General features: G+C 42.9%; 1 protein-coding gene across 7 annotated transcripts; it reads left to right on the top strand.

The window, feature by feature from the left end:
* The first annotated feature begins 14,271 nt into the window (after positions 1-14,271).
* Positions 14,272-130,860, top strand: LOC147903062 (uncharacterized). Of its 7 annotated transcripts, XM_087374150.1 has the most exons (17): positions 14,272-14,722; positions 14,908-15,050; positions 15,239-15,301; positions 15,554-15,640; positions 15,735-15,786; positions 15,895-15,964; positions 16,086-16,282; positions 36,513-36,607; positions 45,708-45,795; positions 64,845-64,946; positions 65,061-65,129; positions 74,959-75,019; positions 75,184-75,854; positions 108,123-108,587; positions 108,751-108,888; positions 109,211-109,750; positions 130,579-130,860. In XM_087374150.1, exons 2-17 carry the CDS (start codon positions 14,998-15,000, stop codon positions 130,753-130,755), a joined length of 2,928 nt encoding a protein of 975 aa, XP_087230276.1. In that variant the 5' UTR covers positions 14,272-14,722; positions 14,908-14,997; the 3' UTR covers positions 130,756-130,860. The 7 variants fall into 7 exon arrangements, with proteins under 7 accessions (XP_087230276.1, XP_087230277.1, XP_087230281.1 ...); XM_087374151.1 differs by lacking the exon at positions 15,239-15,301 and having other exon boundaries at positions 14,272-15,050; XM_087374155.1 differs by lacking the exon at positions 109,211-109,750 and having other exon boundaries at positions 14,272-15,050.
* Positions 130,861-132,257: the final 1,397 nt, after the last annotated feature.

Below are 132,257 nucleotides of genomic sequence, written 5' to 3'. Positions count from 1 at the left end.
CATGCGACTCCTCAGTAAAAGCCTCTCGATTAGTTGGATCCCTATTTTTAATTGATTTCCATATTTCAAAGAAGTGAGGATCAAACTCACATTTCCCCTTTAAGGTCTCTAGGAAATCAAACTCACATTTCCCCTTTAAGGTCTGAAATTGAGTAAAACTCAATCCATTAACAATTGGCATTCGGCTAAGAGAGTCTGCTACCACATTGAACTTCCCTTTCCTATATGTCAATTGTATATCAAACTCTTGCATCAACTCAGCCCATCTAGCTTTTCTACCTTTAAGCTCTGGCTGATTACAAATCCACTTAATGCTCTCCTGATCAAAGATGATCTCAAATTTTGCACCATATAAGTAGTGCTCCCACTTTTTTAAAGCATAGACTATAGCATATAGTTCCTTCTCATATGCCGAGTAATTCCGTTGGGCACGGTCTAACTTTTTGCTTTCAAAAGCCACTGGTCGACCTTTTTGTATAAGTATCACCCCAACAACAAAATCATTGGGATCCACTACTTTTTGGACAGGAGCTGCTGCTATAACTACCTTTAATTTTTCAAAACTTCTCTTTTGAGGTTCATCCCATATGAAGGTACCTCCCTTCCCCTTAAGCTGGTCTATCATCGGAACAGCAATTCTAGCGTAATCTTGGATGAATCTCCTATTGAATCCTCATAAACCCAAGAATATATGTAATTCTTATAGATTTGTAGGATGTGGCCATTCCAGTATGGCCCTTACTTTGTCAGGGTCCATACGAACCCCCCTTCTTGGGATATTATATGTCCTAAGTATTTCACTTCTTTTGCAAAGAATTCACATTTGGATTTTTTAGCGAAGAGTGAATTATCTCTAAGCAGTTGGAACTATTTTTGTAAATGTTCCAAATGCTTTTTCCTAGTTTTACTATAAATAAGGATATCATCTAAAAATACTATAGCAAATTTCCCTAGATATGGCCTTAAGACACTATTCATAAGTGTCATGAAAGTTGCTGGAGCATTTTTAAATCCAAATGGCATTACTTTAAATTGATAATGCCCATATCTAGTATGAAATGATGTCTTAGGGACATCCTCTTCCCTAATTCGTACTTGATGATATCCTGATCTTAAATCAATTTTAGTAAAGTATTTTGCCCCTTGCAATTGATCAAAGAGCTCATCAATGCGAGGCATGGGATACTTATTTTTTATGGTGATTTTATTTAGTGCTTGGTAATCTATGCATAAACGCATAGTACCATCCTTTTTCTTTACCAAGTAAAACTGGTGCAGACCAAGGTGAGCTACTTGTTTGGATTTGGCCCTTCCTAATATATTCCATTAACTATCTTTTGACCTCACGTTCCTCTGTTTGACTAAGCCTATACGGGGGTTTACAAATAGGGGTAGATCCAGGAAGTAAATCTATTTTATGATCTACTTCTCTCTGAGGAGGTAAACCATCAAGTAGCTTAGACAAAAAAACATCTTTAAATTCAAACATTAAATCATTGAAAGAAGATTTATACTTTTTAACATTATCAAAAACAACATTACTTTTTTCTGATACAGAAGACATAAAATCACCAATAAAAGTCATCTCACTCTGAGATTCTGAGACCTAAGACTCTACAATTTTTGTAGGCTGCAACGTAAACACACCAACCTTAGCATGCTTTGTAAAGCATGCGGCCAGCCTCCATCAATTCGTAGCAGGCCGCTTTCATTGATTCGTAGCAACCTATGCCTTTTTTTCAATTTGTAAGTCCTTTTAGTGAATCTATAAGTACTAGCAGGCTACAGTGCAACAACAAAGCTAATAGCCTGAGACAATGAGACGTCTTAATTTGCACACGCCGTCGACTTGATTTGCGAGCTATTGAAGATGGTAGTCTTGACTCTTCATCTTATTGAGGATATGCTTCGAGCATATGTAAGTAAACAGCAAACTAATTGGGAACAGTATCTGCCCATATTAGAATTTGCATATAACAAGGGTATGAGGATGCCGGATAGCTCCAATTTCTATACCCAATTCTTTGCAGATGACAATACAAGCTTCTTAGAAGCATCCGAGTCAAACGTAAGTAGTTTTGGAGATCTTTAATGTGTTTACGGTCCTATCAGACTCGAGAATCAATAACAGCAAAATTGAAGTGCTATGGCTAGCTTGGGGACCTAGGCTGGATTGGGCTAACATGATGCTAATGAATTGGGTCCCATTTGGCCAAGTTATTAGATACTTGGGATGTCCATTAGGGGTAGGAGCCACATTAAGGAGTAAATTTGAGTGGGCCTTTCAAAAGACAAGGGCTAAATTTGATACGTGGCAAGGGTCGCCACTGTCCTTCAATGCTTCTATCTATACTATTTCTTGAGGGTGAGACAGACAAAAGGCCGCCACATGGTGCACTATCCAACGTGGCACTCATTTGGAGGTCTAGAAGGAGAAGGATGGAGTTCCATCTATACTATTTATTAAGGAGGGTGAGGCAGACGAGAGGCTGCCACGTGGTGCACTATCCAACGTGGCACTCATTTGGAGGTCTAGAGGGAGAAGGATGGACGTTCGGAGATGGTTTGGGGGCACAACATTTTGCACAGGCTAGGGTGAGCAGAGCACACATGGCGGTCACTAGGAGGACAGCTGTGCCGTTGTGCCACAGGGAGGGACAGCAACGATGACGTCTGACATGCACAAGGGCTAGAGGGGTAAGGCCAATGCACCATGTGGCAGTGTTGCAAAGGACAAATGCTACCATCAAACTAACACATGGCAAGTTAAATGTGCCATGTGGTACCATTTTCCTTGCATCCTGCATCCATTCTGCATGACCTATCATGTGGTTTGACGCACCTGAGTCAACATACCACACATCATTGCTTTCTTCTGCACTTGTCACAGAATTAGTCATGTGCTGCACCATAAACAAATGCTCATTTCTATCATCACCTTGTCTACTAGAGGATGCATAATTGCATTGTTGCAATTTTCCATTCATAATGTCATTCTACTTTTTGTAGCAGTCTTTAGCCATATGACCCATTTTACCACAATAGTAGCATTCAACATTGTTGTTTGCATTTTGGCCTCTCTGCCATCCACCATGACCTCTTTGGCTCCCCCTGCCTCTAGAGTTACCACATCCTCCTCCAAAGGACTGGTTTTCTTGAGTTTGTTGCATATTCTGATCTCTACCACAACCTCCAGATTGGCCTCCTCTACCTCTGCCTCTACCTCTTCTAGCATTTGAGTAGAAGACAGTTTCTTTGAAGTTCCTCCTGAAGAAGATGCACCACTATTTCTTTGCTCTTCAAAAATTAGAAGAGCAAACAACTCCTCAAAATCAAGAAATTTTTCATGGATGGCAATGGATGTCCGGAACTGTGCATAATCCTTTCCTAGACCATTCAAGGTCACAGAAACTAGATCATCATCTTCCACTAGCGACCCAATGGAAGCAAGTGCATCTGCAATTTTCTTCACCTTCATGTGGTAGTCATTGATGCTCATATTTTCTCTCTGCACATTGTGCAACTCTTGCTTGAGTTGCATTTTCCTGGCTTGTGTATTTGTGTTGTACATTTTTGCCAAAGTATCCCATGCCTCCTTTAGTGTACTTGCATCCTAAATATGCACAATCATAGAATCCGAATACTGATAGATAGCTAGTACATAACTTTTCTGGATCTCTCATGCCATCCTTTAAATGCCTGCATTTCCTGTTGATTGGGAACATTAGGAAGAACTGGTTCTTCTTCATTTCCTGTAATGAACTCCCAATAGCCTTTTCCCATAAGGAAATTCATCATTCTAAACTTCCATGCTTAGAAGTTGTTCTTGTCAAGCTTTTCAATGACAATCTATGAAAAAGAATCAGACACCATTACATAACACTGCAAAATATTCTGTCACTGCAAAAAAAACAGCCTCTGCCTCACACGGGCAAATCTGCAAAACTGACGAAAGTGGTATTTGACCACACACTCACTTCCTAGTGATGATTTTGCATCAACAGGCAATAAGGATGATTCTGTAACTCCCAGTATCTTTGTGCACAAGCATACAATGCAATTTTTGCGGCAACTTTTCACCGACCTATAGAGCAGTGGTCGCACAGCAAAAACAGGGCCTTTTTCATAGTGCTTGCGGAGAACTTCCGCCTCTAAAACGGGCCTCAAAATGGCCTCGAATCAGAAAAATAAAGTCGCCAAGGCCTTCGCCCACTCCCGCAGCATATATTGCCCTCTCGCCACATCGTGAAGGGCGTCTCAATCTGAGACAATGCACTCTTGCACTTTCCGGTTGTGCTACTTGCAGAGATTTGCTCCCAAACTCGAAAAAGGAAAGCAACACTAGTAGGAGTCTCACTTGCAGCTTTCTCACATACACAATGGGGGAATACACACAAAGGTGGAGACTGAAAATAGTTTTCCTCTTCTTTGTTGTGGAAGCCAAAAGAACTCTAGTACAAAGAAATAGGAGAACCCTATATGTGGGTCTCAAACCAAACTCAGCTAACTAAGGTGGCATACTAACTGAGCCACGAACTAGAGTACATAAGGATAGCTATCATCCAGCTATTATTCATGGGCGGTGTACCAACCGCATCTGTAGCTAACAAGTCGATGACATAAATGCACAACGGTCACCCTGGCATATTGCGAGTGGAGCTCAACAATACTTGCATCATTTCTCCATTGTAGTCTAGTTGGATGTTAGAGCATTTGGTTGATTTAAGAACATTGCATACCAGTAAATTCAATAAAAAAATTGTCCCCTGAGAATTTATTTTATCTTTAGCTAGAGAAAAGCAAAGATGGTATTTGTGAATCTTAAGTACTTAGTTGTGTTCGCATGTCTTAGATTAAAGAAGTTTAAAAAGTATGTCATTTTAATATCTTAAGTTGTAATGTCATTTTTTGTCTTTATTGGATATCTTAAGTTAGTGTCCATATTTGGAAATAAACAAAATTGGGACTAATGCTTTTGATATTGTATCTATTAATTTTATTGAATGAGTTTGTATGGATTTGATTTATAGCCTTAAGGTTTGACCCATTAATAGTAAGTTTCAAACTTTGAAGTTGGAACCTAAGATGATTAAATTTGATTTATAGGGTTAAGGTTTTGTTGAAATTCAAGCCTTATCCGAGTACAAAAAGGGATAAAGGCAAATGTGTGTCTAATTGTGTGAATGTCCAAGTGTTTTTGTGTGTGTTATGTGATATGGTACATGAGTGTGAGGTGTGATTTTGGTTGGTATGATGGAGAGCTCGATGGAGAGATTTGTGGATCTAGAAATGCTCTTCCATGAGCTCATTAATGATGTTAATGATATATCACTTTAGCCTACTTAGAGGCTCATTTCAAATGAATAGTCTTCACGTTCAGTGTAGTGTGTTTTGATACTCTTCCTCATGATGTTGCTTATCTTCATCCTTTGTCATTCTTCCCCTCTCCACTCCCAATACACACCTTATATTAACATGGTATCCGTTGATCACCTTTCTGCTTTAGTTGACATTAGCAAGAAGATCCCATTGATTTATATTCTTGAAGCTCGTCTCCATTTGCTACTATGTACTACTAATCATGTGCTTGAGGAGGTCATTTCTTAGCTTGTGCTCCATTATAATCAGACTTTTTTCTAAGGTGTGCATAATCTTCACAATTTATTGACATCCAACAAACTCATCGCTTTTTATGGATGGTGTCACCCAAAAAAGAGGGCTAGAGAAAAATAATATGGTGCTGAATATGCCTATAGTGGAGATCACACAAAAACTTGCTCAAGAAGCCCATCGTATTTTAGATTGGTCATAGCCTATGAGCATGCTTCTTTTGTTCTTCTAAAGGCCTCCATTCAATCTCTAATCAGATGATTTGCCCCATCAAGCCCTTTTTGTATTTGCTTCCCCATCACCCAACAATACATCAATCTAAGAATGAATTGGTGGTGGATTGATGCATCATGCATTGAAGCATTCACACACAAAGAACCAATAATCAAGTGATCGGATGCTCAATTAAGTTGCAACCACTATAGCAGTGATTTTGCTCACTCTTCTCGCTACTATTGTGGTTACAATTGTGATAATTTTGGGTAAATTAATAGGGCTGCAATCATGGTGCAAGCATTTTTTATGCTCATGGCTTAAGGGTCTTGTTTCTTGTGATGGCACGATAGTCATAAATGCAGTTGCAACATATTTGCTACTTATCTAAATGAGGGACAGAATGCGACCATGATAGGTGCATAATCTCTACCATTCTTAGTTTTTTCTTTGTTTCTAGATTTTTGTCATCAAAGGCTACAAACTTTAGTCTTGCCATTAAAAATTTGTAGGGTTTTTGAGACTATTGGTTTCCTCTATTAGTGTCAAAAGACTAGTGCTGCATGCATCATTTTTTTGTAAAGTTCTCATTTGGATCATAGACAACATGCTCCACATAAATTACTCAGTTGTATTCTTCTTCATTGTAATTTATTTTGGGATTTGTTCTAAAGCCAACACATGGCATTTGTATGTTAGACTCATGTTAGAAAGCATACTTTATAGAAATTTGTGAAATGCATTGTTGAAATTTTTTCAAGATCTCAACTTTGTGGAGTCGAGTACTTTGATGGGTTCTCTCCCCTAGCTTTTGTCTGAAATGATGGCTTTGAAGGATCACAAATAGTGCATAAATTGAGCCATGATAGGGTGATTGTGCATCACAAGGAGATCAAGATGACATGTTGGGCAGCTACCTCTCCTGCAATGAGTTGCACCTGTGTGCAACCTAGTGCCCCCCCTCCCCCCTCTCTCTCACCCCCGCCCCTTTTGCCTTCCCCGCTCTGCTCCTACTGGACACTCTGTTCTCTCAGTCTGACTCTAGGGGCTGGCTACAGCCAGCTCGAATGCCCTTCTTAGGACCCTCTCCAATGCTTGTGTGCACCATTATTTGAACAACCTTCCAGTCCTCCTCTTTGCATTGGGTGGCCTTTCTTTTAGTGTCCCATCCTCCACTGCCTATGCATTGGGATTGGCAAAGTTTTCAATGAGCCACCACATCATTGTGTCTAGCTCCGACATAGCTACTCCAGAGCAAAGTTTTCCATCATCCACTTGACCAACCCTCAGTTTCCTTGATGTATCAAGTGCTCTCATTCTCATAGTTTATCCTACGTGAGCCTCTTGCATTAGGACTGGCAAAGAAGTGACCAGCCATCCAATTTTCGAACTCATTGCCAGTCACATCAAGCTCAGTTTGTGGAAGGCCAAGCCCCATGTGGATCAATAGGTCCTATGTATTCTCCATTATCATCCTTGATTGTGAGCTTGAGCTGAGCTTGAGCTTGTTTGTACAAGCACCTTAGATGGCCCCCCTTTAAACCTCCCTCTACTGAACCACCTCTGAGCTTCTCCTTTTCAAAGGTTCAGCTAGAGATCCTTTTTGTCAAGAGGAGACGCAGTTGTGGCGATCTTGGCGGGATTTCCTCATGGAATTTTTCTCTCCTTCCCCTTTCCTCATGGGCACTTCCTTCCTCCTCTCTTCACCCTCTTCTTCCTTATTCCCACCTTTCAGTGGGAGGTGTAATTCATTCCCTATCCTAGTGATATGGTTCTTTGGTGGCGACCCTTTGCCTGGCCAAAGGTCTCTATGGCAGCACCCCCACAGCTGTCAAAGTGATCCTTTCACTGACACATAAGCAATAGGTATAATAGGCAAAGAATCTTCTTCAGGATAGGGCAGTGATAGGTAGGATCATTGGCTTAATCCTTCAAGGAGACAGATCAGCAGGGACTGAATCCACGCTAGCCTGGCACTAGATGGTAACCACATCCACGATGTCACTATCTATGGATGCAGAGTTTTCCTCCTACATCTTGGCGAGAGCTTGGCTCCCCAGATACTGCTTTGGCTCTTGTAGAGAGGAGCCCTATTCTCTTGGACCCTCACTTGGTGTATCTCATCCCTTGGTACCATGGATTCACGATGGAGGACATGGCCTCATCTCATCATGTCCCCCGTTTTCTTGTGATGCTCCTGGGTGGAGCCCTCAGAAGGAAGATGGACCAAGGAAAGGAAAAAGAATAGAAGAAAATGGGCCAAAAAGAATCAAAGGCATCGTGCCAATCGCAAGAGGAGACGACAGGCAATGGCTCAGGTAGAGAGAGATCAGAATGGCGGTGACCTGCAGATAGAAGTATTACATGATCTAGAGAGTGCGTTCAACTTTCAGACATTCCTCACACCTCTCTGGAGGAGAGACTCCTCACTTGTCCCACAAGACATACAAGAGCATCAGGAGTGGGCATCATAGACCCCCCAGCACCAATGCCCCCATCCCCCCCCTCAAAGACTAGAGAGGGCATCATAGGGACTGCAAGTACCATCATCTCGCAGCGACCTTCTATGCCTCCTACTATGATTGTAGTAGCTAACCCCACCTAGCTGCCTTCCCCTCCTCCCAAGAGACACCTACCCCCAATCTATGCCTTCCCCATCCCATCCTTCTTTATTGGCCCCTCCTTTGATGGTTACCCTCATCACTCACCCCCAGCCTGTCCCTCCTCCCTCCCTATAGACAGTAGCGGCCTCACTAAGGTCCTCCTCTTCGCGCATCCCACCAGGTCCAATGATGAGCTTTTCTTTGGGAGGCAAGGGGAATGCACCAGCTTCTATGCCATCCGCTCCTAGGCTTTAGTCATCTCAAGATTCATCTTCTTCTCTTATGCTCAGGGAGATGGGCTCTGAGACTGAACCCTCAGATCCTCACATGCGTGTAGGCCAGTTGTTACCGAGGGAGTTCTAGTGACTGAGTCCGTGGAATTATTTGGAGATCCTAGATATGTACCCTATTCCCCTGGAGCTGATCATTCTGAACTTGCAGTCGCGAAAAGGGGGGATCAACATGGTGGGATCCCACACCCATCCAGAGGTGGCATGATGGACTAAGCATCTGGACAAATTATATATTAGTGACTGGCTTTGATCTGTGGCAAGTCCGCTGACATTATAGCAACAGGTACCACAATGTCAGACCACTCGCTAGTAGTTCTTCATGTGGAGTAGCCCCATTGGGGACTCCCCCAAAAGGGGATCCGCATTCTAGATCGACAAGCCTTTGTTGCCATAATGCAACTTTTGGGGGGGATCTTTTTTTTGTAAAACGCCCTCTACTTATCCAGTGCAATCGTTGCACCATAGGGATAGCGTTCATGGGATAAACCCAAAGGTTATGCTCTAGTTTCTTTGGAATATAACATAGTGTGGATTATCATCTTGTGTGCACTCCTCACTCTCATCGTTTCTTCTATAATAGTGGCATTCTTTGAGTAATTTTAGGAAGGATGACCCTGATTAAGGAGGATTTCCTTGTTTGAGTGTAAAATTTTATTTAGCAAGGGCCACCAATATAATTAAATGCTTCTCCATCTTTTGGGGTAAAGAACACACAAAAAATATTTTCTACCTCTACTAATGAGACATGACTCTTTTCATTTGTATAAATAATTGTTTTACATGATTCTTTATTTCCTTTGATTGACTTAGAAAGCATGCAAGATACACAATAATACAAAATGAGGGGGGACTTCATAGTATCCATCTTAATCATTGAAAAACCATGTCCATCAAGGGAGTGTGTAGCGTGTAGTGTGTGGTTTCAAAGGAGAATTGTGTGAAAGAGCAAAATATGATGCGTGGGTGTGAAATACTCAAATGGCTAAATTGTTTAGCTACATCTCAATGGATTGTTTAAGCTTTGTATGGCATGAATAAGGCATGTGGCATGCAAGATGAGAGCTAAACACATGTTACAATTGTCATATAATGTTTAGTTAAGGCCAATGAAAGCCTCCACGTAGTAAATTGGGAAAATTTTGATAAAGTGTGTTTCCCCTCTCCCTCTCCCTCTCCCTCTCCCCCCCCCCTGCCCCCCCCAAAGAAAAGAAAAGAAAAAGAAACATGTTAAATCATTGTAAATTTCTCTTTTGAAACTCTACCTTCTTAATTGCATAGAAAATTTCCATAGTATCACAAGGGAGAAAAATCTATAGTCTTTTGGACCAAGTGCAAAATCTTTTCATTTTGTTGAGTCAAAAAGACAGGCCTCTTTTAACTAAGAAATGCTTAGTCTAATGAAGAACTCCTTTGTTTGCAAATAAGTTCACAAATACATCATATGCATTTTTTTAGACTTCCGTTGAGATAGACATTAGTTCATTAATCAAATATACTATTTACCATAGTATGCTATTAGAAGCCGTTGTTGTTTATTTACATGGGTCAGTTGTACCCTTGATAGCTAAATTTTGGAAAGAGTACAGGTTGCAAAGGACTAAATCCATTTTCCTCAATATTTGTGATTTTTTAATTACAAAATTAGCTTCTTATTCTCAACAAAACAAACCTTGATTCTATTTGATAATCTTGTCTAATCCTATGAGATTTTGAGAGAGAAAGAGCAAGGAAAGGAAACTAAAAAAAGATTAAAAGAATAAGAAAGTATAAGACGGGAACAAAAAATGTGAAAAAGAAGGAAAATGAAGGGGAGAATACAAAATTTTAAAGGAAATATCAAACAAAAAATTAAATTAAAAAGGAAAAAAGTAGAGAGAGAGTGAGGGAAAAATCTAGAGAGAGGGAGAGAGGGGGGGGAAGGTAACATAAAAGGGTTTTCAGGGGATTATAAAAAGGGAAGGAAAGTAATTAGTATGTTCAAGAGGAAAAAAGAGGATAGTCAGTGTGTGTGCATGTGTGTTAAATGGATTTTAAAGGGAAGAAAAGTAATTTGCAAGGACAAAAGAGAAAATGAGGATAGTATGTGTGTGTGTGTGTACCCGTCTTTGCCCTAGTAGGATACAACACACTAGATGAGATAGCAGGTCATCGCCTAGTGTGATGACCTACTGTCTACGTGAAGAGGTTAAGAAGTATTGAGAAATGCAATTTTAAGGAGTGGGAAGTGTGTACTTGAGTAAGCTAGGTCAATATTTAATAGTGTGGAAGCAAGTTAATTAAGTTTAAGTCTTAATAATAGTAATATCATGCATGGAGATGAAAGTGGGCAATTTAGACAATTGTTTTCGTTAGAAGAGTCCTTAGAAAGGTGAAAATAAAAAAGGTAAGTGGAATAAAATAGTGTTTCTCACAAGAGCAATGAAAAGAGTTAAAAGGCCGAGGGACATGATGACTTAAATGTAATGTTTAGGAGGAGGGAGCAAGAGTAGGCAGGAGTGGGTTGTTTGAGAGATATAGATTGGAGTGTGATGTTCCATGAATAATTCTACAAGGACAAGAGAAGGATTAGAAATACATTTTTTTGAAAAATTAATAATAAATAAATAACAAGTTAAGGAAGGAAGTTAAGAAGCCAAGAAGGCCTTATTGAATTAAGTGTACTATGTGCAACCGTCCAGAGTTACAGGGGAAAGGACATGTGTGTGGAAGACTTGACAACACCCCTTTGCATAGTGAAAAGACAAAAGAGCAAAGCTAGACAATGAAACAGAAAGAGAAACTTATTGCATTAAAGGAAAAGTTTGTACGAGTCGGTGAAAACGATAACCAGTAGTGGTCCATTTCGAAAAAATGATTTTGTGTAAAATGCATAGAAGTTTAGCTTGGATAAGTCAAAGCAAGCATCAAAGTCTGCATACCTGCCACCATCCAACAAGAAAACCATGGTGAGAACCAGTTAAACTGTAGTTGGGAAGACAAGTGTCATAAATGCCCCTCCCTTGTTGAACAAACCCTTAACCACTGACGTATTAAGCTAGATGAAAAAAGTTGAGTGCAAAGATTGACAAGAAACAATAGAAGAGGGGTTTAAAAATTAGGTAAAGAAAATGAAAAGAAGGGGGGCTGGGGGGGTTACAAAGGGATAAGGGGTGCAAGAATTAATCTTTTTGAATAATTAAATAAAAGAAAGAATAATCATAACGAAACAAAAATTCCTTTATGGCATGTAGAGAAATACAAAATAATGAGCCTATGTGGGCAATTAATTAGTAAAGTACATATACATATAGAAAGGAATTGAATGAAAGAAAGAATAGTCATAACGAAAAAGAAGAAACAAACTTTACAACATATGGAGTACTGAAAAAATAATGTGGAAAATAGAAACCTATGTGAGAAATTAATAACTACAATAAGATTAGTAAAGTATGTAGAAACAAGAGAGAAATATTTAAAAGGGGGGGAATGGAAATTTAAAACACTAGAATTTTAAATATTTTAACATAAATTTTACCCCCACCTAAATTCACTACATTAGAGCTATTTTGATTAAAGTCCATCATTTCTTATAGAAGGGTGAATTACATCTATTGGTTATCACCTCATTATACCGTTATTTTGAATATGATCAGACCTAAATTCTCAAATTAGTATTGCTAGTAATTACTAAAATTGTATAGATATAATCTAGGCATTCATGGGGCTAAAAATTATTGTTAGCCTAGTTCATTGGGCTATTTTTAACCCGCTATTAATTAGATGGTTATACATTAATGGGGTATAGGAATTTGAAGACAAATGATGTTTTATCACTAAATGGCTAGGTTGGTGTTCATTAAGTATTGGTATTCCACTACCCATATGGCCCCAATAAAAGCGTGGTTATGACATTGATAAAGTCTCGTAATCCATTAATTTTGGACCAGTGCACTCTCCAAATTCATTTTTTTAGTTAAAATTGGATGAAAATTTTACCTTTTGAAAAGCATATTAAAACAAAAAAATGTAGTTTTTGGAAGTTTCAAAAATTATAAAATTTAATGAAACATTTTACATCTAAAGTAGAGTTACATCAAAAGTACTAATAAAATTTGAAGAAAATTTTGTAATGGTGTTAAAAAACATCTTTCAAGACGAAAAACAATATTTCAAATCCATGGAAAAACTTTTATTACTCATTATAGTTACTAGAAGATATGTATATTTGTGCTCTCTATCTTAGAAGCAACTAAGTCTTGTGCTTCGCACATCTCTTCATGAGTAATAAAATCACAAAGCAAGAAAAGCTACAAGGAATTTGAGATTCTTTCTTCAATTATTTATGTAGCAAGGTTACCCCTAGATGTTTGATTGGGTCGTCCTCAACAAATCAAGAGTCCAAGTGAGAGGAATACAATTAAAACATGAAGTACTAAGAATGCAAGTGTTTTGTTACCAAGAATAGCCAAAATTGTGGAATATATCCTCTACAAAGGAAACTAACCGTAAGGGCAAAAACCTCCTAACTTGAGGGAAAAGTCCCCCAAAGGTTTGTTCATGGCACACTAATGATTTAACAAATCCTCCATGTAGTGACACTGTGAACATGTACAAAATGGATCAATCACTAGAAGGAACTAAGGGCCTCACAACTATAATGGTGTGTGTAAAGCCTGATGGGTGCCACCTTGTTGAGGATGTGTGTAGATGGCTCGTAGGGGCTCTCTATTAGTGTTAGAATCATAGAGCTCACTAGCTAGTCGATGTCACATTTAGTGATGTTCGTAGGCTTGCCACTGGACTCAGTCGTGGCATTGATGAAGGCGGCTGGCTATGCATGGTGCTCATTTCTTGCTGCAGTCTACTTGTTGGTCATCTGCTTGTTGCTGGTGCTGAAGAGTTGCCTCTAAGCCTAAAGCTTCAAACTTTTACATGGGTATTGCCTTGGCGAATAGATCAACATCATGTATAGAGTAGTAGGTCAATGTCATCTCCCCTGCATGAAGCCTCACTCTGATATAATGATCATGAAATCTCACTATGCTTTGGCATGGGCATGAAAAATTGGATTCCTTGCAATAGCCATAGCACTTTGATTATCAATGGGAATGGTAGTGGGTGTTTGTTGACACTCACGAAGCTCTCTAAAGTAACTTCAGCCATACAAAACGTACTATTGCAGCGAAGGCTCATAGAGCTATCTATTAATCTTCCAAGGTTGCCTTGTGTATAAGGTGTGCCATATATAGAAACAATCACCATAGCTTACTCCTCCCTCTCTAGGTGTGTGAAATGTATACCCATTTATAAAAATGCCACGAGCCCATTGTGAATACCTAAGGCCAAAAGACATGATCACTCAACATATGAACATCCCACATAGAGCTATCTATTAATCTTCCAAGGTTGCCTTGTGTATAAGGTGTGCCATATATAGAAACAATCACCATAGCTCACTCCTCCCTCTCTAGGTGTGTGAAATGTATACCCATTTATAAAAATGCCACGAGCCCATTGTGAATACCGGAGGCCAAAAGACATGATCACTCAACATATGAACATCCTACCGATAATATGAGATGGAGCTATCATGTAGCGATGACCCCGTTATGAGGACGTCTTATGATAAGGAGGAAGCCAACAAGGAGTCGAGGGTCCCGTCATGAATTGTTCTTGGACATAGGGAAAACAATTTCATGTCTTCATACATTTTGCGACTATTCTTATGCAGTATGTATCAAACCATTGTCCTCGTGCAGTTGGACCCCGATCGACTCTCAAGAAAAACAGATTCAGCTTTTCAGAGAGTTCAGATTTCGACGTTGTTTTGAATTGTTTGATTCGTTGTAGAAAGCAGTGGAAAAACTAAATCTGCAAAACCACTGCAGGTCTTCCACAACGCCATAAATAATCCAATTATCAGGAAAGGCGGTGTTGTGGAGGGTGCTTGGTGTTGTTCCTCTTCAGGAGACATCGAACTAAGACAAAATTGCTGGAATTACGAATACTGATTCTGTCGTAAAGGTGTATAAGGATCGTGTTTTTGTATGGAATCGTCTTAAAAGAGCGAACACCGGGGGAGGGGGGTCGTTGAGAAGAAAATCAGCACCACGAAGTTTTCGGTTTGGTCCTTTTTATTAAGCTAACTGGCAGTTACAACCAACACGGAGTCGTACTCCTTCGCAATACTAAGATCATTTTTTATTTAGCTGCATAAACGAACGTCAAAACGGAAAGTTCGAGATTGTAAAAGTGAACTTCTGAGGCGCGCATATATCTAGAATTGAATTGCAACCATCATGACTCGACCATGGCTTTCAACATCAGAAGTAGAGGAATTCAATGAAATCACGTAGGTCTTTCTTCTGCAGGACGTCTTTCAATTTTCTTCTCTTTGCTAAGCCATATCGTTCTTTCATAGTTTTTCCGTTAAATGAGCTTCACAATGACCAACGAAAGCATAGGGGCCAGCTAGATTATATTGTCTAAGGGTAGACGTCAATAAACAGTCTCTTGCTGTTTTGACTCGTGCAATTATAGGTATGACAAGATAAAGTCCTGCTCTAGTATTGCGAAACTGAAACGGCTGGAAAAATATATGAGGTTGATCCCAAACTCCTCGTTTTGTTTTCTCCCAAAGTGTGACATGCGTATCATGAAAAGTCACATTTCCATAAACCTTTGAGATAGGGATCCTATTTGAACTTCTTTAAATCGCGCATCTTATACCTACCGGACCGTAATTAGAAGGGTAAACTTTCATGTCTTTAGACAGTTCGATCAGACCTGAAAACTATGTGAATTAATGCTACTTCCTTATTCCTCATTTTTGGATGTGCTATATGCGTCTAACAGGGAAGAGGGATTCTTCCAAACTGCAGAGGTGGTAAGGCAGACAATAATACAGCAAGGTGGCGTAGATCCCCATGGTCCACAGCCTGGGTAAACCTAGTAACCCTTGTGGAGTTGCAATAACGTTTCACTGGATTTGAGAATCTTTGTATAAACAATAAATGCCCTTTTTTAATGTGCGCAGCATCTCTGTGTTGGAGGTTGAGGATTTGCATAAGAACATGGATTTGTGGCAGGTGCATGATGCTTCTTTACATTTTACAAATTAGAAAGAACAAGTGAACAAATTCTTTAAAAAATCATCCAACATGGTTATAGCTTGCAATTGCCTGGCTTTACTGCAGGTGTCTATCCAAGAAAAGGATGCAGAGCTTCGAGAATTGCAACTCTCCAAGTCAACATCAAATTCTGATCGTACTGTTTCCTTTCATATTAAGTCCAATAGACCAGACATATAAAGTTTCTGGCTGAGTACCTATAATCAGGCTTTTCTTAACGAGAACGCAACTTTAAGCCAACATTGTATAATCTGCAGGAGTGCAAAATGCCACATTGAGCCATGGACTTAAAGTCCCCAAGTTGAGAAGGATGAGTTGTGGATCTTTGGAGCCTTCCAAAGACAATGAGGGAGTTGAAACTTTTGAAATTTCAAAAAATATTCCAGCAACGGATATTCGCAGTGGGAGGGAATACTATGAAAAATGGGAAAAATATATTTCTCTGTGGGAAAAGGTTTGGTACTGGCTACATATTTTTGAAGATGCATAAGGTTGTTTGTCTGAATGACCTCTGAAAGCAGCCAATATCATAGTACACAGTCGTAATAATGAATTTAAACGCTTGAGTAAAAGAGAATTAGAATATTATATGAAATTATGAAGATGCATATGTGGGCAGTTGCAATGGTCTGAAGCTAAGCGGAATTTTCAATATTGGCTACTGCTCAGAGAACCTTTGTATCAGTACACTCATACCCTTGCCAAGTGTTAATTACTGCTTGAGGTTGGAAAGGGTGGCAGATCTAGACAACTGTAGTTCTCACTCAATTGGCAAGCATTGTAACATAGGTTGATCTGTTTTCCTTGTTTCAGAAACCTTCGGAATGTTGTCAATTTCAGCATGTGCTGTTCAAGCCTGAGTTATTTCATAAGCCAGCCTTATCAATCGTCGGGTGTCTCTCTTCAAAGGAATGGCCTTTAAAAGCTAATGTTGGATAGATGAGCCACTATTGTGTAACATTCCAGACGAAAAGTTACAAACATTTAGTGGTTTTTGATATTGAGAGGGGGCATGATACACAGGCACTTCGCTACATTAGCAGGACTCTGTGCAGAAGCAACACCTTTCCAGCACAGTTTTTTAAGTAAAAAGAGTCAAATTTGTATGGCTGATACCTTGGCAAGTACTGCTGTAATGTTGTAAGCTCAAGTATTCCTGCATTGTCGTTAGCACTTGTGTCTGCTGTGAGTAGTTGACAGCGCTTATCATAAAAGTATTTTCGAAGAAAAGAGTTGTTGAAGCTTATAATTGCAGTTCTGCTGCAAAAGCATATTTCAAAGAAATGAAGCTGTTAATCAGAAAAGATGGTAATAATGCTTTTATGTTCTTTTTATATTCCAAATAATAAGCTGGTGCAACTACAACTTCAGGCTTGCTTGTTAGCGGGGTACAAGACTCCACAGGAATATGAATAGAGATATCGGAATAGAACAGGAAATACACCTTCGAACAATATTCCGAACTCAAAACTTCAAAAGAACTGCCTTTATCATTTGACACAGATGGGTATGCATTGCCAAACCTGAAAGCATCGAGAATAGATCAGAAACAGATATACCGTATCATGTTGCATAATCAGAACTTAGAGAATCATAGCTCATATCCTGCACGACTCTGCGTACGTCATTCACATGAATCACTTACACATACGTGTAGAGACATATCACAAAAATGTGACTCCTCACATCTGATGATGAAAAGACACAATATCACTCTCTAACCTTAGGACACCTTTGTATGTAGGTCCTAAGAATATAGTGGTATTACCACTGACACACTTGGTGGTTAGAATTTGTGGAATTCCAGACTCCATCCTACCAAAATATTTATAAGATGAGTCTGATGGAAGTTAGTGGTCTCTTGTCATTATCTAATCATCACATCAATCCGAGACCATGCTGGAAAATAGAAAGAAGAGCTTGGTGTAGTACTAAGTTTCCAACTACCCCCAAACGTACAGAAAGAAGTACTTGTGCCAAAATAATTAGCGTATGTACTTGTTGTGGCTTTGCCATAGCTAGTTTTCATTTTTATACTGTGTTTTTCAACACAGCTCAGACTGATCCTCTTTTGCAGATAAGTCCTGTTCTGTGACATCCGTGTCAGAAATAGTATACATGCTAGCCTTCAATTCACATACTTCGTTCTATAACTTCTCAATCTTATTCTGCAGAAGATGGTTCTGTAAATTATCTTCTTCTTGAAGATACACCTTGAAGGGTTTCTGATGTAGATAAAATAACCTGTGCTTCATGTTCTGCCACATGCCTTGCATGTAGGCACACAACTATTGCTGCATGTCCTCGAATCATTATTGCTAACAAACATGCCAACAATTTCTACACATTTGAGACTCCACCGTGGACAATGCTTCCAGTCTGTCTTTCAGCAATGTGTTCTCTGTCACTCAGTCTGTATATTTTTGACCTACTTCATCCATTTGCTTGAAAAACACCACTTCTCATGTCAGAGAGCTATGTCTATCAGATAGTATACTTGAATAGCTTCCTGTTTTCAAACCTCTGCTTGTAGGACTGTGATCCGGGCTTCCTCCAATGTGGAGTCCATCTCTGTTCTGAACTTCTGATTCCCGCTAACCAGTTTGCCATTCACCTTTTTGACCATTTGCAGTTCCCTCTGTGTACTCCTTAAAGTCACATATTTTGCCTTCTGTTGATCCTTGAACCTTTTCAACAGGAAAATTACCTTACTGGCATCCACAAAGGTCACTTCATCTGGATCCCTGACTTCCACCTTAATGGTGTATCCGCCTGTTGAAAGTTCCTAGTTCCTTGAACCAGTAGTATTCTTTTCAACCACCACAACATCTAGTTGTTTAGTTGTAGATGGAACTGTTTTGTCTGTGTTCTCACTGAGAACTGTATGCAACTTCCCTAGACTTTCTTTAGTGGTTTGCAAATCCTTTTTGCTTCTCAAAGTTAAATTTTTATTAGAGTTGTACCCACCTTGCTATGTACTGGTGGGGCCTGGCATCAGAGGCTCTTCCATATCTTCGTTCTTCTTGTGAAACTGTTTGGTGACTCTGTTTGGTTTCTTACAGTTCTTTACAAAAAATATAATTTCATTGAGTTATAGGTCGGCCAAATTCTCTTACCATCAATTCATCTGTGCATGCACTTGCTGCTTTCGTTGCTGCTTTAGGAATGTTATAACAGCAATTCGAACAAATTGCAACTAACTCAACGTTTATACACATTTCAGGAGTTAGATATGCACCGTTATTCTAAACCTTGCTAAACTGTGGAGCTGCATTTTTGTTAAACGCCCGCCGCCACCAATGTCAAAAATTATAATCATATGCAATCTTCTGAAGCCAGCTGATATCCGCTGTGACAAATGGAATTTGAAACCCAGAAATGGAATAGGGGGATCACGAGCCAACCTCTTTGATGGATGTAAACCGATTTTGTTGCGTTTTCGTTGTCGCTTCCTAGAGCCTTGGTGCAAGCCCACGGACTTTTGCGAATGGAGTTTATGCTTGCCCATAGGTGCAGAGTGAGTTCTAGAATTAGAGAGATACTAGAGGCTAGAGGAAGTGCTTGATGTATCCCCGTTTGCAGGGTTCGATGGTGGAGGTTGCATCTTGAGGACATCTCGTATCACAATCAATCGTAAAGACCGAATATGATGCACTTTGCTTGAGAATCTAAGCTCAGAGTATGCCAAGCTCTTGCAACGGGGAGAAGATGATTGAGCAGAGAGTCATGCAAACTCAAACATTCAGTTGAACTTGATTACACGTGCGAACAATCGTTCATTGACTATGATAGATTCGCCACGTCTAATCACACTCATACACCTAACTACCATTGCCAGGCTAGTGCATCCTTGACTGTTTCTCTGGTATGGCTTCAGACGGAACCCATTCACCAGTTTCACATAATTATTTCTGTGAAGATCCAAAATACGGAGCATACCTTGTTCTAGATCCGGCACTATTAGGAATGGGCCATCTTATCGGAGTTTGAGTTTCCTTGAAAATCTTTTTCAACTTGGAATTGTACAGTAACACAATACCTTCGTGGAAGATTTCTGACGTGTGTTAGTTTCGAGTCTCAAAAACACATTTTAAATAGTACCCATTTGTTGTTATGAAGCTTGAGAACTTGTAGCAAAGCACTATCACCGTCTCCTTCAGTAACCACATCCTTGGACTTGCCTGACCATCTTTGCAGGATGCTCTGTGCATCTAGTTGGGGGTAGTGAACAGAGGGGTGACAGAGGAAGCGAGCCTTCTTGGTTGTTCGGATACAAAGACACTATTATATCCTCAGTATTCTTGGATGTTTTGTGTCACCTGATATGAGGCATTATGCCTCGTTTAACTGAAAATGCAATTAATGCATGAGCCTGTGCATCCCACACGAGACTAGCTTAGGAAGCTTGGGGAGGCTTAGGGCTAGATGCAGGCAATTCTCGAGCTGAGTTGCAAGGGCACTGACAGATTAGGGTTTTCGTTATTTTTAGCGTTGCTTTTGGGCCTGACCTAGATAAGGGGTTCAAGGTCTCAGTTGTCAGAATCGTGAGTGGGAACGAGGTAGTTCTCTCTTGCAGGGATTGAGTGCGGATGCGCACATGCTATCTAGCGTTGCCCTAGCTTCATTTGAGTCTGAGACCCTGAGGGCGCCACTTGGTGGGATGGGACACCAGGCTGGTTGTGACTAGATGGATGATGTGCCAGTAGTTCAGCTCATGGCTCGGTCTCAATCCGAGATCCTGTCTCATGGATGTCATGGTTGGGTGGTGAGCAGCCTGCTAGTTTCTTATCCTTTCTATGGCTGTTTGTGTCTGTTTGTAGGTCCAGATTCTTAGGAGTGATTGGGGACATGTCATTTGGTATCAGAGCCAAATCCTGAGGTATGAATCGTTGTAGAGAGAGGGACTGAACGAGTTTTACTCCAGGTATGCCCCAAATTCGAAAATTTCCTTGGATCCCTGCAAGTGTTGGTGATTGCGCCAGTTGTGGTAAAGTGATCGTCAAGATTACGTCTGGGTGTTGATCGTTGAAGCTGGTATTAGATTCGCTGAAAGATCTTTGAGAGAAGGGATCATGATCGTGGGGTTATTGTGTGGAACTTTTGGGCGTAGGAACCATGCGCAAACAATTCAATCGTTTGAGGCATGACATGCTGCGAAATTAGGTAGAGCGGTAGCTAATCTCCGGCTGAGGGTAGGCGCTGCAAGGATCACGGAGGAGATGGGTGTGCTAGGTGCTGGCCAGGATAGAGGAGAAGCTCGCTTGGAAGCCAAGGAAGCAAAACGCCCTCTGCTTTTAGGTGCTTGGCTAAAACAAGAAGCTTACGTAGGGGTCAAAGCAAAAAAGCACTCTGATTTTAGGTGCTTGAAGCTTGCTTTTTAAAAGCGCAGGTCTAACCTAGCTTATAAAGCTTCAGCCCACCCTTCCCCAGGCCCTGATTTCGCTAGTGAGCTGCAGCAAGAGATTGCAATCTGCTCACCCTGCCCCGATTCGTGTTAGCTAGTCCGGAATTGAGTCACTAATTTCGCATCTTTCCTCTTCATCAGTTTCGCTGATTCGCCTCTATTCTCTGGGCTTTGGCAGTGCAACGCTTCTTGTTGGGTCGCCATCTTCACAGCCTTGCTATTCTGTTTTCTCTCTTCAGTTGCAGCCTCCGCTTCCTTCCTTTTTCCACGAATCCTCCCCCATGGCTGATGCGAGTATCCCTATTGTTCCCGAGGAGGAGCATATGATGGATCTACGAGGCGGGGATTACCAAGGGCTTTACAATGACCAGGAGGAGCATATGATGGATCTACTAGGCGGGGATGACCAAGGGCTTTACAACGACCTTGTCACCAAATAAGCTTTCTAGGATCTCCTCAAAGGCTTGGATCAGTGTTTCGAAGCATCTACTACTGACCTTACCAATTTGGCTCGTCAGTTTAAGATGCTTGAGGCTTCTGTTACGATGATGACTACCACTATGCATGCCCTTACACACATGGATGCTATGGCCTTGTTCTAGGCCCGAATGTCACTCCGGATCCATATTCGGGGGAACAGAAGGCTAGGACTAAAGAAGTAGTGGACACATGGCTTCACAAGTGGCAAGTCCCCTTCAAATTTCACATGTACTCTGACGACAAGAAGATTCAATTGGTGGTTGGCTATCTTTCAGGGAAAGCCCTCCTGTGGTGGAAGGAATTGCGGCCACAATGCACCACATGGGCTGATTTCGAAGATAACTTCAAGGAGGAATTCTTGAGGACTACGATATTGTGAGCAAATTCAGAGACCTTGATATGGTTAGGAACAATCTCTCGTTTGAGACCTACCTACAGAAGTTTAGATCTCTGCAAACACAGGCATCAAAGATGGATTCCACCACTTTACTTGGATTTTTTTGTGGCTGGTTTACCAGATTCCTACAAACTCCAAGTGAAGAACAATAAAGGTACGTCTCTGTAGGAAGCTATCTCGATTACGTGCATTTATGATGATATGATGATCCCTGCAAAGAGTCTTGCAAAGAGTGCCACTACGCATGACAACAATGCGAAGAATAAATGTAAGTTTACTAACCAGTCTTCTGGCACCAATGAGGGAAAGTCCCAAGACAATCCCTCAAAGAATCGATCTAATCTGACTAAGGGCAGTAGCCAAGATCGGTGGTTCCTTCATTCTTTATGGCTCAAGAAGGAAGGACGGGTTTCCATTGCGAGGAACGGGGACATACGAAAGCGAATTGCCCAAGTTTAGTGGTAACCTGCACCCTTCAGTCTCAAAATTAAAGCAAGGACAACGTTCTAAGTCGAAAAGCTGCCAATGCTACAGGTATTTCTGTTAACGTTCTTACTTGTCCTATTTCCTGCAATTGTACTTTTAGTCATACGCTGTTTGGTCCTAATGATCTATCCCACTCTTATGGCGAAGTAGAGGAACAACGAGTTCACATTCTTTTCGATCCCGGAACCTCTCACAACTTTGTTCATCACAAACTTTTGCAGAAATTGTGGCTGGATGCGACATTGAGTGATAACACATATGAGGTCCATCTTCCAGCAGGGAAACAATCTCTCTCTCCGGATTCAAGACTTGAGACTATTTTGCAGTGCTATATTTTGCACTTAGATTACGTAGACTTGTTACTTGGCATTGAGTGGTTTAAAAGTGCAGATCGGGTGGAAGGATCATACTTTTTCTATGTTACACATTTCTGTATACAATGTGACAAGATACCCCCCTCATAGGGCCTTCTTGTAAATGCGGTTCAGTTGAGCCATATGATTAATATCTTATGATGTTTATTCTTGTTTCTTGAGTCCATTTTCTTCATTTGTTGCTTCTGTAGAAGACAAAAATTAATTAAGTGTGTTTGAACAAGATGAAGTTGTTGGCTGAATTCGACGATGTTTTTCCTATGCAACTGCCTTCAGGATTACCTCTTGAAAGGTCAGTAGATCATCGAATAGATGTGCTCCTTGGTGCCCAACCTGTAAGAATTCCAACTTACTGGATGAGCTAGGTTGAGGAGGATGAGTTAGCAAAACAACTTTAGGAATATCTAAACTTGGGATATATTTGGCCCAATAAATCACCTCAGGGTGCACGAGTTTTGCTTCAAAAAAAGAAAGATAATACTTGGCGAATGTGTGTGGACTATAAGCGTATGAATAAAGTAACAATTAAGAATAGGTATTCTCTGCCTAGATCTGATGACCTCTGATAGATAGACTTGCAGGAGCGAAGGATTTTTGTAAGATTGATTTGCATACTAGTTATCATCAGGTATGCATCTTTGTGAGACATGGTGAAAGGACAGCTTTTAGGACGAGATATTGTTAATGAATTCCTTGTTTTACCTTTTGGATTGACTAATGCTCCAGCAACCTTTCAACAGATGATGAATGACTTGTTCCAAGATTATTTAGGCAAGTTTGTTGTTGTGTTCCTTGATGATATCTTGGTTTACAGCAAGACCTTTGAGGATCATATATCTCATCTAAGGATTGTCTTGGATTTACCAAGACAGAATCTACTATATGCCAAGAAAAGTAAATGTGACTTCCTTATGAAGGAAATCATTTATTTAGGACACAACATTTCACGGGATTAGCATTGACCTAGATCGTATTCAAAAGCTTTTAGAATGGCCAATTCCCCAAAGCGTCAAGCAACTCTGTTCTTTTTTGGGCTTTACTGTCTTTTTAAGGAAATCAGTACGTGATTATTCTAAAATCACGGTTCCCTTGACCAACGTGTTGAAAGGTCGTGGCCATAAGTCAAACCAACCTATTCCCTTGACCAACATGTTGAAAGGTCGTGGCCATAAGTCAAACCAACCTTTCTCTTGGAATGAAGATTTGAACAAGGCGTTTGATACTTTGAAACTTTGTATCAAGGAAGCACTTGTTCTTGTGTTACCCGATCCTAGTAGACCTTATATCTTGGAGACTGATGCTAGTGATTTTGCAATCGGGGCAGCAGTATTCCAAGAAGGAAGTCCGGTTGCGTTTGAGAGTAAAAAGTTCGATGACACTCAATGTCGTTGGCCGACGATGGAAAAAGAACTTTATACAGTAGTGTATGCACTAAAGATTTGGAGACACTACCTGTATGGTTCTCGATCTCACATCTTGACTGATCACCAATCAATCAAGTATGTATGTGATGGAAATGATTTGAGGGGCTGGAAAGCGAGATGGGTAGAGTTGACACAGGATTTTGATCTTGAGATTAGGTATTGAAATGGTTAATTGAATAATGTAGCTGATGCGTTGAGTCGAATTAAGATGTTAAATGCTTTATCATTTACCCAGATATCTTTTGACCTATTTCAATCCTTGAGAGGGCTTTGCGCAACTGATAGTTATTTCAGTTTATACCATAACACACAACCATGCAACTCTCACACACACACACCACAATTAACTCACCCACACTACACCCCTCCCCAACACAAGCCATAAGAAGCATTGGCACAATGCAAAGTAAAGAGCAAGCAATGTCCAAACATAGCACAAGACTAATATTTTGAGAGCACAATAAGAGCAGATTGTTCCAAACATAGTGCAACAGTTGTTCCTGCCATATTTGCTAAGAAAAGAAGTATAACTCATTGAGAATCACAAGTTTCTTACATAAAATAAATCAAAATGTGTCTTTGTCTTATGGACCATAAAGTAAATATAGTTTTCTAATGAAAAAGCATTAAAGTAAGGGGGAGGGGGAGACAGAGGGTCCTCCCTAATATTTATAACCATTAAATTTGGTATTGAAAAAGGGAAAGACATTTCATTCATTATTCTTGAAAAAATCATTCTTTGAAAGTGGATAAAGGCAACACAGCACTGATGAAAGAAATATTGTTTTCTCTAATAGAATCAAGCAACATAATTTCTCCTCTTTGACATTCTCTTTTTAAACTTTTATACCATTTGATTTTTGTGTGAGTACTCCCTCCTTCCATGTGGATTGGGTCGTTTTCTCGTTCCTTCTTGAGTCCAGGATGGGAGCTCCATGATTGACCAAGACTTAGGGATAGTGATTAAAGTGCAAGTGGCAGGAGGTCAGTTGATGATTCGGAATGGCTTGCTGTTCCAAAAGGATAAGATTTATGTACCATACTTTGGGGATCTTAGATCAAAGATTCTTAGGGAGTGTCATGATGCACCTAGTGCGGGACATCCGGGGGTACACCGGACTTTGTCTCTTGTGAAACACACTTTTTATTGTCCTAAGATGACACAGTACAATTAAGGCTGAAAGGCTAGGAGTGCGGGTTTATTACAGCCATTGGAGATACCCAATAATAAATGAGAAAGTATATCCATGGATTTTATTACGGGTTTGCCAAGAACGCGCACAGGTCATGATGCCATATGGGTTGTTGTTGATAGATTGACAAAGATGGCTAGATTTTTACCTACAAGCTCAACCATATCACAGTTTGCGAACCAATTGTTTAAACTATATGGTTTGCCACTTGACATAGTCAGTGATAGGGACTCCAAGTTTACTAGCAACTTTTGGACTTTAGTGTTTGAGAAGTTGGAGACTACTTTGAGTATGTGTTCCTCGGAGCATGCACAATCCGATGGCCATACAGAAAAAGTAAATCAACTACTGGAAGATATGCTTCGTGCATATGTTTCCAAGAGATTGTCTTCATGGGAGTAATATTTACCCATGATCGAATTTGCCTATAACAGTGCTAAGCATTCTAGTACTGGTTTCAGTCCTTTTATGCTGATGTACGGGTTTCAACCTAGGTCTCTAGTCATGGTTGGATACCAAGGGATTAAGAATGATGCTGTAAAGACATTCTTGCAAGACATAAAAGAGGAAGTTCTAGTTTGCCAAAGAGTCTATCAGAAGTGCCAAGAGTCTATTAGAAGTGCCCAAGATCGGGACAGATTTTATGCTAATAGACATCGTTCTCCTAGAGAATTTTCAGTGGGAATGTTGGTGTATTTGCACATTCCCAAGGAATCCAAGACACTTAGTACTGGAAAGGTTCCGAAGTTATCCCCTAGATATTGTGGTCCGTTTGGAATTAAGCGACGAATTGGACTAGTTGTATATGAACTAGAATTGCCTCCTCACATGAAAGTACACCTTGTTTTTCATGTTAGTTGCAAAATATCCTCATCAGCACAGGGAAACTAGACTAAAAGAAGTGTTGGGTGCTGATGATCAGCTTGTTACTCCTCAAGAGATTATAGACGTTGCAGATTTAAGCTTTGTACCACATGAACTTGAAAGAATCCTTGGTTTTTGTGAATGAGAAATTAGAAATAGAAGTTTGACGGACTACAAAATCAAGTGGAAGGATCGTGTCGAGGAGGATGCTACGTGGGAGACATTGACTACCCTTCAAAGAGAGTTTCCGGACTTTCTTTTGAACTCAAGAGTGAGTTCTTAGAGGTAAGGGAGTATGCCATGTGCATGGATCATATCTGACGTGTGTTAGTCACACGAGACTAGCTTAGGAAGCCTGGGGAGACTTACGGCTAGATGCAGGCAATTCTCGAGCTGAGTTGCATTGGCACTGACAAATAACAAATTGGTGATCAGCCTTGAAACCCTAAAAACGAATCACTCATGGTAGAGTGGATCTTCAATTTGTAGCAGATAATCACCAAGCTAGATTTGAATTTCATAGATAACAGGGAAAAACAGCATTTGATAGCTTCATCCTGACGGGGAGCTGCATCAGATTTCTTATGGGAAGCAAAACAAACTGAGAGAGGGGGAGAAAGAACAGAGAACACACACATTGGGGCCTAGAAAATGGGCTGGAACTCCCCCGAAGGTCTTTTTTGCAATAGAATAAACTTTGTACAACTGGCTCATAAAAGAGTGTGAGGTTGAGTACAATCTTGCATGATCTGGGAGCCCTGAGGCCCTTCTTTTATAGACTTGGGCTAGCAAAAAGATAGACCCGTTTTTAATCTCAGTGTTTTTACAAAAATAGACTTTCTTGCTTTTTGCCCTCTTCTTTAATGGCGCCATCTCTACGGTGCTTTTTGCCTTGTGGGACTTGCTTTTTGCCACTTGCTCAATCTTTTGAGCCTTTTAGCACTCTTCCAAGTCCTACACAAACTCCAACACTTTAATGCATTAACGGTTAGCAAAATTCATGCATTCCTAGTTCTTGGACCAATCCTAGTCCCTTGTGGGCATCCCCACAGTTCTCTTTTACCAATGCAAAGCAAAAGTAAAAACACTAAAACTTATTTTAGTTAACCAAAGTCAACTTTCTTTGACCGCAGTCAATTTGATAAAGACTCCTCTTTATTTCTTGGAGAAATACCAATTGCTGACATCCCCTCGGCTTCTAATTAGTTGTCCCAATTGAAAAGCTTCTTGATAGACCTGTAAAATTTGAGGATACCTCGTTTCTTTTGGCATTAATTGCCTAGTAGTTCTTGTACTTGGCAAGATACCTACAGATAAACTTGCCTCTGGGTGCTTTTGTTCTTTGTGCGGTAGGCAGTCTGTTCTCATTGGAGGATCTCCTCCATTTCTTCCACCTTAGGTGGCTCTTGGAATTTGGCAACTTCCGATCGTTGACTTAGATCGATATTGTGGCATTCTCTCAGCTCCTTTTGGTCGACTGGCCTTCTAGGGTACTAGGCAGCCACACGCCCTTCTTTCTACACCTAAACACTTGCTTTCCGTATGGAGATTTTTGTTTTTCTTTGGCATTTCCTGCTCTTTAAGAGCACTTGGTAGCCATAGGCCTTTTTCTAGGTGTTTTCTGCTCTTTAAGAGCACTGGGCAGCCATACACCCTTCTTTTCTTGGCATATTCAGACTTTTTTTTTCCCCTTCTTGGCAAGTCCATACCGTTGTTTCCTGTGGAGTTGATGGTTTTACCTTTCACAAGCCTTGACTCTTGCCATTTATGCTGGTGTGGAAGGAAACTGCTTCAAAACAGTCATAAGACTCTAATAATAGAAATCCATCCTGCTCTTTAAGAGCACTTGGTAGTCATAGGCCTTTTTCTTGGTGTTTCCTGCTCTTTAAGAGCACTGGGCAGCCATACACCCTTCTTTTCTTGGCATATTCAGACTTTTTTTTTCCCCTTCTTGGCAAGTCCATACCGTTGTTTCCTGTGGAGTTGATGGTTTTACCTTTCACAAGCCTTGACTCTTGCCATTTATGCTGGTGTGGAAGGAAACTGCTCCAAAACAGTCATAAGACTCTAATAATAGAAATCCATCAGTTTTTCCATATCTGCTTATCATCTTCCTTGCAGATAACCTCAAAAGTTCCATAATAAGACGGACTACTTCTTCCAAGGGCTCTTGCGTTCCCCTTCTTTTACTTGCCTAAATCCTGAAGTAATATTCTTTTTCTGTGCTTCCAAGGGCTCTTGTGCATTTTCCCCTCAGCTTCTTTGACATAAAGTCCTCTTTTTGGATGTCCTTGATGTTGCTTTCTTGAAACAAGCTAAAGAAAAACACTTGACTTTTCTCCTTGTATTGCCATATAAGGGTTAAGCTTTCAAATAAACACAATGGAAATTTCATCAACATAAAAGTGATACTTAGCCTTGATAAAAATGTTTCTTGACAGAGGACCATTCAGCCACCATGTCTCTTGGGTTGTTATACTCCCTCTTTGGCCCAAGTCTTTTGGCCACATGCCTTCCGTGAGGAAATCTTGAAAGTATCCTGGTTGTTTCTTGCTTGGCTTTGACTTTGGAATTGATGACAGCCCTTATGCCACATACCATAATCTATGGAATCTTAGAGATTCCTTCTCTTGGCATCCATTGATGAAATATTAATTAAAGTCCCTTTCTGAAAATAATATAATTATTAGATTCTTGGTTACCAGCTCCATAGAGTCTTGAAGCACTAACTGATCCTTATATCTGGTGGTTGGGGTGCCTGCTGTGGTTGTTGTACCACTGGTGGGGGTTACTGGTTTTTGTTGTTGTTGCTGAATCACAGGTGGGGTTACTACTTGTTGTTGTTGTAATTGGGTGGTGGTGTTGTTATTCTTGTTCCTCTTTAGATGATGGCTCCAATTCTACCTGCTGTATTTTGGGAGCTACCAGTACTGACGTTGACTTTGATCTCCCTGTCTGCAATGGGTTGAGCTGAAGATAACGATTGTTCTGCCATTTACCAGTGCAACAGCTCCGACACTGGATGCGAAATCCTTCTAGTCTTTCAATTGAACATCTGGGGCAATCGTCTATGTTACCTTCATCGACATTTAATGCCTCATTAGATTAAAATTCAACATCTACTTCGACCATTGGATTTCTCCATTGTTGCTGGAGTAACTCTTGTTTGAGCCGAGACTGGTATCGCATGTAATAGGAGCCAAAGCCCTGCCCATCATAGTATTTTGACATACGGTCTTCAGTATCCCACTGTCCATACTAGCACACCTTCCCTTGATGGACTTCGAACAAGCAAGATACAAAACGTCTTCAGATTCCATCATCGGAGCCGTCGAGTAGTTGCGTCTTTCTGGAACTCTGGATTTGGGACGATCAGACTCCCAGAAATGGAAATTGCTTCTTGGTTACTTTACTTTAACTTCGTTGGTCCCTATGCCCATGAACTGAGAGGACTTTCCTTCACTGTGCACATTTAATCACTCATTGGCCCATGTCAAGGCTCTTCAGAGGCATCCTTGATCATCTAGAATTGATCGGCTCTTCGAACCCACAAGATCACTGGATGTTAATAGGGTACAATACTCCGTAGGAATATGAATAGAGATCTTGGAATAGAACAAGAAATACACATTTTGAACAATATTCTGAACTCAGAACTTCAAAACAACTGCCTTTATCATTTGATACAGGAGAGGGGTTAGGAAAGCTCCCCTAGTGTGCTGTCCTGGTAGGTGACCACTGCAAATTTTAAAGTGCCTTACATTCTTGACTCTGTGAATGAAAAATGATAAGGTCCTCAATGGAAATTCTGCATCATTCCATCTCCATTCTCATACGCATAGAGAGTAAATTTTGATGGATTACCAGTTTAGATTGTTTCATCATACACTTATCTAGGGGTTCTCTTTCCTTGCCCTATTTTAAAGATGAGACGAGCAATGCATTCCTGTTTGAGCAGAGGATATGCTTCATTAGCAAGGCTGGAGAGACAGTGCTTCCACTCATACTTTCAGGACCCTCGGGCCAAGGCTCTCCTTTTCGAGACTCCTTGGTCTGGACAGCAAGCATGTACGGTAGCCCTTGTTGGGGCGGATCTCTCAGATGCAGAGTGGGCTTGGGTGAGCATCTCCAAGCTCTCATGCTATCGCAGAAGATAGGAGTAAGCGGTCAGTTCCTCAGCAAATCATTTACGCTGTGTTTAGGTCATCTCTAGTGCAGTTGGATGCGGCATTATAACGGTACAAAGGTTGCATCTCAGGGCGACGTAGACTACCATGGCTAGCACTATGCTCTTCTATGGCCCTAGCAGGTGAGGGTGATCAGAGATGCTAGTATGCACACACATGCAAGTGGTTTGAGAGATTGGGGCTCCACATGGAGAGATTACCCCCTTTTCAGTATAGCATTGATGTGCCATTTCTCCCACTCGGGTATCATGAGGTCAACCAAGTCATATGTGAGGACCTTCTATAGCTACACACATTCACGACTTGGTTGGCACCAAGTGGGCTCTTAGTGAAGCTCAACTTCTACAGAGACCATTGTTTGTGCATCTCTGATGAGTGCTTTATTGATCTTGGAGGGTATACTCAGATTTATCTCCCTCATTCATTGCCGATCTCTATTGGAAAATTTTTGGTTTCATCTCATCGACTCTGCATTGAGTGTGGGCGAGCTAAGGGAGTATCCAGGGGAGGCGCAAATGTGCCTTCTATGATCTATAGGAGATCGAGTCAGAGGAACACTTCATCTTTAGGTGGTCGGTGTACTACAAGATCCGAGGCCACTACCATTGTCTCTTCAGAGATAGCTTCGGACTCCTCTCCCACTTCCTTTCTTATCCAGATCAGAGATGCCTAGACGCTTTCATCCATGAGGTAGTTAGGCACCAAGAGCGCTTACTCAAACCACATAGACAAAGAGGAGACACATAGGAAGCATCTCAGAGTATGATTACAGAGTTCTTCCAGCCAAACCTCATAGACCACTGCATCACGGGCAATCGGTGAGGTAGAGATCTAGAGCCAGCGACACGACATAGGGGGGACGCACAAATCATGCTTGGAGGCACCCCTTCTATGTTCAGGACCAGGGCACGATCGACAGGGGTTACCATGGCCCTTGTCAAACACAAAGCCATTGGATTTGATGTGATATGGTGATGATGATGATGATGATGTTGATGTTATGACTACTTAGCACTTAGCATGGATGATGATGCTCGTTTTAGTAGCTCCACCCTTTCAGCTTGTTGTATCAGGATTCTCAGAGTCTTATAGACGCATCAATCTTCCAAAGACTCTAATAAACTTTCTTTCTTTCTTTCTTTCTTTCTCACCCTCTACGGCAAACACCTATAAGACCTTGGGTTATGATGTCTTTTCTAGTCAAGGAAAATCCCTAAATGCTCTCCAGGAGTAAGGATGCTTTCATGTAGCCTGAGTAACCAGGGGGTGGCCTGCGTTGTTCCATATAATAGACTGCATGTCAACCTCATCTTGAATCTGTGGAGTGGTGTGTGTAATTGAGATCTGATCTGGTACCCCTGCAGGGAATGCAGCTCCAAAATTAGTGAGTAAAAGAAGTCTTTCCATGCCTGGTTGCCAAGGAGAAAAGCTCTAATGACAAGCTTACCTAGTAGGGCTCTGCACTAGATGTCGAGGTTCATAATGTTCAAGCCACCTTCAAATCTAGGTAAGATGATGGTGTTCCATGCTACTTTGGCTCATGTATCAACTATGCAATCACATGCGGACCAAAGGTAGTTCAATCTCTAGTCCTGGCCAATGCAAGAATGCCAAGAACATAAGAAGCTCCAACAGATGCAATGTACCACGGAGAAGCTAAAATAACCTGGTTTACAATGAGAACTTTGGAGGCCAAATCTACAATGGTGGTACTCCAATACAACAGTTTCTTGGATGGTCTCTACAACTCAAGCAAGCTATTGATTAGATCTGACATCCATAACTAGCTGGCATTCCAGATATTTGGATTTAATGCCTTTCTCAATCTAGGTAGAACCTACTTCAATCCTTCAAGTTGGTGTGTCCAGATTGGTTAATAGAAGCTCTTGCTGCCATACAAAAGGCCTCCAGAGATGCTCTAAAAGGGTGTAAGTTCTTGATAGAAGCCTCAAGGAAAATGGTTGTATCAAATCCAAACTCTCTTTCAAGAAGTTCTTCTTCATTCTGCATTGGAAGACGAAGTTCAGTGATTCTAGCATGCGAGCAAAAAAATGCAGCTCATTACCTCTGCCACAAAAAGGGAAAGAAACCTGTGAGAGGACACCCTTGTTGGAATGATATGGAGATCTAAAATCTATCTTGTCCTTTGAATAGTACCCTTTTGTGGGCTGATGACCGGTAGCCCATTCCAAAATTACCAGAGATGCTGCTACCGTGTACAAATCTAATCGGGGTATCATGAATGAGATAGGGGAGAAGTGGTTCCTTAGTGAGAATCGTATTGGCTGTGCCAAGAAGAATGATAGGCCTCCATTCCATGATCAGAGTCTTATCTTCCCTTTTGAGGATGAGGTGCATCAAGCCTTCCAAAAGAAAGGAAGGCATGTCTCAGATTCTTGATCTCTTGGAAGTACGAGGTGATAGAATCTCCAATGGGGTTTCATTGATCCCTTTTGAGGATGAGGTGCATCAAGCCTTCCAAAAGAAAGGAAGGCATGTCTCAGATTCTTGATCTCTTGGAAGTACGAGGTGATAGAATCTCCAATGGGGTTTCATTGAGTGATGCAGAAGGTTGGAGTGATGCAATCATCACCTGGGCATTTGCATTTGGACAAGGCCATCTTCTGTGACACAGAAGTTGCATTTAAGAGTAGTTTCATCTCGGGAGTAAATAAAGAGGGCATTTGATGCCAAATCATGTTTGGCTTTCTGCATCTTCCTGGAGTAACAGTTTTTGTAGTGGAGGCAATGATAAAAATTAGTTGCATTTGTCTAGCCACCCAATGTGTTACATTCCAGTTAGAACGTAGTGTTACCTCAGATTGATCAGTGACAGAAAGTACTAAAAGAGACCAATGGTAATGTTTATAAATGTAAATAGTTGATGGTTAGGATTTGTCAAGGATTTAGCTGTTGAAGTCTTTGATGATTGGGGTGGGAGACAGCCAGAAGCCTTTGAGGCCTCCGTGCCTGTTAGTGTGGTTTAGTTCTTTAACCATGCACCTAGGGGTACATGCCTAGGAGCAAGAATGAGGTTACTGAATTAGTTGAAGACCAAAGGGGTGTAATTGATTAAATGCATGGGGACAGGATTAAGACTTAGCAACAGGCTAAATATAGCATGAAGCCTTGTAGAGATGTGGGGCACTTCTGTACATGCTTTGGGTGAAATGGTAATGTAGAATTATGTTTGAAGAATTGCGACTCAAGCTGAGTCGATTAAGTTGCTATACATTGTGGTTTGGCTGGGAGGAGAAACAATGTTGGACACTTGTGAGATTTTTTGAGAGATGAAGGACTGGATTGTTACTAGTGGCATCAGCGCCGAAGGTTAGGCGCTCGAGGATTACACTATGTGTTAGGCTGATGGACGTGTTGTTGAGCGATGGTCGGCGAAGGCAGATTTTAGTTAAAGATTTGAGCATAGCAAATCATCATTGGCAAGTGGCTGTTGACAAGACAGTGCGTGATGCGAGCATGAATGGTCAGTCACCCCTGCAGATTTGCGATTCTAGGAGGAAACTTGTGTAACCAGAAGAAAAGTTAGTTTGGTGCGAGTTTCAAGTCTGGTTGAGACCTGTTATGTGTCAGTTGGGGGGGAGATAGCCTGCCAGCAATACTTGTGGGTTCCCATACAATGTTTATTTCAATGAAAGGACAGAGAGAGTATAGTTGTGTATGCGTCATCGAGTTTGTTGAGACTTTCCTTAGGTCACGAGAAGGGTAATCCCATACACCGCTGGTTGTGATGGGATTGCCCACAGGCCATGATTGGAGGAATTTGACTCTTAACAGAGGTGACAGATAAGATGGGAAGAAATACAGTTTGAAACAGCTCCGCTCTGTAGACCTGCCGCAACCTTTCGAAACCAAAGTAAGGATCAATCCAGTAATTGCTTTGGGATCCAATACTAGAAGATAGGAACTAAAACAATAGGGACCCTATGCGTGAGAATTTGGAGCAGGGAGCCAATGAATTCAACTTTGTTTGAGTTTCAGGATTCCTTTGTTTTCTTTTTTCAAGTTACAGTTTCATATTTTGTAGATTTAGGCTGTCTTATTTCCCTAGTATAGGGAAAGTACATTAGCTTTTGTCTATTGAGAATTGGGGCATTTCCAGCCTTTAGAGTTGCAGTAGTTTCAATAGTAGGGAAAAACAGATCAGTTTTGGTTTTAGCAGAGTCTTTTTAATAAAATAACTCCAACCAAACAGACCGACACAAGAAAAGGCAAACTCAGGTCAATATGGAAGGGAACAACTTCCTAGAAATGGAGATAGAGGACGATGCCTTTCGTGCGAACCCCGTAGTATCGGGAGTTCGGCTGGTGTGAACCCTGTAGTATTGGGAGTTCAGCTGATACAAAAGGTACTGTGTCCCATGGCATATGAACCCAGCTCATTAAATACTAGGATTGGAAATTTAGAGGATGCCTTAGAACAGTTAATGGCACAACAGTTGCATGCTAGAGAGAGGTAGGAAGAATTACGAAAAACCATTCACACCTTGACAGGAAGACCCTCCAGGGAAGAAAAAGGATGGAACTGGAGTCCAGTGTTCATATAATGGAAAGGGATAAAGTCAAGTGGGATAAAGTCAGGGGATAAAGTGAAACGTGAAAATATGGAGGTAGAATGTCTGAACATCATTGAGGCATGGCTTCACAAATGTGAGGAGGCATTTGCCATTTGTGAAGTTCATAATATATAATGATGATTCCAAAGACCACGCACATGTTCATAGAAGCTGCAGATAGGTGGTGGATGAAGCAGCAAAAATACAATGTAGCTCTAGTCACTTGGGAAAGCTTTAAAATGGAGTTCAGAAAACAGTTTCTACCCCTTGATGAGGTTTCTAGAGCGTTTGATGATTATGGGTACCTCAGGTAGAGGAATGTATCAGTAGCAGAATATACTGATAAAAGTGCCTAGGCGGCAATGAAAAGTGCCATCCCGATACATCTGCTTGGACTAAGTGGCACGTCCTCTTGAAGCTAGAGTTGCTACTTCATTAGGTTTAAATATGGGTAGAATCAAGGTTAAACACCCATGCTTACATTACCAATCATCTGCTCTGGGAAGGCATCTAGTAGAGTTGGAACTCTGCTACAATAGTTCCCTGTCCAAGACTTTGATGATTCTCTACCACTCACAATGGAACTTTGGATGTAGAGATATGACTGTTCATATCACAGCGGCCTTTGGCCATCAGCCTCTCCCTTGATTTCAATCATCTGCTAGCTAGTTTCCCACATGGAAGAGAGCATTAACCACATCCTCTAAAGGTCTAGCTAGATGATCTTGTTCTAAGGATCGAAGGAACTGTCATGACCTCTCCTTTTGCATTATGGAATGCCACGTGACCAGCTACTAAGGTAGGCCATAGGTAGTGCAAATCCTTATTAGACTCCATCAAAGGCAAGCCTTAAGCAAAGATTCTCTGGGCATTTGGGCATGGCATTTCTTGCCCATACCTGGTATATGTACGGCTCCCATCATGGTGACTTCAAAGTTTAGCATGGTTGATCATCATGTGGCTCGAGATTTTTACTTTCTATTTTTTGTGCTTTCTTTGTAGGATGCCACTTCCATAGGTTACTTGACTGCCATCATTGAGATTGCTATAACCCTAGAAAGAATTTTATTTTTTCCTTGTGTTGCTTTCATCTTAGCTAATTGGGCCCATGGCTCATTAAGTATGTAAGGTTTTCACTTAATAGAAGATTTTGAACTAGCAATAAACAAAAAGAAATATATTGATCTAATCACAAGTCTATAATTCATTTACAGAAATGTATTGATCTAATCAAAAGTTTAAATGTGTTTTGAGTATTGGACTGATAGAAACTTAGAGCACATGGAATTTTGAGTTTGCAGCAGGAGGGTCTTAAGGAAAGTAGCAATCAGGGGTCGAAGGCAGATAAAAGCAGAGAAAATGATCCATCAAACACTTTAAAGCGAGAAGCTCAAAGGTTTACCTTTTTCACCTAGTTTCATAAATTTGTCTAGCTGTTTTTAAAATGTACTCAGCAAACTGGCGATTTTTAATGGTTTTTTTTTTGAAAAAATTTCCCCTACAAGCCCAAAATAAGATAGACCTTCACATTGACTTTTGGGTTAATATGTTATCTATATGTAGTCACACTTTGCTGATAGGTTATAACGACTACTTATCAAACATGATTCGAGAAGACGTCTCTGCTCACTGATTTTGCTTACTAATGCTATGAGCTATATTATCTCATGCAAGTGAATTGCCTTTTGGAAGACTATTGCTAGTGATGGGATTTGGAACACTAATCCATTCATTAATGCATGATGGCATTCATATTTTCCAGTGTCCGTATTAGAATGGGGCATTATGAGAATGAATGCCGGAAAAGGAAGCAGATGAGGTCAAGGACAGCAATTCCAAGACACTTCCAACATGCAAATCAGTCAGCAATATCGAACAAGAAATTATGTGACAGAACATCTCTTCGCAGCAGAGATTGTTGAGCACGATATGCCTTTGGATGGTGGGCTGCCAGCCCTTTATTTGAGGATCCCGCTCATGATGAATATGCACCTCCAGATGGTTATATTTCTTTGTAGCCACAAGCTGTGGCAGATGCTTTTTCAGATGAGAGTACTATGCTCCCCTTTGATGAATAGAGTTGTATTGGAAGTGATGCATGTTTGGGACAGCTGTTCGATGCTTTCGAATGTGATAAATAGTTCAGTAATGAGGAGCTAGAAGATCTCCAGGTCTATGATTATCACGGTGATGAAATCCTCATAGCATTTGATGAGGATCAGCTTGCAGCCTAGGCATGAGCATCTCATGGAGGTTGCTTACTCTTAGACACCTCCACTTCAGATTTATTGTTGATTAGCTCAGATGCTAGCAAATGCATAATAAGTCCGGGGGATTGGTTTCAATCATTAGAGTAGTGGTCTTTGACGAATATATTTCAGGTCTTTGAAAGAACTTGCTTTTTGAGTCAGCCATATGAGATGATGGGAATAATGTACTCTTCACAAGGATTCATTTAATAGAGTTGTGGACTCATGTACCATATATGGAAGCCTTTATTATATTTGATGGCAAATTGATGCAGAGAGAAAAACTTAATGTTCCACATCTGGAGAGCTCAATACGGGATTTTGGCATGGAAGAATGGCTCACATTAACCCCAAAAGTCTTCGCATCTTGAAAAGGCTTAATATGATGGCTGCCTTGAGGGTTGTGCTTATGTGAAGATGCATAGGTTGACATTCCAAAAGTATGAGTGGTGTATTTTTTGAGCAAAAAGTCAAATAAGTTCTCTCAGTTTCTTGAATTCAATGCTCTTGCAGAAAAAGAAATGACAAACAAGATTAAAATTGAATGTTGATGTTGATGAGCCAGATGTGGATGCTTCTCTATATAGGTAGTTAGTGGGGAGTTTATCTTATGACCACTAGGCCTTCAATACATGGCACATCCTAATTGGCGGGCAGCCAAAAGAATCCTCAGGTACATCCAAGGTACTATGCATTTCAAGATTTTTAATGGGCAGTCCAAAACTCTACAGTTGCAAGGAAACTTTTGATAGTGATTGGGCAGGTAGCAAAGACAAAAAGTCTACTATAGGCTAAACTTTTTGACTCTATTTCATAGGTGAGCAAGCAGCAAAACTCTATTGCTCTTTCTTCCATGGAAGCTGAGTACATGGCAGCAAATTAGTATGTGAAGCAATTTGGCTTCAAAGGTTACTTGTACTCTTGACATAGCATAGAAGGGTGTAGTCCCCATTGGTGCGACAATCAATCATGCCTTGCATTGGCCAAGGATCTATGGATCATTCTTGCATTGATGGCAAATATCAGTTCATCTGTGAAAAGGTGGAAAATCAGCAGGTCCATATAATTTATTGTTCTACCAAGGATAGTCAAATGGACAAAGTTTTCAATGTAGAATTTTGGACTTCTATATCGAAATATCTTATGCGGTGGCAGAAGCCCCAAAAGCTAAAAAATTTTCAATGTAGAATTTTGAACTTTAGAACAACAAAAATCTGAATATGCTTGGATATATTCTAGTCTTACAAAGGGATATTTTTCTATTACCTTATGGGACATGCACACTCTTGAATTTTCGTCCAAGTGGTGATCAAATGTTCAACTATATCGAAATATCTTACACTGGTGTAGAACCCCCAACGGGTAAAAATTTTCAATGTACAATTTTAGACTTTAGAACAACAAAAATCTGAATTTGTACGATTGGATACATTCTAGTCTTACAAAGGGATATGTTTCTATCACCTGAGTGGAACATGCAAATTCTTTGAATTTTTGCCCAAGTGGAGTCTAGCAAATCATTACACCGGTGCAGAAGCCCCAACAACTAAAAATTTTTCAGTGTAAAATTCTGGACTTTAGAACAACAAAAATCTTAATTTGTACGATTGGACATATTCTAGTCTCACAAAGGGATATTTTTCTATTTCCTTAGTGGACACACAATTTTTTTAATTTTTTGTCCAATTGGTCATCAACTGCTCAACTATATCGAAATAACTTATGCGGGTGCAGAAGACCCGACAGCTAAAAATTTTTCAATGTAGAATTTTGGACTTCAGAACAAGAAAAATATGAACTTGTACTATTGGATATATTCTAGTCTTACAAAAAGAAATTTATCACTGAGACTTTACCAAAGCATACAATTATTTTGTGTGTAGGCATCTCCTTGGTGTACAGCTTGGCTTACGAGATAACTTGTTTATTTAGAGGAGGATTGATGATGTATGGAATCTCTAAGAGTCAGGTTAGGCTCTTAGAATCTTTTTACTTTATGAGGGGATTGTTTGGCTATGTCCACCATGGATTGGATGGGTTGTAATACTAGCTTGCAATACGTGTAACCAATGCATAGGATCTTAGATGATTTGTAGGGTTCAGATCTAGAATCTGAATTGAGTTCAACGAGGGTCTAGGATCCCCCATACGTGGGTGCAATAAAAATTTGCACCGTTTATATGGCACTAGGTTTAATGCAGGTCTTGGGCTTAGGCTGCTCTACAAAACTCACATTTCAATGTATTTCAACGTCTGTGCAGTTGGGGGAGGGATGTCAACATCATTCCCATTTGCTACAGCAGGCCTGTAGCACTCTCAGGAGTACAGTGATTCCTGGTCCCCATCTCTGGAGAATTCTTCCATTTCATCCTGAAGCTGGTCCACATATTTGTTGAAGATATATACAGCACTTGGTTGCACTGCAAATTATTTCTAGCTATCCAAGTACAGAATACTGAAGTCAAAGAAGAACCACTTTGAGCTCAACACAATACCATGCTGTTCACTCTATGGATTTAGCACGTGGTCTTGTCTCAGTTATGACACGTATTGTTTTATTATGCTGTTCACAACAGATCTTTTCTGACTGAAAAGTTTTGTAACTCCCTATGTGGAGACATGGTGACTACATGTAAAATCTTTGAATAATATAGACCTACTTTTTCTGCTTTAATCTTTCTCCAACATTGTGTGTTTCTTTGCTTTCATAAACTTCACACAATGTTTCTACATATGGCCACCAGATCTTTCCAGTTGCAGGGCATGTCTATTGAGCATCTATTCCTATATCAATGCTCACTGCTTTACATGGGTATCCTCCTTGCAGTGACATGCGACCAAAATGGCATTTCCACAATCTAAGTAAGCAAGGCTTCATGCAAGCACCGGGGTACCTAGAAATTCTCTTACCTTGTATGAATCACCATGGGTCAGCTTGGGATCTCATCCCATATATTCCAGATGGATGCAAGATGCTAGATCACAATCACCCGGCATCATAGGGATTGAGACTTTGCACTCTTTGCAATACATAGCAGTTAAAGATAGACGAGCATGTTCAGATGTGATGCCCACATACTGAGGGGGAGCCGAGAATGAGTGATGGAAGAGCAAAAACGAGATGCTGTATTGAATATGTTGATACAACAACTTGAGGCTCAAGAGTGAGCCAATATGACAAAACCCTAGGGCTAAATGCCCTAACTAGACTAAGTGTCCTAATTGACCTAGGTGATACATGTATTAACTGTACCAATAGTCCTAACTGACTATAACTAGGCCTACAAGGCACACACCAAGAAATAAGTGGCACCTATGGATAGCCCATAGAATGGCCTACAAACCCCCCTCCATGGTATGGGCTGAAGTATCCTGGACATAGCTCAAGATACCTGAATATCTAATGTCATGGTTGCACATGTTCGTCTTGTAGGGATATAGCAACCTATGACTGTATAGAGTACAACAGATCAAGTTACAAAAGGTACTAAGTTTAAAGCTTGCCGAAAAGCCTCAAACTTAAGTCGAGGTAGAGCCTTCGTAAATAGATCTGCCAAGTTGTCTTCAGTGGGAACATAAGACAACTGAATCACGTGCTGATAATCGCTCTCGGACATAGTGATAGTGAACCTCAATATGCTTTTGTGCAAGCATGGAAAACAAGATTCTGTGCAACAGCCAAAGCACTCTGACTATCAGTGCAGATGACGGTAGGAGCAGTCTGACATGCATAAAGATCTGCAAGTAGCTTGCGAAGCCAAATACACTCCAGTGTAGCTGTAAAGGTTGCTTTGTACTCAGCTTCATAGCTAGAACTAGCAAATGTACTCTGCTTTTTGCTAAACCAAGAAACACATGAAGTATCAAGCATGAAACAATTGCCACTATGTGACACACGAGGGTCCGAACAACCAGCCCAATCAGTATCAGTGAATCCATGCATGACAAGTGAAGTATCAGCCACATAAAGAAGACCTAAATGCTGAGTGCCTTTGAGATATCTGAAAACACGCTCCACGGCATGCCAATGGTGCATAGATGGGCTGTGCATATATTTGCTCAACTATGAGACAGCATACTATAGATCAGGTCTCATATGGCATAAGTAAATCAAACAACCAACTGCGTGCTGATAGAGAGTGACATCACATGTACGCTGCCATCCTCAGAAGGGAAGTGAAAACCAAGCTCTAATGGTGTGGATACTAGCTTGCAATCCTCAAACTGAAAATGCTGCAAAGGCTGTCCAATGTACTTGAATTGTGACATCAAAATGCCTCCCTCACTGCTAGCAAATTGGATGCCCAGATAGTAGTGCAAAAGACCAAGATCAGACATAGCAAATGTCTTTTGCAAATCAAGCTTAAAATCTGCAATTTGTTGAGCATGTGTCCCAGTCACAAGCATGTCATCCACATAAAGGACTAAAATCAGCAAATCTGTCCCATGCTTGCGGATGTAAACTGTAGCCTCTGTAGGGCTGTTTTGAAAGCCAAGTGTGAGCAAATGCGTATGAATAATACCAAGCCCGAGGTGCCTGCTTCAATCCATAAAGGGCTTTCTTCAAGTGGCATACCTTGCTTTTAGAACCTTCAACCTCAAAGCTAGGAGGTTGGGAAACATAGACCTCTTTCTGCAAATGCCCATGAAGGAAAGATGTCTTGATATCAAGCTGATGTACCTCCCAATGAAACTGGGCATCAAAGGCAATAGCATTGCGAATAGTAGTGATCCTGGAAGTGGGAGAAAAAGTCTCCTTAAAGTCAATGCCTTGCTGCTGAGCATAGCCCTTAGCAACAAGACGGGCTTTGTAACGGTCCACTGAACCATCAGCTTTCCGTTTTATTTTATAAACCCACTTAGTTCCAATGGCATTCTTGCACACAAATCCAAGTGTTATTTTGATGGATAGAATCCAATTCAGCTTGCATAGCCTTCAACCAACAATCATTTTGAAAGGCATCTTGATGACATAAAGGCTCTTCATTGCATGCTGTAGCAACCAAAGCATAAGCAACAAAACTAGCATGCTCTTTCCGGACAGCTGCTCTAGTACAGGCTAGTAGACCAATAGATGGAGGAGGTGGAGATGCTGTATTGAAAATGCTGCTACAACAACTGGAGGCTCAAGAGTGAGCCAATATGACAAAACCCTAGGGCTAAATGCCTTAATTGGACTAAGTGTCCTAACTGACCCACACTGATGCGTAGGTATCCTCGTGCTGAGGAATGATCTGCTGATCGAAAGAGGTGGTGATCACTGGATCCAAGGATGATGCAATGCGGCATGACTGAGCTGATGCTGAAATGTCCTAAAGACTAACCTGTTGATCTCAACTTAAGGTGGAAACTGTGTCCATGATAAGCTCCGTGTCAGAGGTGAAAGCATCAGTGATGGATGCTGGAATGGAATCACTTGAGGAGCGGAATGCGCTATGGCATAAATCTTCGCATGCAGTTGGAACCTAGGTGGTACATGTACTAACTGTACCAATAGTCCTAACTGACTATAACTAGGCCTAAAGGCACATACCAAGGAACAAGTGGCACCTATGGATAGCCCATAGAATGGCCTACAAGGATCCACTATTACTCCACACCATCTTATATAGAAAAGGAGAGGGCCTTGGGATTGCCAAACTCTATTATTTCTTGTGGGATAAATTTCCAAGTGCTTCTTAATGTCACCCTGATTCACCAATTAATTGATTACGACCAACTTTGAACGATCGCAACAAGAGCTACATTCAATAGTTACAAGTTTCCCTTGAACATCTACAATTTGTTCTACCTAAACCATTCACCATCTTTGTAAATGAGTTTATATAATGCCAAAATATACAAATAAACAGTGAACAATTCAGAATCAATACTACATAGCCAAACATAAGAAGGGACTTTATGCAATAGGTGGGCTATTAACTCAAGTCTCCGATAACGCAAGCATTAAAGACCTGAGCACTGGTCGTCAATAAGCACAAATTGATGCAAAATTATATTGCCATGGACTTGGTTCTATAGTTTAAGGTAACCTAGTGAGCACTTGTTGAACAAGTAGATGCATTTATTGCGCATTTGTTGTGGAAAGGACATAAATAACAATGTTAGAGATGAAGCGTGCAACTAAAAACTGGCAACTACAATGAGAAATGCTTGTGATTTGAAAAGAGGTGGCTCAAGAGGATGTGGTGTTGGGTGATAAAAGAGATGAAGCAATAGAAGAGAGAAGGAACCTCAAGTGGGGCCAACATTGTCTATGGAGAAAAAGACAAACCAGAAGTCAATCCTCAATTGAAGCTAGGGAAGGAATGATGTGCCGCAGGGGTTTTTAGAGGATTGTGGAGGCGAGTGCCATGCGATATAAGTGGAATTACCCAACAAGATGATCACTTGAGTCTTCCCTTTGATTGAGTGTTTTTTCATTTTGTAGATGCACGTACCCTATGGTCCAAGATAGTTTCGTGGCTCCACTGGGGAAGGGTTGTCCACCCCTATTGTAGGACTAACTCACATCTCACTCCTTGATCGGCTAGATGTCTACACGTGTGATTTTGTTATCCTCTTATCTGCTTCCCTACTCCTTCCCCACACAGTAAAATCTATGTGAAAGCCACCTAAAGCTATTCTCTCAAAATGGTTTGTAAAATGACAAATACACAAAAGACACTGAAGCAACACTTGCCTTTCGAGACCAAATAAGGGAATCAAACAAGGAACATACTGAAAAACAGACTACGCTTATTGCAACTAAGGAAACGATAGTCCCTTAAGTGCCACAAGCATAAACTTTTAAGTACATTGTGCAATAGCAATTCCAAAGTATTCTGGATGAATTTATATGAAAGGATATCAACAAGTCCTATCTGAATGGAGTGCCTATGCCTACACTCTCTATGATGACTTCAACTAGCCCATACCTAACTTGGAGAGCCTCCACTAGCTCCACACTCTTCACCATAGCCCCCTTGAACGAAGCCATCAAGAAGTTGCAAGACGGCCACAGTCCAAGGATCATTAAGGCCTTCAAGCAACCCTCTTCTTTTCTCCACAACTAATTAATAGGAGTTTCCCATTTTTCAATGTCTAGGAGGACATACTTGCTCCAATGTTGGACAAATTCTTCAGCAAGGCCTCTACAAAGGCTTTCCAACTTCATAGACTACTAAATACCATGACTCCATATATATGTCAGCCATTAAATATCCAAGGTTTACGTTCAACATAGTATATCAAGCATATAGGCATGTGAGTGACTGGCAATGCAACTTTTAGATGAGATTGATCCACACTAGATCACACCTTCACCCTCAAAGCTCTCATAAAGGAGGTAAGACATAAAAAACATAGGGTATCGTTGCTTTCTTGACGTCCTTCAATTCTAAACCAAAGGCGGGTCTCATATCACGACTTTTGAGTCTTGGATATCGCATTGGATGTTGTATGGGCAATCATTTTTGTAGAATGCATACGATTCATATGGTATGCAAGGATTCTCAAGGATGTGTGTTTAGGTCCAACAGAATCTATATACGGAAAATTACTACATAGCTAATAGGCATATTGTATAGCCAATGTATAATTATACTGGTAATTGCCCAAGTGACATCGTGTTGTGCTATGGATGGGTGGTATTGTGTTTGTGTGATGTGATGCTAGAGTGGCTGTGTGGTTGCAATACGGTTTCAGCTTGGTGCGACTATGGCAAGTTGGATTTCACCACATTCAATATTTAGAGTGAGCAAGTAGATTGTGGTCAAGGCTTCCTCTAGATCTCAAATAGCTTTTAGTTGGATCACTTGTATACAATGTCATTTTTCCGTTCCGGTTATGTGTTTTAGTTTCTTGCATTGTGTTCTATCTCACAAAGGCAAACTGTGTCAAGGGAACCCACACTTTACACGTGTTTTCAACATTTGTGCCCACGTTGTTTTCACCCTTGACCTTGCACTACATTCTTTCACATATATTCTTTAGTTTTGTATCCTCACGTCACACCACACACCCTCTGTTTGCAACATTACATGGGTTTGAACACACCCTCTGTTTGCAACATTGCAAAAGTTGTTGGATAATGGACTATATAAGTTTTCAAAACAAATCTTGATTTTGCAACTTATTTGTAAGCTCATTACCGTGGATGTTTGCAATGTAAAAGAATCTACCATGAGTTTTTGAAAATGGTTATAAATTTACGTATTTTTACATGGTTTATATGATAAAACTGGATAGAATTATTTGTGTCCCTAGGAAGGAAGTTGATCCACCAGATAGACCTTTGATAGAAAGAGAATGGCTTGCTAATCGACAGCGAGAAAAGGGAAACGATCTCTTCAAGGTGTCTTGTTACGCCATACGAAGCTCTGTAAATTCGTCTCTATATTTAATCACACGAATTTTTTCTTATCCTTATGATTGAGTTAAATTTGACCTTTTTTTGTAGATCATCAAGACAATTAGCAATTAGTCTTGTCGTCCCAATGTCCTTTTGTGTGCTCGCATGCACATAGTGTGTACATGTGTTCATACATATATATCGACATATATATATTGTATCTATATATATGTGCAATATGGTAGCTTCATACGGCGTCAGTTTGAAGCGGAGTAAGTGAAATAAAAATTGAACAGAGTATTCAAATCGCATGCTATTTCATACGTAGGCAGTAGAGAATCTATCCCAAAACACACCCGACATCCATTAGCGCCTAGAACCAACAAGCTGGACCCCCCTCCCCCTTGGAAGGTATTTATTGCTTCAGAAATCAGAATCGGTACAAATCTGCTCGGACCATCTCTCTCGCAGAATGTACTCCGAGTTCTTTTTACAAACGTGAGGAACAGTTGGGTGCCCAATTTAGCAAACTCCACTTCCTGTCCCTTCTTTTCAAAATCTATTAGATTCTCGAAGTGCCATGAGTTGGCAGCTATGTGGCTTCTCAAGCTTGTGGTCACACACACCAAAGGTGAACTCCTCTTTGTAAGCAACGGGAGGCCCTTAAAAATAGGACAAGTAACCCCTCTTTTGTACTTGCAACAATTAATGTAGCACACAACCATGGATGATGGCACCCACTAATTGTTAGCCTTTCGTATGCAAAATAAGTACTTGGACTAATCCTAGTCTACGTGGGCATCCCCGCCATCCAACCATGCATAAATAAAAAGGATACTTTGTTAACTGGGGTCAACCCCTTGACCATAGTCAAGTCTCCTTGTCGGTAGTCAGGGCTCTTTGATCGAAGTCATCTTGGTGGTTCTCTAGTTGACCATAGTCAACCTTCTTTGACTGAAGTCAAGTCTCTTGCTGTGGCCAAGTCTCTTTGACCATTAGTCAATGCATTGACCAAGGTCAAATAAAAGCTTTTGACTCTTTGACCAAAGTCCAACCCTTTGACCATAGTCAACGCAATAAAAGAATCCTCCTTTATTGCTTGGGAATAATTACAAAATGGTGACATTTGGTGACAATATGTGTGTGTGCACGCACGCGTGTGTGGAGGTGAGAGAGAGCGTGGAGCAGGAGCTATGGCCTGCCTCCTTCTTGCTGCTTTCTAGGGTTTGCTCCCTCTGCAACGACCTTGGTTAGGAATTTCGTCACACCTCAGATGTCTTCTGCTCTCCTTGGCGGCCTCTTCAAAGGCCTTTTCTGTTGCTATGACCTGTCTTCAAGGTCGTTGGTTTGGGTCTCGCTGCATTTTTGCTTTCTCAGCACTGGCGCAGTTTGGTTTCACGCCCCTGGAGCTTCCTCACCGTGTGTGCAGACTTCAGTGAGACCTTCCTGCTGTCACAACCTATCTCTAGAGAGAGAGGAGTATATGTCTGCGTGCGCGTGCGTGCGTGTGTGTAAAGTATTACCTATTGATATTATTTAATATAATCTTATATGAGAGAGAGAGAGAGAGAGAGAGAGAGAGAGAGAGAGAGAGAGGGTTATATACATAAGGATTATTAGTTATAAATTATATATTTTATATATCTATATATGTAGAGAGAGAGAGAGAGAGAGAGAGAGAGAGAGAGAGAGAGAGAGAGAGAGAGAGGGAGGGAGGGACGGAGAGAGTGGCTTTCTTCCAGCTGTGCTTTGTCGCCTATTTCTGTTGTCATCTTTGCGCTCTTTAACCTCTGTTCTCTTTTTTTCCTGACTATTTCACTTGCCATTATTGCCTTGGACAAAATCAGACTTGGATGTGTACATTTCAAAGGCCTTAGTATATCTATGGCGTACGAGTACGAATCAAAAACGTGTTCGTCTCCTAAAAAAGGAACTGATTTGCACTCCAACGATGCATGGCAGACTCAACATACTTGACGTCTCATTTCTCAAAAAAGCACCCTTATATTGGAATTCCTACTTCAACGACAACCTTGGACCATTACTTGGTGACAGTCATACAAAGTTCAAACCAAAGCCTTTGGGCATTGGTCTATTTTTCTTATACATAAAAGTTTTTGTAAGGTTTAGGTTGCCTGTATGTCACTAAGCTGATTCAGAGTCGGCGAGTTATTCTAGAATACCTTCATTGGCATGGGAGACATCAACCAATCAGTAATTCCTTGCACCTCAAAACATTCATTGGAGCAGGGTGTTTCAAGAGCCTCGCAAACCTTATTTCCTTGATGCACGTGGTCGGCGTAGCTCTGATGATCGGTTGATATGTATGGCATGCTACTCTCCTTCCCTGAAGCCAGGCAATGACATGAATTGGGTATGCATCACAAGCATAATTGGAATACAATGGTAGAATTGCTTGCCCCATTACAGCCTATGCCTATCTTCAAAGTGAAGAGAGACAAGATGATTGGTCATTTGTGCCAGGGAGGCCTCAACTATGTCCTTTTCCTATGCCTTTCCTTTCTTCTACTACAAAAGCATATCGCCGGCTATTGTCCCCCCAATGGGTTCAATAACATGGCAATCACTTATGGCATCTAAACAAGCTTGAAAGGTGGTCGCGTGATGTGCTCATGTATTTCGAAAAAATAATCTTCCTCTTAAGCAAAAGGTCTTTCTCTAGAGATATAATGTAGGAGCATTGCCTGTCGGGGTTTTCTTAGCCCGTGGGTGCATCACATCACCAGATTGTAGAAGATGCTCTCCAACACAAGAAACGGTTCCCCACATGCTATAGTTTTTCCCCTCTGCTCGTCAGTTCCTCCACAATTTCTTGACATATTTACACATCAGATTTTCAGGTCAAAGATTCGATCGGACGTCCGGCTGTTTCCCACGTTTCTACCACCACATTATACACCCTTCCGTACTTGGACAAGATTCTGGGCTTGTGGACCATCTATACAGCCCGGAATCATGTTATCTTTCATGCTTTTGATTTCTCTTTCTTTAATTACTTTAGGAGATCCCTTCTTTTGTCTCTCCAAGATTGCCATGGTTTTGGCAAGCTCGTCCTAGGTGTTCTATCACTGTTTTTGAGTAGTTTCTTGCACTGAGTCTCACACCTTTGTACCTTAACTGTTAACCAATAAATAAAATAGTGCTTTCAACCCAAAAAAAGTAGAAGTGGTGTATGTGCGTGCGTCTCTCTATATATAATAGTGTCTTGCACTGAGTCTCACACCTTTGTACCTTAACTTTTAACCAATACATAGAATAGTGCTTTCACCCAAAAAAAAAAGTAAAGTGTGTGTGTGTGTGTGTGTGGAGATGCATGACAGGCACATTGTCAGTGGGAGTCACACTTGCCAAACGTTGCATTGCACCTTCCACATGTTTAAGATGTCAGGCTCCTTCAGAGACTGTCCCTCATTTCCTTTGGCACTGCCCGTGTTCTCGGAACCTCCTCGGGAGAATTTCAGATCATCTTCGGCTCCGTTTCCCGAGTCTCAAATTTGGGAAACATTTTTGGCTATTTGGCAGATTTATGAGGTCTTTGTCTCAATACTCACTATTTCTCTCTTGGGTGAGATATTGGGCTCTTTGGACAATCTGGAGTGAGCACAATTTGGCATACTTGGGTCAGCAGATTCACAAGTCATATGAATCTTTCCGAGCCTCATTGCGGCAATCCTTATATGATGCCTGCCATGAGGGTGATATAGATGCTTCTTGCATAGAGCTTTTCTTTTTATGTTTCTGATCTTTGGGATACTCTCCATTTCTGGAGACTTCCCATCTTGTAAATTTATGAGCATATAAATACAGCACTGAATATTACTAAAAAAAGTGTGTGTGTTCTCTTCACTTTTGTTTGGCGAATGCATTGCCCAGCCAAGTGGTGGAGGAAAAGATTACAACAACTTTGGTCCTATAAAGTACCGCTTCGGCAACATGTTTTCTTTTGGTGAGTTCTTTTAGGAGTGTTTCCATTTGGACAGCTATTAGCTCATTGACACATTGCTCTTGCACTTTGCCATAGATGTTCTGCTTCTTTGGAGACTCTGCCTCACTTGTTTTGGCATTGTCCGTGCTCTCGTGAGTTTTTTAATCTGCTTCGACAGCGCCTGTGAGCAAGATTCCCATCTGTTCCGTTTGGGAAGTTCTTCTGGCTATTTGGGTTTCATCCATCCAGACCGGAGTTTCATCTTTTCTTCGTTTGGGTTCGCTATTGGGCACTATGGACTTTATAGACATATAGGAATTGTAAAGTCTTTGGTGATCCTACTTTATCTTTGTTTGGCTTTTTTAGGCGTTCTCTATAGCAATCTTTCTTTGATTGCTTGCAGACCTGCTGCATAGATCATGAGGTCTTTTTGGCATATACTGAAATTTTCAGTTGATGTAATTGTAGCAGCTTATTTTTAGGTTGCTACTAATCAAATATAATCAGTCAAAGATTTCACCAAAAAAAAAGTGTGTTCTCTTCACTTGGTTTCGTTACTGGGCACTCTAGACTCTATGGAAGGATAGAAATCATAGTCTTTGGTGATCCTACTTTTTCCACTTTCCCTTTTTCACAACGCTCTCTACAGCAATCTTTCTTTGATTGTCTGCAAACTCATTACATAAACTACAATGTATACTTGTCATATAGTGAGATCTTCTACTGATGTACTCTTGAGCTCCCCATTTAGGGGAAGCTACTGTGTAATATAAAGCATAGAAAATTTCACGAGAAAAAAAGTGCTTTTTTCTTACGGTGTTGTTTGGTGGGTGCTAGCTGCCAGGTGCATAGCTTCCTCGGCTTGCCCATCTTGTTCACATCCGAGGGAGATAGTCCCACATCTACTTTGGACTTGCCTGGTTGCCCGTCATGTTCTTCCTAGATTGGGGACTTATTTTCATGCTCAATTTCCTAGCATCTCTTTTGACAGGCAGTTTCGATTATTTGGGAGATATGCCTTTGCATCGGACTATGTTCAGTTCTTTAGTTGGTGTCATTGTTCAGCACTATTGGCTTTATATCATGCCCGTAACTCTCAGATGTATGGATACTCCTCCTCTGGATATATTTATCCCTTCTTCCGTTCCTCCCTGCATCGCTCCATTCAGGACATGCATTCCATGGGAAATCTTCCTTCGGCCTAGCTAGAAGTGTTATTTCATTGCTTTTATTTTTGTTGTACTAGCTGCTCTTCGCTGGAGCACCTATGAATATCTTTTCTTACCTTCCTCTAGTTTATGAGTAGTAGCTGTTTCATTTTGAGACAGCTATGAAAATGATAGGCTCTTTTACCCCAAAAAAAAGCGTGCCTCGCTACGATTGGAACTGGCAGAAGTAAAGGCTCGACTTCACATTATGGAAGGGCCTGGTAAGCAGGCAATAATTGATGAGGCTGTAAAATCTTGTAAGGATTCCCCCCCTACCCGACATCTAGTCTCTATAGTCAAAGATCTTGTTCACATTGAAGTACAAACTGCTAAGAAGGAAGTGATTGTGGAAGTGGACACCAAAGCAAGTAAGTCTGATATTTAAGCAGAGATCAAAGAACACGAAGCTAGAAGTGATAATGCGTTAAAGATTAGAATAGGGGGACTCTGAGAAGATTGGTACAAAGAGGACACATATAATGAAATATTGACAAAGATCAAAGCAAGCTTGCCCAACATTGAATGCGTGGATGATGATGAGCAGGATGATGAAGACTCCAGGCCAACTTCTATTATGCACTATAAAGGTCATGCAATCCTTACACTGAAGTCGAAAGATATGCGGATCAAGCTTCTTCGACAATCTTACAAGCTGAAGGGTACCAAAGTATGGATAGCAGAGGAGCTTACACAAGCTCAACTCAACAAGAATAAGGCAACTGAATTAGCTAAAGTCAAGGCTGCCAAAAAGGGCAGTTTACGGTGAAGGCGTAGCCCTAATTAGAGAGTTTAAATCAAAACCAAAAGACTCTCAATCTTAAACTGATGTATGGCTGTTTACTCTTTCAGACTATTATGTAGGCACTCTAAAATAATGAGGGTTGCTTTTTGCACTCCTTGGGAGCTGCCATGTGCCCTCCCTAAAGCAGATGTACGAGAGGGTTTCTTGCTGTCCCATAGACCTTTGGGTCTCTAGTGGACGTTAATAGACTTTCTTAGAGAAAGAGAGAGCACATATACATATATAGGATATACATCTACATACATACATATTCATACTCACATACTTGCATACTTACATATATGCGTAAGTATGCATTCTGTCTGATGCTCAGGCTTTGGAACTTGAACATCCCTTCACTGAAAGGGAATTGTCTAATGCACTGAGATCCTGTGGTAGATGGAAATCTCCAGGATGGGATGGTCTCACTGTTGAATTTTTTCATGCATTCTGGGATCTTCTTAAATTCACCTTGCTGCAAATGGTAAATACAGCATGGCAAAATCAGCAGATGCATGTGTCATGGAAAAAGGGTCTTCTCAAGCTAATTTCCAAAAAAGAAGCTATGTGATTCACTTGGTGATTGGAGGCCAATCACGCTCATGCCAGTCATTTACAAGATCATTGCCAAAATGGTGGTTGATCGTATTAAAGGTTATTTGCATGATGGGTTGCATCCCTCCCAATATGGCTTTGTTCCACGTTGCCATATCACAGATAACATTGCCAATGCTTATATTGGGATTGAATATGCCAACTACACGCAGCAGGATGTTCTACTCTTGCAGGTAGATATTGCAAAAGCCTTTGACACAGTTCAATGGGATTTCATCTCGCAAACTATGTGAGCTTTGGGGTTTGGACAAAAAATGCAGCAGGTTATTTACTGGCTTTACAGAGATAGCAATGCGGCTTGCATTCTTTTCCGGTGATATCTCTGATGAGTGGACTCTTCGTTGTTCGGTCTGCCAGGGATGCCCTCTCAGTGCTTTACTGTATGCCATTGCTACTCATCCTATGCTGCAATATATTGATTATCTTGTGGCTACAGGATCACTTCATGGCTTGGAATTGGATGCTAATCGCAGCATGGTTGCTCAAGCTTATGCTGATGATTGTTTCTTTACCCCGAAGAATACACCCCATGATCTTGGTACCTTGATGCAAGCCCTCTCTGTTTATGGTTTGGCAGCTGGTCTTCATGTTAATTTTCAGAAGTCTAAGCTGCTCCCTTTGCATTCCAAAGATTGGCATAGTCTATTATGGCCCGGGGATATCATTCCACCCACTCAGTTTGTTCGTCATCTTGGTTATCCTTTGGGGTGGGAACTCACTTGCCGACAACAAACTGATTGGGTTTTGGCTAAGCTTCGGAAAAAGCTTGAGTATTGGAAACTGGCAACCTGGCCTTTGCACGTTCGTCTTCGAGTAGTGCAGTCCATCCATGTGGCATATATTAAATTTTACTTGCCATTGATCATGTTCACTAAGGCAGATCTTACATCTTTCATGTCTGTCTTTATGGAAATCTTTTGGCGATCCAAACACGGCAGAAAAAGTCTCAAGCTGCTTTCGATGCATCACATTTGTTCTCCTAAGATGCATGGTGGATTGAACATCACGGATATTCATGTGCATGTTCTTGCCCACAGGGGAAAAATGTTGTTGCAATTTTTGCAAGGTGATCAGCCTTGGGCTCTTATGATTAGGACTCTGGTCACTCATATTAATATTTCTGCATTTGGTCATTGGCAACTCGATCACTGGGATTTCTTTTTTGGCTGAACTGATGGGACTTTGCCTAGCTGTCCTTTTGTCTCCCGCTTGCTTCTTGACTAGAAGCATGTTCTTTCTCATCTGGAATGGAATGGACGGCAATCTTTGCTTGGGAATTCTTTGAGAGCTGAAAGCATTCACTGGTCGAAAGTCTTTCAGCCTCCCTTGGCTTTACAGGAACCTCGACGTTCCTACTTTGTCTCGTTTAAAGGCATCACCTCGGTTGCTGATGTTATAGATGATGCTGTTATTGTGCTCCCCTTTACTCTAGCAGCCACTACATATGGATTGGGCTGTCATTATCGTCCTTTGTGGCGACAAATTACTTCTATGCTTTCGCCTTTTGTTCCGATTGCTCCTTTGGAACTCCAGGACCGACTTGAAGATTGGACTTTGACTTCTCCAGGGTCCTCTTCTCATCCTTTGAGGCTATCTCAGATTGCTGTACCTGCGTTGTATAAAATCCTTTTGCCTCAAGCTTGGGTTTGAGAGAGAGTTCTGTTTGGCGAATGCATCGCCCAACCAAGTGGTGGAGGAAAAGATTACAGCAACTTTGGGCCTATAAAGTACCGCTTCGGCAACAGGTTTTCTTTTGGCGAGTTTTTTTGGGAGTGTTTCCATCTGGACAGCTATTAGCTCATCGACACATTGCTCTTACACTTTGCCACAGATGTTCTGCTTCTTCGGAGACTGTGCCTCACTTGTTTTGGTATTGTCCGTGCTCTTGTGAGTTTTTTGATCTGCTTCGACAGCGCGTGCGAGCGAGATTCCCATCTGTTCCATTTGGGAAGTTCTTCTGGCTATTTGGGTTTCATCCATCCAGACCGGAGTTTCATCTTTTCTTCGTTTGGGTTCGCTACTGGGCACTATGGACTTTATGGACACATAGGAATTGTAAAGTCTTTGGTGATCCTACTTTGTCTCTGTTTGGCTTTTTTAGGCGTTCTCTGCAGCTATCTTTCTTTGATTGCTTGCAGACCCGCTGCATAGATCATGAGGTCTTTTTGGCATATACTGAAATTTTCAGTTGATGTAATTGTAGCAGCTTATTTTGAGGTTGCTACTGATATAATATAATCAATCAAAGATTTCACAAAAAAAAGTATGTATGTATCTCTCTCTATACATGTGTGTGTATGTGTATGTGTGTGTGTGTGTGGTGTGTGAGTGTGTGTGTGTGTGTGTGGGCGGTGTGTGTGACTGGTGTGGTGTGTGTGTGAGCGACAGTGTGTGGTGTGTGAGAGAGGATCGTGAGCGAAGGTGCTAGCTGAGCGGTGTGCGTGTAGAGGCGACGGTCGTGAGCGAAGCGCAAAGAAGTCAGCGCTGATCTGCGTTGCTGTCCGTACCACCGTACGGTCGTCCTACGATTTCCGTACGAAGCTTCCGTAAGGAATCTGTTCCATCTTACGTCAGCTTGTACCGGCAGTTCCCCTTCTCAAATAACCGTACATATCGTCCGTACTTTTCAGCGCAGTCCTCCGTCTCAAATTCCGTACATCTTCTCCCTACTTTCCCGTACAGCTCGTCCGTACTGTTCCCGTACTAGTTCCCTTATAGTTGATTGAATCTTCCGTGCACAGTCTGCTTTCCCATACAGCCTGTCAGCAGTCCCGTACAGTTTGACATTTATTTCTTGCAATCTCTCCTTCTGTCCGTACAATTCTGTCTTTTCTTTGTGCCACCGTATAGTGCGTCAGGTCAACCTCCGTACAGTCCACCAGCCCTTCTTTGGTGCTCAGTCCGATCTTTGCTGTTTCATATCTGTTGAATCCCTTAGCTGCCATGGCAGAATCAAACAAGTTCTATGTCAAGAGAGCCCTCTCTCCTGAACCCAAAAGACAATTAAGGGAAGCCTCTTCCCCCATAGCTTCTTCTTCTGAAGATGCTTCCTATGTGTTTGATATGCTGAATGATGATTTTCAACAAAGCAGAAGGGAATGGATTCTACCTGCTCCGGAACTCACTTACAAAATGAAGCTGCCATCTCTTGTGCAACCTTTGAAGAAGCTCTCTCAAACTGCAGTTATCATCTCTTTCCCAGGCAAAATTCCCTCTGCTAATGATGTGGGACAATGGGTGAATTCTCTCCTAGGTGGATGCTTTGTAGAAGGAGTCTATTTTGCCTCCCGAGGATTTTATGAAGTTCATCTTTTGAATGCTTTGACAAAACAAAAGATGCTGGAAATGTCCCCTTTATTTTTTGGTCGCCAGATGGTGCATATCATGCCCTGGTCCCCTAATAAGGATTATCAGAACCTCATCAAGCATCATTGCCCCGTATGGGTTGAAGTGGTTGATTTTCCAGATTATATGAGAACAGAGCTTCCAGGTTTAGCTATGACATTGGGACAAGTGATCTGTCCCCCTCGTCCAACAGGTAATAAAAATCGTTTTTGCATCTTATGGGATACTGATAGACCGACCCTTCTTCTATTGCAGTTGAGATTGAGGGTGTTAATTTGGGCAAGAAATATTTCACCTTAAAATGGGGCATTTTTGCTGGAGCTTGTTTTTCTTGTCACAAATTTGGGCATCTTGCTTCGGAGTGTCCTTCTATCCTTCATCCACCTCCTCCAGCTGCTATTCCTCTGCCATCTAATAAAGGAGGTCAGAAGACATATGTGGAAAAGATTGAAGCTAAAGGAGCAAAGCCTTCAGTTCATACAGGGAGCCAGGCCAATTCAGCTCAAAATAAGGATAAAGGCAAAAGCAAGTTAGGAGAAAATATTTCATCATCTCATGAGGGATGGCAGACTGCAAAGAAGACGGTGCCTCTCAAACAAAGACCTCTCCAATCTCGTAATTGGGATGCCTCTGCTCCTTCTCCAGGACAATTTTCTACCTCTTCAAGCAGCCCCATCTCAAAGGCTTGGGTCAATGCAGTCAAGAAGGGTCTTCCCCTTTGTGAAGAAGATGATATTATCAGGGAATTGGAAGCTGAGGGTCAGCAAGACCCTGTGCCAATGGCAGAGGCTTGAGGCCTCCCACTCTTTTGGAGGACCGATCATTCTCTTGTATATATTTTCATGCGTGCTTCTCTTAAATGTTTTTCCTATAATATACAGGGCCTCTGCAACCAGAATAAATGGAGGCTTCTTTGGCATTATATAAATACAACTCATCCGGATGTTGTATGTCTCCAAGAGCATAATCAGCATTTTTTTGCTGGACAGCATGGGTTTTTTTCAGGATATGATATATTTTATTTAGGATCGGAACAATTCTCTGGGCTGTGCATTTTAGCCAGACATGATCTGCAACCCTGGATAGCATATAATGATCTAGGTGGACGATGGATGATTATCCAATGTATGATCAATGGAGAGATTTTTGAAATAGGATCTTTGTATGCCTCTCAAAATTCAGCTTCCAGAGCTCAAATGTGGAACTCCATAAAGCAATATCCTTGGTCCTCTAATGCTCTACTTTGTGGTGATTTCAACAATTCTCCTCACTGGAAGCACAATACCACTCATAAATCACATATGCTGCCCTCTGAAATCCAGCAATGGGAACACATGACATCATCACTTCGATTTGCAGATTTATGGATAGCAACTCATCCTTCAGTGATGGGATTTACATATCATCATAACGCTTTTACAGATTATTGGGCCAGGCTAGATAGATATTATCTCATTCATGCTCAGCAATATGATGAATATACATGTCAGATGTGGACTGATTATTCACAACAATTATCTGATCACACTCCACTTTGGCTCACCCTTTCTTTTGGTATGCCTCTGGATGACTTGCAGCTCTCTTCAGTCAGAAATTTACAGGTTAATCAATTCTATCTTTCTCACGAAAAATTTCAGCATATGATCAAACTGACTTGCAGGCCATTGCTATCCCATGCTCAGGAGGATCTGGAATTTGCTTGGATCTCTTTCATACATCGTATTCAAAATGTCATCAAGGAATATGGAAGATGGTACATGGCAGAAACCAGACAGCATATCCAGTGGGCAAAATCATACAAGCAGTATCTTGTACAGATTAGTCATCAAAGATCTCTATCTGATTCTGAGCAGCATTTACTGTCTTGTGCTTCCTCTATAATTGATGCCAATGACAAACGCAAGCTGTCTAAATGGCAGATTAGGGCCAGAGTTAAACCTATGCTAGATAAGGGCTGTTCCTCTAAATCTTTTTTTCGGAACTTACATGCACACAGACAAAGCCAATCTATCATGAGGGTAAGGAAATCAGAAAACAATGTATGGATCATTTTCAGCTCCTTTATTCTTAGCCATCTTCTTCTGCACCTCAGGTCGCATTGGCTCGTAACAGATTTACTGAGCTTGTTTCTCCCATTGTCTCCCCGCAAAAAGCCTCAATGCTGGAAATGTCTTTTTCAGATGATGAATTGGATGAAGCCCTTAAGCATTTGGGTAAACATAAATCCCCTGGCTGGGATGGTCTGACGGTTGAATTTTTTGAAGCCTTTTGGCCAGAAATGAAGGGTCCAATTCTGCAGTTTATTAATGCAGCATGGCAGCACCAACATCTTCCCTCAGCTTGGAAGCATGGTCTGGTTAAGCTTGTGCCCAAAAAGCTTCTTTGTGAGACTATGGATGACTGGAGGCCAATCACTTTGATGTCGGTGATGTACAAACTGATTGCCAAAATGTTGGTACATCGGATAAAGGATATCCTTCATGATGGACTTTATCCCAGGCAATATGGTTTTGTTCCAAGATGGCACATACATGACAATATCACTAACACACTTATCGCAATGGAATATGCTAAATATTCAGATCAAGATGTGTTGGTCATGCAGGTGGATGTGGCGAAGGCGTTTGATACAGTACAGTGGGATTATGTCTCTCAAATCATGCAAAAACTTGGTTTTGCGCCAAAGCTATCTAATGTCATATATTGGCTTTATTCAAATTCTACTGCACAATGCTTTATAGGGAAACATTTGTCTGAGTCTTGGACTCTCGAACGTTCGGTTCGACAAGGATGTCCTCTCAGTGCCTTGCTTTATGCCATCGCTTCACATCCTTTGCTTCTTTATATGGATCACATGGTTGATACTGGACAGCTAGAGGGGCTTCAGATTTCGGGTTCACGACCCTTCATAGCGCAGGCCTATGCAGATGATTCATTCTTCATGCTAAAGAACAGTCCATTGGAGATTCGCCTCTTGATGGATACCCTTTCAGATTTTGGGTTGGCAGCTGGTCTTAAAATTAATTTTCAGAAATCAAAACTCTTGCCTCTCAAGCTTTGTGATTGGCTTGCTATTCTGTGGCCAGGCCAGATTATTCAACCGGAAAATATAGTAAGACATTTGGGCTATCCTATTGGCTGGAAAATCAGCAATAAGCAACAAATGTTGTGGGTGTTCAACAAAATTCAGGACAAATTAGAATATTGGAAGATCTCCACTTGGCCTCTGCATGTACGGCTTCGAATTGTCCAGTCTATTGTTCTAGCTTATGTCCAGTTCTACCTTCCTCTATTACATTGGTCATCTCGAGATCTCACATCTTTTATGTCTCAAGCCATGGAGATTTTTTGGAAAACCAAGCTTCATAAAAAAGCTTTACGGTTGCTCAAAATGGACTTGCTTTGCTCACCCAGAATGCATGGTGGTTTGAATATGTGTGGTCAGATGCGCACACATGCTTATGGACATTGGATAGTAGATCCATCGGAAGTAGTACTTGGAAAATTTCAAGGTAAAATCCCTGGTTGTCCATTTTCTAATTCCTTGATTCAGGATTGGAAGCAAGTACTCTCTCACATCAAATGGTCTCCTCATCCTGCTTCTCTAGCATCTTCACTCAGATTGGAGAGTATTCATTGGAGTGCTGTGTTTTCCTCTCCCCTTGCTGTTCAACAACCCATAAGAGCTTACAATCTTATGAAAATGGGTATCCGGTTCATTGATGACGTTGTAGATATGCAAGGAAATATTCTCCCTTTTCCAGCAGCATGTAGACAAGACAACCTGGCAATGCATCATAGACCTATTTGGAAAGCTATTGCTGATCTCCTACTTCCTCTGATTCCGATTCCGACATTGAATGGCAGTGACAGGCTTCAAGATTGGCACCTTCAGCCTTCAAGTCCAAGCATTTCTTCTAAGCCTTTGCAGTCATTGACATCTATACAGGCTTATAGATTGATATTACCTCCTCCTTGGATTGCCCATCATGCTAATTCTTTATGGCATCTGAACAAATCATTAGCCTGGTGGAAAGGAAGATTGCAAATGATATGGAAGTTGAAAATGCCATTGAAGCAAAGACTATTCTTATGGAGATGTATTGTTGGTATTCTCCCAGTGGGAGTGAAATTGGCTAAACGACGAATAGCTTCACCTCTCTGTCCAAGATGTCACCTTGCATCGGAGAGTATTCCTATACTAGGGAAGCTACTGCAATTTACTCTGACTGAAGCACACAGGCATATCCTCAAGCATAATCTGTCCTTGCTGCAGCATTAAAGCCTCATGCAGGCTAATTATTCACGAGATCCTGTCTACGAAAATATAGCATCATCAGACTAAATCAAGGAGGAAAAAAACAACATGAAACTAATGGAGGTTGAAGAGAGCTTCCTGGTCATCCACGAACAGCCACACCCCCTTTTGGTTCCATGCAATTCGAGTCTCCGAATCCTGCAGCCTCCACGCACTGCCTGCTCACGAATAATAAGACCTTTATTTTACTTCTGTCACAGCTACGCTCCAAGCTGCTGTCTACGAATTATTTACGTGACCATGTATGGCTCTGACTGAAATACGTCGTTCATGCAATTAATATATCTGTAATTCGTCAAAAAAATTTGTCGCATGGAGGTCACGAGTAGCAGGACCCTCCTGCGCTCTATCTGCGTTCACAATAGTTGCTGGATCGTCGCTCCAGTCACTGGTTACAGACAAGCTACTGGCGTTGCAGATCACTGCACGTACGTGCGCCAGCGAATTAGAACACGGACCTATTGTCAGCCTGCACTGCGTCACCAATCCCCCGCTGTCCGTCGTCACGGCACACCCCTTTTCTGATCTCGCTGTAGTCGTGGGAGCGCCAACAGCCCAAACTCCAACCACAATTCCGAAACCTTCGTCAACCTCCCTATTCGTCGAACGCCCACATGGGACTTCCGTTAAGGTAGTCCAGCGCCCACCGGTGCGTAGGCCAATTGTCCGTCAGTGCATTACGGGACCCCTAGGTCACCCCGCAGGCCTTTTGACGTTGACAATCGGGGACGCCATCGATTAGGGCATCGTCAGCAGCTCCGTCGCGGTCAACCCGTCGCCTCACCACCTATATTCCACTCTATATGTGAAGGCCTTCTTATCCCCTATCTAGCTTGCGTAGGCCACCATTGGACGACTCGTCACCAACGCTCCATGCTTGACGAAACGCACGAAGCCTTCTCCTTCCACTTCGTAGCCTCGGCTCTGATACCAATTGTCAAACACTTTCTCTACTAGTTCTCTACTTCGATCACGGGAGTAGCACCATCTCCCAGCCATATCTTGCTAAGGCTAACGAGCAGACAGAGATCTTCATTCCAAATCATACGTGAATCATTACCTTCTCTTCTCTCACTAGCCTTAGCAAGCTCCAATTCCCTAGATAGATCTAGATGCCACATGTCATCCATATAGGGCCTTCCTAATGCAATATTTCACCCCTCTCTTGGGATGCATTAAATTCTTTGCCCCTAGGCACAACCTTTGCATTAGGCCCTTGGCCTTAGATCTACCTAGTCTGGTGCTATCAGCCCTCACCTAGGACCTTGACATTAAATCCCTCCCGATCATTTACATGAAGCGCAAACACATATATTACAGAGATAGATCCTTTAAGGGAAATGTCGACTGATTCTTCCAAGGTCATGCTACCTCGGCTAGAGCGTAACAGGGATTAGTAGTACTCACTCAAGGTCATCTCATGGGTGAGGCACGATAGCCATCTATTCCGTATTCGTATGGGGAATGGTTGCCTAGCTGACAAAGGGCTGTTGGCTGGGTGGATGGCACAGGAGAGTTGCTTGGTGGCAAATTTCAAATTTCCAAATGGGAAACTCGCACTTTTTAAGCATATCAAAATTTTTTGGAATTTTTATATGCAGTTCGATGTAGAAACACCTTATTGGTGGATGACTCGGGGTACAAGTGTTGTGAGAACCCCCCAGGTACATATGTGATAGTCTCGAGGATGGAAGACCAATCTCCCGAAGAGATAAGAAGATTCTTGACGCGTGACCTCGGGCCATGGCTGCAGAAGTGGTTGAAAGTAGTTGATCGGGCAGAATGGGCATTGGTGTCCCCATTTAATGTGCATGCCATGCCTGAAAATTAGTTTGTACAAGAGTCTTTACTTCATGGAGAAAGAATTTTACCGTACAATGAGTGGTCGTACCATGAAAGGGATTGTCACAGGAAAAAAAGGAGATGAGGGGAAATTTATGTACCCCTCCTTGCATTTATACTAGAAATTTGCTGGTATAAATGCAAGTGGCTGACATCAATGTAAATTGCAACTTTGATGTATAAATGCAAGAAATTTGCTGGTACAATGTAAATTGCAGAATGTGTAGACTACTTTACTTGGTCACCATGTGTTCACTATGCCCTTTACATTGTACTGTAAAGTATTGGGAAAATAATTTAATGTGTGTGCTTGTAAGTACTTGCGAAATGTTTTATTTGCATTTAAAGTACTTTTATCCCCTAGTTACCTAGTGAGTAGGGAGAGAGTCATGCTTCAAGAGATCCATGAGGCCACCCAAAGTGAAGGCCTCTGAATTTATGGAGGATAGTGTTTGGGAGACTGCTGCCAACATCATAGAGGTACGAGGCATAAGAGGCGCACATGCCTATAAGATATGAGACTCGAAAACTCTTAAATTTTAGAGAGAGGTGTTAGTAACGTTTGGAGGGGAAGTAGCGCGAGGCAAGGAGTAACATGCAATTTGACAATGGTAACTTGTAGAGCATTGGAAAGCATGAGATACTCCCTCATGTAGGTTGGGAATTAGGATAGTAAAAGCAAGAGCTACCATACTACAAGTGTGCCTACATCTGTAGAAGAAGGAACAACCCCTCCCTAGCAAGATTGCCCAAAAATTTCTGGATCTAGGCTCACAAGAGACTACTCCAAAAGCCATCATTGACAATCGTGTTGGATAGTTTCTCTTATACCATGTGGCACTCACCTTCATTGCCTTTCAAGAGAGGCCTCATAACACTACACCTCTATACAATGATCCTACGAGAATAGAGATCTCCATGACCTATATGATAGTTGATGTAGCACTTATCATGGTCCAACTAGGTGATTTACTCGCCCAAGTCAACGATCTTACCTTGTTTTGTCCTTGTCCTCATCCTCATCCTCCTCTTGACAAAAAGTGGTTGTGAAATTCTGTGTAAGATCCAATCTTGGACATAATGCATGACCTCAGTAGGTGCTCTTTGTGTGTCACCATCTCCAAGAGGAAGAAATCTAGCTTCTCTAATCTTTGAATGGAACTATCCTTTCGTCCTCTCCATGCAATTATAGATAACCAATCCATGGGTATATCTTAGCTCCAAAATCAATGTTCCATAGCCAATGAGTGTTGTATCCCCATCCCCCACCATTGAGCAATGCCATGTAGCCGTGTACTCTGGTATATACTAGAGTCTTCAACAACCACCATTTCGGCTTGTTATTTTCTAGTGCGACCATTGGTTGGCATAGATCGGCATTGTATGGGTTGTCTAGGTCATGATGGAAAGGAAATTGGGCATAGGTCTTTGGGAGGTTGGGGTCCAAGGAAGTTTCCGATAGATATGCGCAAAGCTAGGCCTTATTGATTGGATTCTTGTGGTTGAATGGTGAGACAAAGGTGGAAGATCCACTACATTGAACTCTCCATGGGGAAAGAAGTGTATATTTCTCATAATGTCCTTCTCTCCATTATGTTGTTGATAATCAGTTGAAGTGTGGATCCGGCTCCACAAGTGACTTGCCATATCTATTAATTGCTGCATCCATATATATACTTTTTTTTCAATGAAGAGACTTCTACCAAGTATGAAAGAAACCCCAAGAGCAAAGCTCATGGAAGAAATACATCATGCAAGGCATGGAAAGCAAGACACCCTCCCTGAATGGGCAAAAAACATGCTTATTATAGAGTGCGAGAAAAGCACCAAGGTTGAGGCTGGAAATGCCTTGCCAACCATGTGGTGGACGTCAAGAAAAATGGGGAGCCACTCCTCTCCCTAAGGGAAACTGTCCTCAGGTGGGTACAGTACGTGTACCCCAATGTGTGTGAAGGGTGGATTCCAGAGCCCTCCAAGGCCTGTATGCATCTAGATCTCCAAATATGCCACGCTGAAACGCTTGCCAGAATCTCCCAAGAAATATCCACCATGGCATGTGCAGGTTTGTAAGGAAGGCTGGTAACATCATCTAGAGACTCAACTGAATGTTGTCAAACTGAAAGAGCCCAGAAAGAGTCATGCTTCTCATAGAAAGCCTGTGGCCCCTGGAAAGAGAGAGCCAAGCCACCAAAACCCCAGTCATGAAGACTGCTGCATCCATATAGTTGAGTGAGGCTGTATACATACATCTATCCTTTGATTGTATCTCAACTAGTAAAATAGCTTCACCTCATAGGGAGAATCAAATGGCGACATGCAACAGCCATCCTAAAGAAGGATGGCACGAGGCAAGTGTTTGAGGCCAAACCAAGGTTGTCTCAAAGATGGGATCATCCACATGAGGGACAAGTATCTAGTGGGCATTTTGGAGTTGCAATGGCACCTTATCATCAGTGCTAGGGAACTTTTCTGACACTATACGGAAATATGTCATTTATGCTGGAGTCAGCCTGGCATCTCTCATGCTGCATGTTATTTCAAACAAATTTGGGTTCTCATGCATCCATGCCCAGCAAGCCTTCAATACAGCTGATACTTTAAGTGTGGCTGACAGTGACTGATACTCTTGCTGAATGCACTTGGGTATCTATTTTCTTGACATACACCATGAGGAGTCTTTTTATGCTTTGCACTTGCTTAATCTATTTTCTCCACACACACCATGAGACATCCTTTTCTGCATTTCAGATTCATTCAGTGGTATGTGCACCCATTTTATCTCACGAGCGATCAAGGTACTGCCACATTGTTTCCCTCGGGTCATCCTGCCATAAACAACAGTACCAAATGCACAAAGTACCTGGCTGTTTGCCATTGTTAAACATAGACACGCTCCTTTTGCATGTACAAACAAACCCCCGCTCCCAACACGCACATGCACACGCACAGTACACACACTCACAGATTTCTTCTGATCACCTTTTTGTTATACTGTAGGCAAAGGAGTACAATGCTAGTGTGCAGGCTTACACTCAAGCCATTCAACTCTACAGAGGATCTGCTGCAGTCTATGCCAATAGGGCTGCTGTATACTTGAAAGTATTGCTTTCAGATGAGCCTTGCTCATGACAGTTGTACACTTTGTTATATTCAAAAATGTAAAACACTGCAAATTTGTGTAACATTTTTCTTTTTTAAAATCCTATCAAGCAGATGCATAGGTTTGAAGAAGCATATAATGACTGCACAGAAGCTCTCAAAATCGATCCACATTATGGAAAGGTATGTATAATTTGGCCAAAAACAACTCCTTGTGAATAAACTTTTAGTCAATTATTCAATTTGAGATATAGCTCACACCAGCACTTGCTTGTAAGCTTATCTATGTTGCTATATGTCTTCACGAGTTTTTTTGTTTGTTTGAACAGAAAACACTAAAAAATAATTAAAAAGTAAATTTTAAAGGGACAATCTCCTTACTTTCAAAGACCAATATGTTGCAAATGAAGGTGGATTTACGCTTGCAGAGGGTTGGAGACCGCCGGTCAGGCTGACAGAGAGGAGCCAATCGAGGATGATATTCTCCACGCGAACAGAGTGGTTGGCTTTAGTGGATAACCAATGGTACATTGATCCTCACCCCTCCCATCAAGGGTAACCCAATGATGTCAATGGCTTTATGGTGGATGCCCTCTCGAGCACCACCATCGGACCTAGGAGAGTGGCAATGGATTGATGCAGTATGGCAATGGATTGATGCAATATCTCCCCAACAGAACACTTTTCTTCTTTGACCACATACTTAGGAATGCTAGACGAGCCCAGATTTGGAGCCTACAATGGATACTCAGCATGAAACCACACTAGGAGACCTTTGGCATCGCTCTACCATACAAACTCATATTTGGAGATGACGCTGGAGATCTAGTCAGATACCTATTTTCATTTGGCTCTTCCAGCATGGTTAGACTTGGAGACAAGCCTTTAGTGCAGATCATAGATGCCTGATGTTAAATTAGAATGTAGCATGGCCTTGGATCGATTGGTCAACACTTAAGTCCTTGGAAAGGCCGAAAATTATTTAAATGTCAAGGTGTGATTTTAGTGTGTCAGATTTCTCGAAGGACTGCACATGCGGAGAATCAGAGCACTCTGAGTGGTAATGCCCCAAGTTAAGATCCTGGCTAGAGTGTCAGCACTATGTGGAATGGGAATAGAGTGGGGGAGAAGAGGATGTGCCATGACAGGCCCAAATTCCAGTAGCATAGCTTCCAATATAGAGGGGGTGGGGGGAATAGGCTTAAATGCATGATCTTTAGAAATCCTGTCAAACTTCTCAGCAATACTCCATGATAGCGGGCATCTTCCACCATTGATCATTTGACTTAGCACACACTGAGCTATTCCTAAGGCACAACCTTCATTGTCAGTCTGGATTTCCTTAAGGCTCTCCATAAGAATAGCCACTCAATCCACATATCGATGCATTGTCTCTCTTGCCTCCTGCATTAACTTAGCCACCTGTAGGTAACACACACACACGGGGTCTTCTTTCTAGCCAACAATCCTCCACCAATGCTGCAGTCAGCAATGACCAACTTTGCTTAATCTCCTTAGGTTGATACTCAAACCAAACTTTGGCAAGCCCCTCCATGAAAACATGTGTTACCTTAATCCGCTTATCCTCTGCTGTCAAAAAATTCAAGGACACACAATGCCTCTTGAAGAGACTTAATAGGCATTTAGATTTTCATCCATCCTCCCGAACTTCCAAGAGGATCTTATACCAGTTCAGGATACAAACTTTCCAAGTCTCGTGGTAATCAAGGATAGGAAGAATTAAAGGATGAGGGGAAGCTAGAGTTTTTACAAGCCGAATGGCTCCAAACAGACTCGCCATGTGTTGGTGGTGATTCTGTTTTCTTCCAAATATAATGATGATGCAGCTTGTAATCCGTGTACAAATGGTTGATTTGGAGGAAAAGGCAGCCGTGGACAAAATATGCAGCTCAAAATGCATTGTTGTGATTAAGTTTTTGTCCAAATATAATGATGACATGCAACTCATAATGTGGTGCAAATGGTTGACTTGGAGGAAAAGGTCGCCGGGGATGGAACATAGAATACTAGATGGAACATAAGCAAATATCAACTGTAAGCTCAACCACGATGAGTTTCTTGATCTTAGTGCATCAAGATCTATTTAGGTTCCGCTACTTTGTTGGTGTCTGTTGGAATATGAAGCCAAAGTGAGTCTAAAATGGGTGTTCTAGGTGGTCTAGGTGTGGTTTTATAGTCTAGTGAGTCCTAGACATGCCACATGTCATATTGGGAGATATCCCATAGACATTGTGACTTTCTAGAGTCTAGTGGCACACTATATGGTGTTGTACTTGTCTATTTTCTATTATATCAGTCAACATCAATTTCTTTGGTATCATGTGAGTACTTGTCCATTGCTTTCATTTTCTTTCCATTTCATTTCCATTATGCTTGTTATCTTTCCTTTCCATTCCTAGTGCTAGCTTGCTTCTCTCCCTACCACTATGATCTTTCATGTGGTATTAGAGCCATGTTCCTAGCCCTACTCTCTCTTTCCCTTTCCCTTCCAAGAGGTTGAGGTGAGGGAGGCTAATGAAGCTACTCTACCTCCTCCTCCTTGGAAGGCTGCCCTCTTCTCTCCTTCCTTGAGCTCTCTTCTCCACGCCATGATCTGCCACCTCTGTTCTCCTTCCTTTAGCTACATCTTTCTGTGACCTGCGGACGATGTGACGCTTCTATCCGGATCTAGAAGCAGAATCACGGCTTTGTGTCTTCAGCAAAGTTGTAGAGGACCTTGAGTACTACAAATTTCGTTTTTACATCATTGCAATCCGATTTTCTGTTAAAAGTTACAGCCCTTGCAAGAAGTGACTAAATTTATTTCTGCGCACGAATTTTGTTATGGAGCTCAATGATTTGACAGCCCAAGCATGATGCAGCCAGCTCAATGTGGAGCTGTCCATCCTCTTCATCGTTGACCTCTGCTCCAGCCCGCCATTTGCTTCTTCTGCCCGACATTCTCTTGGAGCTACTGTCCACAAGTTGGTGCCCGTCACTTGATGTGAGCTCTTGACATTACATTGCGGTGACTCCTTCACGTGTCTACTCCAAACTTTGGTGAATAGTTCCGAGCATGCACTTTATCTAACTCTCGTAAATTGGACCCACAGCAAGTTGCAATGGGTCGCCTTCTCATAGACACAGAGACGAGATGCGGGTTTCGCATAGGAACAAAGCCGTGGTTTATTGAGCAGGAGGCGCTGGGAGCGATGGTCAATTGGGCTGAGGTGGCTGCTCGGACGGTATAAGTCTACTCCTACTTGTAATCTCACTTTTTAAACTATTTTATTCTCTAAGTTCCAATCTAATTTCCAAGTAATATGGTTTCACTCTTAGAATCAAAGCTCGAACGTCCCATCAGTGGAGGTGAGCGGTGATGATGAGGAATTAGGCTTACATGGCTTCGACGAGGAATTAGGCTTACACGGCTTTGATGAGGGCAAGGGATTAGGTGCAGCTCACGAGGGCCACGGATCAAGTGCAGCTGCTCAAAGCTAGCCCATTGCACCTGGGCTCTAAGAGGATTTTTTTGGACCTTTCACGCTGGGCTTTGATCTAGTAGGGGAGGATAGTCAAATCGTTTCTCTTTTCATCATGTTCCCGACCTTCCTCAAGTGTATCATTGGCTCCTTGCCTCAATAGGAGCTACCTTCGGAGTGGCACAGAGATACCCCCCTTGATGGTTTACTGTCTTTAGCAGAAAAGGCGATGAGATCAGATGAGGTTCCTAGAGTTAGGGTCATCGCTCATGACCCTAACTTATCCGATGAAGATAGCATGCTCCAGCGCTCTCATGGTTCTTTCTTTCGGTAGATAGTCAAGATTGCGGACAGCCGGGACCAGTGCAAGATCTGTAGGACCTTTGAACATTTTTCTAGGGATATTCTTTATTCAAAGGGAAGAGGAGGGGCAGCAGCAAATGGTGTGATTTCAAAGTTGAGAGACTGTATCAGTCGCTCTATCTCCTCCTTGGGATTCAATGGAATAAGTATAGAATTCAAACATGCTATTCTAGAGTGTGAGTTCCTATCTATCACCCAATGTGATGAGAGATATAACTCTTTTGTGGGACTCCTACCCTTTCATGGCTCAGCCAACCCCTTCTTCTTTCAAATCCCCTATGTCCAGAATTAGATCAAGAATATTTGGAACAACACTTTTGAGGGAAAAGCTTAAATGACTGATAAATGGATTCCAGCTATCGAGAGAACCAAAATCGTCTTCAAGGCCATTAGGAAGCCTTTTAGAGCCCTCCATTGGGAGGATTGGAAGATTTCAGTAGATTTGTAGAAACTTTTTCCGAGGAAGTTGTAGAACTTAGGAATAGAAAATGACTCTTTTCTTTTGGCTTTCTATTCATGGAGGAATTGCAATAAACTAGTAGAGGTCACGGCTTAGGATGCCCTTCCCTTGCCCGTGTTGCTTCTCAAATGTGGCATCCATTTAGCATTGCCTTTGGGATTGCAGACATACCAGGGTTATTTGGAAGGGAATCACGGGTCTTGTAGGTAGCTTTGTTGCCTCCCCTATTTTCATCACTTGGGGTTCAGTGGCTTGGCTCTCTCTGGGTGCAATTCATGTATTTTACGAGAGGCATATCTGCTCATGGGATTTCTTGGTTCGCTGCGATTTGGTTGAAGTCTACTTTTTGGATGATGTTCCATTCTCTCACTATAGGCATGGCATGTCTCAATGGGCAGTGGGAGATCATAGCAAGCATATCAACCTAGCATATCTAGAGATCCAGATGGACAAAGACACTTGGTCCTAGGTCCATCCATCTCGTACCTTGGTCATTATATGGATGGACATGTACATACCTTGATGGCCATCTGGCTGAGTGACCTTTCAGGTATGCTACTGCTAGGAGACTTTACCTCAAGGAATGGAGAGACTGTTATTTCTTCTCTGAGGTACAAAGGTTTTGAGGTGGCACTTCCAGCATCAATCCTGCCTCTTTCATTTGAGTAGGGCTTGACCCTCTCAGGATTTCTCATGCTGTGCTTTGTGTATTTGATGCCTTGAACACTTTGCTCTTTAGTGTTTTTTTCATTCTTATTTGAAGTCTTTTTTCATGGAAAAAAAAATCAGTTTATGTTTCAAAACACACCAAAAGGCATCACATCTTTTGTTTGCAACAAACAAAATGTTTCCAAAGACCAACAAAAAAGTTGCTCATTCTAAAGACAAGAATTCACATCAATATGAGATACCATTTTTATCATCGGCCCATGAAGATCACCATGAAGAGCAAATAGATTTTTATTATATTAAAAGTGAAGTACGTAATTCAGAGAGTCAACATTTATGAGAGGGCTCTTGCTATAGAACCACTTCATCCCTAACAAAATGTCAAGCCTCTCCAATCTCATAATGTGGAACAACAACTCTTGGAGTAGTCTTGGATCCCCACACGAAGATTTCGGACCATCTCTTCCAAGTCTCTGAAGCACGATGAGGCATCAATAAAGTTATGAGTACTCCCATCATCAAATAAAACATGAAATGGATGCCCATTGATCCAAACCACCATGTAGATTAAATCATGGGTACAAACACATTAACATTGAAGTGGCAATGCTCACAGTTGAGTCCAAAGAACAAGCATCAAGACTAGCAATGTGAAGATGATTATCTGGACTCTTACTACACTCAACCAAGTGGAGCATCGCTTTACCCTTGCCAATGTTTACAGGACATTCAACAAGTGACCAGATTTTTGCACTTAAAGCAGAGTCCCTTCATGTGAGTGTTGGGTATTTCAGACCAGGGAAGAAGAGGCAAATAAAATTGCACATATGCCATAATGATAGATTGTACTATCCGAAGTCGAACATGTAGAGGCCAAGTGGACAAGTGCCAGTATTCCAGCTTCTTGTTAATCTTTTGAAGCACCCATTTGAGCTGTTGTTGAGGGGTAATATTCCAGCCAATGGGATACCCTAAATGCCTCACAATAGTATGGGAAGAAATAATGTGGCTTGGCCAGAGAAGTGCATGCCAATCAGCTTCTTTCAATGCTAGAAGATTCGATTTCTGAAAGTTGATATGTAGTCCAGCAGCTATGCCAAAATCATTCAGAGTATGCATCAAATGAGAGAGGTCACTTTGAGAATTCCTGGGCGTGAAATATGAATCATCAGCATATGCCTGTGCAAGAAACGGCTGTGCCCTTGGAATTTGCAAGCCATGAAGCTGCCCTGTATCTGCAAGATGGTCCATATGCAACAATAACGGATGAGTAGCAATGGCATACAGTAGCGAACTAAGAGGGCAACCCAGGCTATGGAGATATTTTGGAAAAGCAAATCTCACAAAAAGGCTTTGCGACTACTTCCCATGCAGTCTGTTTGTTCTCCTAAGACTCATGGGAGACTGAATATTCTCAATCTTCAGTTTCATATGTTGGCAAGAAAGAGCACTATGATTACTGATTTTTTTCAGCAAAAATAGCCATGGGCTATTATGTTAGCAACTATGTGTGGAAACATGACGTCCCATGCATATGGGCATTGGATTACAGATCATTGAGAAGCAGTCATGACCACATTTCAGGGGAAAATTCCTGGCTGTCCTGTTTCTACTGCTTTTATTCATGATTGGAAGAGAATTCTCTCTTATGCTAAATGGTCAGGTGCTTCTTCCCATCATGGTAATTCTCTTTGCTTGGAAAGCATCCATTGGAGCAAGGTGTTTGAATCGCCTCTTGCTTTACAGGCACCTATTAAAGCATATAATCTTATGAAATTGGGCATAAGATTTGTCAGAGATGTTGTGGATTAACATGGTTATGTGCTTTCATTTCCACAAGCTTGCAGGACATTCCCCTTGGGTCTGCATCATAGGCCCATTTGGAGATTACTTACAACTATGTTGCAGCCATTTGTTCTCGTTCCTCCACTGTTTGTACAGGACAGATTACTGGACTGGAATCTAACTTCCTTATCTCCTGCTACCTGTTCACTTTCAATGCATAATTTGGCATCCTCGATGGTCTACAGATTTCTTCTTCCACCGCCATGGATTCATAAGCATGGAATTTGGATAAGCCTTTATCTTGGTGGCAATCACAACTCAAGAAAATTTGGAAAGCTAAATTTCCATTGAAACAGAGGCTTTTCTTTTGGAGATGTATAGTGGGAGCTTTTTCCATTGGGGTAAAATTGGCAGCACGTCGTATTGCTTCCTCTTCCTGCCCCCGTTGCTCTCATCACCGTGAGACAGTTCCCCATTTGTTATGGTCTTGCCTGCTCTCTCGGATATTGATCACTCATGTCTCTCATTTGCTGCGGCTTGGGTTTCCCTCTATCAGATTCGGGGAACTCTTCTGGATGTTTGGATGCTTCTCATCTCAGATGTCTCCATTCCTCCTTTTCTTTCACTGGGCTCGTTTTTGGGTACTATGGACTATTTGGACACAGAGATTGCATTTTAGGATGGGACAACAGTTTCCTCAGGCATATGCTTTCTTCAGAATGTCCCTCAAGCGATCTTTATATGATAGTTATGCTGCGAGGGACTTGGATGCTACTAGCCTTGAAGTGTTTTCTGACTGTTTTTGAGTTCTTCCATTAGGCTCTCTTTTGGAGTCTAATGTCATGTACATTGATTTCATGTTAATTTTATAGTTACTGGTTTCACAAAAAAAAAAAAAAGAGTGTTGGGTATTTCAGAGAGTATGTAAGACGCCGCTTATATCGGATGCGTCAATTTTACGAGCAAAAACCTATGAGCAGGTTTATCTGAGCGTGTTTTTCAAGATATTTAAAAAATTGCATTTCTTTAGGAAACATGGTTTTTACACGTTTATTTTCACTAGAACTAGATCTCTTTATCATAAAAATATAAAGACTAGTCACTCATTCAATTTTACATAACATAAATTTTCTTATACATAGACATCCGTTTGTACCCCTGTTATTACCTAAAAAAAGTGTTGAAAAATAATTTCTTTAAGAAACATCTCTCATAATCACTCTCAATGTAGTAATATTATACATATATAATTACTTATTAAACACATTTATATCATATGGCAATATCTTTCTAGTGCTTTTATAGCATAAATAGCAAGATATTTATGGACATGTTTCTAAAGAAGTTTAAATTACTATAAATAAGTATTAACTTGGGCTTATATATCACTCTCAAAATACACGTAATATTTAATACTATATATGCAAGATTTTCCAAAATATAACTCCATAGATGTGCTCAAATGGGGTTTTCCAATCAATTTGAGTGGTTGAATGACTATATTTGGACATTGGAAGACCTACTTCAAAGGGGTTTTGCTGGCGAAACTACCTTGATGGCTTGCTTCAATGAGTTTTCTTTGGAGAAACCCTTTCACGAAGATAGGTTGAGAGAGTTTTTCAATGTCACCCCCTATTAAGTAAAAGTTGTAAGAAAGATCATAAGGGAATTTTCATAGAGAAGTCTACTCTACATGTGGGTTTCTTCAAAAGCCATCCCATTATGTTCTCACCATTCCCAAAGATTCACATAAAGATTTGTGTATAAAATAGGCATTTGCTATAATACTTTGCATATTTCTAAGTGAAACTATGTTTCCTTCTGTTCCATTTTTGCCATATTTTTGCATAGTTGGAAGTTTTTTTTTCCTTCGCTCGGACGCTCAGAAAATTTCGCTTGGAAAATGCTCGTCTCTGCTTATATCTCTCCTTGTCTCAAATCACCATGGATAGAAAAGCTTGAAAGTAGAAACCACAACACAATAAAGATTCAAAAGACCTTGTATTATTGAGCTAATAGCTCAGCTCGACCAAGCTTGTTACTGTTTAGAAGGACCCAATACTAAGTGACTAGACTGTCATGACATACGACAGGCTTGCTCTAGTAGACGACCTACAACAGCTACACAAATCGATAAAGTAAATTGAATCTCATGAGCACAACAACGTAGAAGAGTGAGCCACCGCACACGGCCACCTTGTGAAAAAGGGCTCTGATCACGGCCTCAGGTCCTTGTATCACAAAACCTCTATGAAACCATTGGTTAGCCATGTAGAAGACCATGCACATAGAGTGCCACGTCAAACTTCTTGTGCATCCCCCCTTCAATCTTAGTCCATATGACCCCAACAAGGATTACCGTACATATCCCCCTTAATCTGAGTGGGAGCACATCAGCCAAGTAACCAAGAGAAGTAAACAAAGCTCACATAGAGCAAACCATCAGCAACTGCACACAAAGAGCCAAAACTTTCAGCTGCAACAAAAAAACAAACGCATACCAAACTGCTTCCAAAGAGCCAAACAAGTGTCCAAAAAATTGTACCAATCTAACCACTAAGAGCCAAGGCTGAACAAGCAATTAAAAGTTGTCTGGATGCCCACAAAGAGCCAATTCATAACAACCAAATTGAATACCCACAAAGAGCACGGTGGCACACTTTCAGGACCCGCCGACAAAGGGTTGGATTTTCGACACCCTAGGGAGGCCGCTTGCCATGTGTGCAGCACCTTTCTGGGGGAGTGATCTCTCGGCGATAAATGGAGGAAATTTGAGCGGCTACAATTGATCATGGGATCTAGGATGATTCAGACTAAGCCCTCAGTTCCTCATCAGATAGTATAGGCAGAGTTCTAGAAAGGATAAGCAAGCAAAGACCTAAAAAGGGGTCAACCAAGTTCAGTAAAACTGCTGTAGACACAAATACGATGCAGAACACATCCCAAGAAAAGTATCATACAATGATGTGTGCAACATGCATAACATAATGATTTGTGCAATGTGAAGTAAAATGAATGCATTTGAGAACAAAGTATTATGATGTGTGCCACATGTGCAACCCTACATTTAGGGCTTGCATAGGCAACACATGACGTCAGTAGGACATCCTTATTTGTGGCATACTGTAAGCAATATGCTTTTTCATGTCACCTACATTTAGTGTAGATTGAATACAATTCTTGAAGTTAGTTTTGATGTTTATTGCAACCTTTGATATTGTCTTTCAGCTGTGTGAACATTTCAATTTTACAGGCGTTAATGCGGCGTGGAAAAGCCAGCTTGGAGATGGACGAACCTACAAAGGCCTTAAGAGGTTTTTACCTCTCTTTGACAACAAGATCATTGTGAATTTGCCAGTAGCCCATGTCATCCATCGAGTTCATCCTTTTGACTTCTCTCATGTCTATGCTCCATGATTTGGAGTGCCTTCAATGTCTTTTCTTTTTTAACTTTCTGATCTCATTTCTACTGATGCAGATCTGGATGATGCTCTAAGTTTGGACCCATGCAACGAGGAAATTATATGCCTGAAAAGAACATCTGAAGCAGCATTAAAAAAACGTCAACAGAAAGCCTTTGATGATGTGGATGGTGATAATGCTTCTGAACCTTGTCTGCCAACTCCAAACCCCCTAATTGGTGGTAGAAGATTTGTCATTACGGAAGTAGAGGGCATTAAAGATTCTAAAAAGGATCTGGTTTTGGAGAGTTCAAAAAAAAGCACCAAATCTTCAGACAATACAGCAGTATTGCATCAAGTATCTGGCTTCGAAGAGTGTAAGCAGCAGAAGAGGTGCCTGATTGAAGAAATAGAGTGCAAAGAGAGAGACAAAAACAAAAATTCTCCATCCTATGTTGCAGGCATCCTAGCAGATGAGTGGCGTTTGAAGGGAAACAATTTATTTTCGAATGGGGATTGGAAAAAAGCTGAAGAGTGCTACACCACAAGTCTGAAATATGCCCCATCAAATGCTGTAATTCTTTCCAACAGGTCCTTGTGTCGACTGAGGTTGAAAAATTATGAAGGTGCAGAGATAGATGCGTCAAATGCCATATATTTGGATTTTACATTTGTTAAAGCTTATCATCACCGGGGTATGGCTCGACGTGCCATGGGAAGGTTAGAAGATGCAATAGAGGACCTCCAGGTATGTATGTAGACTTAATTAGTATTGTAGATAAAGCATAAATTTCAAGGTTCTCCCCTTAAGCCTACTGAAAACCCCTGGGTTGGATGTGCCCTTTTAACGAATTTTTGGTCTAATTTTTAACAGTGGTTATAAAGGCACATTTATTTTGTTCACTTTGCCTAAATCTCTCCGATTTTATAGCTAAGCAGTGATTATATCTCACAATACCTCTATGAAAATCTGTTACAGCTTGCTTTCATTGATGTGATCATGCTATCTTTCTGGTTTGTTTGTTTCTTTCAAATAGTTTCCCTTTCCCTTTCACTATTTTCTGTATTTTTCTCCAGCTCCTTTTGAGGAACATAAAGATGAGTTTAATGCGTTTATTTCACTCCCTCTGACATGAAACAGAGTGTTTAGATATTTTGTCTTGAGCTTCCTGAGGTATCATGAGCCCCTTTGTTACTTTTACTATAAACTAGATGTGCCAACTTACAGATACAAACTATGAATATGCAAATATATGCATGGGGAATTTTGCAGCAGTGGCAATGTTTCATGGTCATAAAAAGAATGGAGCAATGGGATAGGGTAAAGAGCGGGGAATATACAGTGAAACAGAAGAAAAAGCTTACCACAGTTGTTAGGTACAAATAAAAAATACTCGCACTTTCCTTCTTCATTACACCAAGCTCTGTTGAGAATCCTGAAAAGATATGGGGAAGATGCTTGCAGGACTTCCTGTTATTAGAACTAACCTCATGTCTCAGAACTACCGTGCTTTTCTCTGTTCCAGGCTCTTTTAGTTGCTATTGCAAAACACCAATCACACTCTCATCCATTCTGCTCTTTTACTCAAAGTGCCGCTCCTAGGACTCTCAAAAATACTAAATGCTTGCCATTTTCCATTTTGTTGCTCCAAATTGCAATGTGGCTGCTCCAATGTGTGCCCAGCCCCCTGTCTTGGTTTACATCCCTCATAGCAAATTGCTGATAGCTCAGTTTGGTTGGGTTCTTTATAAATAAATATAATGCAGTCTTATTAGAAGCTTTGAAACCAATACAATAGTTCAGCAATCCATGAGATGGTGGTGCTTGCTGTCTTGCAGCTTGCCTCTCAGAGTCCCAGCTCACTACCTAGGGCACCCTAGAAGCTGGCACCAACAGCCAGTGTGGAGGATTACATGACCAATGGATACCTCGATCCATGAAAATTTAGAAGATACTTGCAATCTGAACCTTGTAAGAATGTCTGCCTTTCTACGGTCTTCCTAGACTCTTCTGTACCTTGCTTCTAGATGGCTTGCATGGTGTAGATGATATCAGGCCTTATATTGACAAGGTTAGCTGCAGGTCGCATTCACTGCGTCTCAACGGCATCATGCTACCCAAATATTCCAGGCTGTGATGCTGGCAACTATCACCCAAACATTGTCCTCGAGTGAAAGCTACAGGTGCCAATAAGTTTGAGGGAAGGATTCTTGAACTCTTACTGATGATTTGCTCTCCATCTATCAAAGAGGCCAGGGAGATCATCTCTATGGAGAAACCATGCCTCCCCTTTGTCAGCCATGCCACCATATCTCAATTGCAAATCCGACAGATTATCCTCAGTCTAGCCACATTTCTAAAAGAGCACAACCAAATCCTCTTCATTAAAGGGAAACTCCATATACAATCAGCAATTATCTTCCAATTGCCGGCCTCACAGCCATGGCAGTTTCCATCTATCCTCATCTTGCCAATAGCCTTGGTGGGCCACCAACCGAAAGAAGTACGAGTTCTTTTGTAACCGTCTGCTTGGATCTCGTAGGCAAAATTTCTGCAAACACTATCTCTCTCCCCCTCTCTCTCTCTCTCTCTCTCTCTCTCTCACACACACATTCTCTCTACAAATACACTAGGGCCCAGGACAACAGTCGGGCTGGACCCCCCCGAAGGATTTTATTACTTGAGAGAAGAAGGAAATACATAGTTCAGCGTAGCACACTCTTACAAAAATCCAAACGTGAGTGAATATACATGAGCTCTTAGGCTCTCTTTCTTGGCAACAAGCCACTTGTCAAATTCTACATTACTTTCCTAATTACATGCCACTAAGGGCAACTGTGGAGTCTTCGAAGAACTTGGTCACATGAACCGCCTCCTAGACTCTTGTTAGGCTCCCGTAGCATTTAGGAAAATAACTCTTCCTAGTACCCGCAACAATTAATTAAAGCGCACCACCATGGCACCCATTAATTGTTAGCGCTTTGCATGCAAATAACACACTGTGGACTAATTCTAGTCACAGGGGTCGAGGCGCCTTAATTATAGTCAAGTCTCTCCAACCGAAGTTGGCACATCTTGGTTAACTGTAGTTAACCCTCTTGGCGCATGCCAAGTCTTGTTGACCAAAGTCAACACTCTCTAACCGTAGTCAGCTCTGTAGTCTGGTTAACCGGAGTTAACCCTCTTGGTAATAAACTAAGTCTCCCCGACCGAAGTTAGGTTTACTTGACCAGAGTCAAGTATCTTTGAGTGTAGTCAATTCTTTGACCATGATTAACACATATGAAAACTCTTTAATTATGATCAGATAAATGATCAACTGTACTTTGACTTAGGATATTTACATTGTGGTGACATCCCCTCAGCTTCTATTTAGTTGACCTCAACTGAAAAGCTTCCTTGTAAACATCCAAAAGGTATGGATGATCGTGATCGGACAACATGTCTTCATCCACCCACTTGGCATCTAATGCCGTATAATTCTTGAATTTTACAAGATATCTGTAAAACTCCTTGCCCTGAGGGCCTTTTCGTATAGTATGGTACACAATCTGCTCAGGCTAAAGGACCTCTTCCAGCTCATCCACTTCTGGTGGATCATCTGATACTGGCTTTGTAGACTGGCTTTGTAGACTCTGGCCCTTGGAATTTCTTTAGAAGACTCACATGAAATGCATTGTGAATCCTCCAATGCTCAGGCAATGCCAACCTGTATGCAACCGCATTTATTCTTTCTGTAACCGTGAAAGGGCCATAGTACTTGAGAGATAACTTAACATACACTTTCTGTTTGCCTTTGAACTTACGGAGCCTAGCTTTCTCGAACTTCAAAAGTACCCAGTCCCCTTCCTTGAGATCTAATTGTCTCCTGTGCTTATCTCCAGCTCTTTTATGCTTCTCTTTAGACCTTTCAATTGCTGTCCGGACTTGGTTATAAGCTATCTGGAGGTCTCTCACAAACTGATCAGCTGCAAATATTTCATCCTTGGTCCTCAGGATAGGTGGCAGACTCACCTCCCCATAAATGACTTCAGAGGGGGCTTTCCTTGTAGAGCTGTGTACTGTATTATTGTAAGCAAACTCTACCAATGGTAGGTACCTTTCCTAGTCTGAACCTTGGTCAACCACGTAGCATTTCAGCATATCCAATGCTGTAGAATTTGCTACTTCACTTTGACCATCTGTTTGGGGATGGAAAGAAGAAGAAAAATTCAGATTCGTCCCCATATTATCAAATAAAACTCTCCAGAATAGACCGATCATTCTGGGATCTCAATCACTGACAACGGACTTAGGCATACCATGATGCTTAAAGATCAGTGCCATGAAAAGCTTAGCCATATGATCTGCCTTTATGGTTTTGCGAACCAGAATGAAATGAGCTTGCTTGCTAAATCTATCAATGATAGTCCAAATCCCATCATTCCCTGACTTTGATCTTGGCAAATAAAAAATGAAGTCCATTGTAATACTTTCCCACGGTGCCTGAGGCACGAGAAGAGGCATAAGTAGGTCAGGTGCCTTTCGTCTATCATACTTCACTTTCTGACACGTAAGGCATTCAGTAACAAACTGATGTATATCTTTTCGCATTCCTGGCCAAAAGAAATACCTCTCTAGTGCTCGAGTTGTTGCCGTAATTCCTTTATGTCCAGCATAAGGAGGTGCATGGCATTCCTCCAAAATCTTTTTCCTCATCTCTTGGGTGATGCATAGGCAGTCCTCTTTCATTAGATACCCATCTTTCAGGGAATAGTGACTGGTGGACTGCCCCTCTTGCATTTGTTGTAAAATCTCACCAAAACCTGCATCATTAGCATATTGCTCCCTCATGCCTTCGAGGTCCTAATGATAAGCAATAGTCACAATATTGACCTGGGGTCTTCGGGACAAGGCATCTACCACCCTGTTCCGAATTCCTGGAGTATGGACAATCTGAAAACAGTACATCGACAGCATATTTGCCCATTTCATATGCTTCTCAGAAAGTTTTTTCTGAGTTAGAAAATATCTCAGACTTTGGTGATCTGTTTTAACAGTAAAATCTGCACCCAAAAGGTAGTGCTTCCATGTGTTCACAGCATGAACTACAACCAACACTTCTTTTTCATAGATTCCCAGATATATTTCAGCATCATGCAATGTTCGGCTCTTGTCTGCTACTACATGTCCATTCTGATGTAATGCAGCCCCAACACACTCTCCACAAGCATCGCAATCAACATCAAAAGGTTGATAAAGCTCCGGGACTACAAGAAAAGGCTTTGTAGTCAACTTCTCCTTGAGTGTATTGAATTCTTTCTTTTGTGATATTCCCCATGTGAAGGCTGCATTTCTCTTAGTAAGGTCATGCAATGGAGCTGTGATATCAGTAAAATGCGTGATGAATCTCCTATGGTAGGAGCAAAGTCCCAAAAAACTACAGACTTCATGCACAATTTTCAACTCAGGCCAATTCTTGGATGGCTCGGATCTTTGCAAGATCCATGTGTATCCCATTCTTGGATATTATATGCCCCAGATAATGGATCTCTTCCAAAAAGAATTTACTTTTCTTGCTATTGGCAAAAAGCTGATGATTTCGAAGTTCTTGAAATACCAAACCTGAGAAACTTCATTTTAAATATGTTGCACTTTTCATGAGGAAATATTCTCACGTCATCCAAATCATCCTCGCCAGAGTGCTGCTGCTGCTCCCCGCTCCTTCTCCTATAGGGGTCTCCCGGGATTCAGGAAAGCGGACGGAGTTTCTATTTTTTTGTGTTTGAATCGGCCAACACACCTCGATTGACGAATGGGTTCCCATTCAGTCAATCCGTCTCCGCTCACACCGGCCGCGAGAACTGTCACTTTTTCAAAAGATGAGCTACAGCAGTTGCAAAAGGATTTCGAACATGAGTGTTTCACGACTCTCTTCGCACGCATTCATGGCTCACACCCCTCCAGGTTACAAGCTAGAGATTGGATGCTGTCGGCGCTTCCTCAGGACCTCGCCCCCCACCTCAAGGATGTTCGTTTGTTGGGACGGGGTTTCTTTCAAGTGTGCCTAGATTCCCCGGACATCACGAGAGACCTGCTACAGGCCGGGTTTCTACTTCTAGGCTACAGGAGGATCTTCTTGTTTCCTTTCCAACTGGGATTTGACCCAGTTGAAGAGGACAAGCAGGGAGTTTCTGCATCAGGTTCCGTGGTCTTCCCTCAGTTTATCACCGGCTTCTTTCAGTTATTGGCGAGAGGTTTGGTGTGGTGGCAGAGATCTCCCCTCTCCTTGGCGAGCCCTCTTCGGCTGCTGAGGCGGTCAGGATGGACGGGGTTCCCAGGGTTAGGGTCATTGTCCAGGACCCCAATATTTCAGACATGCTACAGCGACCCGATGGGTCTTTCTTCCACCAGAGATTTAAGGTTGTAGGTCGGCTGGACCAGTGCAGGATTTGCAGATCCTCGGGGCACTTCGCCATAGATGCCCAAACAAGGAAAAGAGGCCCACAAAGCAACCAGCTCGTACTAGCTTACGGCAGAGAGCTGGAGCAAGACATACCGCTCCACAGACATGACCTTAGACACGGGCTCCCCTCTCTCCTAGGGCTACTCGAGTCCCTTCGGCACCCCGCGCCACCTCTGGCCCACGGTGGGTTCCGGTCGCGGCTAGGCCCTCTACTCTAGTTCACTCCTCCACCTCTTCGGAGGCTACCCCCTTGGAGCCTCAGGAGGAGACTACTGTTCAAGAGCCTTGTTCGACTCCACCCTTGGATCAGGCTGTACCTTCCTCAACAGCGCAGGTTGTTGGCACCTCGTCCGCACCACTTTTTGATCAGGATCCAGTACAGGTGCCTCCCTCTTTGGACATAGGGAAGGGGGTTCTACATTCTCTTTCTGCTTCGGTAGGAATCCTTCGTACCCCCTCTCCAGGACTGGCTCAGCGGAACTCTTTTTTCGCTTTGGAGGACCTCTCTAGCCTCCCAGATGATGACTTTGTACCCTCTACTTTTGGAGAGCTAGTTATCGGCTTCCCAGTTGAGAGATCCTTCTCTCTCTCACCTGTGGACTTTCCTCCCCTCGGACCTCGTGTGTATGGCAGGAGGTCTGCTCCGGTAGAGGCTTCTGTTTCCGCCACCAGGTCGGGTAAGGTATTCCAACCCACTTCCTCCCACCAGGTCGGGTAAGGTATTTCAGGTGGTTCCCTAGACATTCTTTTTCTTCAGGAACACAAACTGGATATCAGAGATTGCTCCAAGTCAGGTAAGCTGCTCTCAGGCCGGACTTTTTGGCTTCCTGCCTTGGGAACTAGAGGAGGTACATGCATTTCAGTTTCAGACTTTGTTCTCCCTCTGGTCATTGGACACGGTACCATAACCCCCTCCAGAGCCCAGTGGGTTTTACTTTTGATTGACGGACGTAAGGTTGGTTTCCTCAACCTTTATGCTCCGAACAACAGAGGGGACCGTGTTTTGTTTTGGAAAGAGTTGCTCTCGTGGGCTGACATTGCGGATTCATGGATTATTGGAGGTGACTTCAACATGGTTGAGGCACCTTCAGACAAGAAAGGGGGTAGAGAAGGTGGTATCCACTCCCTTGAGAGGGCAGCCTGGGATGCCTTCTTGTTCAGGTTCAGTGGCAGAGATGTTTGGTCAGATGATGCATTTCTTGTTCAGTCTTAGTCACTTTTGTTTTCATGGTCGAACCATAGGGTGCAGATGCCTATCCATGCTCGGATTGACAGATTCTATGTGGGTGACTGGGCTGTTGATAGAGCGGAGACAATTTGCATTGCACCCGGTGTTTCCACTTCAGACCATTTTCCGGTAATTTTGTCCATTTTAGAGCCTCATCTGAGAGGACAGTCTCACAGTATCAGGATCCCAGACGCCTTTTACACGGATGAGACTCTCACAGAGGCAGTGTTGGAGATCTAGGTTTCTCATATGCAGGGGGGGTGGCCGGTCCTGGAGAGTCAATAAACACTTTTTCTCTACACTTGGCCCCAGACATAGTAGAGAGAGTGTCACGCAACTTATTGACTCTGACGGCGTTTTGCAGTCCCATCTAGAGACCATCATGCACTTAGTGACAGACTTTTATACCTCCCTTCTTTCCGCAGATCTGAACTCACAGGCCAGAGAGGTGGCTAGAGATGAAGTTTGGCAGAGTTTACCCGTGTTGGTCACCCCAGAGATGTTATGCTCACTTGATGCACGCTTTACCAACACAGAGTTCAAGACTGCTCTTTCTGCCCTTCATAAGGGCAAGTGCCCTGGTTCCGATGGTCTTACTCCCTCTTTTTTTATAGTTTTTTTGGATATGATAGGTGATCATATTACTTCAGCCCTGCAGGGCATTTGGGACTGGGGCGAGATGCCTGACTCACTGACCGAGGGACTCATTCACCTTATCCCGAAAGGTGGCAACAGGAATTTTGTATCCCATTGGAGACCCATCACTCTTTTGGGCACTCTTTACAAAATCCTTGCCAAGGCGATCAGCATCCGACTACAGCCCCTTCTTCCAGATCTCATCCATGATACTCAGACAGGATTTGTGCATGGCAGGAGCATTTTTTATAATACATTTTCCTTTTGGGAAGCCACAGAGTGGGCTATGCAGAGTGGACAGAGGCTAGCAGTTTTACTTTTGGACTTCAAGAAAGCATATGACAGAGTAGATTGGGGTTTTCTTGAGGGCACTCTTCTACGGTTTGGATTTTTAGATGCTTAGATCATAGGGGTGGCCTCCCTTTACAGATCAGCCCACAGCCAGGTTTTGATTGGAGGGGTAAGGGGTGACAGGTTTCAGATTTCTAGATGAGTTCGTCAGGGATGCCCTTTAGCTCCCTTCCTCTTTCTTTTTGTGGCAGAAGCTATGAGTATCTTCCTTAGATCTCAGGCTGAGCTTTTTGGGCCGAGACTGCCCTTGAGACAGGAGCAGGAGCTTTTTGACTATGAGTTGGCTGATGACACTGCTATTTTTATTCAGGCCTCCTTGCAATCACTTGATTCTTTCCGGACAGCCTTGGATATCTTTTGCTCAGCTGCAGGGGCACACAGGCATAAATCCTTTGGCTTTTGGATCAGTGATGAGGACACTCTAGGCTGGGGAGTTGACATTGGTTTTTCTTGGATTCAGAGGGGTGTTCCTATCAGGTATTTGGGATGCCAGGTAGGATTGGAAATCTCTCCAGCACAGCAGTTTGCCCCAATACTAGAAAGTATAAGGAAAAAGTTCCTTTTATGGAGCTCTGCCAAACTCGACCTTGCATCTAGAGTTGTGGTAGTGAACCAGGTTCTCTTGGCCACCTCATGGTTCGTGTGTTCTTGCTGGTGCCGGTCTAGGGATTGCATCACTCAGCTCATCAGACCAATCAGGAATTTTTTATGGAGTGGACTTGATGGCATAGCAGATGTTGCAGCAAGGGTGGCCTGGGAGACTATTATTCTCCCTACATGTGAAGGGGGCCTTAATGTCATTGACCCGGACTTGCAGTGTAGGGCTTTGCTTTGTAAGGTGGTGGTGAGGGGACTCATGCCTGGGCAGGAACCTTGGAAGGATTTCTTTTTTGGACGCATTCAGGCTTGCACACCAACCTTGGGAGATGATTGGGTGGACAGCCCTCGATGGATTTTCACATCAGCCCCTCTCAGATGTCCTACCTCTCCTCTCATGAGTGCCATCCTGAAAGCTTGGGGGAGCTTCAGGAACACTCTTCGAAGGATTCCACCTTCTACCATCGAAGAGATTGATAGGCAGCTGATCATTTGGAATGATAGTATTCTTGACGAGCATGCCAGACCACTGGGCACTTCCCATTACATGCAGTGGTCTAAATAGGAGAGAGGCCCCGCCTACATAGTAGGCACTTGGAAATCTTTTATCAGGCTACCTGTGGATCAGAGACTGCAATCCGTGAGTCACCTCAGAGGGGTAGCACGCAGGATTCAATAGATAGATGCAGCCATCCCGGTGGAATGGACAGTTGAGCTGCCTATCACTTCCACCACTTGGATGGGGGCTTTTTCGAGGACATCAGTTCCTTTACAGGTGATCGCTCTCCGAGGTCTCGGGGAAGACGCACTGGTCTTTGATGTCGGGGATGGAGGTTTTCTACATCCAAGGATGGCATTCTTCTTGAGGTTGCCTTTCAGCCTATCAGGATTGCTGGTTTTATGGACCTTGGAGTGGGCTTGCAGTGGTACTTAGACCCCGACCCTCTGCTCATGGCCTTGGGATCCTGAAGGTTGTGGTTATATGGAGGTGCACCTATCAGGTGCTTGCAGTGGGACCCAGGAGAGTGGGAATGGATAGATCATGGGCACTGAGAGAGGGGGATTCCCTTTTTTCGTTTCACGGTTGGTAATGCTAGGAGGTTTCAGCTGAATAGTAGGGGTTGGATTCCCTCCATAGCCCCCCATTGGGAAAGCTTCTTCATCACCGCAGACTTGCGTAGAAATTTCTGGAGGAGGCTTTGGAAATCCCTCAGAAATAGAAAGATCACTCTTTTCTTTTGGCTTTCTATTCATGGAGGGATTGCAGTGAACCTATGGAGATCACGATTTGGGGCTGATCCCACTTGTCCTCGATGCCATTCTGCAGAGGAGTCAGTGCGACATCGCCTTTGGGACTGCAGTCAGGCGAGGACTGTTTGGAAAGGGGTTGCTCGGATACTCAGCATCTTTCACACTTCCCCTTTCTTCATGACTTGGGGCTTGGTCGCATGGTTATCTCTTACCGGGCCCCAGTTGTTTTATGAGGGTGAGCCTTCTTCTTGGGCACTCTCGGTCCGCCGGCAGGTGATAGAGCCCTGCTCTCTATAGGATGTACCACTTACTCCCTTCAGAGCTTCTCATGTTTTAGTGGACACCTCTTGGGAGATTTTGGCTAGCATTTCCTCTTGGCATATTTGGAGAGCAAGATGTACTGAGGCCTTGGATGGCACCCAGATACACCCATTACAGGTGTTCACGGGTATTTGGTCTGACACGGTTCACACTTTGATAGCCATATGGGCTAGCATGCAGGGCCCTTCACGGGCAGCCTCTTCTAGAAGGACTATATTTCTTCGAGTTTGGAGAGGTTCTCCCTTTTTCTCGGAGGTTTCTACCGGATTGAGATGGCACTATCAGCCTCAATCCTTTCTTTTTGGCAGCTTTTCGTGCATTGCATGATGTATCCCGTATGGAGCTTGCTCTAACGGTTTTTCTTTAATACTTAATAGAAGTCTCTTTTTGCAAAAAAAGATGTGCCATGTGCTCTTCTTTTGTCTTTGAAAAGACTAAGATATCATCAAAGAAAGTACCCGTAAAATGCCTGTACTTTCGGAAGATGCGATCCATCATTCTATTGAATGTAGCTGGAGCATTTGTCAACCCAAAAGGCATCACTAAGTATTCATACAACCCAAATGTAGTGCGAAAAGCTGTCTTATGCATAGCTTGTGGTTGTATTCTGACTTGATGATAGCCACTCTTCAAGTCTATCCTATTGAAAACTATTGCTCCTTTGAGCTGGTCAAGCACATCATCTATGCGTGGTATCGGAAATCTATTTTTGATGGTCATCTTATTCAATGCACATTCGAAAAGAACCATCTTTCTTCTGTACTAGAAGTACTGGTGAGCAAAAAGGAGATGAGCTGGGCTGAATCAACCCTTTGGACAGCAAGTCCTACACTTGAGCCATAATCTCCTCTCTCTGAGTCGCATTGACTCTATAAGGTGGTCTATTTGGTGGCTCACTACTAGGCATTAGCTCTATCTGATGATCCTCTGGTCTCTCTGGGGGTGGACTCTTGGATTGTAGGAGGGGACTTCAACAACCTTGAGACCTTAGAGGATCAGCAAGGAAGGGGCCCAGAGTTCCTCGGTATAGCTCAGGCAGAGCAGGCAGATTGGGACTCCTTCCTCTTTGCAGTGGGAGGTCGGGACAGTTGGAGGGAGCCTTCCTTTTGCAGATGGCCTGGGAGTCTGGACTTCTCTTGGGATTACAGGAGGGAGGGAGGCAGACTCCTGGAGAGACTGGACCGTTTCTATGTCAGTGATTGGGCGCTTGGCAGAGGAGGAGAGTCAGGAGTGGTTCCAGGGACGACACTTTCAGACCATGCCCCAGTCATCCTAGTCCTAGACTCGGCCTCTCAGTCCTCACCTCCACGTTCATGCCGGATCCCAGATTCCATCTACACCAGAGCTGCGGTTCACAGCAGGATAGTGGACCTATGGGAGCAGGAGTGGGACCCTACCAGGGATATGGCAACACAGGTAGCTCAGGCACTTGATGAGTCTAGCCGCATTTGCCAGCAGGAGGCAATTCAAGTCAAACAACGGTGTTGGGCGCGGGAGAGGGGTCTCAGACGTGACCTCGCCTCGATTCAGAGGATGCAGCAGTCTTCTCCAGGCTCTGAGGAGCTCAGACAGTAGGAGGTTCGGGTCTGGGCCATGCTAGAGGAGATCACCCAGCGTCGCTCAGAGTTTTCATTTCATGCTTTGAAGTCCTTCTGGGCTAGGAAAGGCGACAGGATGTGCAGGGAGTTCTTCAGGACTCATGGACAGAGGTCAGCAGGGGAACAGCTCCGTTCTCTTAGGGCGCAGAATGGTAGTGTCAGGACAGATCCAGATGAGGTCCGGGACTTAGCGACAGACTTCTACAGATCTTTATTCCAGCAGGAGCCCCCAGACCCTCATGGTCGCATTTGCAGGGAGGAGGTGTGGAGATCTACACCGAGACTCCTGCAGCCCAGCATGAGCGATACCCTTCTCGCACCCTTCACTGTTGCGGAGATGCAGGATGCGGTGAGTGGTATTGATGGGCAGAAATGCCCAGGTGAGGATGGCCTCTCTAGAGCTTTCTTCACCACCTTTTGGGAGCAGATCCACCGGCCCTTGCTCGCAGCCTTCTAGCACATCTTCTCCAGCGGGCAGATGCCAGAGAGCCTTGCGACAGGCCTGATTTGCCTCATCCCCAAAGGGGGGGACCGCCAGGAGATCAGACAGTGGCGCCCAATCACCCTCCTCCTGACCGCCTACAAAATCCTCACCAAGATGATCAGCAGTCGCATCCGCCTCCTGCTACACGACCTGATTCATGACACCCAGACTGGTTTTGTCCAAGATCGCAGCATCTTGGACAACATCTTCACTTTCTCAGAGGCGACGGAATGGGCCCAGCACAGTGGCCAGCACCTTGCCATACTCCTTCTCGACTTTGAGAAGGCGTACGACAGGGTAGACTGGTCTTTCTTGGAAGGTACACTCGCTCGGTTCGGTTTCCCGAACGAGTGGATTAGAGGTATTGCTAGCCTTTACAGATCGGCCTCCAGTCGGGTTATCATTAGCGGCAGGATGGGGGAGAGATTCACACTTGAGCGCTCGGTGCGTCAGGCCTGTCCATTAGCGCCTTACCTCTTCCTATTTTTTGCGGAGGCCATGACACACTTCCTTCGAGCTCGCACCACTGGTCTTCGCGGGATGCGTCTCCCTATTCGAGAGGATGCCGAGCTGTTGGACTCCGAGTATGCAGACGACACAGCCCTATATGTGCAGGATGATGTCGAGTCACTGGAGCGTGTGAGACTGTCCCTAGAGATGTTTTGCCTTGCGGCTGGAGCGAAAATCAACTGGCATAAGTCAGTTGGTTTTCTTACGGATCCAGGAGCCAGCTCACAGTGGGGTATTTTCCTGGGGTTTCGTTGGATCCCTAGAGGACAGACGACACGTTACCTGGGATTCCAGGTAGGCCTGGACATCACACCAGCTCAGCAGTTCTTGCCAGTCCTAGCCTCCATTCGACGGAAGCTTGCTTTCTGGAGCACGGCTCGACTTTCCTTGGCAGGCAGGGCCCTTGTGGTCAACCAAGTCCTTCTTGCCACTGCTTAGTATGTGGCCTCTTGCTGGTGTTTCTCGAGGTCTTGTGTAGCCCAGCTGAGGAGACTGGTGCGGAACTTCCTATGGTCTAGTTCAGACGGTTCCGGCACCACCAGAGCTAGGGTCGCCTGGCAGACGGTCATTCTCCCCCAGGCAGAGGGCGGCCTCGGCATCATAGATCCAGAGCTTCAGAGTCAGGCACTTCTTGGCAAGCTAGTCATCCGCGGCCTGACCCCAAGAGGACAGACGTGGAAGCTCTTGCTACAGCATGGTCTCAGTGGGTGTACCCCCCAGTTAGGGGGTGTTTGGCAGCCTTCTATCCGATGGATCTTCACTTCAGCACCTTTGACTCAACCCCGTTCCCCCTTTCTCCGTAGCCTCATTTCAGTCTGGAGGAAGTTGCGACACAGCCTCTCCCAGGTCCCCCCTAGCTGCCGAGAGGAGACAGACAGATAGCCCCTGAGCTGGAGCAGCCAGGTGACAGATGATACAGGTCGTCAGCAGCTTGGAGAGAGATCCCATATCCCTTGGGCGCTCTGGGCACGTGGGCCCGCGCGCTCGTTCCGGGTTTGGAGGGACGTCTACAGTCAGCTGAGTCCAGGCGAGCTGGCAGCAGCAGTAGGTACGGCACGTGGGATCCAGGCTCGGCGAACGGAGATTGATGCTGCCATCCCTGCAGGGTGGAGGATCCCCGTAGACACCAGACAGCTCTTCCCGGGAGATGAGAGGTGGCTCGGACAGTTCACTCCACGAGGCATTCCTTTGGTGGTGGCAAGCCTCTTCTCACACTCTTCGGTACACTTCTTCTCCATCACTGATGACAGTCGCCTACAGAGCAGAGAGGCCGTGATCGACCCCCAGCTTCCCTGGCAGCGCCTTCGCATTGTAGGGCTGCAAGGGAAGACGTGGCATATAGACCCCCTGATTATATAGGACTAGGATTGGAGACTTTGGATATGGGAGGGCCGCTCCTTGTCAGAGGTGGAGTGGGACCCAGGGGAGTGGCGTTGGCCACCATCGGAGACCTCAGAGAACCCTACCCCCTTCTTTTCTTACAGTGCATGCACGGGTCGGCGTGCTCTTGGGGCTCTCCAGCGTGGGCTACCCACACAGGCACATAGCTGGTATGCCCAGGGGATATCCTTGGTCTTTCTTCGCACTTTTTGGAAGACTCTTTGGGCTAGCTGGCGTCCGAGGAAGATCTCCTACTTCCTTTGGATGGTGGCACACAAGGGGCTTCCAGTTGGCAGCTGGCTGAGATAGATGGGGCAGGAGGGGCATTGCCAGAGGTGTTTTCAGAAGGAGGAGACCCTGAAGCATTGCCTTTGGAGCTGCTCGCACGCGCAGACGGTTTGGAAGGGAATCATGGGGATCTTAGCTAGGGCTACACCCGAGCTAGGACCGATCACTTGGGGAGCCGTTTGTTGGTGCAGCACTGAGCCGGGGCATCACTTGGCCTATGAGTTCTCTAGACAGGATCCCGTCTTTTTCATCACGCAGGCCACTTGGGCTTACATGGACAGCTTCCCTTGGCATCTGATAGAGACAGATGCAGGAGCGTTGCCTCGACACCCAGTTTGGGAGATCATAGGGAGCATCGCAGGCTGGCATATCTGGACTTCCAGATGCACGCAGACTGTAGGAGCTCAGACTACCTCTACTACCCAGACCCTAGCAGATATCTGGAGCACGATCATTCACACGCTCAAGGGTCAGTGGGATCAGATCCAGGGAGAGTCCCGGGCAGGGAAGGAAAAGAGACGACGTTTCCTTCGCGACTGGGATCACCGGGAGTTATTCTTCCAGCACTCCACTCAGAGTCTTCAGTGGCATTACGCCCCTCCACCGTGGCTGCTTGTCCACTCTCCGATGATTATGCCCTAAGAGGCTTGTATTTAGCATTTTGACTTCTTGGGCTGAATCCGTTTTGTGATTACAGCCCGCTGGCCTTAAGGCCTTCTTGTACTCTCGCTTTCAAGTAATATAACTAGCACTACTTTTTGTGCAAAAAAAAACCAGATCAATCCTGTTTTGGTGTGGTTAGATTGGCAGACTAGTTAGTATGTAACTTGGCCACTAATTGAACCAAACTGGTTAACTGGATCAGCCTAGTCTAGTTAGGTTGTCCTCTGACCAGATCTCTAACCAGGGTCAGCTAACTGCAGTTAACTTGACCAAGGTCACACTAACCACAGGTCTGTCAACCTGGCTACCACGTGTCAGTGCGCCACATCAGCTCTGAGTTGGATGCCACGTGTACTGCCACGTCATCTGTTGCTTGTGGTTATATCACATCAGCTTACACGTGTCAAAATGACACGTCAGCACTGTTCTATCACTGCCACGTCAGCACAGATCCCCGACGTTGCAACGTGTCACTTTGTCAAAACGCTCTAGCATTTTCCTCTTGCGTGAAGGCCTTGATCATCACCGTCGGCATCTCTATCAAACAACAGACCTGCACTTGCGTGAAGATATCCCTATGCGTGAAGGCATCTTTTATCCCTGCTAGCCCTCCGCTTGAGGCGTCAAGCAATTATCTGCTCAGGGCATCTCCATCGCACATTCCCACAAAACCTTCTACGTCGAGCTAGCACCCACGCAAGGAAATCGATGGTGGAACAATCCTTTTACATTTGTCATCGCGCCATCGCCATACGTCCGCCTGATTTTCTAGAATTACCATCGAGTGACTGCGACCTCAAGCCATTGTAGCGAGCACTCATTTGAGTCACGGCCCGCTTATGAGCTTCCTAATCGAGTCAGTTCCTGGATATGTATCAAAACGTCATGCATCTGTCTAGGTGCCTCTGCCTCGCCTCAATCTGTCTACACCTTGAAGTCAACGAGGCCTCAATGCCTATGCAACTGGCTCAGCTCTTGGTTAATGTTACCAATAAAATTTTCATCAGAGGCATTCCATAGGTATTTCCTTTGCCATTAGCACGGCTTTCATGCAAGCTTTTGGGATGGCCATTCATTGTAGTTGCTTCATCCTGTTCCCACGTTTTTCCTCAGACCATCACTGCCTTGAAAGACAACGAACCAAGGCTCTGATACCAATGTAACCGTCTGCTTGGATCTCGTAGGCAAAATTTCTACAAACACTCTCTCTCTCCCTCTTTCTACAAATACACTAGGGCCCAAGACAACAGTCTGGCTGGCCCCCCCCCCGAAGGATTTTATTACTTGAGAGAAGAAGGAAATACATAGTTCAGCGTAGCACACTCTTACAAAAATCCAAACGTGAATGAATATACATGAGCTCTTAGGCTCTCTTTCTTGGCAACAAGCCACTTGTCAAATTCTACATTACTTTCCTAATTACATGCCCCTAAGGGCAACTCTGGAGTCTTCGAAGCACTTGGTCACGTGAACCGCCTCCTAGACTCTTGTTAGGCTCCCGTAGTGTTTAGGAAAATAACTCTTCCTAGTACCTACAACAATTAATTAAAGCGCACCACCATGGCACCCATTAATTGTTAGCGCTTTGCATGCAAATAACACACTGTGGACTAATTCTAGTCACGGTGGGCGTGCCCAGTGAACACATGTGCACATATAACAAATATAACAAATATATTTATTCTTTGGTTGACCGAAGTCAACGCTCTTGATCATAATTAAGGGGCTTTGACCAAGGGTTGAGGCGCCTTAATTATAGTCAAGTCTCTCCAATCGAAGTTGGCACAACTCTCCAATCGAAGTTGGCACATCTTGGTTAACTGTAGTTAACCCTCTTGGCGCATGCCAAGTCTTGTTGATCGAAGTCAACACTCTCTTACCGTAGTCAGCTCTATAGTTCTCTGGTTAACGGCAGTTAACCCTCTTGGTAATAAACCAAGTCTCCCTGACCGAAGTCAGGTTTACTTGACCAGAGTCAAGTATCTTTGAGCGTAGTCAATTCTTTGACCATTAAAAGAACTCTTTGACCATAATTAACACATATGAAAACTCTTTAATTATGATCAGATAAATGGTCAACTGTACTTTGACTTAGGATATTTACATTGTGGTGACATCTTCCTCAGGCGGGAGTCTAGGGGTGGGACCGAATTTTGATGATGAGCTAGAGGGGCACGTTGGAGCTCCTATCAATGTTGCTCTCGTGAGATGACCCAAGATGAGGCATCCAATTGTAGACGTCTATCAATGCGGGTAGTATAAGAGAAGAAATCCCCCCTCCTCTACCCCCACCCTCTCTGGCTGTTCTGTCCTATATGGCCGAAACCTCTCCCCATTGCACCTATCGGAGCGGTGGATCCTCCTAAATCCATAGATTCCACTAAGTGAGGTCCTCCCTATAAGATCTAGGGTCGACGCACCATGCGCTCTCCAATTGCCTGACTAATCTCGTTCTCTATGACTCTAGTGCATCCAAAGCTGCTTCATTTGTTGGATCTCTAGCTTCTATCCCCTTTATAGAAGAACGAGTATGGCCCACAGATGTAATGATCCTTATAGTAGCTACTAGCACGAGTAGTTGGGACACTATGAGTTCATGTACACATTATCTTAGTCATGAGTATTTCTTGTGGGCCTGTTGGGCATAATGGATGTCTTGCTTGGGTAGTCATGGCAGCCTCCTATGATTTTTGCAACAAGATTCTTACAATCAAGCCGCATTGCAAGGAAATCACTCTGAAAAAGGGAGTTTCCAACAAGAAAAATGCATTGCATTCTTATTACATCTATTTGGGTGAAGCGGATAAAGGTAGTAATGAGGACTGATTATAGGATAACATTCCTAGATGAATTTTCAGATTGTTTCTTGAATGAATCACCAAGCTCTCTACCACCAGATTTGCTTGAGGATTCAAAGATTGACCTGATTTGGGGTCGCTGACCACTGTACTAGGTTAGTAAAGTGCAGTAGGATATAATCCGGAGGCAGGTCTAGGAGCTTTTACATCACAGGGTCATAAGGGCAAGTGGCTCACAATTCTGTTCTCAAGGTTTATTATTTCTAAGGAAGGATGATTCTTGGTGGGTGCCTATTGACTACTGCATAGGGTTAGCAGCAGTGAGTGCGAGGGGTGTGCACGGGTAGGTTGGTCGCAACGGCTGACAGTTCGGTTCTCCAACGGTTCCTAACCAATATCTTGTTCTTGTATGCATGCTATTACTAGCATTCCGACTCTGTTCTCCACAGAGATATATGAGTTCTTGCTCTGAGATATATACATCTTACGCAGTGTTATGGTGATCTTCTTCTTTCTTGTTCTTTGTGTCTTGTATACCCCGTAGCGTCTGCACGGTATAGTGACGCTACACATTGGCAATCACGATGCACATTCTTACTACACACGCAAGGAAAGTTGCGATTTGGCGAATGGTCCATCTATGGTAGGGTGTTTCCATTCTCATGTCATCCTCTCCCTACTGCAATTGTGGAGGAACGTCGCATGGTCGCTTGCGGGCATCGCCACGCACTCATACAGAGGTTCAGGAGGAGAGTGCGCAGTAAGGCGTCACATTCGGAAATTTCAAGGCGCGCTCCATCTTATGTGGACGGAACCACAACACCCTGCTTACAGTAAGGCGAGCGCGGAGGTTGCCGTGACTAACCTCATTCGGTGGTCTTGGGAGCGGATTCTGCACTTACTGTCCTCAGAGTAAGCATGCATGCGAACACGTTCGCAGGGTCCTCTTGATCCCTTGACCAACGACACGGATACGTCAGAGGAGTAGTGACCCCACTCCCCGGGTCCTCCTGGCGGATCCCACTGTAGCCAAGGGACACTCTCGCATTCACACTCACCACCTCCTACGTGCTCAGGTCCGCGTGTGTGGGTCTCGTTGGATGGACGTAGGGTGATGAGTGCACCCTCCTCTCTGGCAAAGGTTTCGGCAGCCTCACGCAATCTATTTGGACGGGGAGGGCCATGAGGAGCAGGTGGACCGGTTGTTGAACCCTCAAGAGGGAGATGGATGGTGACCCCAAGTTAAGTACACCAAGTTTTCGGGGAAGGAAAGCGATGACCCCGATGCTCATGTCAGGCAATTTGAGAAGGTGTATGCGTTCAACAACCTGCCACCCGTGGTGGCACTCTAACAGGAGGCAATGTTCGAATCGACCTTGGTGGGTAAGGCGTCAAGGTGGCTTGTAGAGTATGCAGTGGACGATTTCACCACATATGATCTCGTCCGCACCGCGTTCTTGAGATGGTTTCGTATAGAGAAAACGATACCGCAAACTTTGGAAGGACTGCGGTGGTTGGATCAGGGAGATCAAGATGTGGAGGATTATGCGGCCCAATTTCGTTTGCTTCTGCAACGTGTGCCTGTGGCGGATTGGCCTTCCTAGGAAGTGTTGAATGACTACTTCATTTCGGGGTTGTCTTGCAATTTGCGAACGGCATTGGCTACAGTGGATCAGGTCCAAACAGGGCTCACAGCAGTCATGGAACAAGCGGTGCGAGCGGGAGAGGCTCTGCACGGTAGAGTGGCCAAGAATCGCAAGTCCTTGAAAGCCAAGTCCAAGAAGAAATCGGCGAAAGCCAAGAAGTCAGATGACAGTGATCAAGATTCGGAGGATGATAGTCCGAAGAGAGCCCTGAAGAAACCAGCAGTGAGGAGTCCTACTTGGAAGTGGAGAAGAAGACTCGAAAATCCTCTAAAGAAGTAAAGGTCGCTCCAGGGACTTCTGGTGATGGCTCGATTAGCAAAGCGTTGAAAGGATTATGGTGCACGCATTGCTGTCATCCGGGGCATTCAGCAATGGAGTGCGCGCTCAACGAGAAATGGTGTGCGATATGTGTTAGAATTATTCATATATTGTAGGCAGTTGCCAATGTAATGTAATAAGTGAGTTAGGGACACTTTTCCCTCTTAGAGGTTTTTTCCCCTAACCACATTATTCTAATCTCTAACTATGGTTAGTGATTAGATAGGGTTTTGTCTAAGTAACCCTTATCTCTTTCCTTGTACTCACACTTCATTCACTTCAGTTCAGTTGACATTCGGGAGTGAACTACGTTCAGCTCACTCTCTCTTTGCTCACTCTTGCTTCCATTCTGTTTTCTCACATTTGGAATCAGAGCACTTCCTTCCCGGACCTGCTCTCTGCTCGTAGCCTCTTGCCTCCAGCTCCTGCTTGTCCGTACAACCTCATCGCGACATGTCGTCCGTACAACTATATGGATCCCGCATCAGCGCCTGCTCCCATTCGTACACCCACGCCAAATAAAAATTAAAAATTCGACAGTTCATTTGTACGATCCGGACAATCGTATGGATTTCCTTACAGTGCGTCAAATTTTGTCAGTACAGTTTCGTGCAGACGCCCATACATTTCCGTACCGTGCCTCAGAATTCATCTGTACAGTTCCGTACGGATGTCCGTATAGTTCCGCACTTTTGTGCTAGTTTTGTCCGTATGATCCATACAGAGCGTTTGTACGATTCTGTATAGTTCCGTACTTGCAGGATTTTTTGCAAGTTGAAGGTGTTCGGTGTCCTTCATTTGCAGGCAGAGTTCATTTACAGGATGAGGGAGATTCCATGAATTCTCACCTCACAAAGCTTTAGGACTTGAGGAAACAGTTGTTGAATATTGATGAAGTCATTCCGGATTCAGAGATGATCACCACCACTCTGAACTCTCTTCCTGAGTCCTATCTCGGTTTCCACACCTCGCTGAATTTGTCATTGAGGGGGGACAGCAATCCTCTCTCTTTTCACGAGTTGGTACGACTTCTGTTGCAAGAGGAGCAGACACGCATAAATATGGCAACTCGGGCTGGCAAGCATACCATGCTCTCCAAGTTCAAGCCCAAGGGTAAAGGGCAGCAAAAGCCACATGCCAATCAGTCCACAAATCAGCATAAAGCTCATTCAGGACAGTCCTCTTAAAAGGCAAAGAGTGATAAAAAGAAGGGCATCCTCATTATTACAAGAAGCCATGTCATTATATTGGAGAATACAAGAAGCGCATAGCCAAAGCAAAGAAAAGGGATTCTGGTATGGCTGTGTCAAATGCATCAGCTGCACATTCTCATGATGGGCGAGATGTTGCAAACAACTTTGTGGAAGAGCACTATGCCTTTTTGTCTTGCACTTTAGATTTTTCAATGGGTAGTTCAGATGCTACAGCCACTAATGATGATGATCCATATGCTTTCTTTACTTGCAGTTATGATCCTTCAAAGGATGCATGCTCTCTTAGTGTCAATGAGACACTTCATACTTGGTATTTTGACAGTGGTTCTTCAAAGCACATCACTTCGAAGAAGAGTCTGTTTGTATCTCTGCATCCTCCACCCACCAAAAAGAAGGTGACTTTTGTGAATAATTATTCTTATTCAATGTGTGGAGTGGGAGACATTATTCTCACATCCACTGATGGCACAGATTTAAGAATTTCAAATGTTCTCTATGTGCCAAGCATAAAGAAGAATTTGCTTTCAGTGTCTTCATACAATAGAGGAGGATTTCAGGTTTTTTTTAATGATGACAAGTGCGCAGTCAGAGACAAAGAGAGTGACTATGCTTTGATGTAGTCTGGCACTTTGTATCGGGGTCTTTTTCAGCTTAATCTATATGAAGAAAGATCCGATCTTGCCTTATCAGTTAGCACTCCCATTGCTACTGCGATGCAGAATGCGGAGTTATGGCATGCCAGGTATGGGCACATGAGCTATGGCAGCTTAATGACACTTCAGAGGCATGATATGGTTGATGCATTGCCTCCTTTGGAGTCGCCTCCTCCTCATGCATGTGAAGGTTTCATCCTTGGCAAGATGCATAGACTTCCCTTCAAGAAGGATGGTGCAATGAAAGCTACACGGAAATTACAGCTTATTCACAGTGATGTCTGCGGTCCCATGAGGACACCTGCTTTTGGGGGTTATCTCTATTTTGTTACATTCATAGATGACTTCACCAACTACACTTGGGTCCATGGTCTCAAGGCAAAATTCAAGGTGCAGACACTTTGCACAGATCGAGGGGAGAGTATATGTCTCATGAACTTGAGGCATTTCTGAAGGCATCAAGCATCAGGCATCAGCTTACAGTGAGGCTTACACCTCAACAGAATGGCAAAGCTCAGCGGAAGAATCACATTGCCATGGAGATGGATAGATGCATGCTCACAAGTAAGAAGTTGCCTCACAAGTTTTGGCTTGAAGGCCTCATGTGTGCTAACTATATTTTGAATCGGGCTCCTACAAAGGCTTTGAAGACAATCACTCCCTATGAGGCATGGCATGGGAGAAAGTCTTTAGTGGATCATTTCAGAGTTTTTGGTTGTTGCATATGCCCACGTGCCTAGAGTTTAGACACAAGTTGTCAGATAAGGCACTCAAATGCATTTTTGTGGGACATTGTTCACAAAGCAAAGGCTATCGTCTCTACAATCCTGCTACACGCAAGATTTTTGTTAGTAGAGATGTTATATTCTCTGAAAATTCAGCACACACACATGCTGAATTTCAGATTCCAACTTCTTTAGATGATGTGTTTGAGGGATGCTTCCTATAGCATTTGGTTCCCCCGCTGAAACTCAAAATTTACAGCAACCTCCTCTAGATCCAATTCGGCCACCGGCTGATTTTGTACCACCTTAGGGTGTGGATGAAGTTGTCAAGCAAGAGATTCAAGAGATACACGCAGCAAAAACAGTCCCAAATTCGTTGCTTCAGACTCTCAAGAAGAGTAGGCTTGAGGCTCCATTGCCTGGCAGGACTTGTAGTGCAGTAAGGCACGCAGGGGGGGCTCTTTCAGTTGAGACAGCTTATGTAGGGACTTTTCTTGATGAAGAGAAGCCTGACTCTTTCGAAGAAGCAAAGGATAATGTGCATTGGATGCAAGCCATGCACAATGAGTTGCAGTCCATAGAGAAAAATCAGACTTGGGATGTTGTGATTTGCCACCAGGTAAGCATGCCATTGGTACCAAGTGGGTTTTCAAGGTAAAAAGGAAACCAGATGGGTCTATTGACAGGTACAAGGCACGGCTGGTTGCCAAAGGCTATGCACAGAAGAAGGGCATAGATTATGAGGGGTCTATTGACACGTACAAGGCACGGCTGGTTGCCAAAGGCTATGCACAGAAGAAGGGCATAGATTATGAGGAGACGTCTGCTCCTACATCCTGGATGACCATATGGTCAGTTATTGCAATGGTTGCAAATTTTGTGTGGAATGTCCATCAGTTGGACATAAAAACAGCTTTCCTTAATGGGGACTTGCAGGAAGAGGTTTATGTCAAGCAACCTCCTGGATTTGAACTTTCTGGCAATGCACTTCAGGTATTGTGACGCCAAAAATTGATATTTTTAACTTGGCATTGATATTATTTTTCTCTATGTTTGATAAGGGTTTGAGTATCAACAAGTGATAGCCTAGCGGCTCTCACTTATTTCTATTTTCTATGATATTGTATGGGATTGAGAGGATGAGTGGAATGGCTCATTGTAAATACCATAGGTATGAATTATAAATACCTTGGTATGGGGTGAGAGTTATTTGTGTATGGGATATTATGAGCTTTTTAGAAAATAGGAAGAGTGAGTCATATAAAGAGGTGGGCTCATGTCCATGTGTTCCAATAATATAAGAGAGGCCACATGCTAAGCGTGTGGAAGGCATGTGGAGGAGTGTGAAGTCAAGAGGAATCCTTCTAGAACTCCTATGTGGAATAAGGAGGATGTGGACATGTGGAAAAGAGAGGGTCCTTATGGGCTCCATGTGGGGACACTCTTGACTTTCTCAATATTTTAAGAGTCTTGAGCACCTTTTGATGGGACACATGGCAAGAGTAGCCAAAAAGGACATGGATGGTGACATACGTGCTTATGTGATTGATGGGGAAAGGAATCTACAGGCAGCAATTGTAAATGGGTGAAGGAGGGTAACAAAATCTCTATAAAAGGAGCCCTCCTCTCCCTTGTTCATAAATCTCTTCCACCATTAGGCCTGATGTTGCTGTAGCTCTAGTCTCCCCAAGCCTCTTCCATGAGCCTTCTCTCTCTCTTGTAGATATTCTCTTATGTAGACTCTTGAGTCCATCTCTCTCTAGTTTATTCTCTCTCTATGAGTAGTCTTGGAGCTTCCGCTCCCTCTTGTATGTATGAAACCTCTTCTTCTCCCTTGTGTTTGTAGTGTTGAGGTAGATTCTCACTCTATTTGTAATGAAGGTCACTTCAGGTTCTCTCTCTCTTGAGTGTCTCTTCCCTTTTCTTTCTTTCAAAGCCTTAAAAGTTCTTTCTATTCGGCTGCTCACTGTGCACACATGGTCCATTTGTTTCCTGAGCCACTATGCAAACTTCTTCCCCTCTTCTAGGCGAAATCTATGAGGGGTGGATCGTTGATGAAGGTGGAGTCTTGAGGGAGCATCCTGCTCAGGCGAAATTAGCCTGGGTGGAGGGTAGTTTTCATGACAGTTTGACCCCCTGTTAGTGTTTTGCTCGTAAATTTCTGCTCGATATTCCGATTGTAATGAAATTTATATCAGCGTGAAGCTCTCTTCAAGGCGCATGTTCTTATATAATCAGATCTTGAATCAGATACTGCTGCAAAAAGTTATGAGTCTCTGTGTTTGACAGTCTGTTTTCATGACAGTTTTTACCCCCTTCCAGTAAACTGTCCATATCTCTTCAACCGTCTGTCTGTTTTCAATGAAACTTATATCAACGCGAAGCCCATCTCAAGGCGCATCTCTTTGTGTACTTGAATCTTTGATATCATGTCTCTACTGAAAGTTATAGGCCTCTGTGTCTAATGATAGTTTGTAGAGTGTTTTGAGCTAAGTATAAAGGTGTCTATGAAGGAGGTGCAATGTTTCCTCGGAATCTACCCATCCGACCTAATCAGCCCCTTCAAACTCCTCGATATATATCAGTTCATGTCATGTTGAGCCACAAGATCTTCTTTCAACAACGTATCGCTCTTCTCTTTGGTGCAGACCGGCTCGCTGAGATTATGGCCTCTGCTGATCCTTTCCTTCTCCCTATGCTTGACTACAACATCACTTGGGATGTTACCATCTTCATTCTCATCTAAGGGAGGAAAGTATGGTGTGGTATCTTGGCATAAAAGCTTCTTTCTAATGTCTCATTCTCAATGATAAGTATCTTTGGCAGTCAGTTCGAATGCTGCAGGATGTGAAGAGGTGCGTGAAGTTTATTACCCCCAACTTCATGTCACAGTATGCAAGCTTAACAAAGCTTTGTATGGGCTGAAACAAGCCCCACGTGCATGGTATGCCAAGATCGATGCATTCCTGGCAAGTAAAGGATTACATAATAGTCCTACGGAAAGCACCCTCTACATCAAGAAGGATGGGGGGGATATTTTGGTTTTGGTCATCATTCTTTATGTAGATGACATGTTGCTCACGGGGTCAAATGAGGATATAATTGCAGATTTCAAAACTGAGTTGAAAGCTGAATTTGACATGACAGATTTGGGCATGTTAAATTTTTATTTGGGGATCTAGTTTATACAAGACAAACGTGGCATCGTTATGTCTCAATCCAAGTATGTGCAGAAACTCTTGGATAGGTTCAACATGCATGATTGTAAGCCTATTGCCACTCCCATGGAGCTGGGGCTGAAGCTTACTATGCCTGATGCAGGTGAATCGGTGGATGTCACATATATAGCCAGGCTGTTGGATGCCTCATCTACTTGTGCAATACACGGCCCGATATTCAATATGAAGTATCTCAGGTGAGCAGATATATGCACAGCCCAAAGAAACCCTTATCTCTTTCCTTGTACTCACACATCATTCACTTCAGTTCAGTTGACATTCGGGAGTGAACTACGTTCAGCTCACTCTCTCTTTGCTCACTCTTGCTTCCATTGTGTTTTCTCACAATATGCATGACCAACACCCACAACATAGCGGGCTGCCACTATAACGGTCGCGGGCAACGTGCAAGGGGTCAACTGCAGTGGCTAGCTTTTGGCGAGCAGGATCCGGGAGCATCCTTTGTGCAAGAGAAGCATCCACAATCGACGGGGCCAATAGGCGGGGGCCACGGTCGTGGACGCGGTGGTGGTGGTCATGGGCTAAATCGATCGAAAACTTGTCTGTTCTGTTTGGGGGAAGGCTTGGTGGAATGAATGCCCGAACGCGGTGGTGGAGGTCATGGGCTAAATCGACCAAAAACTTGTCTGTTCTGTTTGGGGTCTGCCCACCATGGCCAAATGGCAACTCAAACAGATTTTGCATTCTCTGGGATACTGATAATCCCACACCGGACTCTTATTCAGTCACGGTGAATAATGTGAACATGGGAAGTGCTTTTTATAAACTCAAATGGGGTTTATTTGCAGGGGCTTGTTTTGAGTGCAAAAAGTTTGGACACATGGCTTCACAGTGTCCAATGAATCGGCATAAAATGCCTCATACCACTTTGCCGGTTCAAATGACCAAAGATGCTCCTACTCCAGTTGCCAACGAAAATAAAAGCAGTAGACAGCCTTGTGGGAGTCAAGATAAAGGCAAAGCTCCAGTGGCTCCCAATGGGAATCTCACTTCACATTCACCTCCTGCTATTCAATCCTCGACCAAAGGACAGCAACCTCCAACTGATGGCTGGCAAAGTCCAAGAAAAGTTATTTCTGCTCGAAGAATTCCGCCCCCCCGCACTTGGAATGGTGCATCTTCTAGCGGAAATACCCCAAAGATGAATACAGGAATTGGGATTACATGGGCTGCAGTAACAGCCAGCAGAACACTCTTCCCTGAAGAAGAGGTTGCTGCTTTGCTGTCTACTTCTCAGGTGGCTACTTTTTCTCAGGGGCGAGGCCTTGACCCTGAGATAGAAATGCAAGGCTGACCTCATAAATTTTGCTGCTGTACATAGTTGTTACATTACTATAAATACCTGTACATATGACTGGTCACATCAAATGTTTTACACTAAATGTCCAGGGCATGTGTGACAGTAGGAAATGGAAATCTGTGTGGCTATACATCAACAGATGTCAGCCTGACATAGTGGCATTACAAGAACACAACCAACATATTTATGCAGGCAAGACAGGACACTACTGTGAATATGATATTTTCTATGCTGGGGAGCACTCTTTCTCAGGGGTTGTCCTTCTGATCAAACATGAGCTTCAACCAGTCATTGCTTTAAATGACAACAAAGGCAGATGGCTTGTTCTCCAATGCATTATTAGAGGAGAGGTGTTTGAATTTGCTTCAGTTTATGCACCTCAGTCCTCTAGAGAAAGAATTGCAATTTGGGATGCCATGCAACAATATCCGTGGAGATATCATGCCTACATATGTGGGGATTTCAATAATGCTCCACAACAGGGAGACAACACCTCCAGACATGACCATATGTTATCTCCTGAAAGGCATGCATGGTCTCAACTACTATTGCATCTGGATCTGGTTGACCTTTGGAAGGAATTGCAGCCTTTGTCACCGGGCTACACTTTTCAACATAATGCTTTTTTCGCTTATCAGGCATGTCTGGATCGATGGTATAGTGTCGCTCCCCAACAAAATGGGGATTTTACATGCAAAATGTGGATTGACTATGCCTTTGTGCATTCAGACCATGCACCTCTATGGTTGCGGTTATCTTTTCATAATATGCCAGATGATAGATTGCCACAAAGGAGACATCTAATCATAAACAATAGTTATTTGCAACATGCTGATTTCAAGGCAATGGTTACTGAAGCATCTCATTGTCTATCCTCTAGCAGCCATATTCATGTTGATGGTGCCTGGGATTCTTTTATTTCCAAAATGCAAGTTGTGATTAGAGCTTATGGCAAGTCTTACATGAAGACTCTGAGGGAAACCATTGCTCAGGCCAAATCCACTTGTCAAGACCTCACTGAACTCAATCATCATCGTTCGTTATCCATGCATGAGCAAACAACACTATGCCAAGCCAGACATTGTCTTAAACTTAATGATCACAGGAAACTGGCCAAATGGGAGACTAGAGCAAGACAAAGAGCCTTTACAGATAAAGGTTGCTCTTCCAAATAATTTTTCAAAAGTTTACATCAGAGGAGGAGAATCAAAACAGAAATTTGCAGAGTGCTTATGCCTGATGGATCATGGACTACTTCACGGTCACAGCTTGCTTCTGTTTGCGTGCATCATTTCTCTCAGCAATTTGGCTCTGCAGCTCCTCCCTCGCAACAGATTTTGCTTGCACGAAATTTACTGTTGCAACATGTTTCTCCTATCATTTCCCCTACTCAAGCTTTGGAATTGGAAGAACCCTTTACCGAGAGGGAACTGTCAGATGCGATCAAATCATGTGGCAGATGGAAATCCCCAGGATGGGATGGTTTAACAGTCGAGTTTTTTCTAGAATATTGGCCTATTTTGAAGCATTCATTGCTATATATGGTGAATGCTGCGTGGCAAAATCAGAAAATGCCGGACACATGGAAGAGAGGTCTTGTTAAACTCCTTCCCAAAAAACAAATTTGTGAGTCTTTGGCAGACTGGAGACCCATCACTCTTATGCTCGTAATTTACAAGTCACTACCAAAATGATTGTTGATCGGCTAAAGGGGTTTTTACATGATGGGTTGCATCCTGCTCAATATGGCTTTGTCCCGCGTAGGCATATCACAGATAACATTGCTAATGCCTACATTGGAATTGAATATGCCAAATACACACAGAAGGATGTTTTGTTATTGCAAGTTGATATTGCCAAAGCCTTTGATACTGTTCAGTGGGATTTTATTTCATCGACTATGCAAGCATTGGGTTTTGGTACAAAAATGCAGCAACTCATCACTTGGCTATATCAAGATAGTAAAGCTGCCTGCATACTTTCAGGAGATATTTCTCCATCCTGGACTCTTGCTTGTTCTGTCAGGCAAGGATGTCCCCTGAGTGCTTTACTTTTTGCCATAGCCACTCATCCACTGCTTCAATATCTGGATCACCTCTTGGACACTGACCAGTTGCACGGTTTGGAGATTCTTGGCAGTCATAGCATGATTGCTCAGGCATATGCTGATGATTTATTCTTTACTCCAAAAAATACTCGTGCTGATCTGTCCATGATTATGCACGCTCTTTCTACATATGGATTGGTTGCTGGCCTTTGGGTAAATTTTCAGAAATCAAAATTGCTGCCGTTACATGCACAGGAATGGCACAACCTTCTGTGGCCTGGGGAAATTGTCCCCGCTTCTCAATTCATTCGACATCTTGGTTATCCTCTAGGCTGGGGACTCACCCGTTCACAACAAACTGATTGGGTGTTAGTAAAGTTAAGGGCAAAACTTGAATATTGGAAGCTTGCAACTTGGCCATTACATGTCCGCTTGCGAATTACACAATCCATTTTGATAGCATACATACAATTTTATCTGCCTCTCACTATGTTCACTAAGGCAGATCTGGTTTCATTTATGTCAGCTATCATGGAAATTTTCTAGCGTTCAAAACATGGCAAGAAAAGTCTCAGATTACTCTCTATGCATCGTCTCTGTTCTCCAAAGATGCATGGGGGTCTGAACATTCTCAATATTCAAATGCATTTACTTGCTCACAGAGGGAAAATGATGATATAGTTTATGCAAGGAGATCAGCCTTGGGCTTTCATGATCCGCTCTCTGTTATTACATCTTCATACATCTGCCTTTGGGAATTGGCAGCCTACTCAGTGGGATTTTTTATTTGGCTCTATCCAAGGCAAGATCAGAGGCTGCCCTTTTGTCTCTCGTCTGCTTCTTGATTGGAACCACATTTTATCCCACTTGGAATGGCATGGCAGGGACTCTCTCTCGGGCAACTCTTTGAGGGTAGAGAATATTTTTTGGTCTAAAGTATTCCACCCTCCTTTGGCCATACAAGAACCCCGACGTTCTTATTTTCTCTCCTTCAAAGGCATTTCATCTGTGGCGGATGTACTTCAGGATGATGGCACAATTTTATCTTTTTCTATGGCTGCTCGCAAATATGGCTTGGGAGCTCATTATCGTCCTTTATGGCATAGAATTTCAGCAATGCTCCAACCGTACTTGCCGGTACCTCATTTGGAACTTCAAAATTGGCTTGAGGATTGGATTTTACGCTCTCCTTCCTTATACGCCCGTCCTTTGAAGCTCTCACATATCACAGTGTCATCACTGTATAAAGTGTTATTACCTCCACCTTGGATTTCCCATAGAGCAAATACTGTTTGGCATATGGATCGTTCAATGAAGTGGTGGAGAGAAAGGCTGCGTCTCCTTTGGCATTACAAAGTCCCTCTTCGACAACAGCTTTTCCTATGGCGAGTTCTCCTTGGCATTTTTCCATCCGGACAGTTACTCGCACACAGACATATTGCTTTAGCTGTTTGTCACAGATGCCAGCACTTTATTGAATCAGTGCTTCACATTTTTTGGTTCTGTCTAAATACTTCTGATCTCATTGCTCTCATCAGACAGAGGCTTCGACAGCGATTTCCTACTGTTACTTTTGGCAGATTTTTCTGGTTGTTTGGTTTTCATCCACAGAGACAGGGTTTTGATTTATTTTTTGTATGGGTGCGCTATTGGACCCTATGGACTTTATGGATGGACAGAAATCATAGAGTCTTTGGTGATCCACTATTTTCATCTTTCCTTTTTTTCAAACGCTCTCTGCAACAATCATTCTACGATTGTTTTCAGACTCGTTTGATTGATCAGGATGTGTATACAGCTTATACTGAGATCTTTAGTTGAGTAGTAGCTACTTCGTTTTTGAAGTAACTATGAATGTAATTATCTTACAGCAATAAAAGATTTCTTCCCACAAAAAAAAAGTGTGTGTGTGTGTGTGTGTAAATAGATAAATTTTCACTTTAAAAAAAGTGTGTAAATAGATAAATAAATTAATAATTAAAACACACACACACACACACACACACACACACACACACAGAGGTTATTAAAATTCTTCGAAAGGATGAAGGGTCTATGAGATTGGAAAAACCAAATACAATGAGCTGAATGGGTGGAGCCTCTATGTGGGCATTTACACCCTTGTAGAGTGATCCTCTGGATGTTGGCAGAGGAGTCAAGTCTACGGGAGGCTCTGGTGATAGAGAGCTGGCAAGGATTAATATGTGTGGTCCGCTATGGTCTCATTGCTGTGGCCCTATGCGCCGGACAAGTGCCAATGTCACCCCCGTCAGCCATGCCTCTGGTCTAGTGAACATGGAGAGATATGTCACACACACACACACACACACACAAAGAAAGAGAGATCATATGATTGTATTAAAGTCCTCTTGAGACCCTTCAAAATCTATGGGATTGGTGATCACTATTAACAACTAGTGATTTGTTTTTACATCCTGTGAAATAGAATGCTAGACTGCTATGTCGTTGGTACTTGTCGGGCTAGTTTGTGCTCGGCGTTCCAAAACTTCTTTTAGATAGCTTCCTACCTTTGTAGCTGGCTGTTCTAATAGAGTTTGCAGGTTTCCTCTGTGCCATCATATCTTTCTCTGATGTATACATAAGCCCCGCATCTTAGGCATACATGTTGCTCATCTTCTTAGGAGTACATCCATCTTAGAGAAAGAGAGAGAGAGAGCACCCCTTCTTCTCGTGAGACTTCCTCACATATTATTTATCTTTCATTGCATGAGGAAAGAATCTGAGGAAGGATAGCTAGAGGTACATTGTCACTAGAGTGTTTCATGGTGATGATCAATGAGGAAAAGAGGCTTCCTTTGTTTATACTGTTTCTTCCCTTTGTTGGGGCCAATTTAAATGTCAAAGTTCTCGAAAGCTGAATGCCGGAGTTTTTCTCTGAATGTAAGGATGCATAGCTATATGAGAAAATATGCAAAAGCTACACTTTGGTAGCCTTCTTGTGTATTAGTGAGAACTTTACTTTCCATATTTTCTTTAAGTCTCTCACTTCATTTTCTCCACTTTTATTTAGCACAATGATGGAAAGCTTGATTGTTTCTTCTTTTTTTCCCATTGTACCAGATGTTGAGCGTTAGTCCTCCAAGTTCCTTTTTTTAACTGTGCTGTAGTGTCTGAGCTGTCACATTATTGCATATGTTGTCACCTACCAGTCTTCTACATTAGGAATTATTCTTACTGATGCATGTCTTTTTCATGGAATTTTCTTTGTTGTCTTGATTGGATCTTTAGAAATGTGTCTCAACCGATCTATTCTAAGTTCAGGATATTTTTGTGCCATTTTTATCCAATTCTCAACATGATAGAAAGTGCTGGATACCGCACCTGAAGATAACAGAGTTGCTTTTGAGCTGAAAACCATGAAGACCGAGCTTGAGCAGCATAGATTGTTTTTACCAAAACGAGAGGGTCCAATGGTTATTGAGGAGTTTCAAGAAGAGACGCCTATTGCAAATATTGTGAAAAGAGCAAGCAAAGAGATCTCCAGCAAGGTAGAATGCCCTAGGATAACAGAAATCACACCAGATGATAAACCTAATACTTCTTGGCAGTACAATTCATTTGTTCATTCTCCCGAAAAAATAATACCTGTATTCAAGCATGAATACGAAGAAAAGGCGTATCAAGCTGCAGCAAATGAGAGAATAAAGAGAGACACGTTTTTGGAAAATGGCCAATATGCAGCGGCCATTGATTTTTACAGCAATAGTATCAATCTAGATCCCCTGGATGCTGCAGCATATGCCAACAGAGCACTTTTCTATATGAAGGTAATTTGCCATCTTTATGTTAAAAATAAATCGACAAGCAAACAACAAATCAAAGCTGGACAGAATTGCAAGCTCAAATACCCAAAACACCCAATCTACGACTTTGCCAATAATGTATATACTATCATCTCTGTTATAAATGAGGATGCTTTTTTTGTGGCAGATGAGCCAACCAGAGAAATCGATTGATGATTGCACTCGAGCCATTCTTCTAGAACCACAAAACCAAGAAGCTTACTACAGAAGAGCAATTTCTAGGCAGCAAATTCAAGACCTTCAAGGTGCTTTGGAGGATTTCAAGGTAGAAAAGAATAAATAATAGATTTAGTATCAAACATGTAGCTGTGATATTGGATGTGCCAGAGAGGTTTTTAATCTTAATGTTATTAAAGGGGGTTCTTAAGACTGTGTCTAAAGGTGTATATCATGTTGCATATATTTGGTAATCCATTTCCTTGTAATCCTTTTTATGAAATTTGTTACATGAACAAGAAATTTATTGGAATTTTCCTAGATCATTTGAAATGCTTCCCACATGCAAGGAAATTTCATATCTGACTAAATTAGAACTGTGGATCAGAATCTAAGTTGCCTCAAGCTGACACCTTGATTGTTAAATGCAGATTTTAATGAATTTGTCTTCTAATGACAAAAATGCCAGGGCAAGAGTTGAGGAGCTTGGTAGGGATCTTTCTAGAAATACAGAAGACAAAGAGAAACCTATGGCAAAAGACATGGAAGCTTCGACTTTGCACTGTCCTACTTGCATAGAGAGGAACTTGGATGCTCCTGTGTGTACTACTATAAGTCGAAAACCAGGAAAAGTTGTGGAAAAATGCAAATATTTTGATGAGACTCTCAATGCTGTAGAATTGACAATGTCAGTTTCAAATCCAGGTCATGAAAAGACACTACAGTGTGTTGGAATTGCACAAGATCAAGATAATGGAAAGACTGTGCATGTGCCTTGCAGACCAAAAAGCGCCTTGGAATTCGAGCGGGCATGTTCAAATCTCCTGAAACAACCAGTACTTCTTAGGAAGTACATGCAAAGTCTCGGCGTAAGTGATTATCCTGCGATATTCAAGGAGGATCTAAGTGCAAGTATTATGAAGTTCTTGGGACAATTCCTCAAGGAAAACTTATTGTCCCTTGAACCAAAGGTAAGCCTACTAACAACCAAACAACCAAAAGCCACAATGCTGTATATGTATGCGATGTACATGCAAAATAAGCATCACACGGTTTGGAGATGCTCACACATTCTCTTAGTGTGTGTGTGTGTGTGTGTGTGTGTGTAGTACTTAATGTTAATTCTCTTTGGCATATGGCAAAATCGCTTGCTTGGTGGCGAAAGAATCTCCGCAATTTATGGAGAAGCAAATTGCCTCTCAAGCAAAAGCTTTTCCTATGGCGTTGTCTTACAGGAACCTTATCCGTGGGGGTCACTCTGGCTCAACGAAGGATTGCATCTGCTTCCTGTCTTCGATGCATGGCCCCTTCTGAAACGGTGTCTCATTTGTTTTGGATGTGTTCCAGCACTAAGACCTTCTTATGCAAAATTTCCATGTCGCTTCGCCTTCGTTTCCCTAACTCACCTTTTGGGAAACATTTTTGGCTTTTTGGCAGACTTCCTGCAACCCTGGTCCATTACTCCTTATTTTTGAACTGGGTCAGATATTGGGCTTTTTGGACCATCTGGCAGGATCACAACATGCGATATTTTGGGAATCCGTTCTTGCAATCTTATGAATATTTCAGACTCTCCCTACGGCAATCTATCTATGATGCTTGCTATCAAGGAGATCTTCCTCAGTCATGCCTGGAAATAGTTTTTCTTTGCTTTTGATTTCCTGTTGAGGCTCTCTGCTTTTTTGAGACCCTCATGTAAATTTTGCTGATAATATGATCATGGATTTACCAAAAAAAAAAAAAAAAAAAGTGTGTGTAGTACTTAATGTTCTAAATATCAGATATCATGTACTTGCAAGGAAGGCGACTATGCTCCATACTTTTTTCCGTCAACAACAGCCATGGACTTGTATGATAGCATCCATGTGTGTCAACATGAGGACATCTACTTATGGCCATTGGACTACTGATCATTGGGAGGTTGTCATTGGGAGATTTGTAGGGAAGATTCCTGGCTGTCCTTTCTCTACTGCTCTGATACTGGACTGGAAACAAGTACTTTCTAAGGTCAAATGGGCTCCTGATAATCGCTCGGGGACAAACTCAATGAGGAAAGAAAGTATTCATTGGAGTGCCATCTTTGACATTCCACTTGCTTTACAGGAACCTGTTCGGGCATATAATCTCATGAAATTGGGAATTAGATACATCAATGATATGGTAGATGATCAAGGCCATGTCTTATCTTTTCCTCAGGCCACTGCCTCTTATGCATTGGGAATGCATCATAGGTTGATATGGAAGAAAATTGCTGATCTCTTGCATCCTTTTCTACCTATTCCTCCTGTGGCTGACACAGACAGGCTTATGGATTGGCAATTGTACCCCTCTGCTACATGCTCTCATCCTATTCCTCTGCCTGTTTTGACCTCCATCAAAGTCTACAAGCTTCTTCAGCCTGCCCCATGGATTCATCAATATGCTAATACTCTGTGGCATATCAGGCAGCTCCTGTCATGGTGGCGGAAGAATCTCCGAATATTATGGAGGTGTAAAATGCCTTTGAAACAAAGACTTTTTCTTTGGAGATGCATGACCGGCACATTGTCAGTGGGAATCACACTTGCCAAACGTCACATTGCACCACCCACATGCTTACGGTGTCAGGCTCCTTCAGAGGCTGTCCCTCATCTGCTTTGGCACTGCCTGTCTTCTCGGAACCTCCTTGGGAAAATTTCAGATCATCTTCGCTTCCGTTTCACGAGTCACATATTTGGGAAACACTTTTGGTTATTTGGCAGATTTAGGAGGCCTTTATCTCAATACTCACTCTTTCTCTCATGGGTGAGATATTGGGCTCTTTGGACAATCTGGGAAGAGCATAATTTGGCATACTTGGGCCGCCAGTTTCACAAGTCATATGAATCTTTTAGAGCCTCATTGCGGCAATCTTTATATGATGCCTGCCATGAGGGTGATATACATGCTTCTTGCATAGAGCTTTTCTTTTTATGCTTCTGATCTTTGGGATACTCTCCATCTTGGAGACTTTCCCTCTTGTAAAGTTATGACAATATAAATACAATGCACTGGATTTTACCAAAAAAACAAAGTGTGTTTGTGTGTAGCACGAAAGTGTGTGTGTGGTGTGTGTGGGTGTGTGTGTTGTGTGTGTTTGGATGTAGGTGAGCTCTAGCTATGGCGATTCCAGCCCTCAGCTGGCCCTTCTGGTGATCCCGACCTGTCCCTACTGCTGTCTACGGTCCGTTCTTCCTCCTATGCTTGCTCGCTGTTATCAGCCACCTTTCTAGAGCTCCGTCTGGTCTCTTTTCCACTTCGTTCCAGCCTCCTGCAGCTCCCTGTTTGTGTGTGTGCGTTCCATCCAGCTCTCCGTTTGTGTGTCTGTGAGCACGACGATCTGCTCCACATTTCCAGCCTATTCGCAGCCCTCACCTCTGCTCGTTGAAAATTCGTCACTGATTCGCCATCCTGTCTGCCCTCTCAAGCCACCAAGCTCCTCGCTACAGGTTTCCTCTCAGATCCTGTCCACCCTTCCAGTGCGTTCGATTAGCTAGTTGTGTGTAAGGCAGTACCCCTACAAGTTTTTTGTCGTGTCCTCTTGTGTGTAAGGCAGTATTCGAGTAATCCTTCTGTCGCAACAGGTTTCGTGCCTTTCTATCAAAATTCCGTGTCCTGCTGATATAGTGTTGGCCCCTTTTTCTGATCTAACTCTTCGTGCTGAATCGACTACCTTCAATGGCAGAAACAAGCAAGTATTATATCAAGAGAGCACTCTCTCCAGAACCTAAAAGACAATCAAGGGAAACTCTGCCCCCCATAGCTCCTTCATCTGAAGATGCTTCCTATGTGTTTGACATGTTGAATGAGGATTTTCAACAAAGTAGAAGAGAATGGATGCTACCTGCTCCGGAACTCACTTACAAAATGAAGTTGCCTTCTCTTGTGCATCCTCTAAAGAAGCTCACCCAAACTGCAGTCATCATCTTTTTCCCAGGTAAAATACCCTCGGCTAATGATGTGGGACAATGGGTGAATTCCAACCTAGGTGGATGCTATGTAGAAGGAGTCTATTTGCCTCCCGAGGATTTTATGAAGTTCATCTCTTGGATGCCTTGACAAAACAAAAGATGCTGGAAATGTCCCCTTTATTTTTTGGTCGTCAAATGGTGCACATCATGCCTTGGTCTCCTAATAAGGACTATCAGAATCTCATCAAGCATCATTGCCCTGTATGGGTTGAAGTGGTTGATTTTCCAGATTACATGCGAACAGAGCTTCCTGGCTTAGCGATGACATTGGGACAAGTGATCTGTCCCCCTCGTCCCACAGGTAATAAAATTCGTTTTTGCATCTTATGGGATACTGATAGACCAACCCCTCCTTCTATTGCAGTTGAGATTGAGGGTGTTAATTTGGGAAAGAAATATTTCACTTTGAAATGGGGCATTTTTGTTGGAGCTTGTTTCTCTTGTCACAAGTTTGGGCACGTAGCTTCTGAGTGTCCCTCTATCCTGCCTCCTCCAGCTGCCATTCCTCCGCCATCTAATAAAGGAGGTCAGAAGACATATGTGGAAAAGACTGAAGCCAAAGGAGCAAAGCCTTCAGTTCATACAGGGAGCCAAGCCAATTCAGCTCAAAACAAGGATAAAGGAAAAAGCAAGCTAGTGGAAAATAATTCATCTTCTCACGAGGGTTGGCAGACTGCAAAGAAGACAGTGCCTCTCAAACAAAGACCTCTCCAATCTCATAATTAGGATGCTTTTGCTCCATCTCCTGGTCAACCTTCTACCTCTTCGGACAGCCCCATCTCAAAGGCATGGGTTAATGCAGTCAAGAAGGATATTCCACTTTGTGAAGAAGACGATCTAGTCAGGGAATTGGATTCTGAGGGTCAGCAAGACCCTGAGGCAATGGCAGAGGCCTGATGCCCCCCTTTCTTTTTTAGGACTGCTCATTTCTTGTACATATTTTCATGTGTGCTTCTCTCAAATGTATTTCTTATAATATACAGGGCCTCTGCAACCCGAATAAATGGAGGCTCCTTTGGCACTATATAAATAAAACTCATCCAGATGTTGTGTGTCTGCAAGAGCATAATCAGCATTCTTTTGCTGGCCAACAAGGGTTCTTTTCAAGATATGATATATTTTATGCAGGGTCTGAACAATTCTTCAGGCTGTGCATTTTAGCCAGACATGATCTGCAGCCCTGGGTAGCATATAATGATCAATGCTTTTACAGAATATTGGGCCAGGCTTGATAGATGGTATCTTATTCATGCTCAGCAATATGATGGACTGACTATTCTCAACAACTATTTGATCACAATCCACTTTGGCTCAACCTTTCATTTGGTATGCCTCTGGATGACATGCAGCTCTCTTCAGTCAGACACTTACATGTCAATCAATTATATCTTTCTCATGAAAAATTCGAGCAAATGATTAGATTGGCTTGCAGGCCATTGTTATCCCATGCTCAGGAGGATGTGGACTTTGCTTGAAACTCTTTTGTACATCGTATTCAAAATGTCATCAAGGAATATGGAAGATGGTACATGGCAGAAACCAGACAGCATATCCAGTGGGCAAAATCATACAAGCAGTCCTTGGTACAGATTAGCCATCAAAGGTCTCTTTCTGCTTCTGAGCAGAGTTCATTGTCTTGTGCTTCTTCCATAATTGATGCTTATGATAAACGCAAGCTTTCCAAATGGCAAACAAGGGCTAGAGTTAAGCCTATGCTAGATAAGGGTTGTTCCTCGAAATCTTTCTTTCGGAATTTACATGCATATAGACAAAGTCAATCTATCATGAGAGTCAGGAAACCCGATGGTCATTGGACCCACACTTTATCTCAGCTAGAAAAACAATGTCTGGATCATTTTCAGCTTCTTTTTTCTCAGCCATCTTCTTCTACTCCTCAGGTTGAATTGGCTCGAAGCAGATTTATTGAGCTTGTTTCTCCCATTTTTTCTTTGCAAAAAGCTTCAATGCTGGAAATGTCTTTTTCAGATATTGAATTGGATGAAGCCCTCAAACATTTGGGTAAACATAAATCCCCTGGCTGGGATGGTTTGACGGTTGAATTTTTTGTAGCCTTCTGGGCTGAATTGAAGGGTCCAATCTTGAAGCTCATTAGTGTAGCCTGGCAGCATCAACATCTTCGCTCAGCTTGGAAGCATGGTCTGGTTAAGCTTATGCCCAGCTTGTGCCCAAAAAACCCCTATGTGAGACTATGGATGACTGGAGGCCCATCACTTTGATGCCTATTATATATAAACTTATTGCTAAAATGTTGGTTCATCGGATAAAGGATATCCTTCATGATGGACTTCATCCCAGGCAATATGGTTTTGTTCCAAGAAGGAATATACATGATAATATCTCCAATACTCTCATCGCAATGGAATATGCAAAATATTCAGCTCAAGATGTTTTGGTCATGCAGGTGGATGTGGCAAAGGCATCTGATACAGTACAGTGGGATTATGTCTCTCAAATCATGTCTAAACTTGGTTTTGGGCCAAAGCTAGTTAATGTCATATATTGGCTTTACTCAGATTCCACTGCTCAATGCTTTATAGGGAATCATTTGTCAAAGTCTTGGACTCTGGAACGATCAGTTTGACAGGGATGCCCTCTCAGTGCGTTTGTTATGCTCTAGCCGAGATAGCATGACCTCGGATAGATCGGTGGGCATTTTCTCTTAGATGACCAACTTTTGTAATAATTAATGTGCGTAATTAAATGGTCGAGAGAAGTAACTGCCAAGGTCCTAGGTGAGGGCGTAATGGCATTGACTAGATAGTTCTAATAGGGCTAGGGCCTAGGTGCATCTAAATGTGAAAATTGCCAAGGGGCAATTGGTTTTAAAGGAACTCCAAGAGAGGGGTGAAAAAGGATGCATCTAAGTAAGGGCCTAAAATGTAGACATGTGGCCAGGAACTATCTAGGGAATTGTGGGTCTCAGGGATAAGGATGGAGGGATTAACGTTGAAAAGGCGGAATTACGTATCAAGTCCTTGAGAGTTGGCTGGGTGGAAAGAGAAATTGCCATCGCCCATGAGACAGAAGAAATAGAGCGCAGGTCTAGTATTAGTTCAGAAGCCGCAGAGCGAATCAGGAGAACTTGCGTAACACTTGGTATCAGAGCGCAGCAAGGGAGAGTCGACGGACAGCAGTAGACGAATGATGACGGACGGCGTCATGATAGCGTTAGTTGTAAAGCAGCGCTAGCGACGGGATTTTGCGTTCAAAATCAGGATAGTGGGACGAATGAGACGTACGCGCATCGATCGAGTGACGCCTGATTCAATTAATGACTCCTCTTAGAAACGGGGTGTAGGCCTGCAAATTCTGGCTCGAAAACGTGGATATCGATGCTGGAATCTTTGAAAAGCGCCTTACCTCAGGGCTGTTGACCAGGTCTCGTACAGGCACCAGCCACTATTGCCGTCAGTTAACCAGCCACCGCGAGCTTTGGGTGCGCATCGTCATCTGCGTAGGGAGATGACAATAAGCAGGGGAAGATAACGCAGAGAGACGATCACGAGCTTGGTGGCGTCATCTTCAATCGCTGATGGCGGACTTGGATCCAGGGAGCATTTGTGTCTTTCGAAAGAAATTGCTAAGTACCAGTTAGTTCGTTTTTACAGCAGGGACTGTTGTTTATTTTTTTGTCTATAACAAAAAGGGGGAGATTCATCATATTAAAAAAAAAAACCCCCAATTTATATATTTTTTTAAAAAAAACCCCTCTTCCATTGTGAACTTATGGAAGCAGAAGGGCAGAATTCAAGGATGAATCCTAGTGAGTCTACAGCAAAATCTACACAACAGATGTCACATCACGCAGCACCTACATTGATTGGTAGGATTTCAATATTAGAGGATGCTTTACAGCAGATTATGAACCAGCAGCTTCAGGTGAATGCTGGTCAAAATGAGATTAGGGAGATGGTGCAAGCCTTGTCGGCGAGACCGTCTAGGATTGATAAGGGCAAAGCTCCAGCAGAGCCAGAGCCCACCGTACATTCCTTAGAGCGCGCAAGGGTCAAAGTGCCTAATATCGCTAATTATAGACCGGAGAAGTACGCTGGTCGGATGACCGAGCGCAGCTCTGATGTGATCGAGGTTTGGTTGCACAAGTGGGAAGAAGCCTTCGCCATTTGTGAGATTAGATCCGATCTAAAGAAGATCCGCGAGGCCACACACCTGTTCATTGAGGCAGCGGACAGATGGTGGATAAAGCAACAGAAGGATCAAGGTGCTCCAACCACCTGGGAAGGGTTCAAAGCTGAATTCAAGAAACACTTTCTCCCACCTGATGAAGAATCCCGAGCTTGGGATGCTTATAGAAATCTTCGTCAGAGGAGCTTGTCAGTGGCAGAGTACACTGACAAATTTAGGGAATGTGTTATGAAAATAACAGACCCTCTCCCTATGTCGGTTCAGTTAAAAGACTATATCTATGGACTGAACGACAAAATAAAAATGGAAGTTCGGGCTAAATATGTGACTACACTAGATGAATCTATAGCAGTAGCCCTGAACTATGAGGATGCCAGAGGCAGATCTGGTGGATTTGTGCAGGCAGGGACTCAGTATGAGCACCCGAGAAAAGGGGGATTTCAGAGGAAATGGGTTTCAAAACCAAGTGTCTCGCAGCCAAGCAGGTGAAGCCGGTTGAGGGGCCAGTAAAAACAAGTACCACCATTGGGGTGAAAAGGAAAATAACTCCAATGGCAGCCCGGGCTTGGTCAAAGTCCTCGTTGACCCCTGAACAAAAAGAGAAAGCTAGAAAAGAAGGATTGTGCTTCGGCTGCCTTCAGCGACATCAGTGGAAGGATTGTCCACTGAACAAAGATCGTCGCACGGCTAATATGATAATATCTGAATGTGATGTAGAAATGCAGGAGAGTCCCAGTGCGGAACATATGCAGATGCAACTGGCGGGACCTTCTCAAAGGTTAGTACCTTGTTTGTTATGTGTATCTGTTGCTAAGTTAGTGACGAGTGCACCTGATAACATCCTATCTAAGCCCGCAGCAACGGGGTATACGGCCTTTAATGATACGGAGTTAATTAAAATGAAAGGGCAAGTGGCCAGTCATGATGTCATTGTGTTGTTTGACTCAGCGTCAACTCACAATGTGATTAACTCCAAGCTCGTCAAGAGGCTGAAATTAAAGACAAGTCCATCTGACTATGCGTATACAGTCAGGATGGCAGATGGAAGTTCAACTGAAGTATGGGACCAAAGGGTTACCCAGTTGGAGCTTCGGATTCAGGACTATGCTGAGAAGCTTGATTTTGAAATAACCAAGCTTGCTCATGCGGATATAGCCCTGGGAATGGCGTGGCATTCTAGGAAGAATCCAGCCATTGATTGGAAAAAGCACGTATATCAATTCAAGATGAATGATGTGCTTTATGTCTTGCGAGGTGAAAAAGATATACCTCAGGGACCGTTGGTTTCCGTGATGGAAATCAGAAAGGCTCAAGTAGAGTTTTTATACCTTTGCACAGCATCGGTAGAGTCGGTGGATGATTCTTCGACTAGCACTGATGTTACGCAAAGTGGTGAGATGGCCAAGCTGGCTAATCTTATAACAGAGGAGTTCTCTGAATGTTTTAGAGATGAACTACCGTATGGGTTACCTCCAGAGCGGAAAGTTCAGCATAAGATTGAACTGATCCCGGGGGCAGAACCTGTAAATAGACCTCCCTATAGAATGAGTTTTACTGAAGAAGCGGAGGTGCGTAGGCAACTGGAAGAATACCTCAAGTTGGGGCAGATTCAACCAAGTTTCTCACCTTTTGCTTCACCAGTGATATTGAAGAGAAAAAAAGATGATACGTTTCGCCTCTGTATAGATTACAGAGCATTAAATAATATCACTGTTAAGCACAGGTATCCGATGGCTCGGATTGATGATTTGCTAGATGCATTACATGGAGCCGTGATTTTCAGCAAGATAGATCTTAAGTGCGGCTATCATCAGATCCAGATTAGAGCCGAGGATGTACATAAGACCGCTTTCAGGAGCAGGTTTGGTCATTATGAGTTTCTGGTAATGCCCTTCGGACTTACCAATGCTCCAGCGACCTTTGTCATGCTTATGAACGATTTACTACGTCCGTATATCGGAAAGTTCGTAGTACATTTCATTGACGATATCTTGATATTCAGTAAAAGTGTTACTGAGCATTGTGAACACTTAAGGATAGTGTTCAGTACTTTGAGGAAAGCCAGTCTTTACGTGAATAAAAAGAAAACTATACTGTGTATGGTTAGGCTTGAGTACTTAGGGTTCATAATTACTCCACAGGGGGTAGAAATGGATCCGAAGAAAGTGGCTGCGATACTAACTTGGCCAATCCCTCAGAGTCTGACCGCGTTGCGATCATTCTTGGGATTTGTCCAGTTTTATAGAAGGCATATCAAAGGATATTCCGAAATAGTATCGCCATTGACTGATCTGACCTCAGATAAAGTACCTTTTACTTGGGGACAGAATCAACAGGAAAGTTTTAGCACCATAAAACAAGCTGTGGTCACAGGACCGGTGTTAAAAATAGTTGATCCCCAGAAACCGTTGTTCCTAGAAACCGATGCAAGTGGCATTGCGGTAGGAGCAGTCCTCCTTCAAGAGGGAAGGCCAGTAGCCTTTGAAAGCAAGAAGCTTTCTCCCTCTCAAAGGAATTGGCCAACTCATGAATTGGAGTTGTATGCTGTTATCCATGCTTTGAAAACATGGAGACATTATCTGTATGGTTCAGAGTTTTATGTGGATGTGGATCATGATACTCTGAAACATTTCTGTAAACAGCCTGACTTGAGGGGCCGCCAAGCTAGGTGGGCAGAGCTCATGCAGGAGTTTAATCTAACGATTCGGTACTGAAGAGGAAAAGACAATAAGGTTGCTGATGCGTTATCTCGCATTATACACAACCTGAGTTTCACGGTATTAGAGAGTGCTCTAATGACCGAGATCAGAGAAACTCAGATGGTGGACGAGTTTGTCCAGAGCTTATGGCCTAAGGCTCATGTGTTAAAACCCGGGGAAAGTGAAAAGGATGACCTGGCATCCAGAAAAGGCCAAACTTATGCAAGATATACCATAAGGGATGGTATGCTAGTTAGAAATGGCAAGGTTGTAGTACCTGGTCAGAATGATCTCAGGCAGAGAGTCATTCGACAATGCCATGATAGCCCGTGTGCGGGACATCCAGGAGTCGAGAAGACATATGATCTCGTGAAGCGAGATTTCTTTTGGCCAAAGATGAAAAAGCATATTCATGAATATGTGACACGGTGTTTCTCGTGTCAGGTAAGTAAGGCCGAGCGAGTGAAGCCACCCGGACTTTTACAGCCCTTGGAAATACCACTAAGTAAGTGGGAGAGCATTTCCATGGATTTTATTGTAGGGCTACCTGCAACACAAGGAGGGTATAATTCCATCCTTGTGGTGGTTGATCGTCTAACCAAGATGGCTCACTTCATTCCGACTAGAGAGTCTATTAGTGCCCCGCAAGTAGCGGATTTGTTTATTAGACATATATTTCGTCTGCATGGATTGCCTAGATCCATAGTGTCAGACAGAGATGTCAGGTTTACCGGTCACTTTTGGACAGCGGTATTTGAGACACTAAGGACTGAGTTGGGAATGAGTAGTGGGGATCACGGATGGTCAGACGGAGAGAGTCAACCAGACTTTAGAGGATATGCTGAGGGCATATGTGTCATTGAGGCAACATACATGGGACAAGTGGTTGCCATTGTTGGAGTTTGCCTATAATGATAGGAAGCATTCATCTACTGGGTTCAGTTCGTTTGAGCTGAACTATGGTTATAGGCCAGCCAATCCAACTATAGTTGGAGTACCTCAGAAAGTGCCTAGTGCCGCGAACTTTGTAGTTCAGATGCGGGAGATGCTAGCACTTGCGAGAGCTAATATCCGTCAGGCTATGGATAGAGCCAAGGTGTATGCGGATGAAAATCGGTCTATAAGAGTATTTGAAGAAGGAGAAAAAGTTTTTCTCAGAATTCCTTCGCACTCGAAGTCGTTGACTTCAGGAGAGTGTGCTAAGTTATCACCTTGATACTGTGGGCCGTGGTTAATTCTAAAGAGAATAGGCAGTGTAGCCTATAAATTAGAATTGCCACAGGGGTGTAAGGTGCACCCGGTTTTTCATGTTTCGCGCTTAAAGAAATTTTTGCATACAGGTGACTCACTAATCGAAGGTGTGGTTTTGTTTCAGGAGATAGAGGATATTGCAAGGCGCAAAACAACAAAGATCCTGGACTGAGGAACAATGCAAATACGAAATCGGAAGATACCCACGGTGTTGGTTGCATGGCATGGTCAGCCTCTATCGGAAGCTACCTGGGAATCCGTATACCAGTTACGGAGAGCATTCCCAGATTTCATCATCGAGGACGCTGATGCTTGAAGAGGGAAGGAATGTTATGCTCTAGCCGAGATAGCATGACCTCGGATAGATCGGTGGGCATTTTCTCTTAGATGACCAACTTTTGTAATAATTAATGTGCGTAATTAAATGGTCGAGAGAAGTAACTGCCAAGGTCCTAGGTGAGGGCGTAATGGCATTGACTAGATAGTTCTAATAGGGCTAGGGCCTAGGTGCATCTAAATGTGAAAATTGCCAAGGGGCAATTGGTTTTAAAGGAACTCCAAGAGAGGGGTGAAAAAGGATGCATCTAAGTAAGGGCCTAAAATGTAGACATGTGGCTAGGAACTATCTAGGGAATTGTGGGTCTCAGGGATAAGGATGGAGGGATTAACGTTGAAAAGGCGGAATTACGTATCAAGTCCTTGAGAGTTGGCTGGGTGGAAAGAGAAATTGCCATCGCCCGTGAGACAGAAGAAATAGAGCGCAGGTCTAGTATTAGTTCAGGAGCCGCAGAGCGAATCAGGAGAACTTGCGTAACAGCTTTGCTCTATGCTATTGCTTCACATCCTTTGCTTCTTTATATGGATCATCTGGTTGACACTGGACAGTTAGTGGGGCTGCAAATTCCTAGTTCACGGCCTTTCATTGCACAGGCTTATGCAGATGATTCATTCTTCATGCTAAAGAATAGTCCTCTGGAGCTTCACCTATTGATGGATACCCTTTCTGATTTTGGGTTGGCAGCTGGTCTAAAAATTAATTTTCAGAAATCGAAACTCTTGCCTCTCAACAAGCATTATGACTGGCATGCTATCCTTTGGCCCGGCCAGATTATTTATCCGGAAAACATAGTAAGACATTTGGGTTATCCCATTGGCTGGAAAATTAGAAATAAGCAACAAATATCTTGGGTATTAAACAAAATTCAGGACAAATTAGAATATTGGAAGATCTCCACTTGGCCATTGCATGTTCGGCTTTGTCCAGTCCATTATTCTAGCTTATGTCCAGTTTTACCTTCCTCTATTACATTGGTCATCTCGAGATCTCTCTTCTTTTATGTCTCAAGCCATGGAGATTTTTTGGAAAACTAAGCTTCATAAAAAAGCTTTAAGGTTGCTCAAAATGGACCTGCTTTGCTCACCAAGAATGCATGGTGGTTTGAATATTATAAACATTAAATTTCATGTGTTGGCAAGAAAGATCACTTGCTCAAGACCTTTTTTCAGCAAGAGCAGCCTTGGTCTATCATGTTGGCATTTTTGTGTGGTCAGATGCGCACAAATGCTTATGGACATTGGCTAGTTGATCCATTGGAAGTAGTACTTCGCAAATTTCAAGGTAAAATCCCTGGTTGTCCATTTTCTATTGCCTTGATTTAGGATTGGAAGAAAGTGCTCTCTCGCATCAAATGGTCTCCTCATCCTGCTTCTACAGCTTCCTCGCTTCGAATGGAAAGCCTTCATTAGAGTGCTATTTTTTACTCTCCTCTTGCTGTACAACAACCAATCAGAGCTTACAATCTTATGAAGTTGGCCATCCGGTTCATTGATGACGTGGTAGATACTCAGGGGCATATTCTCTCTTTTTCGGCAGCATGCCAACAATACAATCTTGGGATGCATCATAGACCTATATGGAAAGCTATTGCAGATCTCTTACTCCCTTTGGTTCTGATTTCAACATTGGAAGTAAGAGACAGGCTTCAAGATTGGCATCTTCAATCTTCAAGTCCAGGATTATCCTCTCAGCCTTTGCATCTATTGACTTCCATATAGGTTTATCGATTGATATTACCTCCTCCATGGATTGCTCATCATGCAAATTCTCTTTGGCATCTGAATAAGTCTTTAACTTGGTGGAAAGGAAATTTGAAATTGATATGGAAGTTGAAAATGCCATTGAAGCAGAGACTCTTTCTCTGGAGATGTATTGTTGGTATTTTTCCAGTGGGAGTGAAATTGGCACAAAGAAGGATTGCCTCTCCTCTTTGTCCAAGATGTCATCATACTCCTGAGAGTATTCCACATTTATTGTGGTTCTGTTCATATTCCAGAGACCTTCTGGACAAGATCTCCTATTTTTTCTCTCTCAGATTTCCTGCACACAGGTTCTCCAGGTTTTTCTGGATGTTTGGCAGATTATCAGCTTCTTTGTCACAGTATTCTCTTTTCTTCTATTGGATCAGATACTAGGCCTTATGGACCCTCTGGCTACAGCGAAATCATGCATTCACCCCTTCAGCACCCTTATGAGTTCTTCCGAGCCTTATTGCGGCAGTCCTTATATGATGCCTTACATGAGGAAGATTTGGATGTTTCTTGCATTCAGCTTTTCTTTTACATTTTCTGATGGATAGGGCATTGGCTCTTTTCTCGAGCACTGCCCTGATGTAAAATGGATGTTTCATAATATAATTTTCTTAGTTTCACCAAAAAAAAAAAGTGTGTGTGTTGATGTCTGTGGAGGAGAGAGAGAGCAGGTCGGTGGAGTTCCCCTCTTTACCTTCTTGTGTGCAGGTCGGATAGCCAGCCCCTCCCTGGGGGTTCTCAGCCCTTCCAAGCCCCCCCGTCTGGGTCGTCCCTGCATCGGTGTCTTCAAGCTATGCATGCTTTAGGAGATCCTCCTCCCGCCCAGCTTGAAGTGTTCTTTCACTGTTTTTAGTTTTTGAGAAGTAACTGCTCCTTACTAAAGCAGCTATGAATGTACATTTTTTTCTTAGTGAGATACTGTCTTTTTAAAAACAAACGTGTGTGTGTGTGTGTGTTTGTTGGGGGGGGAGACCATGCAATGTCTGGGATTTGGGGATAAAATGCAGCATGTTATTTATTGGATGTGCTGTGACAGTAAAGATGCCTGCATTTTGTCTAGGACATTTCTAATCAGTGGACCTTGCATCGCTAAATGAGACAGGGATTTCCTCTAAGGACTTTGCTCTATGCCATAGCTACTCATCCTCTGCTTCGATATATAGATAGTCTTTTGGCTATTGATGTCTTGCATTGTCTTGAGATACAGGAAAGAGGGAACCTCGTACAGGCGCATGAGATCCTGGGACGAGCTCTGACTCTGACCTGTGTGGTAAAATACCACTCTCTCAATGGACTGCTGGGAAGAGGCATCCATCATAGTGGCTGCAGCCTGAGCAGTCTCCTGCTGGATAACTGTCTCAGTAACCAATATCTGAACCTCCAAGGTAGTAGTGTCAAGAGTCATCAAATCCTGAGCTACTGTCTCCTGCACAGTGTGAAGACCTGCCTGCGGATGGTCCTCCGCATCTCCCCTTTTCGGGGTCTCCTACACACGTGTCTTGACTCCCTAAGCTACCATCTCCTGCACAGTGTCAAGACCTACCTGCGGATGGTCCTCTGCATCTCCCCTTTCCGGGGTCTCCTGCACATGTGTCTCAACTCTCTGCCATCTGTGAGCTCGTACCTGGGGCTGCTCGTACTGCTGGCTCTCCCTCTGTCTCTGTCTCCTCCGAGCTCTCCGTGAAAGTTGTTCCGCTGGAGGCACCACCAAGTCCTCTGAGTCCACTCGAGGCTCCCCCGGAGGAGTCTCCTCTCGCTCTGTTGAATGAGTCGAAGCAGGCTCAGAGACCCCTGGAGGCTGAACTGTAGGTTCTGGGACACTCGTAGGATGAGATGGATTCGGAGTCTCTGATCGAGGCCGACGACTGGGGCAATCCCTAATAAAGTGACCTCTCTTCCGACAGAAAAGACACTAATCAGGAAGATCCTCGTACAAAACCCTCTACTGCATTTGGACCCCATCTCCCGTGGAGTACGAAATCAAAGTAGGCAAAGGTCGAGGAGGGGGGAACTCTAAAGTGAGTCTGACCCTCGTAACACCTGTACCAGCAAGTGACTGAGCATAGGAAAGTCTAGCACCTGATGGGATGACTGTACCTGCCACGCTAGCCATATGCTCCACAGCTCTACGACAAGAGCTGACCTCATCAAGAAGTCCAGGGAAAAGCATCCAAAAAGAGACCTGACGTGGTCCCAGGGAAGTTGAACTGAAATGCTTTCGCCAAGGCCACAAATGGATGACTCTGCTCTGAAACTGAATCGGTCAGCTCATAAGTACTCTTTGAGCTTGCTCTGCAGACTGAAGGCCAAAAGAAAAATACCCTCTGCCAAGCAATCGAAAAACCGTAACTGAGACACCCAATGAGGCCATGCTGGTGTACACCCAATCACGTAACTGTTGGCCTCTACCGGGTAGAAAGCCAATGATGTGCGTCAAACGAAAACTCTCCTCTGCTACCTCAATCATCTGCACAATGTCGGGAGGAAAAGAAACTGTGACTTCAATCTTCTCAGGTTTGGCGACGGGAGTGGCATTAGTGTCCTCCATTGTCTCAGCTTGCGCTGTCCTGAGGGGAGGAGCTACCTCTGCTGAAATACCCACCAAGAACTCGCAACCAACCACTAGTAAATCCCCAAAAACCTGGTTAATGAACGTCCCAAACTTCAGCCTGCGTGGGATGAAAACAGGCCGCTCAATGCTGAAGCAGAGAGCTCCGCCAATGCCTGGAAACAGCCCAGGAACTCAGCTCCCCGGAACACGAGTAGAACAGCCCCGGAGAGGGCCCTGAAGTAGCCCAGCCTGAAACGCAAGGGAGGGGCGGACAGCAGCGTGGCGGCCTGAAGGGGCGACATGAAGGGCAAAGGGTAGCAGGGCGCTGCCAGACGGGCTGAAGGGAGGCGCGACGCACGGCTAGGCAGGCTGAAGGGGGGCGCGACGCGCTGCCAAGGGAGCCTGCGCGGCCAAGGGAGCCGGGCGTGGCCAAGGAGCAGGGCGCTGCCAAGGGGCTGGGTGATGGTGACGGGCGGTGGCAGGCAGCTGCAGACGGGAGCTCCTCCAAGAGATTACTCCCTTATTACAAAATAGTTTATGCGAGGGTTTTTTTTGAGATCATCATGGCTGATGAGGAGCACCGTCAGGTTTTGTTGGAGCACTCTCCTCTCTTCTATGGCCAGTAAATGGTCCATGTCTTGCCTTGGCCTCTCACCCAGGATTATCAAGCATTGATTTGGCATCGTTGCCCTGTTTGGGTGGAAGTTGTGGATTTTCCTCAATGCTTGTCTTCTCTTCTACCTAAAATTGCAGCTTCCCTAGGTAAGGGGCTGCCCTCTCTTTGAAGTGGACTTGTGCTTGTGTTCCCTTTTGAGTGATATTGTATTTCTCGTTTTGATGCCATTCAACCTGTGGTATTTCCTTCTTGAGGCATGTGATTTTGTCTTCTGTGTATCCCTCCTCATCACCAAGGCAGCCATCCTGCAACCCCCTGATTCATAGGACCGTTCTAACTTACTCTAGAGTCTAGTTTACGTCCACATAAAAGTCAACTTTATTCACTTTATTGCTAACATCATCAATCCTCTCTTGCTTGTTGAGCTCACTTGGTTGGTGATCATTTCCTTCACCGTAGAGGCAAGCTGTGGTGTTTGTGGAGAGAGAGAGAGAGAGAGAGAGAGAGAGAGAGAGAAGGGAAGGGGTGATATGATATTATTTTTATTAGCTCCTCTGAGCTTGTCTTCCACAAAGTCTAGGTTGTTGGAGTCTCCAACAATGCAAGTCCACTTCTAACTCTAGTAAGCTAGCACCAAAAGGGTCCTCTTTGTTGTTTGAAAGTGGGGGAATACGTCTTTAGGATCGAACCTTGGCGTTGCCACTGTCAAGCCCATCCCAACTACACGCTCATTTACAATGAGCTCCCCCTGGTTGAGGACATTAGATGTGATAGATTGATTGATCAAGGTATAGCTGCCTAAGTGCTTCTAAAGAATAAGCATGTCCATCAAGCTACCACAACTAGGGATCATTATAACTCTTAGTAAAAAAGCAGGTTCTGCAATTCCAAGAACTCAAGGCCTAAGTAACAGTTTCAAAAAGGGTAGACTGCACTAGGGGTTTGGGGGGTGAGTAATCCAAGTTATCGTGATGGTGTGTGAGAGATTTAGATCAGTGGCCAATAGGTAACTCTGCTCAACTACTCATTTGCGTCCTCATATACCGCAGTTAGAAGAGACCCAACCTTTGGCTTGCCTTGCAGGAATGACAACTAAAAAGGTGCTCCTATTCTCATACTTGTCCAAGAGGGCCTAAGCTTTCTTGCCAATAACTAACCCAACATGTTTATCACATGATCGTTTGTAGGTGGGTTGAAGAGCATCAGAGTCCAGTATTTTGTCCGAAGGCGATGGTTGAAACTCCAAAAAGATGGGCTGAGCTCCCACTGCCTGGTGGCATCTTTCCTAGACTATAGGAGCATCATAATGACTTTTAAAGGAAGAGGATATGCCTCTAGAATCTCAAAGTAATTCCAAGGACCTATGGTCCATAACTAAAGTTGAGAGTAGCTTCCTTGACAGCGCTTGGCACCCATATTTTGCAAAGCAAGCCTCCTAGCAAAAGAGGTGTGAGGGACTGGTGCGGAGTTGGGAGGGCAGTGCAGGGGGGACTCGAGGGTTGGCTAGGTGCATCTCAAAGAAAATTGGTTGGGAGAGGACAAGGGGGTTAGTACATGGGGGGAGGTTGGGTAGTCAGTTTGATGGGAAAAAGAACGAGAGGACATTGCTGATAGGGGTCTGGGTGAAGAAAAGAGGATGAGACGATCATTTTGGGGAAGTGGCATCATGTGGATGCTTAGGGGAGAGAGGGAGTGAAGGGAGAGAGGGAGTGAAGGGGGAGGTATCGGTCCTCCATCTAATGTGTTGACTCCACACGTATAGGCTATGTGGGATCAAGGCCAGTCCCTTGTGTTGGGACATATTTGGGCCAAAGACTCTCCCTACCAAGTAGGGTCAAGCTCTCTGTGGACACTTCTCTGCCCACAGCTCCTGGTCTAGTGTCGATTCAATCTTTGTTTCAACCCAATCTTTAGCTCTCTATCTTCTGCGATCTCACCTTCTACCATCCTTTGCCATATATTTGCTTGTCTTCCTTCCCTCAACCCATTGAATCTAGACATTGTCTATGGGGGCCGCTCTTGAGGTCTAAAGGTGTGTTGGACCTAGGAGGGGAACCTAGAAGGGTGTTGGACCATGGGGAAAGAGGATTTATGCGTGAGGAGACTGGCAAGCTTTATCTTCTCTTCTTGTGGGAGGGTGGCAAGAGAAGCATGGAAATCCACTTGCAGGAATCCACTCACAAGAGGCTGTGCTCCTATGCGAGGATGTGAGGGAAAACAGGGACAAGCCTTGGCTAAGCTCCCTGCACTGTAAGCATCAGCTAGGTACCTTGAGACTATAACCTCTGGCAAAGCTCTCTGCCACCCAAGGTCTTGGGCATCACCTATGTTAGGAGGAAATCTAGATCATTGACAATCAATCATACTTTTGTTATTTGATTGTCCATCTGCACCAAAACCGTTACCACAAGTGCCTCCAAGATTGTGGCAATGGAGGGCAAAGTAGCTATGTACTCTTTGGGGAGGCTTGGAAAAGATAAAGTGATAGGAGACCTTGGCACATTGTGTGTTGAGTCCACGTCTATGAGCCCCAAAGCCACTATTGTGGGGCACCCTAAGCATGCTCCACCTGTTGAGGGTCCTTGAAGGAACGAGAGATTCGGATGGCATTGGGTCTTGAGGATGTTGCTATATGAGGTCCTCTCTTTAGACCTCTTGGTCACCTTCTGAAAATCTTCTCTCATCAAACAAAACTCTTTTTACTTGCTATCTTTAGTACGTACAAGGGGTGGCAAAGAAAACAGAAAGGCAGAAAGAAACTGAAAAATAGGGAAGATGAGATGGTGAGAGGGGGGCTTGAATAGGGTGAAATAGGAGGTGGAAAAGGGAGGAAAGAAAGTTCATATATAGAAAGGGAGGGAGAATGATAGAGAGGAGAAAGAAAGGGCCTTGGAGGTGAAGTTCCCCAAGCCAAATCAAGCTGCCTAAGGCAGCATGGCAGCAAGTGAACGCCCAAGGAGCCTTGTGGGACAAGGGGGGCATAAAAGAATGACTTGGAAGGAGGCAAAAGAGGGGTGGAAAATGGGAGGGGCAGAAACCAGGCCGGTGGGATGGTATAGACGAACTAAAGAGGAAGTCCAAGGCTAAAATGGGCAGCAGTGTCACCAACTGAGTTACTATAGTATTGATTAGTTTGATTAGTTTTTACATGTAGTCTCTCTCTCTCTCTTCCACGCTCATGGTATGGTTTATTTTGGTTCCATAATTTCCTTAATCCAATAACATTTTTATTTTGAGCTGCCTACAGAACACAATGTGTCTAAACAAGAGGAAATAATTCCGAAATATATAACTATGTTTCTTCTTAAAAAATTTCCTTCCTTATTTCTCTATTCTGTTCGCACTCCAAGTGTAAGCCTAGATCCCTCTTAGCTTAGTTCTTTTGAGGATCCGTAGTAATGACTATGCCTCTGATGTGGTTTCTTTGCTCTCATTGATGTTTGTCTATACATCAAGATAGAGCCACCTTTTTTGTTCTCTTTTTGAAAATGGACATGTTAGGATTTGACTTTGCATGAAATAATGTCTTCACTTGTTTGTGTTTTGCATAAGATTTTGGTTCCTAGCTTCCCTTATTAAAGTTTTCTTTCATCATATAGAGTAAATAGTGAAAAAGCATATGGTTCGGCTCTTTGTTTGCAAAGACACATCTTATGTTTATCACAACTAGTAGAGTAGGCGATTGGAAACTTCAAGGAGAAGAAGGAGCGACATATTAGTAGCAAGCAAGGAGTGCTAATTTTACGGTGTCTTGGAGGATTCAATTTAGCTATATTGCTTGACAGCACATTTGGTAGCTAATATATTCTCTTCGCGTTGATGTTTTCCCTAAGAGCCTTAGATGCATGTGAAGTAGACTTAGACTTCTTTCAAGTATCCATTTGCATTGCGTGTATCTCTTAATTACTTGGAGTCACAATGTCTTGTCACATAAAGTGATGACATAATCATGTGGTCTTATTCATCCTTTGAATAGGCTTAGACCTTGGTCTTTTTCCTTACAAGATTATTTAAGTTAGATTAGCATGTAATCTTCAATATTAAAGGATGTTTTTTTACACACAAAAGGATCAAAAGATGCATGAATTCTCTATGCAAAGTTATAGAAGAAAAAGTTCTTAAGCTTCATACTTGAAGAAATAATATTTGCTCTGTATAGTTATTCAACAATGAAAATTCAAAAGACGGCTTCATATAACTAGAAAGAATGCAAATAACATCAAAGGGACCTCCGTTAAGGTTGTTTGGTATTGAAAACTACCCAACAAGAAGCGCGAAGTTATTGTTTACAAGTGGCAATTCTTTGCCCCTTTGTCTCCCTTGTTATAATCTCTATTTCTACTTCTTTCATGAGCATGTGATTTTTAATTCTGTTTTAAATGTTTATGTTGAATATAGTACATCAATCAAGAAATCTTATGTCCTCGTTTTCCACTTGTAGGAGGTTTTGAATGTGCTTTTTGGGCTTACCAAGGTTAGAAGGTTCGATATTGTCATGATGCTTCTTAATCATCAGGATAAAGAAAATTTTTCCTCTCTATTTTCATGGCTTTCATCATCCAGTGAACTCAGAAAAAAAGATGTATTAGACATAAAAGTGAAGTACATGTGCAACTAGTTGTAAAAGAGAGAATGTGCATAAAGCTGCAGGAAGATTCATACCATTTTTGAGCATGCAAAAAGGTCATATATCTCGAATGAACTTTTGATAATTATTTTAAAAATAAATATCAATGAAGGCATCCATGTTGTGTGGTTGAGTGAATGGAAGGATTATGTTCTAGGTTACAAATTCTTATCTTTACAGTGGTGGTCATCATTGAATTAGAGTTGCATGGTGCTATTATCCTTATATTATAATATTCCTCTTTGAAAACTTATAGACGCTTCCTTTGTCATCACAAATGCAGCACTTGAAATATTGATTACACATTTACAATACTATGTATAGCTGCAACCTCATTGTTTCCTATAATGTCGTTTTTTGACACCTTACATATGACAATCATCTTAAAACAATTAAGATTGTTTGACATCCTTTTGTCCCATTAATGTGTGTTGAACACTATGGTTGTATCTCTTTCTATATATAAAGTATCATTTTTTAAAGTTTGAAAATTCTCTGACTTTCCATCTCACTTTTACTTGGATGAGATCTTTTACTACCTAGACTTTCATGGAGAGAGAGAGAGAGAGAGAGAGAGAGAGAGAGAGAGAAGAATGCATTATCATTTTAGCTCTCTCCTTGATTCACCATTAGTTTGATTATCTTCTTGGCCCATCACACTAGTAAAAGGTCCTTATTCAACAAGTAAATCCAAATTTGTCAATTTCCCTAGATAGAGGGATAAATTTTTTAATTTCATATATTTGTTAGCACTACCTTCCAGGTAGGGCTATGCTTACAGTTTTGTTTAGAAGTATCCCCCACAGTTTGTTGCAAAGTGGCCCCCTTCTAATTTGGTTCTCTCTCTCTCTCTCACACACACACACACACACCTGAAATCTCTCTCTCTCTCTCTCTCTCTCTCTCTCTCTTTAAAAATGTAAATAAGTAGGGAGGAGGAAGCCATCCTTTATTTGCACCCTCTGTAATGTGCCCCTGTCCCCTATGCCCATGCCTCCTCCTCTTATATAATCAATTTCTTTGAACATTTCTTGTCACCCATTTCCTCTTCTTTTCAAACTAATATACTGAGGTTAATTGACTCTTTATTTACTACATAGGATTGCAAATTTAGATTGCTTGGTAAGAATTTTGAATTTGTGAATTCTACCCTTGCATTAGCCTCTTTTTTTACTAAAGAAAATAATAATATCAAAAATCCATGCTCATGGAAGTACATCTACAAGGCATGAGAAAAACACCCTAGAAGGGCTAAACCAAGCTCATGGAAGAAAGCTTTTTAAAATCCAAAGTTAAGGCCAAAAGTGCCTCTTAGATATCAATGCTCCACTCTCATGTAACTATGCGGGAACCAGCTAACTCTACTTGTAAGCCCTCCATATGAGGAGAAGACATTTGAGTAGCTCGGTTATCCGGTAGGTCCTGGTTTGAACACCAGATGGGGGCCATGTGTGGCCTGATTGCTGGACGGCTTCAGATAGAGTTGGCACACT

The sequence above is a fragment of the Dipteris shenzhenensis genome, chromosome 4 (genome assembly GCF_047967505.1).
Source record: "Dipteris shenzhenensis isolate YYH24624 ecotype China chromosome 4, Dip_SZ_1.0, whole genome shotgun sequence".
Lineage (NCBI taxonomy): Eukaryota > Viridiplantae > Streptophyta > Polypodiopsida > Gleicheniales > Dipteridaceae > Dipteris > Dipteris shenzhenensis.
The sequence above is the reverse complement of the archived record's forward strand: the minus strand, read 5'-3'. Positions and strand labels throughout refer to the sequence as shown.

Coding starts and splice junctions, on each gene's coding strand:
- LOC147903062 (XM_087374150.1), top strand. CDS start 14,998: ATGACTCGACCATGGCTTTCAACATCAGAAGTAGAGGAATTCAATGAA. Junction 75,855..108,122: donor ATGCAATAGAGGACCTCCAG/GTATGTATGTAG, acceptor TCAACATGATAG/AAAGTGCTGGATACCGCACC. Junction 108,889..109,210: donor GTGCTTTGGAGGATTTCAAG/GTAGAAAAGAAT, acceptor TGTTAAATGCAG/ATTTTAATGAATTTGTCTTC.